Genomic DNA, 121896 nt, shown 5'->3' with positions numbered 1-121896 from the left:
TATCCTGAACTTGCAGCAAGAGGCATCTGGTTCAGAGAATCCAATGCAGAGTTTACCAAGCTATACATTACTTTCATTACAATGCAATCCTCAAGAAAACTGCATTCCACTTGAAGGAATGGAGGAAGGGAGAGTAAGAAGGGAGGGAATATGAAAGATAGGAAAAATGTTGCTGTTCATTACAATTTTCCATTTTTGTTGAAACACAGCAGGAGAGCAAAGCCACAGGCTTCTCTACTGCTCTTGCATGCCAGGAGGGATTATGCAAACACTGCAACCACCCAAATCTTATTTAAATTATAGTCATTGTTCCCCCTTTAATGGTTATACTTTTGCCTGCTTTCACTCAAATATTGCTGCATCTTGCTTTCCGCCAACATAGTCCCAATGGGAGTCATCAACTCTTAATTATAGATGAACAGATCTTTGAAAAATACCTCTGTAAAAAAAAAAAAAAAAAGGGAAAGAAAGCAAACTTTAAGTGCCATCTAGTGGCTGATCTACTAACAAAGAAAATTAAATGGATCCAAAAAATTCTTAACATGCCACAGTGTAATGTAACTGTAGCTGAACTGAGGAAGCAATGCTTAAATTCACAATCATGAAAGACCAGGTGGAGAAACAAGAAAAGGACTATTATCAATAGTATAATTACTATAATTTTTAAGATTTTTGTCTGTAAGGAGAGAGTTCACCTGTTCCTTCAAGACTTGCATCAGTTTATGAGCTTCTGCCTTGCTAAGGAAGTATAACTTGTCATACGTATTTCAGTCCAAACAAGAAAATACAACCCTCTCAGATCTCAAAATTGGACCCAAACCACAGGAGTGAATCTGGAGGCAAGCATCTGGATTCAAAAGTTAGCATTCTCCTCCAAATTCACCTGGGGATGAAGGACAGGTTTTCTCTATCTCTATTTGCAACAAGTCAAATCCATTTCTAAAAGAAAGGAAGCAGATTTTTAGTAATGTTCTTTTCTTTTCCCTGCAGGAAAAAGCCATTTTCTGCTGTAGATAAGAATTCCCGACAAATTATTATTCCATTATAAAAGCTCCACGTTCCATTTACACCAAGGATGTTTGAGATCATTCCCCAAGCCTTAGCTAACTCCTTTTGGAGGTAATGTGTCCCTTCTCCAACAGCAATTGACAGTCCAAACTTAAATAGCTTTGTCTGAACCTGTTCAGTGACAATGGAGAGCAGCCCAACAAAATTTTTGTTTAATGTGATTTTCATTTCATTTCCATTGCAAATAGCATTAGACTGTGGACCTGCTTTGGAAAGAAGTTTTATATCTCTTCAGTTCCATACCTATATCTTGAACCCTGGGGATCACACCTCAGTGACAGCTTCTGGAGACATGAACCTGTCCAAATAGAGTAAGACCTGTGCATGTTAGTGTCTAGCTTCTCCTGAGGTTACTTGCTCCAGCATGTTGTTCAGTCAATGACACAGCCAGTTTTCTCAATGAATTACAAAATTATTTACAACTAGTTAATTTAGGCAAACTGATAGATCTCAGATAAAATAATGAACAAGATCAATGTGTTTCCCAGTCCTCTCTTCCTTTTGCTAACATAAAAATTTTCAAATGTTCTTATTTTTGTTTGAAAGAGGATCAAATGTGCTAATTAAAGCTTAAAATGTACTATCATAAAGAGGGAAATTTAAACCCTGCTAAAGAAGTGTCAGTCTATCTTCTTCCTCTTGCTTATAGGGAGACGGTTTTATCAGGAAGAGCCAGGGGAAGTTAAAAACCAGCTTCTGACAGGTACTGTTCTGTGCCTCCTGCGTATGTTTGCCAGATACCAAGATAAAATACTTCTGTAGTGCAGGTAATATTAATGGAAAAAGGGAACATTAAAATAATTTGGAGGTTATACTTTTCATATTAATGAAATTGTAGGACTTTTTTTAAAAAAAAAACAAAACACAACAAAAAACAAAACACAAGGCAGGGGGAGAAGAGATGTAGGCAGCATGGTTTGAACCAGAAAGTAGTAACTACTGTTGTAGAAATTCTCTACTCACTATTAACACAAAAAATTTCTACAGATTTCGATACAGGCCCCTCAAGAACTTTGACTACATTGGTATGTAACGCTTGTTGCCTGGTTAGAAGTATTTGTCTTGCATAGATTTGCCATACATATTGAAGCAAACCCCCAACACTATAGAAGGAATTACCAGAATTTGTTACCCTGGTGCAACTGTTTGACATTCAGCGTAGAGGTGAGCTTGAAAGCATTCCTGCTGTTTCAGACAGACAGACTTTTCCAAGGCCTTACTGGGAAGAGCTTTGCAGTAATCTTAAACTCATTACATGCTTCTTTAGATGAAGTACTGAGAAACAATGGAATGGAATTACACTATACCAATTTTCAAAATAAGTGAGGCCATTTCGGTAATGACACTTTGATAACAGTCTGTATGTTGACAACTTTCAGCAGGCATGGATTTGCAAATTTGTGTTTCTTCCTCATGTGTCCGAGAATGCTTTTTCCAGCAAATACTATCCCTTCTTATCTCAGAATCTGCAGTATTAGTATTACTTTCAAAAATGGCAACTAGATCAGTTTCCAACAGGCACAACAAACAGTATCAATGAAACTTCTTCCTTGTTGGTTGCTGTTCCAAGCAATATCTTGTAGCATCTTTTAAAAAGGACTTGCAGCAGTGTATCTCCTGCTGTTTTTTTGCTCTTGGGGGTGAGGAAGAAAAGAGGAACAGCAAAACTTGCTTGCAACTTACAGTCCAGCAAGAGGAAACAGCTTTATACAAAAGGATCATAGTTATTTTAAAACCTCTAAATAGCCTTTGGTAGTTGAAGTTCCTTTTTGGCAGGTTATAGAATGGAAGAAACTTGGTGTAAAGATCAGCTTTTCCAATTCATTTAAAAGTTCATTGGTATGATGTGCTGCTTGCTTACAATAGGCTTTTGCACAGTAAGCCTGCTTATGAAGGTCTGGGGATACAGATACAAATACACTGTTGTGATAAGGGTGTAGGGGCAAAAAAAAGGGCTGCTAAACATATAATGCATGTGGAGGGAGAGACTTCTACCCTAACCAAAGATGAATGTACTCACTGTTTCAGCACTGCCAAGTCAATGTAATGACTATCTTGTGCTTGAAGAAATTTGAATGCTGTTGTATTAAGCTTTACTTTCCAGCTCCTTAGGGAAGGGGGCGGGGGTGTCAAAGTGTATAAAATGTGCAATATACTTCACTGGAAATGGTTAGTGCTAGACAAGGACATGAAACTAATACCAACAGGATTACTATGATTTGAGACTACAAAGGAGAAAAAAGGTGTGAACATCGTAAGTCTACAAAAGGGCCTACTTTTCCACTGCTGAAATGCTACTTAAAGCACTGTATTTCATACCTGTGACCTTGCACCTTGGAAAAATCTAAAAAGAGAATACAGGCAGCTGCAGGGGAAAAAAAAGTATGTTTGAGAGCCTCACAGCCTTTTCTAATTCTTTTCTGTCAAGTGGCAAAATACTCAAGATTCTTTCCTTTCTGTCCCTTCTCTGGTGTGCATGTTCTTTCACCTGAAAGTTTGAATCATTTAAGAGATTCCTACACTTACAGAAACAATCAGGTTTGGGACAGACTCCAAGAATTCTATGTTAAGTGGACAAAACAGAACTGAAAAAACAAATTCTTGCACTGCTTCAATAATTCAGAATCTTTCTTTCATACAGTAACTTATTAATGAATTTATCAACATTTTTATTAGCATCTATTTACATATAGAAATAATTTCCAGATGAGTTATTTAGCTCAAATACTGTACTGGCTGCTCTTACAAGAGAGCTGAAAAATTGGCTGTTTGAGGATCAGCTAAGGACCAAAGACAGAACTTTAGCTTTGAACAGAAACACAAGTATTTTGACAGGGTGTAGAAGATGCAGTATTAAATATCTTTGCCTTATTCTGATTTAAGAGTCAGAGTGGGAAGTCAAGTCAATGCCTGTATTATCACTGATTCTGCATGAAACAGGCTCTCAGCATGAAATACTGAGCTACATGGAAGATAGCTTTCAGAAGACTAACACGAACTAGCAAGGGAATAATTAGCCATTTTAGTTTAGATGAGTAAAATAAATATCAAAAGATTTTTTTTAATTTATTAGAGCATAATCAGCACATAAACAACGAGTTCTTATTACTGAGGACTGAACATCTAAAACGAAAAAAGAAAAAATAACCTATCAAGTAATAAGTCAGTCATGCACATTTCCCCATAATGCAGCACTGCCTGTAAAAATAGACAGGACAGACACAGAAACTCTGAATAAACCTGAATTTTTTTTAATGTATTCCAAAATCCCACTTCTAATTCAATTGAAAATTTAGAAATAGCATAACAAACAACCCCCAAGAAATAATTCTCAGTTCTTTCCAGTAGAACCAAAGCCATCTTCACCACGTGCTGTATCATCTAGAGCCTGAAAGACATCAATTATGATAAGTTGGTTTAGTGTCTTAACTTGCCTTTTGCTTCTATACAACAGATATTGTCTATCACAGAGGAAGGCACATTTACTCATAACAGTAGCTGTGATTGAGAAACTAAATCAAAAAACTTTTAGGAGACACTTTAGGATACCTTTTGTACAAGTTTAAACAAATTCCACATCGTGAGACAACTGTTTCTAGTATATACTGAAGTGTTTCTCAAGTACCTGTCAACTGTGAAACCTACCAAAAAAAAATAATCCACATAAATGCATACAAAGCATCAAGATTTTCATTCAGGTAGCAATGGTACTATGCAGTTTTAACACTGAAAATAGTTTTAAAGTAGAGTATTTATCTATATTATAAATTTCAGCTTATATACAACTATCTTAAACTATTAATTATTGAAAATAACAAATTTTCTTTTGGAAACTTACTTGAACTTCTTCTAGCTCAGGATAGAAAATGCGTTCACAGATGAGCTGGGCAATCCTATCCCCTTTTTTAACTGCAATGAAGTTAAGCAGATGTTAATAGTCCCAGAAAAACACAGGCTAAGATAACAATTGTGCTTAGTCCTTCTAGAGGTGAAGCTTCAGCAGCAGTACCAGCTCAAGGTATCTCCTTGCATTCCTGCCGCCATACTGTGGCATCTTAAGTGTCATTATGCATAAATACTGCAGAGATGGAGAGACAGCTGTATGTATAATGTGGCTCCTTTTGTGAACTATACCCAGGAACCAATTTCTTGGGGGGGAGAACCCCCAAACTGATAAAAGGAAAACAAAATTTCTGATTAGTACCCAACCTGGTTTACAGAACTTCCATAAAGAAGCTTGTGCGGTGCAGTTGCAGAAGAGGCCATAAAAACACTGGCAATATTGTAAACTGTGCCCTGAGGCTTAAAACTTTGCAGAAAGACAGCATGATTAAGGGAAAATCATATCTTTATTACTCATGTTTTCCATTATTTTTTTTTTTTCTGGCAGAGCAAGAAACAAATTTAGGACAAAATTGTGCTTCAGTACATCTCATGAATCTATAGCTTAGCTAAGTAGAGTGTTTTTTTCATTGGTTTGGTTTTGTGGTGGTGGTGTGTTTTGGTAGGGTTTTTTTGAATGCTACTTCATTTGCTAGGATTGGAATCTTTTCACGTTTCCTTGACAGGACACTGTTAACCTTCTATGTTTTTGTTAACTGTAACGAGAAAAATGTTCTCAGTTAATTCTAACTCTTCATAGACTTTTAAAGAAAAAATAGTTTCTCATTTCCAGTCAGATGGCTGAAAACAGGCTCTGCCAAGCTTAACACTTACCTTCAAAAGTCTCCTTGCCAAAGTTGAAGAGTACCACACCAACATTCCCCCTGTAATCCTCGTCAATAACACCAGCTGTCATAAGAAACAATTGAGAGGGATATCCAGTTAATAAATCTTGTCAGTATATTAGATAAGTAGATTAGATAAAGGTTTAGATTAGATGACTGCAGTATCTTGTACTGACACCCTTTATACTACTCATGCACAATTACACAATATCTATAAAAATACTGAAATATCTAAAAATGCTAATCAATCTTGCAAAAAGAACAGGAAAACACCAGCATATATCAAGAAGTGTTTTACCACTGTACTACTAATTTTAGTTGTAATACCCTATCTGAAATCAAGACAGCTGGACCAAATTCAGGCTCCATTTGTTCTGCTAACTTCAGCTCTTTTGAGTGTCAAGCAGAAATCTGTTCTTAACTCTAGCGTTTTATTTGAGAGCTATGGATTTGTACACATCCAAATCCTGTATCCCAGGCAGGGTAACAGAACTAAAGCTTTAAGGAATTGTCATTCAGCTACATTCAAGTGTAAATACTGTAAAACAAGCTTGCTCTTATATTTTACATAGCTGTATTAACTACATAGTTCAGAAGATTATCTACCAATACACGTTAAAATAAACATATTCGTAATTGTTTGGTTTGTTTTTTAATTCTCAGATACAGAAAGCATATTTCCAGTAGAAAAAAATGGAGTTTGGGCTTCCTTGTGGACCTAAGTATATATTTTGAAGTCTACTTGCAGAAGCAACGCAAGTACTAAAATTAGATGTCATTCCAAGACATTCCCTGACTCCTACATATAAAATACTATCTTTAGAGTTTATAAACACCAGAGGACATTGTAGTATGATTATACCTTGAAGTTTTAATGTTGAACACAACATACACACTTTAGAATAGAAAACTGAAGGGGTTTTTCTTTGTTTCTTCAGCTGTGTGAAGATATTGCGGTACATATGGTCCACAGTTACTGCACAATCTCTGCACTAGTTCTAGTGTGAAAAAGGTATTTATACAGATCTTTCTCTTCTAATGTTAAGGGTTAATCCAATCACATTTCTGAACAGCCTTCTAATTAAAGTGCTAGTAATAGGGAGTATCTCCTGAGTTCTGAAAAATTCAGAAAAACGTGCAGTTCTCAACTCACTGGTATTTTAACTGCATGCAATTGCTTAAAGGGACTCCAATTACAGACCCCTGTCAAGTTACAGTGAACAAAACATAGGGGTTGCTGTGCATGAACATTTTCCAGAATAAAAAAAAATTATTAAAAAAATTATTGAATGTTGCATTCAGTTCAGTTGACACTGAGAGCCTGACATACCAAAGCTACATGCACAAGACTTGTACTGTTTATTTGGTTTAGGGTAGTCGACTTGCTGGAAGCTGGTCTTATACATCAGCTAAATTGAGAATTGCAGTGCATCACTTATATTAATGATCACAGAGCTTTCTTGCACAATTTCTACCATAGTTCAATGTTGCAATTCTTAAAATATTAAAAATCAAGTCCTATGGACACATGTCAAATGTATAAGCAAAAAAGGCTGAACTATAAGACAGTAACACGAAAACTGCCTTCTTACTTTTAGCAAAGTACTATTCCTTCCTCATTTTTAAAGTATCAGATAATCTAAAGCCCTTACATAATTGCTAAACCAGGGGTGAAACAAAGCATTAGCTAAAGAGTGCTACATAAATAATTTGCTTTGTTTTATACAATAGTGGACACTGAGTCCATGCTACACAGATGCATTACAAAGAGATTCAACAAACTTGTAATGGCAGCACAAATAATTTTAAGTATCATTCAAGTTCTACAGTCAGTTGTCCATTAATTTGGTGTATTTGTTCACAACAGTCAATCAGCTGGAGCTAGAATTTATATTTAGCACATAAAATTAAGTATATATGCTTATATATGTATACAAAAAAGATCACTAGCTCTTTGGAGAAATTCTTAATTTGTCAAACCACTCTCCGGAAGTGTTTCTGTACAGCTCAGAGAACATTTTTCTACACCATATGCTGGGATCGATATTGCTACGCATTAGAGACTGATAATGGAATTTGCTAATGTAACACAATGAGGGCTAGTTTTATTTCTGTTACAATACAGTATTCTGCTCTGAACTGATTACTACAGATTAGTAATTCCATTTAAATTGAGATTATGCTTTTATATGTATGAAATGTACCAATTAAAGTAGTATGGTTAAACTTATACATGCAAGCAACTCTTGCATGTCACACTTATGCTGGAATAATATTAACAAAGTTTACAGAACAGAACTGGGGCTACTTAAAGTCATTCTAAATTAACTTTTCTGCCTTCATGTCTCTGACAGAACACAAGTTTATTTCTACATAATGACAAAAATTGTACTTGATATATGGGTTAGTGCTTAACTGCTAATGAAGCTTTTTGATGTACCAGCCACTGCTGTTTTCTGGGACAGAGAGGAGAAGGAAGGAAAAAAAAAAAAAAAAAAGTACCTAAAATTTAGCTTGTATTGGACTAACTGGAGCTTAATGGCATGTTAGCACTTCTACCCTTTTTGAAACCCCCAATTTTTTTTTTTCTGAAAAGAGAGTTTTATAATGTAACTATACTGATTTACAATGAATCTAGTCAGATGGCTTCCCTGTCCTTTAAACAATGGCATCAGCACAATCTCAGCTTTATATATAAATGCTAAAATTTATTTTACAAGTATTTGTTGAAAAAGCTGTCATCTAAATAAACACTTCTCTGAACAGATCGCAAATTCTTTTGACCACCAATCTAACTACTGCTAGAGACTGGCTCTCCAGGATTTGAAAACCAGCTGATAACTAAAGATGGAAAAGACTGATTAATGTTTCTGTGGCTGAACTAAGGTCAGCAACACTGAAAACTTCACAGTCACTCATACTATTCTCTAGAGGGGGAAAAAAAAGCTCTTCACTAGAACAGTCTTAATTTTCTGAGCTTAGCTATAAAGTAAACACCTTGTAATGGTGCTACAGATTGTATCCAATGTATTTTCTAGCAGGCAAGAACTGAACTCCCTGCACACTTCTGAGGATAAAAGCTTTACAGAGGGTGCAGAGAGGACCAGCAGGCTTCTCCCTTGAAAGCATACCCAATACAAACAAAACTTGCAATTACAGTTGAAGTTATGTATTAAGCAAGAAACATTTAAAAATGTTTTGTGGCCAAAATGGTTATCCTAATGCTGTGCTGAGTGACTGAAAACACTGTCAAAGCCATGATAACTTCATATTCCATTAAAGGTGCAGCTAGGCAGAGATTTTATGAAATGAATTCCCTACTACTCATTTTCCTCTTTAAACGTATTATACCTCACTGACAGTCTTACTGAGTTTAACCACCATGTGGATTCTGAGTTCAAACTACACTGTTTTTATCAAAGAATAGATGATCCTTGGAAGATACAGGAAAATACAACCCAGGAAGACGTGATTAGTTTTCCTACTGTATAGAGTAACAAACTCTATCTAAGTAACTGGGTGTACATGCAAAACAGGTTAACATCCTCGGCATTCTGTTATTCTGGAACAGCAAGTTGCAACAATTATAGGCATTACTGAGAGTTAAGATGTTTCTAAATTATGTGCATTGGGTGGAAATGATCTAAGTCATTTTTGGAAAAATCATGCATTGGAATTGGCAGTCTGACATTCTGTCTTACTCTGTCAGAAGTCTGGCATGTCACTTCGTGGGAAAGCATCCACACCTAGCAGATGTGAATTATGAACATACTCTTGCATGATCCCGATTTTTCTCCCTGACCCTTAGGATTTCTGGCAAGGTATTTTTACTTAAATGCATGATGTCCTCATTGTGACAAAAGTACTTCTGCAGGACAAGTCAGAATTATGTAACAATTGTTTTGGTTTAGTTTTTGGTTGGGGTTTTTTTTGGTTTGGTTTGTTGGGTTTTTTTACTTAGAAGTCCCCTACTAACTGACAGTAATAGTTTTTACTCATGCTTTGTCAACTATCAGCTCTTTTAAAATCTGAATATAGGTCACTCTGCTGAGCACTTCTAGTATCTCCTGGTTTAACTTTCAGATTGAAAAGGCTGTTACAGAGCAGATGTTTGTTTTTTTTTCATAGAAACACAAAAATTGTTTCAGAAGTGTCACTTTAAAGAACGACACTATAGTAGACCATGTATACTACAGTCATAGGGGTGTACAGAATCTTTGATTCCCATCTTAGTGCTTTTTTGTATATTACCCAGCAATACTTAAAAACCCTTAGTGTAACAGACATGCACAAATCAATTCTTACTTAAGACAAAGCCTGAATGACACAAAGCTGGCACAGATGCTCACAGATGCACTCCTTTCATTTTAGTTATCAGAGCTTTATCACACCACAGCCAGACTTTGATATACCACAAAGCAGACATAATAAAGCACTTCTGCAGAGCTTTTCATTAGACTGGGAATTGCTTTGCTTTTTGGCTGGCTTGGCATCAAAAAGACAAGGATGCCTAGAGCCACCCTCACCTCTAGAGCCAAGCCTTAAAGCAAGTAAAGGCTGAGTACCACTGTTCTAAGTAGTCTCTCTTGTTTAACACTGGGGGGGACAACCCAGGCAACAAACCAACCAACCAAAAAAAAAAAAAAAAACCAACCACCAAGCAAAACCCACCCGAAAGCTTAGTGAAGAAAGAGGAAATGGCCTCAGCTTTTCAGCACGCTTTTCTTGCCAACTTCCATTATAACTCAAATTATAAAGTGCTGGCAAAAAATGTGTTCTCTCAGCTACCCAGCACTTTTGAAGATACCCATTAGATGCATCTTCTTTATGTCATTACATCAAAAATGTAGGTTGTGGTTCTTTTACTACAATCTATTGGCAGAAAAAACCAAATGCTTAGGGTTCTAGGAGGCAGAAAACATTTTCTTTAACTTAGAACTGTATTCTTGTACAATTAGAACATAATACACATTTAGTGCTGCTTAAATTGCTGTGGTTATAGCTGTGCTCAGAATAACTCCACAATAATCTTAGCAGTGACAACTTCTGTGCAACGTACATGTCATTTTATAATACCATACTTAGAGATATCTGCCTGTGCTCTGATCAGCCCCACTGCAAAACTGGAATTGAACTTTCAACATCATTTCCTTCATGTTGCAGTTATAGGGATATGGCAAAAGTCAGGGAAGCTTTCATGAAGGTTTCTGATTATAAATATGCCTGTAATAATTGTTTTTGAAGAGATACCTGTGAATTTCTAATCAAGATTAAAGAAAAGCTCAAAATATTTGCAAAAAACACCCTGTTGTTCAAAACAAATCTGTTGCTAGTACTGAACAAAAAAACCCAGTAAAGACTTGGAAAAAGTGGGATTTTAGTTTTGTTTCTGTTTCAAAAGACTTTAAAGTCATTAATGTACAAAATTACAAGTTTAAATTTATTTTGCTTTACATAATTTGTTATACTTTTCATCAGTAAGAGTAAATTAAAGCTCTTTCCACTCTAATAATCAATTCTACCCACAGTAATGGTGTGTTCCAGTGCTTTCTATCATTCCTTTTGAATATCATTACAGTATACTCTCTGTGTGAAAAAATGTTATTAATTTACTCAGATCTTACACTAGACTGAAAAAATCACATATAGAAGTCAAAATGGAAAAAGCAGAATGTAAAAAGTAATTTTTAAAGCCTAAACCAAAAAATAACTTCTATGCCAGGCACTGCCTAGAAAAGTACGATAGTTCTTTAAAAAAAAAAAAAGTCAGTAACATTTTTATAATTTAGAAGATTTTAAAACAATTATGATGCACTGGCTCTCTGAGGTCTTACCCAGTTATGTCCTTTTGCCAGACTACCAATGAAGCTAGCATTATTTATTTACTCTGTGAAATTAAGAAACTTCTGCAATCAAGATTTACAAAGTCTTAGTAAAAAATCCATAAATCTTACCACCAACATCTATGAAGTGCTTTGCAGCTAAACCAGAACGCGGTGCTAGAAAACAAGAATTTTTTTACATTTATTATAGTCTTTGTCTTTTAAAACTCTTACAGTATTTATAGGTTACATAGTGTTTGCACAGAGCTGAGGCAACAAGAATGTTTCCACAGTCTTTCTAAAACAAATGCGATTTTACAAGAACTACTGTGTTAACATATATATTAAATAAAATAACAGCTGTTACAGGCAGCAATAGTTGTAGTCTTTAAGAGATATAAAACATATCTTTGTTTAGACCACCAACTGCATAAGAGGTTTCTCCAAGGCAGGCAGCTGGAGCAGACAATTACTATCTAATCTTGGCTTATTTTTAGCAGCTACCACTGGTCTGGAATAATCTCAAAAGACTATTGCATCAATCCATTCAAGTTACAATGGAAAACAACATTTGGCAAGCAATTTCCTAAGAAATATTATACACAGATAAATTAAATGATGTGCAGGGTTGGATTTTTTTACTTAGCATAGCCTACTTTGATAAAGTGCTAAAATGTTGCTCTCTTCAACATTTTCTTTGGTATAAGAGAAATGCGCAAGCATTCTCCTTTTAGATGAAAGGACAGAGCAAACTTTGATCATACTCTTCCACTGGTGTGGCTATTGCTTTTTTTACTTTACAAATTTACATGATTCAGAAGAATGTGCATAACAAAATACCTTGTACAGGTTCTCTCAAGTATTCTGTCACAAGAAGTCATCAAATTCTACTACACTAGTACTCTTACTTCACTGTTTTAAACATCCAGAGCTGTATTTTCTGTATGTCCATTATCTACTGATCTTTGTGATTTGATTTCTGAAACTGCAGAGAAATAACGGAACTACTGAATAGCCTATAAAGTTATACGTAGATTATGAAAATTTTTGCTAGTCATCTTTTTGTCATTTGACATACACATTTGAGGTTGGTGTATCACAAGAAATGTCTGTTAGAAGGCTTAATAAATCACACAGCCACGTGACCTCTTCTTTTCTATGGACTAATTCTGAAAGCTTCAGGCAGAATCTAAAGGTGAAGATGGTGTCAAACCTGTTCTACAATGGCTCTGCAGTCTTTTTATAGCCTGTTTACTTACCTATTCTGCCATAGCAGCCAGAAGGAAGCGCAATTTGAATGTCTGTTTTCACTACAGCCTTTTCCATGGGTGGTATTACACAGTCGTAGGCACTACATTAAAGAAAGAAACACTAATTTACATAATATATTTTGGAAATTTTCTTCTCTGTAACTTAAGGTACAAAATTACCCAGAATTATTCTCGCTTGGAATTTATAATATGGAATTTATACAAGAAATATTTACAGATTTGAAAAATCTAATTCATATCCTAAACCACAAGATAGTCCCATTTTGATGGTGCTTGCTTAGGATTTCAGTAGTATCATTTGAACAGCTGTCTTACGATCGCTAGTTTTAAATGTTTAACTGGTAAGAGAGACAAAAAAAATACAAGTTCAACTTTAAATTAACCGTTAGGTGAATGGGGTTGTGCAATTTTGAGGCAAAAGCAAAAACTTTAAGGATTAGATACTCCTTTGATTAAGCTTCTGCAGCATATGAACTAGTTGTAATAAGAAATAATAATCTATTAAGTTAAATTTTAGGCAACATTTTTTTTTCCCCGAGCAGGTCAGAAGTTGACAATTCACATGATTCTACTGGGAACTGCAAACAAGAAAGATTTTAAGAACCTTCTGAAGCTACCCAGCTGGAGGCTTAATGAAAGGCAGTGGTGGCAGTATCACAGTGAGCCTGTTCTACATGTTTAAGCCAAGTGTATCTTGGCCTCGATGAAGACTTTATTTTTAAACACTGGGAAGCACTGAAAATTTTTATGAAATGGACTTTTTCCAGGTGTACAGTGTACCACTGGAACAAGAACAAAACCAAACCCAGTAAGACAAAAAGAATACAAAGGAAAAGTGTCAAGTGTGGTGAAGCAAAGCTTCAGGAAGGAATTCAGATAGGTGAAGGAAGAAGCCAACAGGCTGATTATTCTAAAAAATACTAAAAAAGAGGAGGTGGAGGAAGTTGCAGTGGTGTTCAGATATAACTAGTGATTCCATTTCATCGCAGCAGCACTATGCAAGCCACTACATGCCCAGCTGCAGATACTCCTAAACATTGTGAAAACCAGCTCAAGCAAACCAAAACCTAAGCCTGCCTATACAGCAGCCCACATGGTCTCCTGCTAGAAGCATTATCAAACTGCCACAACATCCTTTAGCAGGCTGCACCCAACAGCCAAGACTAAAGCAGAAACGCATAAGCGCTGGCAGGGAGGGCCCACGTGCACTAATTTTTTTTTTCTTTCAATAGGAAGGCACCTAGTCAGTGCTGGCACCAACTGCAACTCTGGCTGATGTGTCAAAGCCTGACTTCTGGCCAGGGGCTGCACCACTACCTGATGAAAACGGTGCCACAGCATGGCTGGACCACAGATCTCTGGAAATGAAGGAAGAAGGAAGGAGGAGCAAAGGCGCTGACAAACGGGCCAGCTCTGGTCTCCTCTTCTGAAGCCCGGAGAGCCTCTCCGGGGGCTCTGCCAAGCGAGAGGACCGGCCTCACGATGGCCCTCTCACCCACGAAGGGGCTCGCCGAGCGGGGCGGCAGCGCCTGGCTCTCAGAAGGGGCCGGGCCGGAGCAGGGCATGGCGTGGGCTCCGGCCCCGCAGGGGGTACCCTCACCTGTACAGATCGTAGCCCGCAGCCCGAGCAGAGCCCCTGGAGGGGGCGGAGGCGTTTTCGGACAGCTTAGTGAAGCGAAGCCGTGGGGAGGGGTCCCCGGGCACAGAGCCCTTCTGCCTCTTGGTGGGGGACGGCTGCACGGCGACCTCGCAGAGGGGCATCGCTGAGCGGGGATGAGAAGGCAAGAGAGACCTGCAGTGAGGGGAAAAGCCCGCGAAAACCGGCGCGGCCCACTGGAGGCGGAAACACAGGGGGAGACCGCTCCATCCCCGGCCGCTCTCGGCGCGGCGCACCCTCGCCACCCCTCGCCGGTGAGAGTGGCCTCGCCCGGCTCCTCCTCAGCGCCCAGCTCCCCGCGCCTTCGCTGTGGCGTCGTTGGCGGCTGCCCCGTGGCGCCGGGCGGGACTGGCGGGTCGCTACCCCCGTAGTCCCTCCCGGTGGCGGCCGCCGAGGGGCAGGGCCCGCGGCTGGGTACTGCGCGCTGCTCCCCGTTCCCCCGCCGCCCCCTTACCGCGCCCGCGGGGTAGCCCGAGCCGCCCGAGGCGGAGGGCCAGCATTGCGCCGTCGCTCTGTGGAGTGCGCCGCCGCCAGGCCGCCGGCCGCTGCCGGGCGAGAGCACTGGCGGGGGGCGACGGCGCCAAGTCCTCCTCCCAACCGGGCTTTACCTGCCATACGGCGCGGCGCGGCCCTCCGCCGGCGGCTGGGCGCCGCGGGAGGTGGCGGTGGCTGTGCCGCGGGGCGGCGGCCGGACCCCGCGGGACGCTCAGCGTTGCCGGGGGACGCGGTGGCGATGCACGGCGGGCGGAGCCGGGGCTGCCGCAGGCCCCCGCCGCCTGGCCAGGCCGCGCGGTGCGGCCTTGCGCGGGCAGCCTGAGCCCTGCACCCTCAGCAGCTGTCAGGCAGCGGCAGCAGCGTGTGCCCGGTGAGAGGAAACCGGCTGCTTCCCCTTGCCGAGGCTGGGGATAGGAAAACCTCTCGGTGCCCCGCCTGTCTTGTTCTGCCTGGGAGCACAGTACGGTCGTGATGTCACCATCTTCGATACTGGCTGTAGCCTCTTTTGGCATCCCATCAGTGACAGACTTCCAGGGGTTCCCCCGTAGTTCTCTGCCGTGGGCTGGTAAGAGTACCCACGGGATTCACGGTTGCAAAACCAGACCTTGACCACTTGGATGGATGGATGGATTTTTCTCTTGTGCAGATGAGCTACGGACTGTTTGTGTTCTGTCTGCTCACCTAAATTTTGTCAAATAGCAGTTCTTTGTCCCTTTTTTTCTTTTAAAGATCAAAGCATATGTGATTGTCTCCTTCCTATGCTACATATTTCAAATGCAGCCAGATGGCAGTAAAGCCATTGCTACACATTGAATGTGAAAAGTATTTTGCAGAATGCCCTAGTTTGGGGGTTCTTTATTGCTGTTCAGCACTTTACCATCTTGGTAGCATGCACTGTTTGAATGAGAATGTGCATGCATCATAAATCTATGCTAAAAACTACATCGAATATTTTATGACTTCTGATGTAAGCCATCCACAAATTGAAATTTGTAAGAATTGAAGTTGTATCAAATAAGTATCTCTTTATAAATGTTTATTTATACAATCAGAACTTTATAGAGGTTGCATTATAGTGTAGAATAAAGGACTAATTTTATGAATGGCTGGGCTCAGTGAGGCAGGCTGGATTCTAAGCTAAGGTAGCTTGAAAGTTCATGTAATGGATCGGAGGACTCATCCAAAACATTATCAAGTAGAAAGGTCTCTGCCAAGTGACACATCTTCCCCTCCCCCATCTTTACAAGGAAACAAACCAAACCAAACAAACTATGCTTGAAGTCTGCGCAAGTTTGCCTTGGTCCTGGGAATGTGCTGTTAGCTCTGTAGATGGTCAACATTCCTGCATTCTTCATTGCTGATTAGTGCTGCTTTCCACTGGGCATTTCCTCCTGACTTTGAAAAACAATAGCGAGATAAACTTGAAATTATGTGCCTTTTACCTAGATTGAGATCAGGAGCGAAGGCTGCTTTGTTGTACACAGAAAGAAACAGAGCTTCTTTCAGGCATACTAAGCCATACAGTTCTCCCCACTGAAGCTTTGGTGTTGTAATGAGCATTCTAGTTAGAGGAAAACTGTGGCTTTTAAAGAGAAATTCCCCACCCCAGTTTTGCTTAGAACAGCTGTCTCTCTCACAGTGGTTAAGGTTTGTAATTTAAAAGGCAGCTGTGAGGGTGTTTGCAGGTCTATTTTTTGATTGTGTGTTTTGCTGTATGGTATGGGGGCTGTGGAATTTTGCTATTGCTTTTTGCGCTACTCCAGCACAACCTTAGTGCTTTATTTTGTTTGAAACTGAATTTCTTCTAATGAAATTCCAGCAATGGCATGACTGTAGGCTATTGCTTTGGCTATTTGTGGAGAACGTGAGCTAAAACTTTTGGTATTTGTTGGTTGTTGCACTGGCACAGCTACATTTTCCATTTTTCCTAGCAGAGTCAAGGCCAGTGCAAGATGTTCCCTCAGCAGCACTGGCCACAGTCTTGATAGGCTACATAGCTGCCAAGGGGCCATACCAACCAGGTACCAGAATGAATAGATGTTTAAATAGCGGTCTGATGTATGCTGAACTGCACTGTTACAAACCCTTGATTTTCCCCACCTGTAATATGAGGACTGAGTCATTTGGTAAAACAGCTGCAGTGCTTTATGGGTTCATTGCCCTTCTGACAGAAGTTACAATTAGGTGGCAGAGGAGAGAAAGCAGGATCTTGGAGTCATCTTCAGTCCTTTCATTGAAGTCAGGTGACAGTCAAAGCACCTGAGGCAGCATCTTGAGGGGGGCCACTGAACAGCAGCCTGAAGAGTCTTGAGGGTTACTCAGATTCTCAAATTCTGTTCTCCCAGCTTTGCTGGTAAGCGAAGGGCCTCTGCCAGAGGGGAGGTGACAAACAGCTACGGGAGTTAAATGAGGCAGTAATAGCTAAAACTCTGTAGCTGTTTGCCCCGTATCTACAACTTCAGTGCAAATTCATGTTACCTGTTGCCATGTCTGTTACTTATAAACTACTTGTCAGTTGCTGCAACTTCTTTTGCTTTAAAGAATATCTTTAAATACCATATAGAATTGTACAAAAAGAGGGAAAATACGAGGAATGTCCAGACTTTCTGAGAATGAAGGGCAGCCAGTCATATTTTGCCTAGCCAGCAAGGCTTTTGAAAGGACTTTTCAAAGTTGTAATGAAAATTGCAGAGGTTTAAGTCTATGGAAATTTACTATGCACATGGCTGGAGCTTTGTGCTTTGGTTATGATGATTAAGTGGAGAACTCCTTTGGGGTGTGAAGTATGGTGGTGGCAGGCTCAAGCCACGTGGTGCAAAGAGCAGTTGCAGCTGTTTATCTGAAGAAAGTGATACCTTTTTTGGTTAGGTAGCTTTTCTACTTGCACTATTGGCTTGCTGATTTAACAATAAAATTAACAAATACACACACACACCCCCACCCCCCACCCCCCAAACTAATCTGTTGGGGACTGAAAATCTAGCGAAAGGCACTTTGGAAGAGTACTGCTTTGGAGCCCTAGGTGGGGATACCTACCACCAGTCCTAAACATGCCTAGGGGTACGTGATCAAGCTGGGCAACTTGCCAGTAGTTGTAAAAAAGATTTGAGGAAAATGTATTCTCTGAACTATGATGAAATGCCTTCTGTGATACCTGTTGGAGCTCCACTAGCGTTAGGAGGGAAAGGTAAGAGTCACTGATGAGAGGAGCAGTAGTGGATCATTTTAACAGGCCCTTAGGCACAAGCTTAGCTGTGCAGGATGCTTAGACTTCTGAAGAAGACTCTATATTCTTTGTTCTTGCTTCATAGCAATGGTATTTTCACACTTTAATGTCCCTGGTCACCTTGTCAATGCTTGCTTTTGTTGTGGCTGATCAAATCAACCCCAGATTATATAAACCTGCAGAGCTGGTAGTGTGATATAAGCTCAAAATGTGCTAGACAGCTTTAGAGCCATATTTTTTTCTAGAGATGTCAAAATTGTAATTAGAATTCAGTTACTAACACAGTGATTAAAATTCAGCAGTTTTATGCATAATTTATATTAAAAGGAAGCATCTTAGAGTGGGGAGGGAGGGAGCTGGACTCACAAAATTTTGCAATCAAAGTTGCAGTTTAAGATAGTTGATAATTAGCATGCTCTCCAAATTGGTTGTGCATACACTTGAGAAATTATGATGAAGAGCAAGAAATAGAAGCTGCTAGGAAACTGCTTTGTTGAAATTACTTGTGAATTTGTGGAAATACCACTTTCAGGTAGTTAAGTATTGTTGCATCTTGAGTTTGTGCTGCTCGTTATGAATCCCATAACATTGTTGTTTGATACATCTTCTAATTACTGTAGTCTGAGCAAGGAGTTTTACAGATATGTGTGCACATTAGTTTTTGATGCCTGTTCATTTAGAAATGTACCTCTTGGGTTTTATTGTTGCAATGCCCACAGTGACGTGTTTGTGAGAGGGAAGTGCAAATAGTATTGAAAGTGCCATTGTTCTTTCATTGTTCATGTTCGTGCTCATGTTCTTGTTCATGTTGTGCTCCTTCTCTTTTTGGATCTGCATAGTCCTCAGATCGGTTTGGATGAATGTTCCCTGTAGATTGAGAATTACAGTACTTTGGAATATTTGGGAAACAATCCCCACTCATGTACGTAATAGAAGGGCTTAATGCAGGTGTGTAATTATCCCAGGTCCTTCCACAGATTGTGGGAAGAAGCACACTTGCAGAAAGCCTAGGTGGAGTCCTCCTAAAAGCTCTTTTTCTTTGCATTGACTGTCTGCGTACCACATGTAGATTATACCTGTTTGGTGTTTGAAGTGAGGTGGAAAGGATGGTGGCCATTGCAACCCTACAAAGGGGTAGGGGCCTGACAGCATGTAGTGAGCTTCTGTATCATTGCTAACATCACTGCAAAAGATGAGAACAGTATCCCTGTTCTTCAGGTGCACAATGTGAGTCTTGGTTTGCTCAGAGCTGTGCAGGAAGCCTAGTATATCTAGGAAATTTGTACGTCTGTGATATGCTGTTAAACTGCAAAAATGATCCTTCAACCTGGTTGTAAATGTGTAAGAAGGAGCGAAGGAAGAACATTATGAGAAAATACCAGTGTCTCATATCCTGCCTTTAATAGATGGAGAAAATAGAACATGGATTATTGGGCCACATTACTGTGTTCTTCTGAATTGCAGCTGTTGAATTTGGAAAAATATGATTATCAAATATTTGTCATTTTTGGAGATGGAGTTCCTCTGCAAGTTAAAATCTAGTAATTCAAGCAAAGGTGGAAGCTGAGGCCAGCTTTAAAATAAACATTCAGTGAAATTCAGGGTCCCCTGGCTTTCCTGGGTCTTAACATTCAGTTGATCTCTGCAAAGGAGTTGCAGACTACAGTAATTGTATTAGCTGTGTCCCTTAATGATCTTTAATTTAAACAATGCTTACACATAGGGTATAGCTTTCCCCATCAAAAAGAGAAGCTGCTTTTACTGACAGCTGAAATTATAAAGTACTACAGTGTTGCAGAATAGAAAATAGAAAAATTACATGACTTAATGGATTTCCTTTATTTTAAGTTAGTGTATAATGACTATTATTTAGAAAGTCTAAAAAATAAGAGAAATATTTATATAAATCAAAAGGCATTCAACTCAGGTAATGGAGTTTTTGTTGTTTTCAAATCACATAAATCATTGTACATACTATCCCAAAGTATGTCAGATTGTGTTAATCCTAATAGCAAATATTGTCAGAATATTTAGTATTTCACTCATTTCTTTGTGCAATTTACTTACCACATTTAATTATTGAAATTATACATTCCATTCCATGTCAGAGCTTGAAAATTGATTATCAAGTCTTGTCATATACAGTCCTTATATATATATATGTAACTTTTTTGTTTGTCAGTTAATTAGAAACATTTGAATTAGTATAGATCAACAGATTAATTTAGGTAAAAGCCTCTGCTGTAGGCATAGGTCTTAATTTGGCAATATTATAATTGAGAAGCACCACAGGTATTCTACTTGCGTTATATCCATTTGACTTTGACCTGATGTATACCATACAGGTTTTTTCTCTCTCCCAAGTTGGTGCATTTCATTGTAATCCTCCTATGTGTCTATTAGCAACTACAGCAGTGCAATTTGAAAGAAGTATTTATTTATCGATTTAATGCTTTTTGCATTGTAGCAGTTAATTGGGCTTTCTATGATAAGTATCAAAAGCATTTTCAATACCTTATAAAATCAGTGGAACTTCTTTTTTGTATGTTCAAAATATTTTGAAAAAATACAACAAAAAATATTTGTTGTCTCATATGATAGGTAGATTTTCCTTCTTTTGCCTGTACTGGAATCTGACACGAGCAGGCACCATTTACATTTGTTTGTCTAATTCTTCACTGTATTGCTTTGGATTTTTGAAAAATTTTCCGTCAGTTAGTTAACTTTTAGATCTGTATTAGATAATGTGTCTTTAAGCAATCACTGCCATTAAAAATGTAGGTGTTTAAATAGAGGAAGAGATATTCTAGGCACTGATGTTTTTCTAAGAATAGAAAGTCAGTACGTTTTTGTGGTTGCCCCTGACCATTAAGATTGGAGGAAGATTCTTGGAGAGAATTTCTAGCCAAGCCATATACAGGTAATCAGATACTACTCCTTTTCTTGCCACTGGGAGGCTCCTGTTTAGAGAGAGAAAATAAAATTAACATTATGAACACAGGAGTAGCCCTGATAACGTGTGTCTTACTAAATATTAAGTAGAAAGCATCAGCTGTTCATATACAATTTTGTATGTTCATAATTAGACTACCTGATGTAATGTTATAAAGCACAAAGCTGCCATTAGGCAATCTTGCAAACTCTTGCTCACCTGGTGAGTGCCATTAACATAGCTAGTTGTACTAGACATGGACTGCTTGTCACTGTAACCCTAAACTGGTAAAGAAGCATTTTTTGGGTCATAAAACCCACACATAATAGGATTTTTAAAAAGGATGAAAATATAGTGCACGGACAGTTTTGCAGTTCATCAGCTTATTTTCTGATCTGTAATTACCATGAGATGGGAATTTTAAAGTATGGGTCATCTTATGGTAAACGTTACCTGACCACCTTTGGGTTTGGAGACTGAATTAGTAGAGCTAAAGAACTTTATCTGTGCATCACAAATACTAACTAATTGGTTGAAGCTGTGTAAAAAAAAAAAAGGCTCTAACTAAAATTTGATTCTGAAAATTGCTTCTTTTGTTTGTAATTTTATTGGTGCCTCTTTTTCTTTATGCAATTGCATCATCCTTATTCAGTTTTACATGGTTCCAAGTATATGTTGGCTAACAACTCCATTTATTATGTGCAAACCAAAAGAATCCTTTTTCTAACTTTGAACTGTTAGTAGTTGGGCGTTGGGCAGAAAGGAAAAGAAAATACCTGGTTTTGTCAGGTGTAACACCCAACACGTAGGTTCAGATATGAAGGTTATCTTTTTGACACATTTTCATGATTCGAGCTTTGTTTTAAACTGGAGAACTACTAGGAAATATTTGTATTCAGTGTACTCCCAGAGAACTATCAGTCCAGATGCAAGTCCTTCAAAAGGTACTTAAAGGATTATTTTTGCCCTCAATGAATTAACACAAGTGTTTCTGTTGCTGTAGTCCAGAATCCCTTTACACATCTAATTATTCTCTAAGTTATAACCAAAATCTTGCAACTCACAGGACAATGAGGTTAGCTGCCCTTGAATGCTCTTGTAAGAGTTCATTCAGACGGACTTGGCGGTAGCTCTGATCAAAACAAAATGGGGAAAAGAAAAAAAATCAGTTAAGTCAGTGATCCTCAGTTCTGGTTCCTTATGGACTTCACTTCCCATTCCCTGCCAATGTTTTCTGCTGCTGCTTTGGCAGCATTGAAAGCCAGGGCTGCTTTGTGGTCCAGAGTGGTAGAGATGGCAAAATATGAAACTAAGCCATGCTTCTTGATTAGTACAGATCAGTGGGGGCCAGAGTTGTTCACCACCATGTAAAATTTCCTGGGGATGGGGATTATTTTTGTACTGACACGGTATCAGAGCTGGCTCATAGTTTTTAAGTATTTCTTTGGCTATGAAGTATAGGAACTGTGCAGAGACTCTTCTGTGCTATAGTTTGATGGCAGTTAATACATTAATTAATCTATTTTGTCAGTGTCCAGCTGCCGTGCCAGCTGAATGTTAGTGTGTAAATGAGCACCTTGCCAGAAATTCACCTCTGAAAATACCACAAGTTTGGAGTTTAGCTGCTTTATGTGTTGTGTATTTGTACAGACTTTTACAAATTGCATAAATGCCTGTTACTTTGAGATTCAGCCAAGATTACTTTATGGTCAGGCTCAGGCACTCAAAGTTTTTATAACTTAACACAAGTCACATGGAACAAGAGACCAGGGCAGGTTTGTGTACAGGGAGATTGCAGCATGAGAGACAGATGTATCTTAACTGGTCTTATAAATTATTCTCTCTTTCCCTGGAGAAAGTAAAAAGCTGTTTTTTCTCCACTCAGACCTTAAATTTTCCTTCTTTTACACATGTTATATAGGTAAGAATCCTCATAATTTAGCTAGTTGTTATCTCATGAGAGTCATCCTATAACATCACACTTTATCTGTGCTGCCAGATTTTTCTCTCTTGAATTTTAAACGTGTTCTAATGTCCTCAGTAAAATTCCCAGAACTGCCTTATTTCTGAAGATAAGGGGCATGTCTTTCCAGGTGCATAAACTAAACTTTGTTGCTGTTCTTATTTTATAGAGAGATTTGGCATTCTTGTATTGCTGACTGCTATAGGGTTTTTTTCCTGGTTCTGTAGCTAGTGACCTAGTTAAGACCAAGCTAATGATATTATATTTTTTTTTTCCTGTTGTATCCTCACTGGTTCTGTACGCACTGTGAATATCTGGGATCATATTCCTGTTGTCTTTTATACTGAGATATTCTAAGGGCTCTGACTCCCAGGTTTTGATGATTTATGCTGAGAGTACTTCAAAAGTTTTCTGCCCACAGCTGACTACTATAACTTTATGCTGGTTATCAAATCCATGAAAAGGGTAATGCAGTGAGCAGTCAGTCCGCTTCCCATCTCCTGCAGTTGGCAGTGTAGTGTGTTATCTTAAATCACCATTGATTTCAGCTTATGTTAATATGTCAGGCTGTGACCTGTAGTGGCTCTGAGCTCAGACGCACAATCCTTGTTCCGCTGAGGAAGTTACTAGCACCATAAAGTGGAGATAACTAAACTCTCAGTGCACTCAGGTTAGTCCGACAGGAACAATAAATAAAATTGCTAGATTAATTCTCTGTGAGTTACAGGAGAACTTGTGTCTTAAGAGTGGAAGAGTTTGCAATATCCTTTCAGCACTGGCTTGATGAAGCCTGGTAGTTCACTGTTGAAAAGGTATGTTCCAACAAAATTAAAAAGCAGCCCAGGCTCTAATTCACAGAGTGGATCAACCAACATCAGCCTTAGGGTGTGTTTGAACTGCAGGAGAGCTCCTGTGTTGTAGGCAGGTTTAGTCTTCACTCTGCTATTGAGGTAAGAATCTGTGTTAAATCTTGCCTTTGCAAAAATTCCCGGAGCCAGTTACAGGGTCTGGATTTAGTTCTGAATTTCCCAAAGTGGTGAATTTTTGGATCTGCACTCTTTAAGAGGTTCAAGCTCTAAAACAGCGGATCTGTTTAATAACCCTCTCAGCAGATCTTAATCGCTCAGGCTCAGTGCGGTACTGTGCGGCTTCGGGTTCAGAGGTGGTTTGCATTTGGCTGGCTCCGGTGTGGGCAGAGCTCATCAGCCTGGAAAATCCTGTGTAAACATGCCAAGGTTTTACAGGGTGCTGAATAATGCAATCATAACACACCTCTGCAGTTGTTTACAATATAAATCCAATTTGTAAATATAAAATACAGGTTTGTACATGTCATGTTTCTAATTCTGTATCTGGTATTTCACATTTTCTTACTAATTGCTTCAAACATCTGGAGTATAAGAAAAAAGGTGTAAAAAGGTAGGCAAGCCTTTACCTTCTCCTTGTACGCTTCCAGCTCTGCATCTGTAATTTTCCATGGAGTCTCTCGTTTTAATTTCTCAGCAGTTGTTATATCTTTGCAGCTTTCATGGAGGCGGTATGGTTCAATCATCTCTTCAAAGAATTTCCAGCTGAAACAGGAATTACAAAGGAGGCCTTGCTGGGGGGTCTGAACTCACTAATTTATTTCACAGACACTGTTGTATGGCAGGCCTCACTAATTGTAGCTGAAAAACATGCAAAATCTTTTAACTGTTTTTTGCTACATTGTGCCCCAAGTTATAGCTGTGCCACTTCAATATGTTGGGGTTATTTGAGGATAATTAAAAGGTTGTTTGAGGATAATTAAACACTGCATTTGGCCTATTAGAGTTGCAGAGAATTTTCTGCATTTTCCTAGTTCTAGTAAAAGTACTGGAACGAGTTCTGGAGCAACTCTAGACTGGTATATTGGTTATTAATGTTAACAATGCATATGGGTCTCCTTGTAAATACTGAGCTTTTATTATTGTTTTAGCATTAGTTGGAGCAATCACTTGACTGATACAGTTTTATTGTTACAATTTTAATGAAATGGAGAAACAGATGATCTAAATATCCTGTGGCAAGGGGCTGAAGGAAGTGCTGTAGGTGTTTTGCTATATGGGGGCTCAGCTTTGTGTATATTTCCCAACGTTTCCACAGATTTTTCTCTTTAAACTTGTTTGTTTCTTGAAGCTTTTGACTGTCATCATCTAGAGAAGATTATTATCCCTTTGTACTTTCCTGCTTGCCCCCTTGTTCAAAGTTTCAATCATCTGACAGAGACCTCAGGGATTTTTTTTATATGAATGTAAGTGTATTTCTATGAGCATTTTGTGCTGGCAGGTATCACTAATGTGAAACAGGACTTTGCTGTATGGCAAGGAATTCAGAGATGGGTTAAAAGCTGTGATGTACAGCATCTAATGCTGCTGTTGCTAAGTTGCTAGAGTTTGTCAACATCCTTAGTGTCTGTTTCAGTATGTAAAATAGTGATAATCCTCTTATTATTAGTGGAATAAATGGAATGCCAGCTGGGAGAGAGATACAGTGGTCTAGCAAGTGTCTGGTGTAATATTCACTTGTCTGTTCAGACAGTGCTGATGCAGCAAATGTGTTTGGGTTTTATGTTAACGTCAGACATGAATTCTCTGTGAATCACTGAATAGTGCTGGAAAAAAGAGAATTATTCTGAATGGTTCTTCATATAATTAAAAAATATTAACTGAGAGATCAAGAGGGCACTAATAAGTGACTTTAGGTATCAAGTAAAAAAATCTTTATATTCTTTAATTGGATTTCCTAACTCAAAATCTCCAGTACACTGTAGAAAAACTAGTGAATCTGATATTGTTTTTGCAAAGGGGTGTGTGTGTGTAGAAACAGGACTCAGAAGGATTAATAGACTAACCTGAGATTGCATTTGAACTCAGGGGAAAGGCTTTGGGTGGAGAGGAGGAGCCCTTTGACTATGAAGTAGCTATGGACCTCTCAAGAGGGTATTAAGGGATGGAATGGAAAAGAGCATAGCAAAGTGAGAACATTTTCAGAGGATCTTTAAGACCAAGAGCAATATGGTGAATTGGGTTAGGATTCCGTTATTCCCTGAGAAACCTGCTATATACTTTTGTCTACGTAAAGCAGAAAACAAAAGTGATTCCTATAGAGATATGTTTTAGAAAGCAAGAACTTGAAGATTTTATATTTTTTTTTTAGATAATACATTGGGAGATGGAACTTCCTGAGCACCAGCTTCCTAGCTTCTGCCTAAGAGCATTAATTCTGTAGATAAGTTAGTTTTTAAAAGCATCGAAGCTTCATGATATTTGAGTGATAGGGGAGTGTTATAATATTGTCCTTGTGGGAAAGGAAAAGTGTGCTTATATTTGGCCAGAAAAATGTTAAGTTTGTGAATTCATGGTAAAACCCAGAAGGCTGAGTTGGCAGAGGTGGTGAGTTTACAAAAGAAATGTGACTCGCTGAATGATATGATGAAGGGAAGTCTATTGCAACATAACTAGATATGAAAAGCCATCATAAAATGCCTGTTAAATTTAGCGGCTCATAAGTATGGTGTCTAATTAGTCTTTACTAAAATTAAGTCTTATCATTACAACATAAAGAAAAAGGCTGCCTATATTTTTGACCCTTCGAGTTGTGATTGTTAAAAAATTATTTTCTTTTTCTAGCTCTAGATACTTAGAAAATGATTGTAATAAAGTGACAGTACTATTCTTTGTGTTTTGTTTTTTTAATGCTCAATATAAAAGAAACAAGCTCCTGATAAAGGCTGGCTGCTAAATAATGGATTTTGGTGATGTTTCTTACCTTTCTTTGCTGGGCTTTATATTGATATCACAAATTATATTAATATCAGCGAATTTTATTCTGAATTTGCTTAGAAGTGAAGCCATCCTGAAAACAAAAGAAAGAACATTTTATCACTGTATTTCCGAGTGCCTTGTATCAAAGAACACTCATAAATGAGTTAAGATATCAAATGCAGTTGTCTCATTATCTTTAACTATATGACAAATTACTTTAAATGCTTTAGTGTTTCAGTTTCCAATTACAGAACTGGATTGATGTGGTTGCTGTAGTATAATTCATTTAACTGATGATCAATGAAAATCACAAAAAATGGAAATGGATAGCAGAGAGAAGGAAGGGTATGTACATTTTGGTGAAAAAACGGTACTTTAAGTATTTGCAAAGGCTTGAATTATAAATATAATAACAGTTATAAATATAACTATTCAAAATACAGTAGGACAGAATTATCCAGTATTTAGGGAAGGCTTCTACTATTATCAGAATTCTATGCATGTAGTATATACAACACTGGTAGTGTATGTGTTGGTGAAAATTTGGTCTGGAAGGTTGTTGTGCAATACTTAAAGAATCTTTCTTGCTTCTGAATTTATATTGATCTACTCACATGTTGTCTTTATGTGTTTTAATAAAAGAAAATACATTGCTTTTCTGCCCCAGTTGGCAGGATGAATGGTTTATAGCTTTGTGTGTGTGTGTGTGTGCTGAGGTTAGAGAAGTTCAGTTATGTCAGTTTTGCCTTTGGCTGAAGCATGGTAGGGAAATTCTACCCCTACCCCCTTTTTTTTTTTCATGTAAGCTTTGGAATTTGAAAAGGTCAGAAAGTTCCTAGGAGCAAACCATGATAGAAATACATATTTGCTTATAACCTGAGAATTTACTTATTCTTTTTTATATAAGAACAACATACTGCTTATATAAGTCTTCATGTCCTTTAGGGCAATCCTTGTTGTGAACACCAAAGAGAGCAAAGTCTCAACTTTTGTGGAAAGATTTTAATATTTGGGGAATTACATGTTAGCAAAAGTCTAGATAAATTTAATTTCAGAATTGGAAATACAATGGATAAAATTGTACTTTGATTTTGTTGTATCAGATCTACCTAGGGAATAGAATAGCCATCCAGCCTCCAGATTTGTCTGTTTGAAGGCTTCTGTGCATGGTGGGTAGAATGTGCTATTGAGGAAAGCTAGTGTTTAGGTAGGAATACATACACGTATTGTTTTCTTGTTGGCAATGACCTAGTTTGTCTGCTGTACTGAACATGCTGTTTACGCTGGCTTTTGTAGGACAAGCAGTGTATACAGGTGCCAGAATTGTCTCTGTGAAGATCTGCCATGTTTTGACAAATACTGTTTGATGTCAAAACCTCCTACTTCCTCTCGATGAAATTTGGTGACTTGAGTGCCTAGATCCAAGATCCAGTTGCGGTCCTGGACAGCAAAGCTTGGGTGGACTCTGGACAGGGAGCAGAGAACACTTGCTTGTGGATCCTTGAGCAACTGTAAGGCTTTACCCGATGATATGAATAGTTTGTACAAACACTTGTGAATCTCTTCTACAGAAGTATGTTAACTTTGGGGTAATCCTTACCACTGACAGAAACACAGTGGAATAAAATTTGCTCTATGTGAAAGCAAAAGCTTAAGGGAGCATCCCTGCTCTCTTTCCGAGGCACTGTGTTGTAGTTTACTAGTGATGCTAGTTAAATTCTGACTCCTGTCCTTGCATCCATCTCGCCTGTTTTCCTCTGGAGTTTTGGTTGGATATGTTGTTTTTAATTCACTACATGGTGCTGCTGTTGCTGACTTCCATCCCAAATTGATCTGCTTCATCCAGTGGTGAAATAAATGGCTGTGCCTTTAGTGTGTAAAATGCTTTGAAAGGAAAGGTCCTATACACAGTGATGATGGAAATAAGCTTATATTAGTACCTTTCATTTGCTTGAAGGTGAATGATGATTATGAAATCTAGACTTTTTAAAAAGCTAAGTTAAATTAACTTGGTCTTAAAGTTGATTAACTTGCTCTTTAACTTCTTTACATTTTACCATGCTTAATCACATTTATGTGAGCTGCCTGTGGTATTTGCATATGAGGAGCTTCATACGCAATTTCACTTACTATTAACTGGACAATCTCATGTAAATCCCATAAAACTAATTATATTCTCATTACAGAGTGCAGACTGTTCTTCTTGGAGAAGGGAATATGAGCTATTAATGGGAAAAACTGCTGGATCACAGAATTACAGACTGATTTGGGATGTGAGTGGATGGATGCGAGTTTCCTTTGGTAATCACCATTTATGCTGAGCCATGAGGGCTATGCCATAAGCTTAACACCTATCAAGTACGTAACATTTTTTTTCATGCTGCCTACAGTACAACAAGCCAGTTGTGCTGAGAAATCCCCAGCTTCCTGCTATGTATTATATTCAGCATCAATTTGAACTCTTTAAACAGTGAGACAAATATATTTACCCTAGTTTTTCTTCTTCAATCCTATTGACTTTTCCTCCAGTGAAGATCCTTAATTTGCAATTCTTCCACTTCTTCCTGATAGTTAGAATGTAAGGAATTAGGATTGTTAGACCTGAAAGAACGTACAAAATTGCAGGAATAGCAAATTAGTGCATTGTGTGGTAAAAATTCCATCCTTTACTTTGACAGTGTTGGACATAAGTTAATCTTTAAGCATTTAAGACAGACAGAAAATTGACTATTTTATTAAATACTTAAAATTCTTAAAGAAAACAGTTTTGTACAAGTTCCCAAGTCTGTTTTTATATTTGCTAACACAGAAATCTCTCTCCCTGTGGTTCTTACTCAAATTCCTTACCTCCATCATCGAACAGCCACCAAATGTCAATTGTACCTTTTCCTTGCTTCTTTTTAAATTGGGTGCTGGCTTCTAGCAGCTTCTGATTGAATTCACCCACATGCATTGACTGTATTGTGTTAATGGTAGTCTCTGTAATGAGAAAGAAAAAATGTGGAAGGATTTCTGACAAGTGAGGCAACAAATAGCCTTAGGGAGCCAGGTGGAGAGAAAGCTTCAGGAAAATGAATGGTTTCAGACATAATTTCTATACTTTAAATCTGGAAAAAATTTACAGTGCAGATATGCTATGGACTTTTAGTATACTGACATGCACAGAAACCAAAGCTTGTGTAATACATTGTCACTAGATGAGAAGATCTTGAAAAAGGTTGTCTGATTACTTGTTTTCTGGATCTCTTTAACTAACTTAACATTCACTGGAGCCTTAAAAGGCAATTGGGAAATACCGGATTTGTTTTAGAAGTAAATGGCATTATTTTGCATGACTTACAAGGTCAGCTCTCTGTTGTAAAATACAAAGCTCCCTGAAATGCACAATAATAGTGGACAAAGAGCTAATGGGCTATGGTGAGTGCACAGGTGAGGCTAAGGCTGGAAGGCAGAAAACATAAGCATATATGTCAGCTTCCCTATGCTTGAGAGGGTCATTGTTAATTGAAAATAAACTTTGATTCTTGCTATTTTCTTGTCTGACTTTAAAGAGTACAGTCTTGTCTATATACTAACTATCTTCTCTCATTCCATCTTTTGAAGCCTGTGTCTTTATTGCTGCTTCTCTTTCAATGATTTCAAAGAGATTGTGTCAGAGCAGTATTTTAACTGGAGTAGACAGGCTTCTTTCAGAGGTTTGTCTCTGATCTGCCGTGTTCTGGAAATGCCTTGTTTGGTTTTCCTGTATTTCTAGAGTGTGGACAGGACAGTTCTAAAGCAGTTACACAGCGTTCCTCTACGATTCTAGTATCTATGCTGCAAGATGCAGCAACGCTGGGGAAGGATGAATGTATAAGCAAAACAGAGAGGCCAGAATATTTGTTAACATAATCTATCTCATATATTGAGCCAAAGTGTGTAATATTTATTTCTTTTAAGCCTTTCTGAACTAAATTGAAAAGGGTACTTGAGACAGGGGTGCACATTCTTCTGGTATTATAAAAATACATTCTTCTGAAGCCTGCAAAATGAATTGAAGTCGGCCAAGTAAAGAATAATGACATGTTATGTTTTCAGTCTGTAGATCTTGATACCTGTGGGAGTTGTATGCACAGCCAGATATAATAGTCTCCGCAGGTGAAAATTCTGAAAACACTTGTCTGTGTGCGAGCGTGGCTTCGGGTGGGTCATTATCATTACAGCCTACCAATTGTGAAATGAGACCTTTAATTCCGTCTGTATTTCTGTGTTATTTTACTGTCTGAAATGTATAGGTGATGAAATCAAAATTACGCTTAAGTTATGTGTTAATTAGTTATTTGACAGCATGCTATATATGACGTTCAGTACTTTTACCACCTTCATTTGCGCATTTTTATGAAATTGTTTAGAATGTAGAGCAGTAGTGCTATTTTTACCTGGTTTTCAGCCGGGTACTGGGTTTGTGTTGTATGTTGAGTAAAGTGAGATTACTTGTTCCCTGAATATTGTGCATATGTTTGTTTTCTTTAAAGAAGAAGAAAAAAAGAAAGGCCTCTGTTTAAAAACTGAAAGCACAATATTAAAAAAAACCACAAATTGTTCTGTATTCCTCAGACTTTAATAACCATGTGTTATTTGCGACAAATAGCTTATGTTGAATTCTGAGAAGCTCATCTAGCAGATGGGAGGGGGAGGGAATCAGCTGTGTTGTACGCCACACAGTGTCCCCTACCAACAGAGGATGCTTACTCTGTTCTGCATTGCGGGGTTGTGGCCACCAAGACAGGTTTGCACAGGGTAGGTCTCGTTCTCGGGGCTTCTGTGTGGCTCAGGAGTTTTTGCCTTGGAGTCAAAATCCAGTTTGCATATTGGTGAAAATGTGATGCACTGAAGTGTTGGGGAGAAGCTGTCATTTTGGAACTTACCCTTTTTTGTTTCATGTTTTGGGATATGGAATGTGCTGGCTTTTCTGAAGAATCCACAGATGCTACTTTTTCCTTCCTCAAAATCATTTTCTTTAATGGTAGCTTCCAGCGCCAATCTCTCCTGCTCCAGCTTCTCTAATTCCTCTGTATATGGGAAAAGTAATGGAAATGGTAACACATCACTTTCTGTTTTAAGTTAAATCACTTATTGAAGTAATGGTGATTTAATTGCTGTTGCGGTACTTTGTGCACAACTTAAAGATGCTGGGAGAAAAAATTATTTTAAAATGCTTTTTCCTTGCAAACTGCTGAGGAGGAAGCTGAAGTCATCTGTGGGAGCCCTACCTTAGGGTGCCCATGCCTACAGCAGTGGTGTGTACTCAGGTGCTATTTGGCTTGTCTCAGACTTCCTCTTCAGACCAAATTCACTATTACTGTATTTTATAGTTACATGAGATACTATTTATTGAGTTATGTTGGTGGATTTGTTTTGTGATTATTTTTTCCCCCCCCAAGAGTTTGAAAACACATTAGGGAAGCTGTTTTCCTGAAGTGACAAAGCTGAGGTAACAAGGTCACATGGCTTTGGACTTTGAGATTCTCAGAAATATGTAAGGATCCTGAATACGCAATCAGTTTCTGTGCTGAAATATTTTTAATGTTTTAATTTTTTTCAGCATTTGCTGCAAAAATGTAAGATTTAGCTAACAATTCTGTAAATTCAGTAATAGAAAAGAACAATTTCATCTTTGCTATATTAGAATTTTGCTAAGGAAAAGGTACCATGTGTTATGGTGAGGCACTAATTAATATAATCCAGGTGTTTGCCTGCGGAAAGCTTTTTTCATAAGGAAAACTTTTGAGTAATACATTAACCAAGAGTGAGGTAAATTCATTTAAGATAGTGTTTAAAAAAAAAAAACAAACACCACAAAACCACCAACAAACACTACAACCCAAACCCTCACTAGCTAGATGTTATTACTTCTGGCACTTTCAAATGTCAATAGAAAAGAATATAATTTCTTTTACTTTAGAATCCATGGCAGCCATGTGCTTCATATTATTAGACATTATGATAGTCACTAACTTAATGGTTACTCAAACCTTAAAATTTCTGTTTCTCTATTAACAGAATGCTGTAGCAAGTATAATAGAATACAATTATCTTTTTTTTTCTGCTACTGGGATTTTATATCTGCATCAAAACATTTCTGCGTATTTGAAGGTTCCCCTTTGCAGTGTTCCTAATTTTTTTTCTCATTCCTTGGTTCTTAATGCTTGGAGAACACTTGCTAGTTTGCGAGAATGCTAAGTTGGTATTTACTGTAATTTCACTGGTGTTTTAATGACTGTATCTTCTGAGCAGCCAGTTTCTAACTTACATCAAGCAAGACACAGGCAGATCTCTTTCAGGTATCAACGAGGTGGCAGAAACATGATTAGTTTGGAATTTTTTCGTAAATCCCTGTAGGTCTGCCGTGTAGCTCTCCATGCACCTCAAGCTGCCAGTCTGCTGGGTGAATATTCATCTACCCTTGTTTCTGAAAGGAGTCTCTGGCGCCTTTTAATTCGGAGAGGTGATTTGCTTTTGAGGGTTGCCTCATCCTAGAATCCGTGCTCTTTAATGGGGAGTTAATTGATTTTTAATTAGCTAAGGTACTTCGGTCCTTTCAGCCTGTCTCCCCAGCAGTTCCGACCGCTGTCTGTGTGTGTCTGGGAGCCCGGGGAGAAGCCGGAGGCAGATTTCCAGCAGGCGGCAGCAAAGAGTCACCGTTCTTCTTGGCCTGCCTATATTGCTTGTCTATAGATTCCGTTTAATTCATTTATGACACAAAACACTTATCTGGTGGGCAGGACAAGGGACACTTGAAGTAATGTCCAGGTTTGGGCTAGATCTGTCTGCTCCAGTGGACAAATTTAAGAGAAGTGGGGAAATTATCATACTGAAAGCCTCGAGAATTGTTCTGATGGGGTTTTTATATGGAGTCATTCTCTTCCCAGGGTACCTCAGGAACCAGTAAGACCTCTGTGTCCTAAAGAGGAAAAGGAAAAACAAAGGCCACCATTGTATGCGGCTCTTGGAGGCCCTTCCTTTAGATGCAGCTGCCTGCATGCTCTGTCTGCCTCTACCTTCTCCACCCAGGTGGCGTGTTTCCCTGAATGGCTGTGTTTTGGTGGAAGGTTTTCCCTTCCCCCTGAGATATGCACTGCTAAGCTAAGGGAGAATGAACAAAAAAATGAAAAAGAGAGAGCTGATGTTTCAAGGGGGTTCCAGATTTTTGCATGAATAGAAACTTTCTGGGCCCTAGCATTCCACAGAGGTGGTACCAAAAGTGCAGCTTCCTGATTCCTGCCAGTCCCAGAGATCTCAAGGAGGCAGAGGAAGGAAGATGTGCCAAGGGCAGGAGGGAAACATGCCATGGAGTGACTGGCGGCTGTGGCACAGCATGATTTTACTGCTTTAGTCTGGGCCTGTGCTGGAAGTGCTTTGGGAGTTGAGTTCTCTGGGATGCAGAGCCCCTTGATGTGTGAGGCTTGGCCTCCTTCTGTCACTGCGAGTGCTTTAGTCAGGCTTTTGGATAGGATTGAAACTGCAGAAGCGAGGAGGAACTGTAGAAGTTACAGGTGTAGGAACTATTCTAGAAACCAAATAATGATTCTTAGAGTATCAGTCAGATTCCTGCTCGTGCTGAGCATGTAACCAGCATAGATATTCAGCTATTGAGTCATCACATACCTTGAACCTGAAGGACCTGAGATATATCAAATCCTTGGCTAATTCTGATGATAATCATGCCAAGCTCAAAATCAAAGGCATCACTGAAAAGAAAGAAAAAGAAGAATAAATACGCTTTCACATCATGCATGTCAATGAGGAAAGCTACTTTGAGCAGATTGGTAAAAGTGTTAATGCTCACAGGGAGGGAGGTGTTACTGCTGTGTACTAGGGTGCTCTAGGTAAAATTGCAGGAGGAATTGCCCAAGACTGAGTACTGTCAACTTTCTTCCCTCATTTTAAAAAAGGGTATCATTGGCTAATGGGGATGGATAGACTGCTCCTGAAATGAATGGGTCTTTCTGACAACACTCTTTAGGAACTAGGTCGCCATTGTATAATTTTTTTCTCCCTTCTCTGAGGAAATAAAAAAGCTGTGGTGAGTTTTGTTGTTCTTTAACTTGCTTCAGATTTACAGGTGAATTTTGAGCAACAGAGTCTATAAGAAGCGTGTTTTGAAATGACTTCCCTAGCTAAACCCCAACCCACAGAGCTGCTGAGCCTTAGGCACACATGAGATTTGAAGCAAGGCTCTTCCTCTGTCTCCTAGGCTTAAAAGAAGAATTCCATGATGTTCTCTTATTCCCTAAGCATGTACATTAGGGTTGTTTTTCTCTGAGATCCTGCCTGCTAAAAATGGGAAAATACAGTTCTGCAAAAGCACTGCTGACAGCAGTGCAGCTTCTTTATGTAGCATTGTCAGACCATATGAGCTCTGACAGTGCCAGATGTTTGCTAAGTGGATCTTGCTAGGTGTGTGAAGCCAAGGAACCTCTTTTAATGGGCAGAAACTTCTATTACAGAGCTAATATGTGTAAACCCAGATTTGTAGTTATTTTCTTACATTGTTTCCAGACATCAAATCCTGTGTGGAAATGCTATATTAATCTAGTCTAAGTGAAGTAAAAAAGGAGATGCTGAACTGTGACTTACTGTATAACGCCCACATAGTTTTCAACTTGCGCGACAGCGGCATTTCTCCAGTCCTTCTTAAATCCAATCACCAAGGTATTTGGTTTCATTCTACCCAAGCCTGAGGCCTAACAATATTAAAACACTGCTTGAGAAGGTACACACACATGCTTTTACTGTAAATGAAAAGTAATGGCAAAAGATAACTGAAGTATGTTCTGGAGACACTTAAAACTAGATTGCATTTCATGAATGTCCTTCATGCTCGTACCCATGCAGAAAGATTAGCTCTAAATCATTCCAACTATAAATGATTTTTAGATGACAGAAATGTAGTTTTGCTAAATTAGCATTCATTTGCATTTCTTCTGACATGCTCTCATTAAAATGGTTCAATAACTTGGAATCAAGAGAGAGTTCAAGCACTGTTTGTATGCTCATTCTAACACAATAGCATAAAGCTTTTATCAGATTTAGAATACTCAATAGATGAACTGGGTCTGAAGTCTCTTTAAACTCCTCAGATATGCAGAGAAGGCGTATTCTCTTAAGAATATTTTTTTTTGCCTTGAACTTAGAAACTGTTGCTGTTCTGTTTGCTGTATTCTTTCCAGAAGACTATCCAAAATTAGGTGAGCATGCTTTATAGATAAAATTACAGTTTATAAACAGGAAGAACAAATGTTTTTTCAAGATAGTAGATTGCCTCCAAAACTGGGCCTGGGTGCTAAAACCTGAACAAGTAAGGGTTGTCAGATCTAGATTCAGCTAACCTAATTTTTATAGAAATCTAAATACACAATGTATTCGGAACCATCAGGAGGAGACCCACAAATACACCAGCTTGTCAAAGTTGTTACACTTGCTAATTTTTGCTACTAGCAAAAAGAAAATAGGTAAAAACTGTTGGAACCTTGGTAGGGTTTTTTGAGTAGTGCTGATACATCTGCACTATTTACACTGAAATGAATAATTGGTTGGCAAAGCAATGCAGATGTCCTTAGGTTACAGTAATGATGATGTGGTTGTCCTTCAGTTTTCTGGAAGGGAATTATTTGTGGTCCAGTAGCTGACTTTGGCAGTAGTGTTTAAGTAGTAATGGAAAGGTAGAGAACATCGGACTCTAATACTTCTCAAAAACAGCAGAAGAATCTTCTACTGAGAAAACGTATAAACCCAAGATGAAGTGTCCTTGTAAGGCTTTGATAGCACAAAAGGGTCTTTATTAGTACATATTTAATCTTGCTTAATTGTACTGTCCATTCAGCAAGTGTACAGAGAACCCTGGTAGGCTACCAGTGGGTGACTGTTATTTAGAGTATTTTAATCTTACTTAGAGTATTTTAATCAGTTTGCAGTGATGTCTTTTCAGCAGTACATTTTGTGCAAAGGATGGGAATTTTCTCTACATTTTGTCTCGGTATCTGTATGTTTAAATATTCCTATATGTGAGAGGGAGATGGCAAATATGAAAACAGTGCCTCGGTGCCTTCATTAAGGCCATTTTAAATGGACTGTTGGAAATGATCTGCTATATTCTTAGAGTAATAGAAAAACATTGCAGACTCTCTTTTATTTAGATGGGGTTCTCTCTGTTTGCAGAAAATATATATTACACTTTCCAGTTTTCAATTAATGCTAAAATATTCTCAGATATTTAATGTGCTGTGTAACACCAAACAATAGAATTGATTTGAAGCGTATCTAGTGTTGGCTGCATAGACATTCACATGTTGCCCTGTAGACGCCTCCCTCCCTCCCTCCCTCCCTCTCTCCCTCTCTCTCATAATAGCATCTTGTTCATTTAGGAAAGAATCAGTCTGCCTTGTCTTGTAAGTCCATACCTCAGAACTAGATCTTTTTATGAAATAACCTGTAATGTATTATACATGTACCCCCACAGTGCCCTTTCCGTTTATAACATTATCCATATATACATGACTTCTTAACAAGTAAACAGTAATGCTTTACATAAAGGGATGCTTTGATGTAACACTTCTGTGTTCTGTAAACAAAAAGCTTACTTGAAGTAGACTTTTGACTCCATCTCTGAAGCTGTCAGCTGCCACTGCTGCATAAAAGGCTTTTCTTTTGTTCTTTGTGAGCCAGGCCTGCTTTTTTGCCATGCCACTGTTCATCTCCTTAACACACAGCTTGCGTGGTCCCTGCATGATACAAGAAAATATTGTTTAAAAGGCTTTGTATTATACATCACAGAGTGATTTTGAGGGAGTTACCTAGTCTGCTGTGGGAGCAAATGGAGAGAGTCAGAAAAATATGTTTCCAAAAAGGGTCCACAGAGATTCAGGCCTTTGAAAAGAACTGCGCTGCTAACATAATTCGCATTCTGTTTGAGAGGGCTGGGGCTGTTAATGCTACTTAAATATAGTGATTCTGACAGAAAGAAGAACTACTATGGATTGTAACATCTTAGAAAAACATCTGAGGTATGATGAAGCATCTCAGAGTGAATCAAGTCCCTCACTGACTTGACTACGTAAACAAGTCTCAGCAGATCTAAATATACGTGGTTAAGCTGCTATCTACTAATAGTAAGAGAAAAGGGTTGTTGCCGTGCAATTAAAGATGCAAATGCCTTTGTCACCAGGTTCTTTCAGTGGTCATCTAATAATTCAATGAGACAAAAATCCATGTGTGTAACCAAGTCACAAGACACGATACACTGACTTGACAGTAGAAGATGGGCTGGCAAAGGGTTTCCAAAAGATTAGGCCGAGGGAAGGCATCAAGTCTGCGAGCATGGCCTTTAGAAAGATTGAGGTAAGTTTGGGAAACAGGTATCTGGAACTTAGTTGATTTTAAAAATCTGTGCTCTTAAGTTTAAGGTTTGCTAGGCTTTGTTTATTGCCTTTTGTGTTGTTTTTAGGAAGCTGAATCAATAGTCCAGATCTTCTGCGGTGAAGATGAAACTCTGAGAGTGATACTAAAAAGTCTCAAATACTGGTTTTACTGTTATTGGGCTGGACAGGTAGTGTTTGATTTCCAAGGCAGAATAAAATAGCAGAATTGTAAACTGTGGGAGCATGTCCAGCATCAGAGACAGAAGTAGTAATTGCGCATGCCAGGAGGACAGAGCTGGCTTGGAAGCACTTGGAATCCAGTATTTCTTTGGGAAAATTGGGAAGTGGTACCAGTTTGGTTTGTTATAAACAGAAGATTTGAACTTGTTTGGTGCCGAGCTTCATTTTGTGCAGAAGTTATTCCTTTGTGCTTTAAAAATTTCTAATGTTTTTGAGGATGCTGACAAATTGCAATTTGGTTCCAACAGAACAGATAACTAGAAAAATCAGTAGAAGTATCCTATAATATAAAGCTAGGAAGGCTTTGTAAACTCATACTCAGGAGATTTCTATTTCAGAATTCCTATTTAAATCTTTTTCATTTAAAGTAAGTTAGTATATTGTAGCTTTTTCTGCTAAGATGGTAAACTGGTTAAGAGAGAGTTGAGGGAGATTTAGATTTTTTTCTCCATAGCAAATACTGTAAGCTCAGAATTTATTTCCCCTTCCAGAACAGTGTAAAACCCAAACTGAAAGAAATTCTCTCCAAAGTCGAATGTATAGAAAGGATCACTTAATTCAAAATAAATTTCTGAAAAGTTATTTTTGAATGTAAAGACAAAATGTCTTCCTTTCAAAACTTTTCAGCCTTACCAACACTTTCTTTGCCTTCCTGGAAGAAAATGAGATGTACTATAGCTTTATACAGTTGTCAAAATAACTGCAGTACATTTACTTTCAGTGAATTGGCATTGGCTGCTAGAAAAAGGGCAAAGCCTTCAAAATAAACTTTCTGGCTAGTTCCATCTAAGATACAGGAAACAGCATTCGGAAAGAAGCTGTGAAATGACCTGGCAGATTTCATGTTATGGTTTTATCTGTGCCTTTTTCATTAGTATTTAGAGATATATATACACACACACACAGAGACACACACACATAAGTGAGTTTTTGACCTGGTCAAAAGCAGGCTGGGTTGATGCTCACTCAGTTGTTGTCGCTCATATATGTTTCTGAACCCCTTATGACTGTTTGGGAAGTACAAAGGGAAGGACGGGAGAGTCCATGTTATCTTCCTTTAATGAATGAGATCATGCTACATTCTTGGGTGATAGTAAATTTACCGGAGTTTGTTTGGATTTAACGAGTATAACTTCAGAAGAGTTTGATCCTGGCTGTTGCAAGAGTAGTGTGAAGAGCTGGGAATAATAAATTTAACAATAAGGTTCAAGGTCCCTTGTGGGTAAGGAGCAGAGAAAATAAAAGTCCTGCCCTTCTTCCCAGTCTCTCTGAGTACCTGAGAGTACTGACTTGCACAATCTGTTTCTGCCGGCCGAGGGGACAGTCCCACCCTTCTATCAGATGATAGCCTATCTCTGTCCTTCCCCACTCCTCCTTTGTATCAGTGTTGATGTTTGTGCAATTGTACAAGGAGTCCAGTGAATTTGCAGGTTGAAGACTAACCTTGCAAAAATATTTTAGGTGAAGGCAGGGAGTAAAACCAGAGTAGTCCTTTTTACTCAAAACTTAGACTGTTCAAGCTACATGCAGCCACAAAGTCAGAGACTAACGTTTAAATCATCTTTACGTTCAGTTGGCATATTTATTTTACCTATTTCTGAACTATCTATCACCTTGTTCCTGGAAAGTTTCTTGCTGCCCTTTGGGAAAAAGTAATGGAAAATGTTCTGTCTGGCATGGTGTCTCAAAACTTTATGCGTAGCTAACAGTATGTCAGCTTTTGAGGCAAAAGATGCTGGGTGTTACATTTATGGCTAAATAGTCTTGCTGTATTGGTTATGGTACATATTGTAGGCTGCTCTTAGATATGGTCCCTAGGAATTTTATCATCCACTTTTTACCACAATTTTGCAGATCACAAATGTTCATTGTGTCACACTTACTACCAACCAAATTCAATTTAGCTTAAGTTGCTGAAGAAATAATTTTGAAAAACAATGAAAATACACTAGCAAAATAGATTTAGTTTTTTGTATAGACAGGAATGAAATCTCAGTTCTCCATAGAAAGTACTAATATTAGAGAAACATGCCTAGGAATTCAGAAAACTTGCTGAAACTCAACTTTAGGAAGCTGCATAGTCTCAGAATCTTGTTGGGATTGATTCCATACTGAACGCATTGGGAAAGCTAACAATAATTACAGTAGAGAAGAATTAGGGCCATTCCCTCTTTATAGATAAATTTGATTTGGGAAAACTCACATGCAGATCTTCTGTACTACCTTTCTGCAATGTGGCAGCGTCAAATGAATTATTTCTGCGCTCCTGTAGATGGATATATTATCTTGCCTGGACTGACTCTATTAGATTTTGCAGCCCCATTTGGTGTCATGAGCTGTTCGGTTTTAATTTTGAGAGGAAAAAAAAAAAAAAAGGTTGTTGTAATATTTAAAGTACATTTTCTCCTTTACACTATAAACACATCTATTTTTTTTCTGTCCTAATGAGAGACTAGATTTTCATCATTTAAGAAACAGACTTTCCTGTGGAAAATATAATTGGAAATATACTTTTCTCCTCTCTTTAGATCTCAGAAGAGCATTTTTATCCTCAAAATCAGCATTGTTACCGTTTTAGAGAAACCACTGCAAAGAGAGCTGAATTACTTGCCAAACCCAAACACTGCAAATCGGTGACAAAGTTGAATATAGAGCCTGGATAATTTGACTTTTGCACTATAATCCTTCAACTTCAGGGGTTTGGGTGTTTTTGTTTGTTTAAGCCTTGTTGCGTCCATTTAAACAAATATAATTTTTTTTTTTCAAACCACTTTTTGGTCTGTCTACTATGAACTCTGAAATGCATCTCAGTGAGGCGTTTACTCGCAGGCTCTATATCAGCTGATAGCTTTCTTGTTAAGACTTAGGACAAAATTCATTCTCAGTGCAAATCTCTTTCATGGTCTGCACAGCCGCCCATCAGCCCCAATGGGACCATTGTGTGCCAAGTGAGAGTGGAATGTGTAATGAAGATCTGCAGCACACACTGGTGCTGAATTTTTGGATTTATATGAGTTGACCTTACCGTGTACACTTCACAACAGATGCATAGCCCGTTGTTCTTTGTGAAAGTATGTGTGATGTCCAGCAGAGCAGGCCTGATCATAGGAGCTCCAGTTAATGCTATGCACTGGGGTCTGTTAGGAGGAAAAAAGAGGTTGTATTGAATTGGGTGATGTAATTATTCAGAATAAGCCATTCTACCATACACTGGAAATCTTACCTGAAGTTTTTCACATGGTCTTCCACGGTAGTTAATGCCAGAGCACTGTCTAAGGCATTAATATAGTAAAGAGCCTGTGTAGAAGAGCCCCAGTTTACTTCTGCATATAATAAAAACAAATAATGCATATTAAACAATGGGCTTTTCCCTATATTCTATTGCAAAGGTCAGCAATCATGTCATCTATGAGCCAAGACAGGGTATGTTCTCTCATGCTTCATAGATCCAGAGCTGTCATTGTTTGTGCTTCGTAATAGAGTAGGTTTTGCTTATGTCATGCAAAAACAAATTCTTCCTCTGCTTAAAAACTGTTTTCTTCTCTGTTCCATTAACTTTGTATCCTTCTCCCATGTATAAAACGGACAAGCCTAAGTAATGTATTTGCTATGGAATTTCAGGAAGTTCAAATTAAACCATTAGGAAAGAACACTGTTAGCTCCAATTAGCTCTGTTCTACTATATAGGTCCAAAATTGTTCTCAAACCCCAGTCTTGCCATATACATCTTTTGTTACTGTGCAGCTGTTTGGGTGGATAATACAGATAAGAAACAGCTTTCCAGACTTTGATATCTACATGAATACAGATCAAGTCCTGTTATGCCAAGATACAAAGCTAACGTTTGATGCAACTAAGTGGAGTTTTGTGTAGAAGTCGTCTGTTATGAACCGTTCAGTTGCTGATAAATAAGTGCTGAACAAAAGTCACTCTCTGAGAGCAGAAGATGATAGCTTTTGTACAGTGTCTTCAGTGAATTTAACCAAGCTTTAAGCTGCTACTTTGCAGCAAGGACACTGGCAATGTACTAGGGAAGGGTAGCAGTTCTCAAATGCTTTCGACAACTGCCTTGTGACAGGTGTGTTCTACAGCTGCTGTTTACAGGAAGAGAACTGCAGACTGTCCTGGTGCGTATGAGAACACAGATAGAGGATGGAAAACAGTGCAGCAATATACACAGGAAAGAATAACACGGGTTCAGATTGGGTGTTGCTATCCCAAGCTAGCTGCAATGAACGCACATCTTCTGCTGGGAAACTTGCCTCGTTTGTTTGTTTGTTTGTTTTTCTACTTCAGATAGTTAGCACTGAAATCTGGACCTGGGTTAGTTTTGTCCTGCCTACGAATAACCAAACTGTCTACTCTGGTACTAGTGCTGTATTGTATTAGTGCACAGATTTCTGAGGAGAGCTGCTGTGATTTGCTGAGCTACTAAGTAGGGTTTTTTTCTAGCAGTGAAGTGTGCTCGTCTTTCTTGATTTACTGCAGAATTGTAGGGAGGTGCTGGAGGATGATCAGTTCATGAGTAATTCCACTTGTGTTTTTGTTGTATAATGGGCAGCAGGTTTACATTTTGAGTGAGGAGCCCAGACGAGCCAGCTAAGAGCAAGCAAAGGTAAGGTTTTGTGTGTGGAGAGAAAAAAATAATGAGTGATACTCAAGTAAAAGCCCAAAAGTAGTAAAGACATGGTGGGAATAAACTGATGTGCTAGAATGTTTATGCAAAGCCCTGAACCAGACTTGAAGTGCTTGTTAAATAGGCAAAAATTCACCAGACTATCATCTTAATTTATATTATACAAAGTGGTATTTAATGGGATGCTCCAGACTTCCCTCTGAAGAAAGGTATTGGAAAAAAAGTAATGTCTAATTCTGTAAGCAGAATTCGTTCCTGTGAAATCCAGTCTGGCTGCATAACATATACACAAAATAATAGTGTTTTGTGGTCTTACCTGGTTTCTTATAAGTTACATAAATATATAGAAAGAGCTCAATGGCATAAGTGATGAGAGCTGCCCACCAGTTGATGACAAACATGACACCACAGCACAACAGGGCTCCAAAAAGTGACACCCACATGTTATAATACCTGAATGCAGGTCTCCAACCTGTTTAAAGAGAATTGAGAAATTGTAAGAGTATAAAATATGGTGATCTACTGATTTTGCACATACAAACACACATGCAATTTGTTTCAGGCTCTGTCAGAAGGGGTGGGAGTGATATGTGCAAATTCTCAGGCATCACGAGTATCCACAGGTACTTTCAGGTGCTGGCTGATGCAGATTTCCATACATATAGAGTACTGGATCTACAAGACTTCTACTACAAACCCTTTCCTACTGCTTTGTCCAGCCTGGCTTTGAGTAGCCATTCTGTTTATATTTTTGCCAAACTAAAGTTCATTGGTTCAGAACTGAAAACAGATTTTCCTGTAACTCCAGGTGGTTGGCTACTGTGTCCTTTTGATGCATATATGTAGAACTTATTAATGGGCACTAAGCATTTGCTGAGAGTTTATCCCAATACTGTAAGTGCACCTGTCTTAAATTTGAAAATTGCCTGACCTCACTGCAGAACAATAAGATCTTTTGCAATTGACTTTAAAAAGATATTATTCCTGCTGCTCTTCAGCTGCAGTACTGAATCCATCCCCTGCTAGCAATTAAAATGATGAGGCAAGCAGTGAGCCTCCATGGTTTGCAGGTCCCTGCCAGGTGTTCTACAGAGCAGATTCTTTGGAGAGGGGAAAAAACACGGAGGATATGAGAAGAGGCTAAGCAACCCTATCTTGGATCATCTTTCTAATGAGGGAATGGGAAGATATTGCTGTGAAAAAATGTGCTGTCCTGCAGCCTTGCAATTATAATCTATCACTGTGAATTGGCAGAAATTAACTGGAGGAAATGAGAAAAGAAAAATGGCTGCAGTTTTGTCTGAAATGTTAAGTAGTGGCAGGGTAAGAGTCAGATGCACACACATGAAGTCTATAGAGGTAATTTTTACTCAACTCTAAGGCTGTGTAGAGCAGGCAGATCTGCATTTGTTCATCTGTGCAGATAATTAGCAGAAGTGCTCATCTTTTCTGCCCTCTGAACAAATGGCACCATGCAGATCTATAGGAAGGAAGTTGATGTAGGCATTTATGTCACTACTGCAGTTTCTTCACATGGGAAATCAAAAATGTATTCCTCGCTCCTTGAATTGAATAATTGATTCACAGCAGAGGAAATTGTCTTTCCTGTGTGCCAAAACCAGTGTTGCTCAGCTGATTGACTTTAGTCCTTAAGGTGTCCCCCCTTCATTCATGAAGATAATGAGAATTATTTTGCTGTGGCAATGCACAAGCCTGAAAGCCAGTATGTCCCTTTGCTGAGGGACTCTCAAGTTACCCCTGAGCAGGACCTCATTGCACTTCCCTTTACAATTCTGCTACTAGCCACTGCAGAGCTGTGCTGATGTTGCCTGGTGGACCTGCTCTTGTTCTACGTGTTCCCTCCCAGGCAGCCTTGCTTCTAGTGTAATTACTGTGCTTATGAACTTTCCTGTAAATTTTGCTGTAGACTTGGAGAAGGGCACAATGGCTCCCCTGTATACCTTGCTTAGTTTGTGTGACTAGAGTTGGGGTAGGGTTTTATCTGTCCATGTTGTGTGATAGTGAGGGGTAAAAAACACCTTGAGAAGCTTTCCTGCTTCAGTGGGATCCTCCAAAGTAATTTTCATTGTGTACAACTGTAGGGAATGTAAGGACTAGAGCCGCTATTTTTTTCTTTTGGAGATAAATAAAATGCGATCATAGTCAATGAAAGCGGTAAAACCTCAGGTCACATAGCTTGGTGTATAGGTACCGCAGTTTTCTCTGACATACAGTCAAAAACTTGCAGAGATCAGACTATGGAAGCACCCATTTAAATCACTAGTGAATGCAGACTTACCTGGAGATTTTGCATATGAGGCGTGAAAGCAGGAGAAATTAATTAAAGCATATGAAGCCAGGAAGAAGTTGGAGATGATGGGAGCGATGGTATTCAGTTCAGCTGCAAGACACATGCACACACGTCAGACATAGGCACCAGCTTCTTAGATTGTTGGATAGCTTTGTCCTGATCATGAATTAAATCTGGACATGGTCTGAATCTGTCATCCAGGCAAAGCTCGGGTATTTTCCTGTGGTACCAATTTAAGGCCACCTTGATATACCTTCATTCCTATTAAGTAGTGTCTGCTGATGCTGATTTTAGTAACATTATATGCTATGCAAGGTTATACTTGATACTCTGATGCTACAGACTGACTCTTAATGATGTAGAGCTGGTGTAAATTTCAGAATTTTAAATACATAATTGAGAGGACAGATGCGTTTCACAAGAGAGTCATAGTTAAAACTTCTTGTTTTGCTTTTTAAATGGCAATCTCAATTCTATCTACGGAACTTCACATTTGCTTAGTATCGCAAAGTTGGAATTTCAAATCTTGGAAGAACTAATTTAAAAATCTCTGCACCCCTAAATGTGGTAGCTGGGATTTTCTACTACCAAAGCTGGCAAACTGTGATTTGCTTTGGAGCTGACTGCAGAAGGCTTGGCAGAGTAGGCTTCCAAATTATATCAGAATTATCTCCGAGCTGTGTGCAGTATAAACTGCAAAACCACTTTCAAAGTTTGTGACTTTGATATAGTTCTAAGCCCTGCCCTCTTCCAGTGGAATGAACAGGAATTGCACCTACTCCGCACCTCTGAAAATTAGGCTGTGGTGGCGTTGAGATGTTATGAGAGTCCCTGTTGGTTTCTTTTTGCCGCCTTTAAGAATGATGGAGTTGCTACCAGGGCTTTGAGTGTGCTTGGGCTAATGTCAGAGCTTACCTAACTGGAAATTTTTCTAACCATAGCTAATCATTGAATTAAAATATCAGTTTATATAATTCCAGATCATGAGATTATAGCAGTTGTATAATGATATACAAACCAATCAAAATGAATGCCATAGCAATCACGAAAGTGAGAACATAGCCCCTGATGGGCTCGTTGTTTTTTCCATATCCTTTGGCAAAGAATTCGAGCCCTTTGTAGACATTGTCCTTGCAAAGAGCCTGGTAAACAAATCAGAATTAATTCTGTTAAGCAGTGCTTTCTTGCATCAGAAGCTCACTGTGAGTGACCGCTTGCTAGGCTTTTGCTAAACAAAAATTAAATCTATCTTAGTAATTCAAGTACATCTACTGCTATGACATGTAAACGTTCAAGTAAAGTGATAAGGCAATATCCTACTATATTATTATACAGGGGGGAAACAGAATCACAGGCATTTAGTACTTATTCAGTGCTTTAAAAAAAGATGAACTGAATAGCTAAATAGAGTCTAAATTGGAGGGGACTGAAGCACACATCAGTGGCTTGGTCTAAGTAGTACAGGTTCCCTTTCTGTCCCGTGCCCTCTATTCCTGTTCCCTCCACATGGCTGCTGCCAAGACAGCTTCTAGGCAGCCAGCTGGTTTGAGCACACCTGCCAGCACCTCAGTCTTAAAGTCCTGAGGGCTCCTGCATATTCCTGGTGCTCCTGTGCTTCCAGGGTGGCTTTCTGTAAGATAGAAGTTGTCCTGAAAGTAGTCTACCTATAACAAGCACGCATGTATCCCCTGCTTCTGCAGCAAAGCTGAGCTCTGACCGAAGGAACACTATCAGCCTTGCGTAAGGGTGCTTACCTGCCTATTTCTGTTGAAAAACATTCTACATACTGTTTTCCCTGCCTCTTCCTCCCACATGTGTCAGTGTTGTTTATAATATATACCATGTTTGGTACATTAGAGTTCAACTAAATTTTACGTCTATGGAGTAAAACAGAGTATAAGGAAACTGGTAGTTTAATTTTACCTGGAAAACTTTGGGTGCGCTGACAAGAGATGCTAGAGCTGATGACAAAGTAGCAGAAAAGATGCCAGCTGTGATGAGAGGACCAAAGCCAGACACCATGCTCATCACCTTTAGGAAAAAGAGAAGGAAAAAAGAATAGCCAGGCTTGCAGTTGGATGCACTCTTTGATCACGGACCCATTTAAGTACTGTGTTTCTACATGTCTCTGCTTTTCACAGTTCTAAATTCAATATAGTACAAGTCAGCTGTGAAGTAGGGAAATACGATTATTCCCATTGTAGTGAAAAGCAACAGAGGCATAGCCAAGTTTTTATACAAGTATGCAGCTGTCTGCAGAGGCAGGTGAGTACTCCATGAGATTTTCTCACCTCCTTTACTAACTGATTGATATCAGTAACAGCCTCTACTTGATGGGTAGATAGTCATCTTGGAGCAAGAAGGGAAAGTGGAAATGGCAGGAAGAAACAGCAACGAAATGTGGTTGGAGGCACTTTCTTTGGTTTGGGTTGGTTTGGTTTTTTTCTTGATTATTTAATATGGCTAAAAAAGAGAGAAAATGCCTGATTGCAGCAGCGTAAAAGCAGTGCTGCAAATAGTAACGATGGTCACTGTCAGGCCTCCCTCCACCCTCCCAGAGGGGCTGCACTGGCCTCTGTGACCGCTGAAGCAAAAGCGTTATTGAGAAGCACCAGACAAGGAAGATGAAAGATAAAGTGGACAGATGTGATTGCCAGATGCTTTTTGGTGTGTGGGAAGTACTCCAGAAAAGAAACCAGTTAATCTTGGAGATCTGTCAGATGAAGACATTATTTTTTTTTTTGTGACTTCAGTCTGGCAAAGATAAATGCAAGAAGTGAAAATCTGTGGCTGTACAGAGGTCACTGATTTAAAGGGTTGTCCTGGGTCTGGGCAGCTGAACTGAGGTGGGAGTGAGGATGGTAAATGATCAAGAAATGAAGGAAAAGTAGTCTGTGACAGGGCCAGTGTGTCCCTTTCAAGGTGGATACCTAGCCCTGTCATTTAGTAGAGCCAGCTGGGAAAAAAAGCAAGTGACTTTAAAAGCTACAAATGACTCGTTGAAAAGCAAGTGCAGGTGGGTGGTGAGCTCCTCTAGTGGGCCATGAAGCACAGGGGCTGAACAGACATCTGGGAGCTGTGGTTGTCAAACTGCAGAACTGCTTTACTTTGATGCTTTGTCTAAGCTTTATTTTGAAGAATAAAAATGGCAGTCAGTCTCTCTCTGGCCTAGGAGAAAGATCCCATTACTTCTCACTTGATTTTTCACTCACCTTTTTAAGAAGTCAGAACCCTTGCTTTTCGTACTTTGGCACAAACCTTTACCAGTGACCACAGCACCCCTGAGGTAAAATCACACCCATGTGTAAAGAGCAGTGAGAGGAGCTGCTCATCTAAAGGAGTTCCTGAGGTCTCCGTTAAGTCTAGATTTTGAATTTGAAGATGTTACTGCATATTGCTGCATGATACTTGTTGAAAGAAGGAGGTAAAACCTTACCAGAGTGCTGGGAGGGCTAGTGAATGGGCAGTATGAAGGTTATGTGGAGTGCAGGGGACTTTCCTTTTGGTTTTCCTATAGCTTTTACTTTTTTGGATAAAAGTGGATGTCCTGTTGCAGTTAGTTGTCAGCAAATAATGGTTTTGCAAGTTTGTACTCATGAATTCGTGTATTGCCTATGATTATATATATAATCTCATTAAAACCTGAAAATTATTCATCAGCCCATAATCACATGGCTGACTGGCACATCTGGAAAAATCATAGCCTAGGCTGCAGGCAGATGATCCATTGCAGCTCATTCCAGGTACAACTGTATTATTGACGTTCCCAGTAGCATCTCGTACAACACAGGAGGCTGTGGAAACAATGATATATTGTTATTTTCCTTCCTTGTGACATTGGAAGAATGTTTTTGCCAAGCTTTGTCTCTTAGTCTGCACACACTTTGTACAAGTGCTGCCTTAGTCTCATCCCAAAGGGTAGCATTTCATGTTGGGCAGATTACTTCCCTCTAGTGTGGCTTTGTTTCTCGTGTTGTCTGTAAGCAACTGTTGACTTCTGTTACTTTTAAAATAATCAGCCAGTTGACTAATGAGGACTAGCATATTTCTAAGAGTACAGAACCAGACAGAGATTAAAAATAGATTAACTAACTCAGAAGTATATTGTCTGCCTGTGACTACTTTTATAAATGCCAGTATTCAAAGAAAACTGGTCAGTGAGGGTCTTAGGTCTAAGCATACTTTGTGTATTTAAAAAGGACACACAGTTTCTTTAGAGACACAGATCCTCAGCTGTTCAAATTGACAGAGCCCAACGGATGCCAATATGGTGAGAAAAAACTTTAAAGAGGAGAAATTACCAATTTTCTGTTTGGTTTTATTAATATTTATGCTGTCTTTTTGTTTCCCATCAGAAATGGGAAGAAACATATGGAGTTAACTCAGAGTGCTGATCTTAACATCTTTAGTGGCTAAAATATAAGTTTATGTAGTATCTTCAAATATGTCAAAAACAATGTTCTTGAGGGTCCCCAAATAACCATTATCTGTTTAGCAAACCGGGGGGAAGTATTGCACTGAAAAACAGACGGTTCTGAAGTTGAAATACAGCTATTGCCTGTGAGAACAGAATGATGCATTAACACAGATTTATAACGGAAGTAAAGAATGATTACTTACACTTTAATTGAAGGGGAAATTTAGATCCAAATAATGCAATAGCCTGAGCTGCAGCTTGACCTGAGTATTCAGCCTTTTGTGTAAAGTGCAAGAAACGTAGAACTCAAGAAGACTTGAGATTCATCTCCCAGTAGAAGGGAGTATACTGCAGGGGTTTTATGCACTGAGGTATTTACTCACAAGTAAGAGAGTTATTTACAACACTCTTTCTTACAGTACTCTTAAAACAGAAAAATAAAAATATTTTTCTTGAACAGAGATTTATTGTACCCTTATAATGAGAATGTAATTGCTTATTCCTCCAACACAATTCATGGCTTCAGTGCAGGTCTCCTTTTTACTCTTGTGTCTGTTTTGTTACCTCACATTCCAATGTTATAGAGCACTTAGTCATGTAGTGTATCTTCTTTAAGACAGGCAATTGATTTCTGTCTTTGACATATAACATACCAAATGTGTGTGTTACTGTGTTGCTCATGAGTGCTCAGTAACACTACTGAGAACGAGCAGAAGCCATGTGACATTTCAATGTGAATGAGGAACAAAAGACTGATCAGAGGTTCCTTTAATCTTTATTGTGCTCATGGATACATGCTAGTGGTCTTTGTCACTGAATCAAATGTGAAAGTAACCATACAAGTTATACAAAAGTCCAGCTGCCAAACAGGGACTTTTGTTTCTGCTGATTGCCGCTTTTTCCCCCACTGTTTTTAGATATAGTAAAATCAAAACAACTGTCTCTTTATGTAATAAATCCACAGGATGAAAAAGCATTGAGGTTAATCATTCATTTGCATATCAGGTTTTCAAACTTCTAAAATCTTATAAATTAAGATTTTAATAAATTAGACGTGAAGCAGAAGTTCTGTACTTACCGACACATATTGCCACACCAATGTAAGCAACTGTTGTAATCACGATGGCCAGCATTGTTCCTTTGGGTATCGCAATTTGTGGATCCTTAAAACAAAGCAATAACACAAAAAACACTGTGACTTTGTGTGCTGCAGTCTGACTACATTTGCATGCTAGGGAATCCTGCTACACTGTGATATGAAGATATCTTTAGAGGGTAGATTTTTATCATTTAGACCTGCACCAACAGTTTGTGTCCAAGCATGTAGCTGGTGAAGCGGTCCGGTGGTGTAGTTCTCCTATCCTGGACATAGTGAACACTGCAGGGGCAGAGTTGGCATTTATAGCAGCAGGAGAGTCCTGAGCTTTGCGTTTCTGGGAGCTTCAAGCTCTCTTTACATTGCAGTGGGCTTTATTTTAATGTTTCATGATACCACAGGTAAGTGGTTACTGAACTAACCATCAGACTCCTGTGGATGACAAGATGGGGCCATTTTTGGTTAATTGGTAGGATAAGTAAATAGTCACCCTGTACAGAATACAGTACTTTTGTAATTAGCAACTAGTAATTGTTAGTTGTGTCTTGACAACAGGCCACATCCTTTCACTGTTTTGACTTTAAATTTAGATAATTTAACAAGGCTGAGTTATAATGCTTACAGTCCAGCTCACAATATTGGCTTTGATCATGCAACTAAGTAAGAGTCTAAAGATCTGCATTATACATTGTAATTTTAAAGGAGATTTTAGTAGTAGCCAACCATACAATTTAGTATGTGTTTGTTTATGCTAGGAAGCACTTTTTATGAATTGTCTTCTTAAATTGGTTTAGTGAGTTTTTTTAAGTCAAAGATGCATGGAATGCAGTTTAAGACCCAGACTTTTGTACTTTTATAACTATGCTCATTGCATGGGAAAAAAATCAAAATACAAATTTGGAGTGTTGTGTGAAGCATGGATGAATGACTTAACTGTGTTAATAATTAATATAATTTTTAAATGAGGTAGGGACTTACTGAGCTGAAAAATAATTGCAAAGTCACCTCAGCTGCATAAGACCTTTTGCCCTCAGATCATGGTAACTGTAATTTATACAGTTCTGGTGTGCGTGTCTTAGGTGGTTGTTTTTGTGGAGTCTCATGCTGCAATCTTAAACACTGTAACCTTAAATCTTAGGGTTAAAGCTTCTCACAGCTTTACAACTTTTAAATTTTATCAATAATTGAACATATATTTAATATGCTGTTAGCATTTTAGGATCTGCTCCAAAATTCTCTGAAGTCACTAGGAAGACCAGCTGTTTCTGTAGGTTGGCTTTGGATTAGGCCACTTTGTACATAGTGTTTGCGACTAATTCTAAAGAAAGTTTGATTGGTCTGTTTTACAGTTTTTGAATACTTCTTAGCTTGCCTTTTGGATTTCTGGAGAGGCTAGTTAATTTAATTAGACCTGTCTAATGCATCTAAACATGCTCAGTCGGGAATCTGCATCCTGGAGGACTTGGTTATAGAAATCCACTTACCGCCAGACTGAAACAACTGCAGAGCACCAACAGGGGAACTGCTTCCCCTGCTCTGCTCAGACTCTTTCAAACAGCTTATGAAAGAAGTGCTGCTGCTTTGGCAGCTTGCCATGTACATAGAGCGCCGCGTATAGCAAAATAATTATTTTTGATAAAAGGATGGAGAGGGTGTGAGGCTGATTCAGTCTCACTGGACAGAAGTACAATGATTTGGGGTTTTTTAATTAAAAATGGAATCTCATAGATGCTAGTAGTGTCTCAGTTTCTACACATTTCCCTCTGTGCTTGGCTTCAAAAGCAGTCCTTTAAAAACAGAGGAGATGAGGCATGCAGCTCGGTGTGAGGAAGGGAAACAGAACTGGCTGTCAGGGTTAGTAGGATCTGGTGAACTTGTGACTACTGTGCCAATAAAGAAATAACAGACCTTTGGTTAAATCCTTAAGGTTTACGAGACAGTGGGTCTATATGGTAAAGCCAAAGAATTTCATTTGACATGCTGGGGTTATCAAGGTGTGAGCTACGTCTTTTTGTATGTTGAGGGTTTCTTTGGTGGTGGTTGTTTGTTGGTTTTTAGTATTGGTTTGCCAACTTGAATTAAGGATACCCCTGATGCATTTCTGAATTTCCTGTAATATTACAAAGTATTGATTGCTCTGCATTTACTAGAGATTTTTTACCAAATGTTTTGCTGAGCTTTGAATTATTTCAGCTTCATATTTAGCTTTAAATACTTTTTGCATAAAATACACTGTGCAAAGTGATACAAAGTAGAGGGCACTCAAAGTTGAAACTAAATTCCTGTCCCTAATTTACCAGTATGTTTAGATATTGGAAATATCATCTCATACAACTGCTATACTGCAAGAGGAGAGTGGGAACCTGACAGAATGGCCACAGCAAGACAATTGGACACCACTGGACCTCCTTTCCCTTTCTCTTCAGACTTCTTTCTTTTGTCACAGCTGCAAACCTGCAGCTTTTCCTTTGAGCAGCAGTAGTGACATGGGATTGGGACATACTTGCTTTCATTAAATGCTCTGTTTGCTCTGCCCTTGCTATGACCCTGAATAAAAAAAGCCAGTCTCCACCGATTCTTTGGAGGCAAACATGAGCTTAACATGAGCTTTACAGGTGTGGGTTTTGGGCTTTAGATTTTGCAAAAGAAGAGTGCCAGGAGATACACATGTAATCTCTATGTTGTATGCTGCTAATGAGTCATTAATGATATATTATTACAGTTTATTGAAACATGCTTTTAAATGATACAGCAAGCCAAATCTAAATGCAGTCATTTCTGTAAATAGCCATAATGCATTATGAGAGAAAATGTGAACTGATGTCTTTAAATAATAAAGCAAGTACTTAAAAGTGAGATTTTTGCTTCCCAAAATAAGACATGATTTAGGACTGAATACAGTGTTGATTCATAATTTGTTTTCTTGTTCTTTTTTCAGGCTACAGCTAGTGTTATGAAGTTAGTGAAATACATACTTTCAGATCTCCTGAGATATTGGCTCCTGCAAGAATGCCAGTGGCAGCTGGGAAAAAAATGGCAAACACCGAGAAAAATCCTTCTCCGCTTCTGAAATCTGGTCCAAAGTTTTCTGCAAATATTGATGCTGTAAATATAGGTGAAAATGAAACATACCACCAGGATTTGATTTCAAAGTTACTTACTGAAGAAGGTGAATAAGCTAGTCTTTCATGTCTGGACAACTGGGTTTGAATCTGTCTCATATCATAAGCAAAGTGAATTTGATTTCCTTAGTTTGGTCCCCAGTAGGATGTGCTTGTCTGCATCTCAGAGATACAGATCCATATCGAAGTGACAGGAGTGTCACTACAGCGCTTGCACTTAGCACTGTGTAGAACTTTGTCTGTGCTCTGCTGATATATAAATGACACAAGCTGCAGCTAACTGTGCTGTCAGCTTCAGCAGCAAAGAGACAGGCTCAAAATTAAAAATCAAAAAAATTGCCTTACTTTGGAAGCTTACTTAAAGTCAAGCAGAAGATCCTGATCTTGTGACCTTTTTGAGTGGAATCCTTAACTCAGTATGGAATGCAAACTTATTATTTTATGTGATAGATAGCAAGGTTACTTGCCTTGGTAATTAAAAAAGCCTCTTGCCTTCTTTTCGTTGTTGGTAGGAATGACTGTCCCAATAAAGAAGTTTGCAATGGCAATAAGGAGAACAAATAGGAGAATAACTTGAGCCTGTTAATAGAAATAAAAATATTTTCCTGATGATTTCAATTTACATTGACTGTGGAGATGGCTATATACTAAGTTATCTGTATGTGTTCCCTGTGAAAGATTAGTAATTTCTATAGTTTTTAAAAATGCCAGGGATCAAGATAGCTGAATCAGCTAATGACAACAGCAGATAGTTTTTACTAAGGGAGTTAAGAAATATATAGTTATAATTTAATTTTATGTTAGTTTATTTAAAAGAAAAGGCAAAATGAAACAGCTAATGCATTAATATCAAGTATAAGACATTTTTATATTGTTATAAAATTTATTTAGTTGCAGTGGGTTGTCACTTTAAGGGTTATAACATCTAAGTAGTTCTAGTCTCCATCACAGCAGAATGTAATAATAAGGGTGCTATTCTGGACCTGATTTCAATAGCGGTATTCTGCCCTCTAAAAATATTTCCATTTGAATTTCTATTTTGAACTTTTTTTTTACAGGTGAAGGAATAGCAGAGATCATTAGAGATTAAGGAATGGAGAGCAAATAGAGCTCTTCTGCTGAGTAGAGCTTGAGAGAATACAGTGATAAAATCGTATATTTTTTTTACTACTGTTTATTCTGTCAAGCTGCATCAAAAATAAGGGCAAAAGGGGCACTTACTCAAGGCTCCAAATGATGCCATGAATTATAAAAATCAATATAATCAAGCTGTCTACAGAACACAAACTTCCCCTTCCCTTTTAAATGTATGTTCAAGGAAGAGCACAGAGTAATTGTGCTTTCATTGAATGTAATGATTAAACTGCTATTGCTTTTAGAAAGATTAAGCATAAACTGAAACAGAGTGCTTTTGAAAATTCCATCTGTTGTATAGCATTCCTTAGACACAAATGCTGTACAGTAGTCTAATATACTGCTTGCTTTTATGTTCTTTTAAAGGTTTACCTTTGCTTCCCATTCCATGCCAGCAACAGAGATGCCGAGAAGACATACAACAGTTATGGTACCTATTATTCTGATGTCGTTGGACTCATCTACCATCAGTGTATCACTCTCCTGAAAGCAGTAAGAAATATTATTAGAACCAGTCTTTTTCTGCCCAACTGGTGGGATCTGGTAACAAGGTGAAATAGAAAGCAGCGAGCTGTCAAAGTTTCAGAGATTTATGAGACCAAGTGTTTGTATGTCATGTTCCAGCTGGCTCTCTGTAGTTGAGGTTATTTGGCTGTCTAATTAGATGTCTGTTTCTTTTCTGCTTTTGCGATTCTTGTTGAGAAATGTATTAAATATATTCATAAGGTAGAAATAATGGAGAAGCATTCTGTGGCACGTTTAGACAGACCAGCTTATTCCCTGCTGAAGGTGTCCCTCAAGCCTCAGCTAAAAAAGTATTACCACTCAAATACATTACAAAAAACCAAAATACCCCAAACCAAACCAACCAACCAACCAAAAAGCCCCACAAAACAAAACCAACAAATCAATTTAATCATATACATGAAAAATCTACCTTTACCTTAAGAAGTTCTACAACTGTTTCCGCAAATCCAACTACGTACATAGCAACTGCCACTGCGTTTGCAAAAGCAAAGATAAGTCCTATAGATCCACCAAACTCTGGGCCTAGACTTCTTGAGATAAGGTAGTATGCTCCACCTGCAGACAGAAATGGTTGTTATTTCAGCACAACTAAATGCTCAGGTTTTGCTTATTTTTCTCACATGAATAATAGTGCAGGAATCTCTGCCTTTAGCCTAACAAATGTAGTATTTGACCTGTATTAATAGAGGACACTGATTAAAAAAAAGGAATGTGTTTTGTACTGGTTCTGCCTTTAGACTTCTCTGTATGCCTTTTTATTGCAGAAATCTTGTTAGTGCTTATTAGCATGCAAAACTGGACCTTCAAATAATTTTTCATGATACATAATATAGTAACACAGAGCAGACAGAACCTCACTTCCAGACAGGTTTTAACTTACTTGGATCTATCCCAATGTTAGCATGAAAGATCATATTCTGTGGTACCTTGTAAAAGCTCCTGCATAATGATGCAGTGAATCTTTAATCTCTTTTGCATATCATCATAAACAAGGCATATTACTTTGTCAGTTAATTATTTCATCTTATCTCACTGGCACTTAATATTTATTGTCAGGAAGTGTTTAAGATTTTAATTTACTGTTGATCTATTGAGAGAGATCACTCCAAATACATTTATTTATTATTGCTTTTCTTATAGCACTATTATCTCAATTCTTTTTTATTTTTACTAACCCAAATCTGCAGGATTTTGTATTTTTCATGAGATCATATTTACTTACCTCCTCTTACTACTCCATTAGTGCAAATGGCAGACATGGAGATACCTGTTAATGTTGTTACTACTACACTCAGACCAATAACTATGATTCCAAGACCTGAAAGATCCGAAAAAGAAAGTATATTCAAGTGTATTCAAATACCTGTTCTGCTTAAATGACGTAGTAAGAACTTGCCATTTTCCACAGAGGTTAGAGGAAACCGGTTGTTTAAGGCTCTGAAATGCACTAAAACTTTGTTTCATAAAATACCTGACAAGCACTTTTCCAGCAAAATTATTTACTCGTCTTCCGAGGAGTAGCTGAAATGTAAGGAGTTTTATAAAGAAGGTATTAAATTGATGATATCCACTGATCTGAATCAGTCTTTGAAATGAGAGGAAGAGATGTCTCATCCTCAGTGTGTCCAAGGATATCCAACCTGGAATGCTCTGGGTAAGGAAGATATGCTGAAAGGTAACAGAAGAAATCCATGAAAAGCCGGAAGCCATCCCTTGCTCAGCAGTAGGCAGGAACATCTGAAACGTACTTCACAGACTGAACTGAAATCTGGGATTTATTAGAAGTGACAACTCAAACATGCCGTAAATTGTGATTAGAGGTGGCTAGCATTGTTACCTTCCAGTTTCTTTAGATGTACCATTTGGTTTATCATCCCTCTGGTTTGCCTCGTATGAAGATAATACATAAAGACCTTTTTGGGCTTGAAAGCATTAGTAACCCTAAGATTTTTACCTCCACGGACAAACCCATTAGTTGCTATTGCAGAAGTTGACAACCCAGTAATTGAGGTTACCATCGTGGCAAGAAGAATTATGAATACTCCAAGACCTGTCAGTAATAAGAAGATAAAATATTTTACTCATGTTCCATGATTCCTACAAATCATTCTCTCTTTAAATTGAATTTTCAGGCCAGAATCAGAGCAATAAACTGAAAAGATGGTTTGTTGACCACTTGCAGTTTGCAGAACATTTCCAAGGAGGCCATGTCACGGTAGTAAATTATTCCCATCTGTCTTCAAGCAGTGATTCTTTCTGATAGGAGTACCCTAGCCAGAAGTTCTCATGGTTTTCAAAGGCTGCAGGAAATGAGCAAACAAATGTCCCTTGGCATGGATGCTTCTATTTGCTCTTAATATACATCCTGGCTGTTTAAGTTAAGAGATTGACACATTAACCAGAGCTCTTGTAAGAACACTGCTGTCTTTGATCAGTTAATTAAATATTGAATCAGAGAAAGACTCTGTGTAGTTTCATAGTGCACCAGGACAAAGAATCTATCAGGTAGAGAGACAAGACCTGAATGCGACCCTTCTACATCCTTACTTGCCCAGCTAACGGGTGCTGTGCTTCCCCGCTGTGTCCTCATCTCCCTGTTTCCCTGCAAAAAGTAGTTTTACTTTAACCAAAGACAAACATTTTAAAATGGAAATACTGCTTTTTAGATGCCATTTACTTCAACAGGTGACCTGTAATGTATAATCTTAGAGAACTTTGAATATTTTTTTTTAGCTGATATCATAAAATTGCATAATTAAACAAATAATATCTGAAGATGAGTGATAAGTGTTTAGATGAGTGATAAGTGTTTATTACAGATGAACTGGGTTTCAGGCTGAGTAAGACTCTGAGTATGTTTCCAGTCTTTGGCTATATGGTCAGGTTTCTGTTAATTTTGTAAAGCTGTACTAGAAACTGTGCAAGTAGGAGGTGCCTAGTATGATTTAGAATCATAGAAACATTGCGTGGAAGTGGCTTCTGAACGTCTGTAGCTGAGCCTCCCAGTCACAGCAGGACTATTGCCAACACAGGATTAAATCAGTGATGGCTTTGGCTAGCTGGGTCTTGAAAACCTCCATAAACAAAGATCCCACAGCCGCTTTGGATTACGTGTTCCAGAGCTAGCCTACCTGACCGGTGTTTTCCTGTGTGTACAAACTGGACCTCCCAAGCTACAATCGTAGCCATTGCTTCTGTTACAATTTCTGGCACTACCGAGAAGAGTTTGGCCCTGTAGTTTCAGAATACTTTCTTGTTTCAAGCCAGGTGAAGAAATAATAATGACATTTTTCTCTCAACTTTACTGCTTCTTTTCCCATTTCTATCTATGAATGGAAAGGAAAAAAACTTTTTTTTAAAAAAAGAAAAAGAAACAATTACAGTTTGGCACCAAACATGGAATCAGCTCTTAATTTTATCTGAACTTGCTAATCCTTATGCAATAGCTCTCTTGCTTCTGTAAGGTACATAGGTTTTCAGTGTGGAACTGAAGATTATACATTGCTTGTAGCAATATTTATTGACCAAGGCTCATCCAAATTGAAACTTGGATCCTACCACTGACATCTAGCTAGAAGTACTACAAACATATTGATTTATCTGCTGTATTTTTACCTTCTGGCTTCCAGATCAGATTCCTGACTTCAGTTCATACTGGATGTTTCTATTATAGACATCGAATCCCTGAATGAATGTTCTTTGCTGCTTAAATTAGAGCCACGTTATCATAATTCTTTCAGATAGAACAATGTAATGTGTGAGATATAAATGATACATAATATAGTGTAGAATATTTAAAATTATTTGAGCCATAAATCATGTTTATCCTATCGATTTGTGAACTCTTACTATAGCTAGTCATGCACCTATTTTGTATGCAGGTCTGTATAACAAAAAAATATCTATATGGTCATTCCTTTTGGTCAGCTGCCATTACATAGAAGGATATTGTTAAACCATGCAAAATTTTTGCCAGAGAAGTGGCTGAATATGACTTTTAATCAGCTGTTAACTCTTAAATTGAATAAGTTAGGCACAATATTCTAAAAATAGCTTTAAAATTATTTGGTAAGTGCAAGTGCATCCTAAGGAGTATTTTTCCAGGATTTTCTACTGCCTTTCATAATTCATGTTAACATCTGTATGATAAATAGCATCAGATATCTTGCTAATTCAATGAGTAATATCTGCTTGGGAAGGCTTTAATGTTAATAAAAAATTTTGTTAAGATCTAAGAAGAAAAGTACATAAAGTAAAGTGACTTAACCAAAACATTGCTGTAATGTTATTGTAATATGAGGGGCCAGATTTTCAGTTAACATAAACTTGGTGTTTTTCCCTGCCTTTGGCTAACCATTCCCTGTATAGGTATAAATACAGACTTCAGAGAGTCCCCAGATGTTAGGTGGAAATACCAGACTAGTTTTGGACCTGGAATCTTGTCAGGACCATACTGTCCCTTTTTTCCCAGCTGATGATAAACAGAGCACCTTGTTGGAATGTTATTTTTTTCCCCTGTAAGAGCTTTTGCCCAAGACAACCTATGAGGATGTGGAAATAATTGGGTTTTCTCTCTTTTGCCCTCTAATGATGGGAATATAAATGGTGCCCAGATGGTGGTTTAAGTGACTCATTTAATTTCCATGTTAATAGCAGTACCCAATGAAATCCCAGAGCCTTCGTGATGATGAGCGTCCATCACTGTTCTCCTTAAGCAGCTTGGCTAGGGACTTAAAGCTCATTGCTTATAAGACATTCAGAAAATGCATTGGGAAATTATTCAAATGGAATTTGATGTCTCATTTTCAGAAGTAAAACTAACTTCCTTACATAAGCCATGCAATTTTGAAAAGCAACAGCAGAGCAATAAACCGTAAGAAAGGAGTGTCTGCTTATCAGTGAATTAAAATGGTAAAATTAAATGTGAAAGCAGAAAGGCTGTAACTGATGTTGGTGCAAATTAATGTTAAAAACTGATTAAAGTTGAGATTGAAAACCAGGCATATGGCTGCTAAATAAGTTGTTCTAAAATGAATTACTCTTGCCTATGGCTATTCTCACACCTCAAAACAAAGTAATACTTCTTGATGATCTCAATAAGTTACTAAACTGCCCTTAAAAACTAATTTTGCATGAAACCCCAGAGCAAAGTCTTGGCAATATTAAGATGCAGAATTTTCATGGCAAGGCATATACTTATGAGTGCCCTGGGCTGTATGCTCTCATTTGGTATGCATCATAAAATCAGCAAGCACCCCTTTGTCAGGCACAGTGCTAGAGCTACGCATGGAGCACTGCTAAAGTAGTAAAGTTCTTCCACTCGGGTCTGATTCTTTTATTGGTTTGGTTGATTATTTTTTCCTATTTGTGTCTCTCTAAGGTTGCGGCTGGATTTTTTTCTTAATAAGCATTTTATTTACTTCTGTTTTTTAAAAAACTCAGTCTTGCTTAAGTGAAACTTCTGTGAAGTTACTGTATTTTGTTGGAAATGAGACTTCAATCATGCAAAACTTTTGGAGTTGATTCAGTGTTTCACTTCCATTAACAAGGAAGTGAATGATATTTATGTTCAGCCTGAATTTGAACACTGAGTTTTATCCAAGACCAGGAGAGTTGACACCCTAAGGCCAGAGTTTGGACTCCAGCTTGTGCCCACTTAATATTCCCATTCTGTGAGAATCCATACTGGAATGCTCGCCATTCAACCTTTTGGACTGCTGTTTTTGATGAGCCCTGGGTGCCAGTCAAAGGTTAGGGCCCCATTATTCTAAACTGTATGATCACGTAACAGTGACACCGCCGTCGCAGTTCACATTTCTGTGCTTCCCCAGAGCAGCAGCTTGAGAAAGGGAGTTGTACCACCCCACTACACTGCTTCTTACTGAGCTGCTCTTCTCTCCGCCAGAGATTCTCTCACCGGTGTCACTGAACACTCAACAGCATACTGGATGGAGGCCTCAGGGCCCAGTCACCCAAGGAGTGGGAGCTGGGATTTGGCTTAATGGAACTGCACAACGAAGCAGCAAAGATAGAGCACACAATCAAGTGTACTTCGTTAATTTACACAAAAGCTATAGCAGTTTTTAAAACTTACTGTTTCGTAGTACCCTTGTATCTAGTGCTGTGTTATAGTTAAAAATAACAAAATCCTGATGAGATGAGACCTCCTTCCAGTTCTGTTTTCATCTTTGCAGAGAAGTGTGAAAAAGTGTTGGTTTTAATATGTAGATGACAAGGTTTGGGATTCACAGATAAGCAAAGTGTGAACTCTTAAAGGTTAACTCTGTACGCACATATTAGAAATTGGCCCAGATCATGAAGTTTACATCTGTTGCAGAATCTAAATACAAATCTCACTAAAGCTTAGAAATATTCATATGTGATGATCATATGCATAGTTAACAGATCTATGCCTCTAAGCAGTAATTTGCTGTGAGTCTGGAAAATTCCAATAGTTTGGAGAATTAACATCTTTTACTCTGGCAAGCATTTGAAAAAATTTAGTTCAACATGCAAGTGCACATCTCAGATTATATATTAATCATGATCATGTACAGTTTATCTTCTTTATCTCTTTCACTGTTTAAAATTAAATTAAGTAGATACATACCAATTCCTGCTTGACCTACAATCCAGGAAAGTCGAATAAAAAGCATCACACCCCAAATATTAAGCATACATCTTACCTAGGTTTTAAACAAAAAATACTGCATTAGTGCAACTTTGGAAGTAGAGTATTAACAACCAGAAGGGTGATAAAAGCATTCAGGCTTTTAAAAAGCACCCCAAACATCCCTCAAGTCTGCCTCCCTCTCTTACTTCTTGAAAGACTTTAGTGTTGCAGAACTAATCTTACTTTTATTTTTTTTAGAAATGCAGATATGTTTCTCACCAGCACACCCTTCACCCATCCGAACTTGACAAATCCTGTTTTGTTTTCTTCTTCCTTGCTGACTGCTGTCTCATCTCCAGTGGTGCTTTCTCCATTAGCCACTCTCTCGACTGAGCCGGTGCTCACAGATATGTTCTGAATGATCACACAGAAAACAAATACAAATATTTTTGTGCCAAACACAGGACACCTGGCTGCATAAGAGAGACATGGAATAAAGGAATTTCAAAGAAGATCAGGTTTTACTGTCTCTGGAGCGCAATATTCTGCTCACGCCAGGCATCAGCAGGTGGGCTTACTAACAGCAAGAAAAGATAAGACAATCGCTTAAGCACAGTAAATACGTTATTATCTGATACTAAATTGGTTTTATTGTGTATTGTATTCAACATGTACGTTGTGTTGATATGTCAGTAGAGCATCTAACATAATGAGAGTCTTGTGGTTGGCCTCTACATGGTGCTGCAAAAATATATGAATAATGCTAAGTGTAGAAACTGAAAATTGCCCAGTAGTGAAAAGAGACCTAGCTGAGTGCTGCATGGCAAAGTTATGTGATGAACTCTGTTTTCTGTTGGATAAAGTGCAAACATAGTTGCAGCAGCAAATGGGTAACATATTCTTGAAAAGAGTCAGAGAAATGCTAGTGAAGTGTATTAAATTATATAGTAAATGAATAATCCTTTCTATGGTTTAGCCATCTCTGGTATAACCATAGTAGATAGGATTAGGAATTGCCATATTTGTGGTGTAACCTGAAGAAATAGCCCAGAATTTTAGATTGTTCGCATCCAGTTACAGACGTAAATCTGTATTTTATCTCTTCAGCTCTTCTGCCCCAGAGTCTTGGAGGCAATTTAACATTATGATATGTTTCTTGTGGCTTGAATAGGAATTAGTCATGGTACTGAGGTTGATACTCGTCATTGCTGTTTGCTTCCTTTTAATTATTATTTTTTTTAATACTAACTTTGGAGTGGTTTTGTGAGGAGTTGGCATTAGGTTAACTATTGCCAGGAATTGTCTGTGTCCTCTGCAAAGACCTTCAGGAAGGACCATATCACCTTGTCATAGTCTAGCAGAGGGAGTGTGTATCACTTCTGGAGAGGAATCAAGATGCTTTTAGGGTTTGAAGGGGAATGAAGATATTTCCAGATTAACTAAACATGTCAAGGAGGTGAAACATCTGTGATTCTGTGAAACATATGAGGGTTTTTCTCCATCTTGCTTAAGCTTCAAGGGTGTTTCTGTATTTGTCCATGGACTTCAAAAAAAAAAAAAAAGCAACAAACAAAACCAAAACAGACATAAAGACCAACTATATGATGCTTATGTTAATGTTTGGACTCTACCCTCATGGATGGGGGCTCTAACCACTATGATGCAAGGTTGTAGAGTGCCTTTGACACAGTAAATCCAGGATTGTGCTCACAAATGAGAAATAAGTGACCGGATAATACATTTCGACATGGATTAAATTTGGTGCCTATAACCCTTTTGGCCCTAAGTGAAATGGGAATACAAGATCTATTGAAAGCCTGTGACTTTGAGCTCCTGAGTTACTTAAATAATTTTGACAATTCTTGCCCTAAAATACTAATGGCTTGTTCTACTCAAAACACAGCAAATGATTAAAGTGAGTTAAGGAAGATCAGCAGAATAATATGAGGGGGTTTTGCTGCAGTGGTTAGAATTTCAAAGACAAAAAAGGAAAAAAAGAGTTTAGTCTTTGTACTTGAAACAAGTTGTTTCCTATGTACTTTGAATTAATTTGTGCTCTCTGTGCCATTATCATAAATTATGGCCTTAAACCTTCCATAAATGCATTTTAAATTGGTGTGCTTTAGTGAATGATTGGTTATTTACCAAGTAGCTGTACCTGTGCTACTCATGCATTAAGGATGTGGAATAAAAGTGACAGAACATTTTGAAAAGCTACCAAAATAAAAAGTTAACTGCTTTAAAAAAAAACCCAAACCAAATGAATCAAAAAAAAACCCTGAACAAGAAACCCCAAACATTTTCCTTTCCTTGTTTCAGAACAGTTTACTCTTCATCTCTCCTGGGGCTAAAGATGATGAGCTCATCAAATCTCTGTAACAAGTGTGGAGAATAGCCAAGATGAAGAAAGGTTAGATGATATCTTATGTAGGGTAAATATTAGGCCCAAGTAATTATCACTAGCCATCAGCTGTGAAATAGCACTTAGACTATTTTTTAGGGATTTAACTGGCGATTTGTGGCTTAATGTGTGCAAAAACTGACATGTCGTGCTAAAAGATGACACACGTTTGACTTCAGCAGTGTGGGAACTAGGTATTTGAAGTTCCTTTCAGCCTGCCTCACATTCTGACATTTGAAAAATTACATATTAAAAAAGTGTATTAAATATTAATGTTTATCTTCTGATGTTAGGCCTGGCATCAAAGCACAACGGGAATGTTTATGTGGTATTTAGCCGTCTGAAGTCAAACATATGTTGCTTCTTATCAGAATGTGGCAACGGGCTTTGACAGGACAGTGGTCTTCACCAATTTGTGTTTCAGAAAAGTTGGGGGTGAGGGGGGCGGGATTACCTTGGGGTATGGTGTGGTAAGCCCAGATTTTAGTGTTAAAGTAAAAAGGCATGAAGCATCTTCTCCGGAACTGCATCTTGGGCTGTTAGCCTAACCGCCATACATACTCTGTGTGGCATTTCATCCCCTCCTTAGTGGTGGCTAAGGGGCCTGCTGCATGCTGGGGCTGGTTGATAGGCACCCGATCCAGCTGCACATACTGCTTTTGCCTCCTGATAGGAGCTTTTCACGCTGTCTTAATTCCCTTCCCTACTAATCTTACTATCTGGTGACCTCGAGTTTGTTTATTCTTCCGAATAAGCTCTGTAGACTGAAGTGATTTGTCCAAGGTCACAAAGTGAGTCCATGGGACAGCCAGGAATAGACTCCAGCCATGCTAATGGCGAGTCGTTTGTTCCAGTGCCGTGGTTACTGGCTCGCAGACCAGGGCCACAACTCACATAAGGGCACAGCAGGTTGCCAGTGTAACAAAAATCCCATTACCTCTGACATTCACCTTCCTATTTTGAGAGGCATAAGATTATCCTTCTGTAAGCTGGATACTAGAAAAAGTCTGGGAACAGCCAAGCTAGATGCTCTTTTCCCTAAGAGTTCCAACCTGTGAAACAATTTTCCCTTCATTTTATTCTGGGATGGAATCTGTCTTCTTTTTAATCTTCTCTAAGTGAAAGCCTTAAAAAAACATAAACAAATTTATCTAATTTTATTTAAAATAAAAAAACACTGGGAGATGCAACAGTAAAAACCCTGTATTTTCTGGCAGTGGTCAAAACTGAAAATTCCTTAATATGCCAGTGTTCAGTGCATGATCATTCAGCATTATGTTCAAAGCCAATACACTGGTTTTCTCCTCTCTGGCCACTACCAAAATAAATTATTTCTATAAGAAGAAGTTTCTTCTGGGCATGAAAATGTGTTTAGTCCCTTGAGTAGCAGCTTATACATCTGCAAATGAGTAGGGATACCAAATTCATATTCTTCCCTTTTCACATTCACTTTGCATTCATTTTTGGAAATAAATGATGACCCAAGTAACCTGTTTCACCTTTCTGTGTAAGCCATTTTATGCAGGTCTGTGGAAACCTTAATTTAAATAAGTCAAGCTAAAACTAGGAAGCTGTCCTAAAGAATCAGGTCCTAATTTCCTAACGGTTATTTTTTTGCTTGATTTCATTACTTTATATTAACCTTCCATAGGACAGGTAATCTCTAGAAAACTGGAGTTTGAACAAGATTCGTGCCAGCACCCAAAAATCAGGTGCTTGTCCATATTATTTAGACCTTTGGAGTCTGTAAAACTGGGTGGAATGGTGACAAAAGTGTGTTTCCTCTGGAGATTTCTTATTTCACTGTTGCCCAACACAGAAAAAGAACAGGAATTTTTGCTGCATATTGACACTTATAGTCTGAGTTTGACTGTAGAGGTCATCTCTCTCCAGCCCTGCCCTGCCCTGACAAGTGTACAATTAAGAATCTCAAAAAAGGTTTGATTTTAAATCTGTAAGTAGGTGTATCCTGTGTCTCTCCTCTGCTTTTTACAGAGAATTTGGTATTGTCACAGTCTAATTTTACCAAAGCCAATAGAGTATCATATTATTCCACTGTTTTGCAGGAGGTTTTTTAATCGTTTTACTGTTTCAAAGTGCTTAATCTAGTTGTTGTTGTCCCCAGAAGTTCTCATTACAGCTTTCCACGCTATTTATTTTGCATGGAGGTGATTCTTCCACACAGGGAAATCAAGCCTTAAAAGATCTAGAGAGGTGAATAGGCAGCAAAATTCACCTGTCTAGCCTATCTGAGGCAGTAACACGGAAGTTAGTGAAAATCTGGGATTTGAGACTTAATATTACCAACTTCTCAAATTCTTCCCCGGGGAAGTTTTGAATGCGCAAACCCCAAAGGATTATGCCTGACCAATGTATATTCTTCTGGCAAGTAGCCACAGAGGGTGACAAAGTGGGGATTATCACAATAAAGGGCATGCTTCAGTATTTGATTATTCATTTACTGTAATGTGTGTGTGGAAAAAAAATGGAGTAAACAAGGGGAGTCTGCTAAGAGGAAGTTTTTTCCATAAAATCCGTCTGTCATATGTAACAATAGCAGACTTCTACATGATGTTAACTAAAAGTAGGTCTGCTCAGAAGGGGGGGAGGAGATGCAGCCCTAGAAAATCTTTCAAAGGCAGGTTAGTCAGTTGTATGCAGTTCAGTAGCTTGCTCTGTAAGTGTATTTTACACGGATATAGTCCCATCTATTACACGAGCAAAGTCTTAAACAGCTCTTCTCTGTGATAGATCAGGAGGAATTTAGCCATATTATTCCTCCATAAATGTTTTCTATGTAGTCATTCGAGAAACTTTTCAGATTCTCTCCAAATTCATTGGTATAATGAGCATGAAGGCCCAAATTCATTCATTAAATCAGCACCTGAAATCTGTTGTCTGCTCTCTGTCTTCTGAACAAACACTTTCAACCTCAACACCCTTGTTCTGAATTCTTTCTGCTGTTTGAGTGGTTTGTTACAGCAATAAACAGGTTGTGCTTTGGGTTTCTGATCAGTTGAAATTGCATTTATTGCACTAATGTTTTTTATGATACTTATATGTAAATGAATACGACTGAGGAATCTGTGAAACTTAGTTATGCATTGACATTAAATTCAAGTTTACAAGAAGTGTGAATTGTGTAGCTTGGTTAAATTATGAATTGATATTCATCATCTGCTGTCCTAAATGTTAAGTGAAACAGAAGAGATTCAGTAGTTCTGTACTTTTAGACAAGATTAAGTTATGTTTTCCCACTAATCAAGTACATTACTATCACCATTTAATAAAAACCTTTGCTTTGAGCAGAGTACAGGGCAGAAAACATACTGCAGCTATGAAAGGAAATATGGTAAGTGATTACTTGTATTTTTTCTCTTGGCTAAGGTCCATGAATTTAAGGACTTTCTTATATTAATAAACAGAATTAACAGCCTGGAAATGGAATAGAGAAAATTTGTATCTTGCCTTTCCACTTACCTTTGCCAGTTGTTCATGAATTTCTAATAAGCTTGGTCTGCTGAGCTTATTCCCACTGATGCTGCCAGTGTTTCTATAATAATCAATTTTGGGAACTGGGTCCACTGTGTTATGGCCAAAAGTTTGAAGATAATACATTTTAGTGTGAGTATCATAGGGATGTGAACTAGCTTCTGTTTTCTCTCCATTTTGAAGAAAATTGTCATATAATTCTCTTTTTCCTGGTCTGTAACTGATTCTCAGTCTGTTATGTGCTTCATCAGTAAAAGATGTTTCTTCATAATGTGGTGGGTCAGAGCCCACATCCTCTTGGGATGTTTCATTGTTGTCGTGGCTTTCATTAATTATGTTAACTTGAAACCGATTTGCATTTGGATCCAAGAATACATTTGGCGAATTATTCATCGACATCTTCAGGGATGCTATAGACTTAAGTCACTGATCCGTTTACTCTTCTGTGGCTGCAGCTAGTTAGTTGCAACTACAGCAAAGGGTTTAGTGCTGTTGCATATGAAATCTTTGCTTTTTGAGTAACAAAGTTCTGAGAAATTTTTCTTTAAAACTCTAAGCAATCTTCCTAATGTTGTCTGTGGTGTTTCTGCCATAAAAAAAAATAAAAAAAAAATTAATTAACTTGCAGTTAGAAAAATTTTCCGCCATAAAGATCCCCTCTGCCTCCTCATCAAATATCCATGAGACTGTCATCCTATGACTTGTTGAGTAAAAAAATAGTTGAGTAAAAGACTGAGTTTGTGGGGATGTGTCCATCTGTGATGGGTGCACTCAACTCCTTAACCAAACTAGTGGTAGTGCGGTACAAGCTCCAAAGGAGGTAAAGGCCTAAGCTGTAAGTGGGCCAAGTCCTTTAGTTTCAATCTGTTCTCTGAAAACCCACAAAGGAGCAGAGTGACACAGTGAGCATCGATGCATATGAGCTTGGAACACCGATCATGCGATTAACACATGAATAGTGGTTGGCTTTTCCAAGACCCATTTATCAAGGAACAAAGAAAGTTGTGGGTACAAGGAGTCTCACACATACCTTTTCCACTGCCTGTAACTAGACTACAAGCCAACCACTTTATTCCATAAATATGACAGCCTAAGTAAGCCTTCTCTGAGCTCTCGTGGCTAAGCAGCCTGGCTGTGTGGCAGTGATCTTCCCCTGCGCTGGGACACCTCGCAGGGATGCTCCTCAGGCAGAGAGACCTTTTGCCATTGGGTAAGCAACCAATATCATGCATAACCTTGTCGTATGGTAACTTTGATTTTGCCTTGGTAACTTTGATTTGTGCTTTGGTAGTTTTGAATCATTGTTCAAGTGATTGTGCTGTACAGTAATAGATTGAACCTTGCCATCAAACTTTGTTAAGTAGCACTTTTACAGCATCATATTAAAACCATTTTTGCTAATGCCTTTGATGATGATTCTTTAAATTATCTAAATCACCCATTTACGACAAATTGCTGTATGTGGCAGGATCCTAAATCAGAATTTGCAACGAATTGATGTAGTCAGCAGGATCCTACATCAGGATTCACGACACCATCTATATAAAATGGGGTTTGGATCAGATTCTAAGTACCTAAAATTGATTTCAAATATAGTATTTCTTTTAATAATGCCATGTTTAATTGAAGACAGTGAAAATGTAGTCAGTAAAAGGGATGTGACACAGGATCCCATGAAGTTCATTTACTGTTTGTTCCACTTAAGTATTATGATATCACTTATATTTTTCTCATAGTCTAGAATTAAATTTGCATGAAAAACTTGAATCAAATACATTTTTAAAAATTAACTAAAAAAGCTAGGCTTTAAGTTTTCAGTAGTTCCAGGATGGCAACAATTTATGAGCAAGCAATTAAGATATAGCAAATCGTTCATTTTTAATGTAGGTAAAACTAAGGTAATGTGAAGGAATAAATAGGCAACTGAAACAGATCCAAGAATAGCATTGGGTTTCCTAAATTATAATGGAGGAAATAAATGACTATGGTAAAGCAGCAATTACTGGGAAATATTAACAGTAGTCCTAGGCATTGGAAGAGTCATAGAATTTTGCACCCGATTTTACATTTGTACACTCAAAACACCCTTTAAGATGATTTGAAATAAATTGTAGCAAGTCATAGAATCACACGGGTTGGAAGGGGCCTTGGGAACTTATCTAGCCCAACCTCTCACTCAAAGCAGGGGGAACATTGAATGTAAGTCAGGTTACATAGGGCTTTTACCAGACAGGGCTTGACATCCTCCAAGGACAGACTTCACTGTCAGCCTATTCTAATACTTAATTGTCTTCAAAGTAGGTTTTTTTCCTGTGTATCTAGTTGGAACCTTCTGTGTGTCGTTCTGTGACCATCATCTCTCCCTGTCCTGCTGTGCATGCCAGTAGAGAGATCAGCTCTACCTTGTCAGTAACCTCCCTGTAAGTATTAGGGGAGCTGCTTAGGCTCCCCTAATGCCTTTTCTTCTGGTTAAACAAGCCCCATTTCCGTATAGGGCAGATGCTGCTACCCATGCCCACCTCGGTGGCCCTCCCTCAGGCACACCAAAGTTTATCCACATCTTTCTGACATGGGCAGGTGCGGGGTGCAGGACACAAACTGTGTTCCAGGTGCGGTCTGATAGTGCTGAATAGAATGGTCATTTTGGCTGATCTGCTGGCTATATCCTGTTAGCACAGCCCAGGACACTGTTCACCTCCACTGGTCCCAGGGCATGGTGCTGACTCCTCTCTAGCCTGCTGCTCACCAGATCCTTTCGAGGAGATTTGCACTCTGCCAGGGAGGCCCCAGGCTGTGTTGTGCAGGGGTTTAGGCTGTCCAAGCTACAGAGTTTGCATTTGTCTTTGTTGAATGTCATGAGATTCCTGTTGGCCTGTTCCTCCAGCCTGTCTAGGCCGCTCGGAGTGGCAGCCCACGGAGAGGTGAACATACAATAGCCAAGCAATCTGCTTCCCACCTTTACTTTCCCACACAGACCACCTCAAAAAAACAAACAAGCAAACAAAAAGTCAAAGAGCAAAAAGGGTACTTATATTTAAGGCCTTTAGTGGGTTAGGTACCTCTGCAGCAACTTACAGGTTGGCCTGGATGGCCCTGAAATGAGCTATTGAAGCGATGGCAATCCATATGTCTTCGAGACATGTGTCTGAGGAGATAAGGGAGTGCGGTTGTATAGACCTGTATTCAGTAGGAGTGCAGGTCTGTTCAAACTAACTAAAACAGAGCATATTTAGACATTGAAACTCTGCCAGTGTATGTAAAAGCAGAAAGTTTTAGAAGCAAAGTATATCTATATAAAGGAATATACAGAAATCTGGGTAAATAAGCCCATTAGAGGCATTTTTTTAAAGTTTTGTGCTTTCACAAGAGGTTGGACTAGATGACCCCCAGAGATTTTTTTTTCCAATGTATATTGCTCAGTGATTTTGTGAAATGCATTTGGCCCTTTGGCACTGAAATGTAAAGTACCACATCAATATTTATACCTTAGCATTGTAAATTTTCCCTCAAATCACATATCAAAATTATAATTTGAAGAGCTGATAATCAAATGTCCTCCATCTTCACTATGAGATATAGCTAAAGCGTATTTTCTCACTTCTTCCATCAGCTATAGAAAATATTCTGCTGTCACATCTCTGCTATGATACCACTTTATAACCCTTCCCTATTTATCATGGTTTTCTCGCTTAATGTTTTGTAAGCCTCACAGCCACGTGTTACATTTATTTAGTTTATTTTACTTCTGCTGGGTTTGGCTGGTCGATATTGTTATTACTACTACTACACATTTCTGACCATAGATAGTATTGTGCTTCCTTCAGCGTTTTAAAGTTGTAAGGAAGTGTTTAAAGTGTTCAATCTTCAAGCATGAAGGAGCAAAACCAAATCTTTTGTCATTAAGGTCAGCGAGATGAGATTTGTTTCATCTCCATGACTAAAGGAAGTCCTGATTCTTTGATGACAATGAGACTTTTGCTACCAAGTAAAATGATTCTGTAATTTCACAGTCTTTTTTTCCATAATATTACTAATCTGTTAGGAAAAGAAAAGTCTCTTACCTTTCTGCTGTTCTTGAAAATAATACTTTGATTTTCACAGTGTATTTCCAGACGTCTCTCAACTGCTATTTGCCATTAGTTTTGTGTTTAGTATTCTAGCACTATGCATAAATAATCAAGTTTACCTTATTCAGGAAAATTTAACTTACCTTCAGTCCTGTGGTTTTAGGGAAGGAAGACAGTTGCTTCTTGTATTTGTGCATGTAGTGTGTCCCTCTCTTTGAGGCATTGCAGACTCTGCCTTATTGGCCAGTTTTTTCTCCTGCTTAATATACTGAATAGACCATCCAATCCCTCTCTTTCAAAACATTTCTAGATGGTGATTTAGAGAGGCATTCTAGCTTGTTAACTATTAACCAGCAAATGTACCTATCCATTACAACTACTGTGTTTATGGTATTGCAAAATTTCTAAGGGGGCCTGAAAATACTTTTGTTATCTCCGTTTCCCTCCCAGCTATGCCTGATTCTGTGCACAGATCATGATCTCTCCATTTTTCAGTTCTGCATATATGGTTAACAGAGGTAACAGGAGGGCAGGCTTCTGCTAAGCACATTTTATGCAGAAGATTCCAGTGGATTCAGTGGGATCAATCATTGGTGGGTCCCCTTGTCTAACAGTCATTTTTGAACCATTTGCTCCTAACCCCATTTAAAGTTTTACTCTATATTTAAGGAAAACCTTTGAAAAATTCTATTCTGTGTATCCTTTCTGGGAAAGCTGACTCCCTTGTCTTTTGGGGGTGCAGAGCAGGGTGGGCAGGAAATGATGGAGCTTTGTAATCATAAAGGAATTTGACAATTGCTTCCAGCAATAGATTGGGTCAAGAACAAAAGTAGTAAGACAGTATCAAGGTTCTTTGGGTTTGTTTGCTGTGTTTGCTTGTAGTTTAGAGATAACGGAACTATATTTAACCTAGATAACTGAAGTACCTTCAGCACTCTAACCTGACAGCACAGAGCTCAGCTGTGCTGATTAGGTGCACATAAAAAGAATGGCAGTGTCAGGTCTCTGCAGGGGATGATCCTGTCCAGCAGTAACAGATGACACAAATCAGTGTACTGATATCTACCTTTGATTTTGTGGTTAAATTAACTAGGATAAATGCAATATACTGAATCTCTGAGGGTCTGGCATTTTTTCTTACGCAGAATCTGAAGCAGTGTAAAAGCTCTTACACTCACAAAATTGTTTATGTTTTATAACTCAAATGGACCAGCGTAGATTAGTGTTGGCTGTTCCTCTCTTATATTCTTCAGACAGGAGATTCATGTCCTCCTCTGTACAATCAAGTATTTCATGTTCCAAATGGCACTTGAGGGCTACTGTTCCACTGGCTGCCTCAGCTTATTATATAGGGCAAAATTTTTCAGAATACATGCAAAAGAAACCAGCTGCTGTAACTGATCTCCTTGTCTTTGCTCCTTGTTGCAAACAGAGCTGTTTAGCAAAAGTGACAGTGCTTAAAATTCTAATGCCAACCTTCCTAAAAACTGAATTGAATTTCTGTCAAGTACTGTCACACTTGCTAAACAGCTGGGTATATGAGGGTGACCTTGAATACCCAGATTTGAGTTTCTGCTTTCACTGTTCTTCTGCCTTGATAGGAATTCCCGTGACCAATTCTTCAGTTTGACAGTCCAGATCATACACAGGGCACAAACAGAAGAGCCAGCTGCGGAAAGGGGCTGGAGAGTACAGAGATCTCCAGTTGGCTCTGGACCCCTGTCCCTTTTGAGGGCAGGGTAGAAATGGGTATGTAGCATGACCGCCTCTGCTTTGGCCTTGCCAAGCTGGTGCAGTTACTGCTGGAAGCTGTTAACCAGACAGTTTAAGTTCCAATTTAAACTGAATCATCTTCCATAATGAATTGGAGTAAAAAATTGGCATGCCTTGGCCAATTCAGCTAGACTGTAAGATTGGTTACTTAACATTCACTTTTTCTCTTTCACCTAAAATTTTTAATGATATGGGAGACACTGGTGGACTGGGACTGTGGTGGTGCTTCAGACTGGAGTTCTGACCAGGTAATATATTTTGTATTGTTGAATGTCTGTAGAATCAAAAATTTCCTTAATGATGTTTGTTTTCCTTCTACTAATTCTGCTTCACTTTCTGTTGCTGTAGAGGAGGAGAAGGGAGACCTATCAAAAAAAATACTCTCATATGAGCTATGCACTGTTTGCAGAGGACCACATCAAGTTTCACACAAGAGAAGCAACGTACACTCTCCTTATAAACAGTTAGTAGTATAGCACCTACTTTTCTTGGAAGGTGAGAGGTGAGTTAGCAATTGATGTGATCTTTAGTTTTCCTGTTAGTTCCTTAGTATTGGTTCCTCTCATCACAGCAGCATGGACATGCACCTCTTGGAGGCACCTCCTCTGAGACACAGCCATTTGTTGCTTTCCACTTTTGTATTCTCAGTATACAAGCATAGTCTCCGTGCTTCAAAAACTTGTGTCAGATGAGGAGGGGAGGAAGTTACCACTTACGCATTCACCATTCATGAGCACGTCTTTTGTTCTTCACCTTTTCTCTCCAGCCTGTCACCAGACACAGTAGAAATGAGATCCTCCTCTAAAGAGGCAGATACCACCTGATTCCTAAAATATGTTTTTGCAATGATAAGTTTCTAGTGAGTTGTTTATTTCAGTATTTCTTTGCTATTAACCCTTTCTTATCTACCATTCCACTATTCCTCAAATGTAAGCAACATGAAGTGCCTTTGGAGTTTGCAACAAATATTTATTTAACAAAATGGATGCCACCAACATATCTCCAAAATGCAGGTATGTATAACAAATGTGACAACAGTTGGTTTCCAAAATGAAATCAACATCAAATTTAAGGCAGGATATTCTGTGAGTTTTCATGCAAGAGCATATTCAAATGTTCCTTTATCCAACCCCTCAACTTCATCTTCCCACGTAGAAGAGGGCATACTACTGTAGGGGTCTAGCAAGATTTTGAAGCATCTGATAATTAGAAGTCCCAAGAAAACACACAAAATCCCCACAAAAGCAAAGCCAGTTTTTTGCTCTAAAGTCAGAGGAAAGGCAGACATTTCATTGACACTCATGCTGGCTGAAGTGTTGCTGCAGTAATTACTGCTCATCATTGGGCATCACATCCTGGTGACTCTGCGGGATTTTCACCTCTATTGCTTCTTTGCCTGCATAGAAAAGCAGAATCAGTTTGGTTAGGTCTCAATGGGATGTGTATCTCTGAGCTGTAGCGTATGAACATTTGGAAATGAAATCCAGCTTGGATTTTAGTAGTGTCCTGTTGTTTTTCCCCATTTAAATTAATGTGATAAAATTACAACTTTTAGCCTCTATATACCATCCACTTATGGCCTCTGTTATGAGACAGCAAGCTCAGGATATTCTGGCTCCCTGTCTCCTCAAAACACGGCAATTTCAGCACATAGCTGTTGCAAAGAGTGTTTTGTCAGACTGGGCACAGCCCTACAGATTCTGATTTGGCAATACTCACCAAACAGCTTTACACCTCAGTCCTTAAACCTGTTAAATTTGCATTGACCTTGAAGGGAATTTCAGCCAAATAATGTGGATTTTGCTCGTGTAATTTAGCTTATAAATAAATCCATCCAACTTATAAAATAAAACACTGTGTGTGCAATTTTAGTGAAATCTTGGGCTCCATTTTCAGAAAAATGCTGTGTGCATTTTGAGCTTGTAAGAAAGCGAGCATATTGGTAAAATTGCCCCTTCGCCTTCCTCTTTACATATCCACTCTTCTCTATGAGGAAAGATTGGTGGGAGAAGAAATAACAGCAGTAAATTCCCTTCTCCTAAATCTTGCTCTCGTTGCCGCCTTCTCTTGGTCTTCCCCATTGAATACATAGATATTCTGCCATTTTTACAGGCATAGTAAACACCAGGTCTGAACATGCTCCTCGTGGAGCTCAGGGAACTGACCCCAGTGTGTGTCCTATGGAGGCAGGATGCTTGAGCATCTCCACCCCACCATTGCCACCAGTAGAGCTCTGTGTGTTTCTAGCCAGGAGTGACTTTTATTTTTAAGGAGACCTTATGCATAGCTTTTAGTTAGGGGTGGGAATCGTTTTGCTTTATTTTAGGTTTTCCATCAGATATTGAAATCACATTTTTCTTCTGTCTCTATAGACAGCAGGAGAATTGGAAAGACTGGGACATCAGAAGTGCCAAAGGACAAAGGCATTTTCATTCAAAGGTTGGAGCCAGAGGGTTTCTGGCTGTTGTTAGCACCTATTTAACTATCTGCGCCTCAGGGGAAAACTCTTTTCGTTAACAATTCAACCATCTTTCCCCCCAGGGAATTCCCAGTATCCATTTATTTCTTGGCAGAGTAATTAGGCCACTCAGAGCTCTGTGCTGCCATGGCTACACTGCTTCAGGTACCTGCGCTGCTAGCCAGTGTAGAGGGAGAGCCAGTTCCTCTACTCTGTACTGCAGTCATGGCTGAAAGTAGCCGTATCCTGAGTCAGCCTACAATTAATAAAAACAGAAGTAAAAATAAGAGTTGGTATTCCTCAGAAGACAGAAATGGACAGAACTTTTATTTTATTTGGTGTCTCCTTTCTCACTTCAGAATTTTTGGGATTTTTGAATATTATCCCAAAGAATGAAAATTTTAAAACAAAGATTAAAAGGGCAAGGCACAAGTCTTTTTCTTTTTGTAGTAACCCTCTATATAGTAGGTATGAAATAATATGGTTTCCTATGACAGTCTTTACAGATTTGTCAGATTATAAGAACCAAGATTCTGTTTATTCTATAGAGCTGTGTATAAGATCCTTCCTTGTTTTGAATGATACTCTGCTCTTTGGGTCATGCTGTTTTAATTCCTGTTAAGCTGGAGAAAAGATCCAGATATAGCCTATGGGAATTAGAAGTAATGTCAACAACAATAAGTATTTATTTTCTGAAAATATATCATAGGTAAAGCCCACCTGCTGTACGGATTTTCATTGGGCATACTTCCAATTTTTCTATTGTTTGACCTTCCGTAGGAAAAAAAATCACAGAAAGTTCAATATCACAAATTTACATCACAAATCAGTTGATTTGAACAAGAGCCAGTCAAAGAAAAAAATTACCTTCCGAAAGTCCTAGGAGACTGGGTTATAAAAATCAAATGAAACGCTTATATGGGAAAATTACATGTAGACCCTACCTGGGAAAGCCAGACCCAAAAAAACCAATTGCTATCTTGAAAGACATGGAGAGAAATCTTAGGGATAAGACTGCCCATGGAGAACCCTGCATTTGAGCTGAGCCCATAGGTGACATTTCTTCACCATAGTCACGTTCCAAGAATGACTTCCAATCTTACTGATTTTGCAGGTTACACACTGGAATTAGTGGGGTTCATTTGTACATTATATGCTTGTCGGGAGACGTTATGGGACAGATCTCTGTGCAAAGCTTGACGGATGCTGAAACATGGAGTGGTAAGAAATGGATATCTTAGTCTTATATGGCAAGAGTTTGGCTGAAACAGCTGCATGAGAAAACAGTGGGCATTTTGCTTGGGGTGGGAATTGGTCCTGGGAAACTCTAATATCTAGCTTTGTGTTCTCTTCCTTGTCCTGAATTTCAGAAATTGTAATTGAAGCCTTAAAGTTCACAGAACATTTTGCTCTAATTATGTATCCCCAAAACTGTTGTACCAAGACTGACCTTGAGCGCCTTTTGGTTGTTTTCACATTTTTGTGCCGCATACAGGTTAGATGTTCTCTCCCAGTTAGTCAGATACCCTTTCATTTGCTGCAGTGTATGTATCAAGTTGTGAGTCAGAAGACTCTGAATACTAACTAACATGGCCTGGATCCAAAAATCCTTGAAGATAACCTTTAGGGCAGTATGATGGTGACAGGCATTATATCAGTTAGAATCTGCAGAGTCATTTTGTAAGGGCTGGCCTCAGACTGATCTATCTTGACTTTTTTTATAGGTCAGGACTTTACTCATCCTTTGATTCACTGCCTATATAAAAACACTGGCATAAAAAAAGGCTCCTTAACATCCTGCTGTGAAATAAAAGGCCATTGGAGGCTCTTGTGAGGCCAGAAGAAACTATCAGAGTCCTAGAGAAAACAGGAATGTGGAAAATGGCTTAGCATGTAAACCCCTGTATGAGCTAAGGGCGCTGCCTGCACCTATGGAGGGTGGAGGAGCACCATGGGCACTAAGTATTGTGAGGCAGCTGGAAGAAAGACGTTGAATTTTTTTTCTAGCAGCATCACCAGCCCAGCTCTGCCAGTGTTTGGTGTGGACCAAAGTTCTCAGCTCTTCAGTGGTTTGGGCATCACTTTTTTGAGACCTAGCCTTCACCCTCATGTTTTCAGAGATACTGAGAAGAAAGTAGCCAGTTAAGTGTTAAATAAAAACTTGCTCAATAATCTTCCTTGAATTTTGGGGTTCAGTCCTTCCCTCACAGAACTCCTTATAAATTTATTTATTTATTAATTCATTGTAATGGCTCAGTACCGGAAATTAGTACCTTTAATGTCTGCTCAAGCTAGGAGCATTCATCCTCTTGGCACGATTAAGCCTCAGGTGCCTGAAAACTCACTTCATAAACGGTAGCGTGTAACAAAATGGACCAGATCAGTTGCCATCTGTTCTCCCCTTGGATGTCTGCAGCCCAGCTGCTGGTTCATGGATCTGGTCATTCTGAAGGTACTTCAAATAGCTTCCGTCCAGGGCTTGCATTTGAGTGACAGCAAACCTGACTTGAAAAGGTGTTGGTGTGGTTAGGGACACAAACAGGCATCCTCTGGGACTTTCAGAAGCAACTTATTTGCACTTAACTATCTGCTCAAGGAAACCGAACTGTATTCCAGTAATGGTATTACAGGAATTTGGCTTAGGAGGTGGTAGGGTGAAAGGATTAGCAATGGAGAAGACCTAATGAAATAGAAATCAGCATGAATTTGGAATTCTCAGAAGGGTCTGAGCTATGTGAGTTAACAACACATGGTCAGAAATGCTGCAGAAACAGCTCTGTGACCACACAGCCAACCTGTCACGGTGGTGTGCACATTGCATGCCTGTATTCTCTAAACTGCTGGGGAGAAAACTGTCCGTCAGAGCAAGGTTTCTAAGCCAGCATCCAGAGAGGTGTAAGGTAGGAAGGCCAGGGCATGGCTGCCCAGCCAAGGCAGCCACGGCTGACTGTTCTGCCAGGGGAGCAGAGCCCACCACAACAGGCAGTGGTTTTGCAGTGCCGTAACTCAGGGTGCAGGTGACACTTTCTGACATAACTGGCATTCCCCTGCAAAGCAGCAGCAGCCGGGCAGTGCCACTTCCACAATTCAGATAAGCAATGAATTGCAGAAATGAGATTTTATTTTTAGGAAATACACAAGCCTGGAGTCTCCACTGGACAAGAGCTCCCGTGCTGTGAATTCGTATATGCGGTCTGTTATTTGTGTAATCTATATAGGGAGGCAGGAACACAAGCCGCTCGCTAGCATCACCCTTAACTTGCGAGCGCGGGGCACGGTGCCCGCTTCCCCGGGGATGGGGCTGCGAGAGGCAGCACCTGCAGCGCAATTGTTGCTGCGGGGCCGCACGCACCGCCTCCGCCTGCCGCGGCCCCTGCGGCGCAGCTCCGCGCCCGCAGCCCCCGCAGCCCCCGGCCGCCGCCCCCCACCCCACCCCCCCCCCCCCCCCCCCCCGCTGCCCCTGGCCCGCAGGGAGGTGCGGGCCGGGCCGGGCGGTGCCGCAAGGGCAGCGCCGCCCCCCGCCCCCGCCGCCCGCGCCGCGCTACGCACCCTTCTCCTGCGCGGCCGCGCTGCCCATGGTGGCGGAGCGCGGGGCGTTGCGCGGCTCCGGGCCCCGGGAACGGGGGCGGCTCGCCCGAGCTCCCCTCGCCGCCCGGCGCTGCCACCCCGCCGGGAGATGCTCGAGCCGCCCTAATTAAAAAATTAAACACGGCCGCTGCTGCCGCCGCCCCCGCCTCCTCCCCGCCCGCCCCCTTCCATCGCCGTTCAGCCGCGCTCCCCTCCAGCCCCGCTCCGCACGGATTAAACCGGGGAGCGAGCGTGGAAACTTCCTGCAAAACGCTACGTGCCGCGCATCGGTAAGGGCCAGCCCGGGACGCTGCGGGAGCAGCCCCCCGCCCCCCAGCCGGGCCGCAGGGCCGGGTGGTCGTCGCCGTGCCGGGGGCCGGGCTGCCGCCCCCCAGCCCCGGAGCCTCGCCGCCGGTGCGCAGCGGGACCTGTGGAGCCGCGCTGGGGAAGCGGCGCCGTTTGCTCGCCCCCGCGCAGGGCGAGCGGGGCTGTGCGCGCAGTCGGCCAGCTCTGTTGCCCGGGCTGCACCGGCGGGGCGAGCGGTCGCCCGTGGCCTTGGTGCTAACGGCGAGTAAAGCCTGTAACATGCGGTGACGTATGGCTGGGAGCCAGGGCCGGTGCACAAGCCCGTAGCCTTTATAGCCCTCCTTTAGCTGCTGCTGGGCGTGTACCTGAGAGGCTTCCATTTGCCACGACAGCAGGTGTTGAAGGTGGATAAGGCAAGAGGAATTCTTTTCCCAAAGCTGGACCTGGTATTGCACTAATAAACAGCAAATGTGTTTTAAATGATAGCGATGCTTTATTTGTACGCCACCCTGCAGGGATGCACATGGGGAGAAGAACAGGACTGGCTCATAGTGCTGCACATCACGGGAGTTTTGAGGCTACCGTAGAGCTACTAGTAGAAAATAATTTTAAACCTCCACGTGTTCTTTGCTATATACAATAGCACTATGATAGGTCAAACCTTTTCCTTCCTAATACGAGCCGGGAAAAGGGGTTTGCATCGCTTGCCCTTCTAATGCCTAATTCTTCTGCTGTGTCTGCAGCGGGCTTCTAGGCACTGGGTAGTCTCAAAAAAATGCTTTCTCCTGCTAGTAGAACTAATGGTAAATTGATGGTTAACTAGGCACTTGCTGATGGTCATTAGTTTGATCTTCTAACGTTGCATCATCAGTCATGTGGTAAGCAATGTCTGTTGCTGAAATTAAGTCAAGCTAATTTTTGAAGTGCCTCTCATATTTAAAAGATCCATGAAGAGTTTATAAATAGATTGTTTTAAATAGTGTAAGATTGTGCTTTCAGAATATGTATATAAGGAGCCTCTTCTGCTCCTAAGGAGCTCCAATTTTCTTTTTTAGCTCTGTCCCTGGCTGACTTGGGGCCCGATGAAGGTCTCTTGCTAGAGGAAAGCAACTATGGTTTGGGATTTGGGGATTAGCAAGTACACAAGGGCTCAGAATTTCATGGTACTCCCTCAGCCTAGCACAACTGTTTTGGGAGAATGACGTAAGTCCAGGCTTTTCCAGTAATTGCTGAGCATTGCTGTACATGGAGAACCTTACTGTAAGTAGGGTTTGGGAGTAGCCAGGACCACTATGTCTGCTCTGGCTGGGTATGAGGGGCAATACTGACAGGAGAAATACATAACCTCTGAGTGGGTGCGTCTTGCCCCTTCTGTCAGATTTTGGGCACAGATGCTGGGTCTTTCACTACCATCTTTCCTCAAAAAGGTTTACTTGTGGGATCTTCCTCCCTGCTGATATATTATCCTTTTTTCTTGTTATTCTTGTAGAATGAATGTTAGTTTTTAACTATGAAGCAATTACCCGTCTTGTACTGTGGCGTGGTAGAGGTTGCTGAAATCATGTGATTATTTCTAGGAATCTGACACTTATGTCCTATTTTAAAGATTTTACTGTGGTTTTATGTGTTGGAGATGCACTTTTCATGGAAATGAAACTGGAAAAGAAACTGGCAGCCAGCGAGAGGGAATGAATCTCCTTCTTCAGCTCCCAGTTGTCAGCAGAAAAATAACACTGTTTCTGTTCAAGATGTTATATTTTAAAATGGAAAAGTGATGGAATGACATAATCTTTTCCTGTGTTTCATTGCTTTTTCGCTTGAAAGTCACTAGTTTTGCTTTTGCACAGTAACCGTGATTTTTTTGTAAGGCAACTGTGATAGCAGTGTATGTGTCCATTCTGGATACATGGTAAAGTGGTACATTCACCACTCTTCACTGTTTCTTTCTCAGGCTCCATCTTTGTATTCAACAGAACAACAACTATTACTTCCATCTCACTTCAATCATATTTGCTGTTGATTTGATCCTTATTTCAGGGAGTGTTGTGTTTCTTCAAAGGAGAGTCCTTGTAGCAATAGAGATCTTATAATCATCTAGTAATTTGGTGTGTTGACCTTCCAAATTCAACTGATCTAATTTAAGATTGGGCGAGGCACTTAAAGCCAAGTGGGTGCCAGTGAGGGAAAGGCAACAGGGAACTCTTAGCTAGTTAATACTTTTTCATGTTTAGGGATCATTTGAGTGGTGTAAGTGTCAAGAAAATGTAACTATTTTGAGGGATAACTAACTCCATTGTAAGTTGCTTTTCAGTTTAGCTTTGAACAGCTCTTTGAGTGTTCCTTCATAAGCAAACAATCTCTCCCTTCAGTTGCTAGAAATTTAAAATGGGATGATGAAGGCAGAGTCAGAGAAGAATATTGTGCACAGGAGAAACAGGTCAAGTTCAAACTCCCCTCCTAAGCAAATTTAAGCAAGTTCATGAGAATATGCATCATCAGAAGGCAACAGTATGGGGGAGGTAACAGCAGTAATAGCGGGGCACAGTAAAAGAGGGAGGATTATGTATTAAGTATTGATCAGAGTTGCAAGTGGAAATTGTTTTATGTAATTTAATTCAGGGTATTTAACATTTTAAAAAGGAAAAGAACCCTCTGTTCTGCCATGTGTTTTACTGTAGTCTTAAAAGATCTGAATCTCTATTTGTGCTTGTCCAAAGGTTATGCTTTTACTAGGTGCTGACTTCACCAGTGGTTTAAATGTGTGATCTACAGCCCTGGGTGTACTCCTCTGGTGACTGCCAGGAATGAGGCAGAAAAACAAGTTCTACAAAGCAGTCTCCCCATGTTAAATATCTGAACAGGCCCGCTCTTCAAGTAGGAGAAGCCTAGGGACTCAGAAACTGAAGAAGGTTGGAAATCACGGCTTTTAAGTCCAGCAGGCATCATCAGCCTTAGTGCTGGGCAAGGTGGAAGAATGCATGCGTACAGTGCAAACCAACAGTGCCACCTGGTGTGAGTGGGACAGGAGAGTTGGTCCATGAGGAGGGCAAATGTCCCCAAGTGTGTCCTCAGCTCCTCCACCTTAGGGTTGGGGCAAGCCCCTGGCCAACAGGGAGCGGGCAGAGGGCTTCTGAGGCCTTGGAAGGGATGGCGTCTCTTTAGACCTGTAGGAAGTAGGCGTTTACTGCCTCACCCTGCAAGGGGGAGATGGTAGGTGTGTTAGGGGCACTCTGTCATTAGGGACCACGTGTTGTGGAAGGAAGGACCAAAATGCAAGCAAGTTGCTCAGTTGTTTGGGTTGGTTTTTTTTTTATAACTTTAGCAGCTAGAGTAGTGATTTGGGGGAAGAGGGTGATGTGAATTGTTTCAATATAGGACCAGTAAAAGTGCTACCGAAAGTCTGGTGTTGTGCAGCCTTTTGGGGTGAAAATGTGATTAAGTTTTAGGCTCTTAAGCTGTGGTCAAGGGTTGCATAACACACACAAAAAATATTGATGAGAATTAGGGAGATTTAAGCTTTCAGCGGGGGAAAAAAGAGGTTAGATCACTGCAGATCAAGTAGAGCAGGTCTCCCGTGTGACCAATCCCATATTGTGGCTATAGGATGCCGCAGAGTTTTCCTGGTTATAAAAATACAACATGCAGAACAAAAGCCTCAACACCCAGTTTCATTGGTGTAGCAGGCATCTGTACAGTCTTCTACTGGGTGTGTGTGTGTGTGTGTATCTGAGCCAGCTAGTGCTGTTGAAGACTTATGTGGGATGAGGGAGGGAAAACAAGACAGAGAAGGCAAACTGGAAAGGTGTCGAAAGGACATGGAATTGACGGAAGAAGCAATCAGACTGCAGCTGCAGGTGTGAAGGTCTGTGCACTAGGTGGGCTCTGGCTGCGAAATGGCTGTGCATTGCTGCAGTGAGTCTGGAAGATACCTGCTGGCAGACAGGCTGTTGAATTTGGTAGTTTACCCTTTTGAAGTGTAAAATGTTTTGTTTTCCGAATTTAAAAAAAAAAACAACAACATATTTCTCAGACTGGAATGATAATGTTTAATTGCAAAGAGAGTGTTTGGGGAAGATAATACTTGCTTTACTTCAGGTCCATTATAACTATGCAAAAGAGAGTGTCAGTTGCACAGTAGGGTTAATTTTTTTAAGCACCAAGTAAAGCAGCGTAGGTTGGGTGCAGCCTTAGGCAACGCAGCCTGGTTTGGAAATACTTGTAGCTATGCAAAAAGTAATCTTTACATGAGCTACAGAAGTCAAATGATTTAGAAAGCAAATCCATGGTTAAAGTAACCCTTCTCCAGCTGTACTTGGGGCTTTCAGAAGAAAGGACATGGTCTAGAAAATACTAATCACGTTTAGGTGCCATAGCAAACAAAATAAGCAAAAAATACGTGCAACACATTCACCATGCAGGCATTGTGTAAATGAGAGCAATGTTTGAATGAAAACAGTCATATGCAAAAAAAGTCAATGGATTTAAAACGGTATGAGGCTCAGAAGTCCCATTCTCTCAAGTTCCACACAGACAGACTTTCAGGAAGATACAAGGTTTCACAAGACCCACCTGATGAAGGTGTTGATGAACTGCTTTTGATCATGACTTAACTGGAAACAAAGATAACAACAATAATGAGATAAACCAAAGACCAATTAAAATGATCCTTTCTAAAAGGATGGTGATACATATTTGGTCATTAGCAAATTGAGAGTGATGACTTGTCAGTGATGACTTAAGATTTGAATTTACTGGTGAATTACTGTGTTGAAAAGAATGCTGATACTTAGAACACATGTAGTTATTTTAGCTCTGTAACTACTATTTGTGCAAGAGACCTCCAAGAGTAGTTCCTTTACAGATGCTTATATTTACATATATATGCAAGAGCACTAATAATATTCCATAATCCTAAACTCCCTGTGTAAATAGTGCTGTCAACTCTCTGCTTGTCAAGAATATACAGCCATAATGCCATAGACCCTACCCACAACAGAGAAACACTATTTACATTAGGAGGAATTTGTTAGGACAGCAGATCAAGAACACTTTTAACAGTTTTGTACTACATAAGGAGTCCCCTTGTGACATGAACATTTGTCAGAGGCTGCATCAGTCTCCTGTAAGGACATGAACAGAGGTAGAAGAGATGTTGGAAGCCCATTTATTAGAAGATAATTTTAAATTTTTCTCAGGAGGGATTGGTAGTGTGTAACAAAGGAGAGTTTCTCAGCACAAATACAAGCATAGAAAGATACTGCTTTTTGTTTTTTTCACTTACTATGCCAAGTAGGTTTTTTAATGTTTATTTTTGTTTTATACACAGAAATTTTCCTAGGGAAAAACTTGAACTTCTTTCAACACAGTTTTGTAGACTAAAGAAATCCCACATTTTAATCCCAGTTTACCCCTGTCAGCTCCCTAACAGCTCTTTGTGGTGGTGTTCTCCTGTTGTCTGTAAAATGCGAGACCGTTCCTGATGTGCAATGAACCGATCTTGCACACCGAGATGAGATGCTGTTTTGTTACAGAGTTGTGCAAGTCTGGACGCTAGCAAACAGAGCTGGTATACTGCAGTACAAGTTACAAACTTTATATACAAAATCTTATCGCACTTTCCCTACCCAGAGGGCAGGTCCATGTAGATTATTTGCTATACATTTGCATATCCATTACCCGACTTCCCTTACTACTACACATGCTCTCTGAGGAAAGGTCTTTCAGTGGGCCTGGGTGTTTCTCTTAGGGCTTGTGATTTTTAGTGTTATAATGAGGATAGTTCTCTTCTAGGGCAAGGCTGAAGACCACAAGTTAACTAACCAGTTTAACATAAACAAGGTATTGAAGTATACATGGCTTGCATCATGAAGATAGGATATTCTTTGTTTTGTCTCTCTCAGAGCTGACTCTGAGTCAGGATCAGAGCTGACTGATTAGGAGTCCCTTCATTCATCTTTCCTGGCAACTCTAGAGGGTCAGCTTGACCTAAACTCTGTGCCATATAGTTAAGCACTAAATGAGAGTTCAAGAATCCAGGAGTTTTAGACGACACTCCCATTTTTATTATTGTTCTTTGGAGAACAGAAATTATGTGTGAGACTTCTAGAAAAGGATGTAAGACTCCGATAGAATCCTGAAAGAGGCAACCGAGGTAAACAGAACGCTGTAAATAGGAGCCGCAGTGTGAGGGGGCTAGGGCAAAGCCAGTTGCACAACTCCAGGCTTTAGGCTAAACTATGCTCCTATGCAACTCCAGTACAAAACATCTCTACATTTACAGATGTGTATCACTGTATGAATTGTACAGTTATCAGTATTTATTACAAAACACATTGAGTGACAAGTAATTTTACTGGTAATTTTACTGGTACAAAACTGTGTGTATGCTAGGCTGTGATGGGTTGACCTTGGCCGGACAGCAAGTGCCCACCACCATGCTGCTCTATTGCTCCCCTCCTCAGCAGGACAGGGATGGGAAAAGACCCTCCTGGGTCAAGATAAAGGCAGTTTAATAAAGCAAAAGCAAAGGCCATGTGTGGAAGCAAAGGAAAACAAAAGATGTTATACTCTACTTCCCATCAGCAGGCAATGTCTGGCCACTTTCTGGGAAGCAGGGTTTCAGCACATGTAGTGGTTGCTTTGGAAGACAAATGTTGTAAATAACAAGTGCTCCCTCTTCCTCCTCCTTTCTCTTAGCTTTTATGTCTGAGCAGACGTCATGTGGTATGGAATACCCCTTTGGTCAGCGTGGGTCAGCTGTCCTGGCTGTGTCCCCTCCCAAGATCCTGTCCACCCCCTGCCTATTTGGGGGTGGGTGGGTGGTGGTGGTGTGACACTGGAGAGATGCTGCGGGAGGTCCACTCAGCAGCAGCCAACATGCTGGTGTGCTATCACCACCCTTCTAGCTACCAATACAAAGCACAGGGCTATGAGGGCTGCTGTGAGGAAAATTAGCACCATCACAGCCAGACCCAATATGTGGGCCAAAAAGGCAAACAAACTTGAGGAGGTAGCACTTGAAATAGCCAGTGGATTATTCAGAACAAGTAGGCAAGCTGTGTGTAAGAAAGCCAATAATTCTTCCTGTTACTAGCGTCCACAGCCCATGGGTGTAGGAATTCAGTATCAGCTGCTTGGTGCCATAATATTGGGTTAGAGAGTATAGGATTCCAACACTTGAGCTGCTCTGTGCAAAGCACAATCAGAGGTGTGATAACAGAGTTTATCATACCTGAATGTATGAATTACCCCCTTTCCTCCTGTAGAAGTGAGAGCTGTAAAACATAATGACACCAATTTCAAGTAAACATTAACTATTTCAGTGATGATTATTATCACAAATACCAAGTTATTTATCTAATTATGGTTAATGTGTGAATAGAATTACACCTCTTAGCAGACCTCTAGACATGCCTTTCTAGCTTCATCTGGGATGTAGGTTAATAGGTTATTAGGTTGTTTCATAGTATCTTTGAGCTTTCTCCAAAATCTCAGGTGTTACCAACAACTGGTATGACAGTCATGAGGACACACAGACAAAGAGGGTCCCAGCAGCTCCTAAGAAGTTTACTTCCAAAATCCACAGTTGTCCAGGTCAGTGATTCCCAACCATCTCTTGTCAGAAACACACTCCAATAGAGGTGTGGGTCCTTCTTACTGCTTAACTTTTCTTAACCTTCATTTATGGTTTTCTTAAAAGAAGTGCATGGATTCCTGTGGGTCAGCAACCAGAAGCCACTGACCCAAATTTACTGCAGAGGACTGAATGGTTTTCCTTATATCAGAAGGAGTACAAATACAAAGAAATACTTTGGTACTTGTGGTTAGTGAAGTGATTAAACTCTGTCCAAATGATAGAAATTCTTTTCTTCTTTTAAAAATGCTTACAACTTATTTTTCCCCCCAAGTGACAGAGAGAAATTGGAATTGAAGAATCTAAGGGAAGCTCAGGGGACTATGTCACAGATTCTACCTCGTAAGTAAATGAACATCTTCTGGGATGAGTGACAGAGAATGCAAGCTGTTTAGCAGTGTGTACGTGGCATGGACCTATGTACTTTTGAAATTTTATAGCAGAATTACAACTATTCATATTTAATTGTTATTTCTATTTAAGAATAAGACAAATATCCATCTAGAAGCTTCCAGTGCTCTAACTATAATTGAACTTGCAGCTTAACTTGCCCAGTAGCTCTGTATGTTTATAAATAATGAGACATCTGCAGTTGGAGGAGAATTTAGGTGCAAGCTGATAGCTTTTTAGCCAAAACTAGCAGAGTGTCCCAGCACCCCATAGCAGGCTAGGTAGAAGGGTTGGGCCTATATTTGGTCTGCGAGCTGTGCCAAAACACAGGGTTGAAGGGTGATTTGGATCCACAGAATTCAAGTCTTCATTTCCTCATGAATGTGGGGATCTTCTTAGTGCTGGAAGTACCAAAATATTTGGAAAAAAAGGCCATACAACATCATATAGGCAGCAGGAGGATGTAGCTTGTGACTAGACTGATTTTTGAAGGAACAAGGAAACTATAAACGTAGGGAAAAGGCAAGGCAAATGTCATTTTAAAAGATCATGGCTTTGATTCATTGGGTATTCCTAGCATAAAATTTGAGTAATTAAAAGTTACAGTCTGTTTTGTGAAGCAGAGAGAAGTCGGTGACAGCGGTGACTGGCTTTAGGATCAGTCAGCACCACGCTCCCCAGTGAAGTGAAGGGTGAAGCCGCTATTTGCTGGGGTGGACAGTGCTACTGGAAACGAGAAGGCGAAGCGCTGAGCTTGTGCCATGGCGTATTTGTCGTTAGCACCCTCCGCTTTGCAGACCCCCCAGCCTCACCGACCTGGCTGCGGTGAGGGGCCTGCGCTGGCGTCCCGGGGCTGTCCCCTGCAGGTGCGCGGGGCGGGGGCCACCGGTCGCCGCGGGGGTGGCGGGGCCGGCAGCCGGGGGACTGCGCACGGCGGGGGCGGCCGGCCCGGGCGGGGAGCACAGGCCTGAGCCTCGGGCAGAGCTGCCCGCCGGTGGGCTGCGGCACTGGAAGCGCGGCCGGGCTCGGGCCCGGCGAGCCCCCAGGCGAGCGGCGGGCCGCGCTGTGCCGCTCCTGCGGGAAGGCCGCTCCGCCGCGGCAGCGGGCCGGCCGTGGGCCCTGCAGCCCACCGAGCGTCGCCATGGCAACGCATAAAGCCGCCTCGCGCGCCCCCTCCCCGCCCGCCGCAAGCCCCGTTCTCGCGAGACTTGGGCCGGCCCGGCGCGGCGAGGCCGAGGCGCTCCGGGCCTCTTTTCAAACCCAGCGGTAGCGGGGCCGCGGCCCGGCGACGAAATGGCGGAGAACGACAAGCCGGAGGCTGCGGCCGCCGCGCCGCAGTGCGGAGTGGAGGAGGCCGCCCCCGCCAACCCGCCGCCGCCGCCGCCACAACAACAGCAGCAGCAGCAGCAGCAACAGCCGCCGCCGCAACAACAGCCGCTACAACAGCCGCCACAGGATCAGGAGGCGGCGGCAGCAGCGACAGCGGCAGCAGCCGAGAGCGGCGGGGGCAGCGCTAATGGCGTCAAAATGTGTGTGCGGGGCCGGGGGGCGGTGCGGGGGCGCGGGGGGCGCGGGGGGCCCGCCTAGGCCGCGGTGGGGGAAGGCGGCCGGCCCTCTCCTCCCTCACGCCCCGCCGGGCTCCTCCCCCGCCGGGGGACGGGGCGGCCGCGGCCTGAGCGCGGAGCCGCCGCGGGGGGTGGCGGGGGAGACAGCCCCGGCCTCGGGCAGCTCCCGGCGGGCGCACGGAGCGGGCCGTGGCCCGGCCGCGGGGGAAGGCGGACGTTCTCGGTGGAGTGGCGGCCGCTGAGGGCAGGGCGGCTGCGGGCGGGGGGCCCGGGCTGAGGGGCGCTGCTCAGGCCGCCTCGCAGGGCGCGGGGCCGGTGTGGCCTACACCGCGGCTGGCCGGGGTGACGGTGCCGCTGCTTACCGTCGGGTATGTTTTGTAAAGCCGTTGGACTAATCGCGGGAACGGTGAGGCAGCGCTGTAGTGAGCGACTCTTTAAAATCAAGCAAAAAGCCTGCATATGTGTGCAAACTTTTCTTCTGAATTGTAGCATTATCCTACGTGGAATGTGCAGACTGTGCCTTACCTAGCAGGTCTGAGAGGAACGTAGGGAAAGGGAGCAAGAAATACCAGCTCTAGAACAACACTGCAAATAACTTTTTTCTGTGTTTGGTCGTTCTTGATGTCAGGCTTCAAGGGTTATCGCTCTTCACACAGACTAGGTTTTGGCCTTGTAGCACTGGAATTTCAATATTGCTTCCAATGTCGTTTCAGACTTAGAGGAAAAATACACTTATGGTAGACTTACTGTTGCAGTACATCAAAGCTGTTGAGATCTGTGAAGTTTTGACTAAGCAGCCCCCGTCCGGTGCTGTTGTGTTTAAAGAAAAAAAAAAAACTAAAAAATGCACATGAGATCAAGTTCAGTATAAAGGTGGAGGAATAAAGGCGTACTTCCTGCCTTTACTTGACTTGCTGTGAAATTCAAATAGCTTACAATTTATAAATTTCACATTACCATGAAACAGCAATTTATTTTTCTTTCCCTGAGCCTGGCCCTCAGCTTCCAAACTATGCAAATTATAATTGAGTTTTCGCAGGGAGATTGCAACCCTTTTGCACCTTTGAGGCATATAACTTTTTATTGCCTTTTGGGGTTGCTACTGTTAAAATAATGACTTAATTTCGCTGTATCCCTCCTACTGTCAGTGATTTTGTTCTTTTCCCTCCAAAACCAACCACAAGCAAATGAAAAATCCCAGTCATTCTGGGTGGTAGACATTACAGCTTGAAGTTTGAAAATAATGCAGAGTTCTTGGTAACAGTTACAAATCTTATTCTTTCATATGTAGTTTCCAGTCTTCCCCAAAACATATGTACAACGGATTTAGCTGTCAGTGTGTAGGTGAAATATAATATTTTAAAAAAAGTATTTCAGTAACCATGTTTGCTTAGCGCTCACATTAAATTGGAGGGGAGTCCTGGTCTCAACTTGCACAGTTCCCTAAGTTTATGGTACTGAGCTGTGGAACTGTTGTAACAAAGCTAAACTCAGCTGTGTGCTTTGGAGTTGTGTCGTGGACTTCTTGCGTTTCTATCTCTGCTGATCTTACGATTTGTATGGACACTTGTGAGCAGAGGAGTAGAAATCTGTTTTTAAAAAAACCCCAGATTTTAGGGCTTTCATGTTGATTTATCTTGTGCTTATTATTTTTTAGGCTTCTAGTTTTGTATATGGAAACCTTGTCTTTTGTTTCCAAAACTTTATGGAAGTTCAAAGGTGTTACTTTTCAAAAGGTAAAAACTGCTCTTTCTAATCAATGGAGGACATGCTTTTTAAAAAGAAATTAATGTAGGCATGTCTCTTTCAACCCTAGAAATCTGCTAGTGTTTTCACAGGCTAATGTTAATTAAACATATAAAATGATTAGTTCATACAGAAGGTAAAAGGTAGAAATCACTGTTGTTTTTCCCCCAAGAAAATGTCCACTCACGGTTTCTGAGACTGTCTTCCCTGTAGTCTATAGGTGACTAATGTGACATCGCTTTGAATGTGTTATTTGATTAAAATTATTTTTTAATATTCAAGGAGAAGGGTAGGAGCTACATCCACAGAAGGATCTCTGCCTCCAGCTTGTTCGCTGGCTTGCGTTGGTTTTGACTCATATGAGAGTTTTGCAAGAAGGATTATTTATTTTAATTAATCCTGTATTTTTAGGAGACTGACTGTGATCCTCAGACCTAGGTGAAGTGTGTTCTTGTTTCCCAGATGTAAGTGTTTATGCTCACATCTTCTGTGGTCTCTACTGGTTTGTACAGCCAGGTCTTGTACAGCCTCTGGATTCTGTATGTGGAGACCTGGCTCTTCCTATGCACCACACTGAGCACCCAGGGGCTGTTTCATAATCCTTTAAGCAGGAAAGAGCTTAAAAGGCTAGAGAGAATCCATTGCTTTAATCCTAAAACTTAAGGAAGAACTCAGATTTTGCTAGGAATCTCATTGGGCAGGAGTTTTGCATTCACAAATGGGACTGGATTGGAAGGAGCTGAACTGACAGGAAAACCTGATACTCTGCTCTTTCCCTCTCCTCTCCCTCTGGCTCCCTCCAGTTCCCTGCATTGTTCCCTCCATTTCACTTCATTACACAGCCACACAGGAATTGTACTGCCACAACAGACAGGATGGTGTGGCAGAGGAATGATGCAGAGGGAAGCTGGAGGATGCTTGAACCAGATAACTTGTTGCTGACTTCATTTTAAATTTTACAAATATTTAGCCCAGAGGAGTGTCCATGCATTTCTCCGTTGCTAATCCTTTCTTAATCCACTAGTAAATGCAAGGACTGTGAAGTTCATATCATAGGAGTACTTTAAAATTGGGGAAAAAGTCGTGGGAGAAGTATGGATGTATTTGAATTTATTCCTCCCTGAAAAGTGCCCAAGCTTTAGTAGTAATATCTTCAGCTTCATGAAAGGCAATTTGTATGTGCTTTTGAGTGCCATTTATGTGTCATTTACTGCTTTGTTAATAACTGCAGAGAGCTGAAAATACTCGTTGCAATCAAAATTGGTGATCTTGCCATACATTGTGGTTATAAAACTGAAATGCCTGTTTTGGCTAATTTTACACCAGAAACCTTTCAACCTGTCAAAATGAGATAAAAACTAAGCCTTCTGAAATGTGGGAAAAATTGTAAAGACAGTGATGTAATTTAAGAAGGTGGGTTCACAGTCGATCACTTTTGACAGTCCTGCAGGACATTTCCTTGTAATTGATCTAACTTTGGTGGCTAATGTGAAAATAAACATTGGTGTAAAAGTACTTTTAAAATTTCTGTGGTGGGTTGACCTTGACTGGACATCACGTGCCCACCAAGCCTCTATCACTCGCTTCCTCAGCAGAATGGGGCAGGGGGAGAAAATAAGATGGGGAAAACTCCCCGGACTTGTGGGTCAAGATAAAGACAGTTTAGTGAAGCAATAGCAAAAGCTGTGCAAGCAGAAATGAAGGAAAACAGAAGATGTTATTCTCTACTTCTCATCAGCAGGCAATGTCCACCCACTTTCCGGGAAGCAGGGCTTCAGTATGTGTAGCAGTTGCTCTCAAAGACAAACATAGTAAATAATGAATGGCCCCCCTTCCTTCTCCTTTCTTTTAGCTTTTATGTCTGAGCAGACATCATGTGGAATGGAATATCCCCTTGGTCAGCGTGGGTCAGCTGTCCTGGCTGTGTCCCCTCCCAAGATCCTGTCCACCCCCAGCCTATGTGGGGGTGGTGGTGGGAATGCTGGAGAGGCAGCCTTGGTGCTGGGCCAGCGCTGCTCAGCAGCAGCAACACACTGGTGTGTTCCCACCACCTTTCTGGCTACCAACACAAAGCACAGGGCTACAAGGGCTGCTGTGGGGCTCAGCCAGACCCAGTACAGTTTCTCATTAGCTGTGGTGAGATGTGAACTGGACATTGATGTATATCTCTTAAGTAGCACCTGTAAATGGATCATGTTTGTGTGGGTTTATCACTGAATTCTTTCAGTTCAGCAGTTCACTTTTTTAAACTAACAATTCAGGCACCTTGGTTCTCTGTTAGCATGCTAAATCACCTCGTGATAGTAACACTTTCAAGAGTGCTAAAGAGTTCTTGCTATTTCATCTCATTATCTTCAAAGTGTCTAGGTTTTTCAAAGTTGAGATTGGGGCTGCTTTAGGGGAAGCGAATTTTCCTGCATTTTCATCTAAAAATAAAAAGATTTTTAAAAGAGAACAGCTGCTGCTGCTGCTAAATTTTTGAAAGACTGAGGGCCAAAGTCTATTATGTTGTTGCTTCTAGTGGATAATACCTGGTGACTTAGTTAGTCTTAGATGGAGAGCATACCTTAATACAGCTATTTCTTATGCATTTAGCAGGTTTTCAAATTCCAGTAGCATTAAGCAGTGAAAGTGAAGGAGCATTTTTTGTTCTTAATTGAATTTTAATTTTTGTCTAAAAGCAGACTGGCACAAATTGTAAATAAAAATTATTTGTGTGGTGAATAAGATGTAATTTGATTTACAACCTATTAAACTTTTTATGTCTTACTACTATTACATTGAATGAAGTATACCAAGCTGTTAGTTAGGCTGTTTCAACTCTCACTTCTGTGGTGAATGTCATCTGAATTAGCCAAGTCTGATGTGAAAATTATTGAAGCACCAAAGCATGGGTGCTGTAGCTTATTTTTCAGCTGAGTCATTTGATATTTGTAGTTTCATAGTACCGTCTTGCTGAATCTTGACAAACATAATGGAAATGAGATGTAACTGAAGTGGAAAGATGTACTTTCTTTACTTAGAGTAGTGAGTAGATATACTATAACATTATTTTTTGTTCTAGATAAAGCAAAAGTTTTTGAAATTAGACTGGTAACATGAATTTATTTTTCCTTATTTGAAAAGCAGTGTTTAACATCCTGGAAGTTCTAATAGCATAGGAGTTATACACACACACACACACATACATATATATATGTATAGGGTGTGTGACACTCTACTGATCCAACACAAGACTAATTTTGTTTGGCTTTTTTTTTTTTTTAATGTAGGGATAATGATGAGACGGCAAAAGAAGAGAAAGCACCTGTGAAAGAGAAGTACATTGCAAAACCGAAGGCAATCCCTTCTCTTGGAAACAAGAATAGATTCCATCCCTATTCAAAGGACAAGAATGCAGGCACTGGAGAGAAGAAGACTATTAATCGTAATAGAGTTTTTATTAGCAACATCCCATATGACATGAAATGGCAAGCTATTAAAGATCTTATGAGAGAGAAAGGTAACTTATTCTTTATAATATACTTCACGGAGAAAGGGGTAGAACTTAAATGCAATGTGTATGTCCTTTGAGCCACACAGATTTGATTTGATGACTTTTTTTTTTTTTTTTTTTGGCCTTTACTTGGTACATCTATCTCCCTTCCCCCTCTTTCATCTGAGACAATTGCATTGCAGGGTAGAATGGGTAAATGAAGTGCTTACAATCTTCTGCCATTCTAGTGTGACAGTAGAGAGTATATGCATGACCTCATGACTTCTTAAAGAGATTGTGTTTCGTCTAGTTGTAGTCTTCGTAGATTTTTTTTTTCTTTTAAGGGCTATTGTATTTAAGCAACACATTTAGTGTGTTAACATGAATAATAAAGGATGTCTTTCAAAAGTTGTTTTGTATTTCTTTGGTGGAATCTGGCTGTGGTATTAACTTTGTCTGCATTGTCACTACTGCCATGACTGTTTGTCTGGAGATTTGTATTAAAAGCTTGTTATTATAGTTGCAGTTCTGCTGGAGTAATCTTAAAACCCTAAACATTTTCTTTTGAGTTTAGGGTAAAATAATACTAATACATGAATTCTGTAAAAAGTTAGTTCTGTGTTTTCCTTGAAAAAATGATTCTTCAAAAGTAATGCAAAGCACACTTGGCTTTTAGGCTGTGAAAAATGCCAAAACCCCCCTTCTGTAACTGCTGGTTTATCTGTTGTAAGGTGACGTGACTATTTGATTGGTTTATTTACTGAAACTTCCTACTTAGAAAGTGAGTGGCTTGCTGTGAAATATTTGATGTGTAAATTTGGTTATTATTGAAGGCAAACGTATGATTGAAGACATTCAGGTAGAAAGTCACCTTAAAACAGGTGTTGTGAGTAGGATGATAAATTTAACACTCTCCAGTGAACGTTGACGTTTCATTTGTTAGGTTAAGGGACTGTGTATATCTGAATTTGTTCACCAACTATATCATACTGGCCAAAACATGATTTGTAGTATGAATTAGGTTAAATATAGTTGTTTGTTCTTAGCTTTTTGAGAATGTGGCTGCTGCATATTTCTGAAAATTAGCTAAATTTTATATAGCCATTGACAGGAGGTACGCTGGTCTGGTTTTGATTGTTGGTGAATAATAGGTGCTTCTCTGTAGAGTTGTGCACAGGGGCACAGTAAAGAAAGATACTGGTGTTAAATGCATTGTCTCTTGGTATTTTCCCTTTGTATGTCTTATGTAGTTGGTGAGGTTACATACGTGGAGCTGTTTAAGGATGCTGAAGGAAAATCAAGGGTAAGTGCCGTGGGCAACAATCTGCTAGAGGTTTAAAAGTTCCTCAGCAGTTTTATTTTTGTATAATACCTGTACCAGTTATTGGGAAGTAAGTTTCATTTTTACACTGATTTTCATCAAGGTAGCCTTGAGGATTCTGTATTAGAAGTAGTCTGACACTTTGATGCAACTCACGCTAGCTGGCTGTAAAGGACAAAATACTTCTGTAAATGTTAACAAATGGCATTTACTTAATTCTTCTTGTTAGCCAACATCTTTGTTTTGGTACGAATCTGTTTCATATGAAGGACCTTCAATAAATCACTGATCTTATTTAAATTTTGTTAGTGTAGTATTCTCTTCTTGGGGCCAATGAGTATAAAATGTTAGCAAAGAATATACTGTTTGAAGTGCCTGATTTGACAGCTTTGCAGGGTTGGTACTCTAAACACTGGATTAATGTTATTTGCTTTCTTAAAACTAAATGGATGGAGATGGTTGGTAGCCAACAGAGTGCCAGCAATGAGGCACTAAGAGTGAAGATTGTTAAAGCTCTTTTGTCTTCTTAAAAATAGTCAAAAGTTTGACCAATAGTAGGTCCAAACCTGCAGCGAGAACACCAGCAATGCAGGTTTTGGTCTTAACTGAGGTTGTATCCATTGTTGTAAATGACTTTCTTTAATGCTTGTTAAAACTAAAACATGCTGTCAGCTTTGCTTTGCTTAAAGCAATCCTCAACTCTTTGCTTTATTAGGAGGATTCTGGTGCAGTCAATAAGGTTATTTTCTTACCAAGTAATTTCTCAATTATGCTAGTAATACTGAAGAGGTATGCAGACTCCTTGTTCATCGTACTGGTATACTTGATGTAGGTAGATGTGAATTTTGTAGTCACTGGACAGCTTTTAATGACACACTGAGTGTCTTGATTGGTTTTTGGTTAAGTTTTTGAGTTATTTTCTTTCCACCCTTTCCCCTCCACCTCCTCTCCCCAATTGTCCGTACATGGATCTGTGTGGCATTTTTCCAATTCTGGTTTGGCTCAAAGAGAATATAAGATAATGTATTCTCTTGCATTTGAAAGGTATGTATGTTGAGAAAGTAGGAGAAATTCAGATTGGCTACCAGTAAAGAGCATGTATTATGGATTTTGAAGCTGCAAATAACTTCAATAGTTATTTAACAGTGAGCTGGGATCTTTAACTGGAATCTTAAATGTTCTATTATATGTGCTGACTGACTGCTTTTTTTTTTCTCTTTACATATGATCACGAATCATGGATGTAGGGTTGTGGGTAAGTTTCTTTTTCTATGTGTGTTGAATCTTACGACTATACAAACATTCTGTTAATTTTAACATTGTAAACTTTATTTTAATACTCTAAATGTTTTGTTCTCTCTAAGTGTGGTTGAATTCAAAGATGAAGAATTTGTTAAGAAAGCATTAGAAACTATGAACAAATATGATCTTAGTGGAAGACCCCTGAATATTAAAGAGGTATGGTTATTGCTACTGCTTTTAACTTGAAATAGTGAAGATACTAGAACTACAGAGATGGCAGTACAGTGTTTTGAACATCTTAGCTGTGTAATTTCCAGTTTAATTTTTTAATGACATTTTCTTCGCGGGCTAAAGTCCTGTTGGCCTTGGTACTATGCCGAGTGAACTGACAAAAAGTGTGTCCTAAAGTCAAAATAATCTGTTTTTCTTTAAAACAACTTCATATTCTTACTTTAGTGTCATTAAGTCTTTCTCAGCCTAAATGATTCTATGTTTACATTGCTTACCTGCTTCAAAATATGGCACAGAATGAGCTGAGTATCAGACTACCACTACATATGTGCAAAAATGGGGCTGGAAGTAGAGAACTTGTGCTGACTGGAAAGTGAAATTAATGTCAACATTTCTGTTGTAGTGTTGTAGTATATGATGGTGTCTGATGCCGTTCTTTTTGTCCTGTTACAACTTCAATAATAGTATTATTAAATAAAAAAAAAACCAACCCAACAACCTAATTAAATTAATTCAGTTCTTGGAAGAAGGTGCTAGACTGACAGTCCTTTAGATTGAAATCTTTTCTACTTGTCCATAGGCTAGGTACAGCATGTGAAGTGGCAGTGCACGCTTCCTCAACAAGTGCTTTGCCAATATGCCTCAACCCTCATCTGAAAGGACCCACCTCTAGAGGTGAGGGAATTAGGTCTCCATGCTCATTCAGTTCTTGATCCCTCTGACATGGACAAGGATATTAGTTGATAATTTTGATGGGTTTATGTAGAATTTCAAGTCGTACTTTTTTGTTTGTTGCCAGTCCTTTTGTTGATGATTAAGTTGGCTTTATTTTTGCCCATCTTTCAGGATCCTGAAGGTGAACATGCTCGTAGGGCATTACAGCGTGTAGGAGGACAGTTTCCAGGAGGACATGGACCCGATGTGGCACCTGGAATAATGAATTTGCCACCTTCTATTCTCAATAATCCAAACATTCCTCCTGAGGTTATCAACAACTTGCAGGCAGGCAGGCTTGGGTCCACTATTTTTGTTGCTAATGTAAGTTTAATTTTTTTTTTATAACTGTAATATTTGATCTCTAGAAACCATCTTATGTTCATGCATAGTTCAGGTTTCATATAAAGAGGAAATGGGAAATTAGTTCACAATTAGTATATTAAGCTAAAAATGTTGGCTATGTATACAGCTTATGGACATGAAAGATAAGTTAAACTCTTGAGGCTGACATACACTTTTAATTATTGCACAGTCATCTGTTGATTTGAAAAAATATTTTATACATCTTTCCACTATAAATTTATGGTTGCATTTTTTTTTAATTAAATGTATGCTTCAGTTTATCTTGCTAGTTACTTTAGACTAACAAACTGTTATATTGGAACTTTTAAAGTTCTTTATTTGCACAAAAGAACTATGGCTGCAAGAGGACTTTACGGGAGTACAGCTGCTCTTGACAAGAACCAATCCATTTCTGAATGTTAATATGCTAATTAAAGTAAAATATGTGCATGTAGTGTAAATTGTTGCTTTTAGTTGACATTTTTTGACTTGATTGCAGTGTGTCTATATTAGAAAATCCCAGCTATTTACATATATCAAGCATTTTGTGAAGCTGAAGGGTTACAACAATGCAGAAAATCTCTTCCAAATGTACTGGCAGAACAGAAACATGCTCTGAAGTCACTAATGTATTTCTGTGTGTAAGCTTGACTTTAAAGTTGGGTGGAAGAAACTGAAGGAGGTATTCAGCATTGCTGGAACTGTGAAGCGTGCAGACATCAAAGAAGATAAAGATGGCAAGAGTCGAGGAATGGGAACAGTTACCTTTGAACAAGCGATTGAAGCTGTTCAAGCAATATGTATCCTTGGTTTTAAAAAATAGCTGGTCAAATACGGATTAGTCTTTAATAGCTTCTGATAGCGTCGTTTTGCAAATGGTACTTACTTGCCTTGTAACTAGTATGTAGGGACTAGAGTGTAATACTGTGCATATATGTTTTTGTTAGTGACTGAATTTACTGCTGGAGTCTAAAAAGGTGTTTCTGATAATGTTGAACAAGATTAAAATATGTGGGAATGTGATGTGTGAAACTGGCTTTTATATACATAACAGCTTGCATAGTTTCTGCTGGCCTTTGAATTGGCATTCTAAAGATTAACTAAGGAAAGGTAAGACTCCTAAAAATGGTACAGAAATAAAATAAGTTATTACAGTGATTCTTCTAAAATAGTTAAATTGTCTTCTGTAGTTGATTTCTTGACTTGAATTTCTTCAGCTATGTTCAATGGACAATTCCTGTTTGATAGACCCATGCATGTTAAAATGGTAAGTTGCTTACTTTCTACCTTACATGTCTCTTTCAAAACATTGAAAGGATCATATTATGACATCCTTGTTTTTTTTATCAGGATGACAAATCGATTCCTCATGAAGATTTCCGTGTTGCAGACAGCAAAACTTCACAATTACCTCGTGAGTTCACACTGTTTCTCCTCCTTGCACTTAATATATGTTGATACAGTCTTTTTGTTTGTAGTTTGTTTGTTAGTACTTTTGCTTACTGTGGTCTCTATGATACAGAGGAAAATCTTTTTCTTGTGTTACTTGTTTTTGTTTTCAAGGTGGTCTTGGTGGCATTGGTATGGGACTCGGACCAGGTGGACAGCCCATCAGTGCAACACAGTTGAGCATGGGTGGTGGAATGGGGACCGTGGGTCCAGGAGGTAAATCTGTGATCTTAAATTTTGACTTTTACAGAGCTTTAAGTTTAACATTATCATTTCTGTGTTTGGAAGAATGACATACTCTTGACAAAGCAAGCCTTGTGTAGTGTTCTTTTGAGATGTTAACTGCCTCTGCGTTTTTTTAAATCAGTTAAGATCTTACCTGTCTTCTAAAGTGTTCGTCTTTTTGTTCTAAAGGTATGGGAATAGACGGTCCAGGATTTGGTGGAATGAATAGAATGGGAGGTGGTACGTATAGTCAAGTTCTTTGCATTAAGTATTTTTTTAATATTGTATAGAAAGCACCCTTCCTTATTTTACAGGACTTGCTGGATTTCGTGGAATTGAAGGAATGCCTAACATGGGAGGATTTGGAGTCAGCCGAATGGGAGGTAGGTGAACATTGTTCCTGTACACTTAGTAGTTTGCTAATATTGATTAAAAGCCCTTTCTTTTGGGATGGGTGATGTAGATGAGTTCAAGGGAAATACAGTCAGTGGCATGAGTAGAGGCATAGGAGCTGGTGTGGGAGTTAAGCATTTAGTAGGCGCCTCTGACTTGTGCCTTAAACCCACTTCTATTTAACCAACCAGCTGTGAAACGAGTGTTGTATAAACACCAGCTTAGATATATGTTAACAGAATATTTCTGGTGGTGTTTTTTGCTTTGTTCCCTACAGAAATGTTCCGTGGTGGAATGGGAGGAAATATGGACCGAGAATTTGGTCGTAGTGACATGGCATTGAACCGTGGGTTTGGAGATTCTTTTGGAAGGATGGGTATGGTAACTGTTAAATTTCCTGTGGCAAATTGCAACATACTGGGCGAGTTTTACTAGAAGAAGAAACTTGGTTTCACTGGGTCATCTTCCTCTGTTCCTTCTCCCCTGGTCATTACTATAAGGATGTAATCTGAGTATTTATTTTAGTTGTTGCTTAGAGTGGAGGTTAAAGTGTGGGGCTTTTTCCAGTCTGTAAAATATATCCAAAAATAACAACTTAAGAAATGCATTTGGCTTCATACTGTTAACTTTGTGAGGTATTGAGTCTTTTGGGTATTAAAGTATACACTTCTGGTAATTGTGAAGAAGCTGCCCATGTACCACCTTTGTAACTTCCAGGAGCCTGCTTTTGCAAATGCATGCTGGAAAATTGTTTTTACTGCAAATAAGGTAGCATTGCATGGGAACAGTGAATTTTGGTGCCCTCCGTTTTCTTCCTGCTTTCTGAGCTCAAGCAGCTCGGAATGGGGTTTATTGGCCTTTCCTGTAACTGAGCCACTTTGTTTTGTTTATAGGTCATGTCTTGTTGGCAGAGTTCATCTTGTTACTTTTGGGTTCCCTCAAACAAGATACTTTTCTCTCTTAAGAGACCTGGGAGTGCCAACAGTTCTTGCCCTTTGTTACTATACTTTTACCTGGATGAATGCAGTATAGGAGACAGGTTTCCTTCCCCCTCCTTCACTGTAACTGTCTACTTGCAACATAGGATAAAATCTGTTTCTTAAGGGAAAATCCAAAGCCACTTCAGTTATAAATGTTCATGCAAGCAGTAGACTTCCAAGTCTTCTGGTAACACACATTGGTTTTGAAATGAATGACGTGGCCACTGTGAGAAACTGATGTGGGAGTCATTCATTCAGTAGATCCAGCAAGCTTCAACTTAAAACCAATCAGCAATCTTGACATCTAAATACTATTCTGAGAACCAACATAAGAGTTTCCCAGCTTTTCCTTAAATAATGGAAGGAAATTGTAGGGTTTTACAAATACAATAGTTAATAGATAACATATTTAATCAGGGAAGACCCTAGTGTACTCCTGTTGCTATATTTATGTTAATGGCATCTTAAATGCTGTGAGTGCGTTTTGCGTTAGTATCCTGCCAGTTTCAATGAGGGCAACTTAAAGACAGTCTTTGATTGGGCTATGGCATCAATTAGTGAAAATGAGGATGTTTGATTTGCAACAGAATCATTGGAGTTGCTGTTTGAATAGCCAAAATTTTGAAGTATCCAAAAAATCAAAGGTTGTGTCATAGAGCATCTCTGAGTATATAATTTTTCATTGGTGAAAAGCCAGTGGGGGGAAACTACAGGTAAAGGATGTCTCTAAGGTCACAAACAGCTGAAATCTTGCTGATTAGGATTATTTGAGCTTTCAGGTTGTTTTTTGGGTTTTTTTTGAAGTGCATCTTAGACTGTTGGAGAGACTTTCGTTTTTCTTCTCTTTGAAAGAGCAGGTGTAGCAAACAACTAAGGTTTTCTAGCTCTGGAAAACCAGCAATTTTTGTTCTTTACAATTCTTTTTAAGGGCAAAACCCAGTCATGTTGACAGAAGTCTCAAAATTTGACTTGGTGTTTCATTGCAAGACCGTCTCTGGCCTAATGAACAAGTAATAAGATCATCGTCATATGCAAACCATTGGCTGAAGCACTGGGAGTAATCCTGCTGGTGTTGAAAGAGGGTAGTTTTTTTTAAACAGGCTAGTCCATATTTTTTGAGGTCTTGGTATAGCTATGACAGCATGTTGTCTGGAGACAAATATTTCCCACAAGAGACTGGCAGGGAGCAATTGTTGCTGTTTTGAACCGTGTGGAGAAAACAAATCTAATGGAAGACTCAGGATGACCTTTTTTAGATACTAAAATGATGGTATCTAGCCAAAAGATGACAGTTACAGATCTGTTTTCCCATAAGTAAAAACTGAGCTGTTTCTTCTAGGTGTGAAAATCAAGCAAGAAAAATGCAGCTGACAGTTGCACTCTGTTCTGCAGTGACAGGAATGTAGTTCTTTTGAGTTTCTACAATTCTAGAAGCTCCCTTGGGATTATTTTCCTGAATATTAGCACTTCAATGAAAAGAACTATTTTTACCTCACTCTAGAATCAGTCTCTGATACCATTCTGGAGATTCCACAGTTCTGCAAACAGCTTTTGTTAAGCATTGATCCCCTTTCTTTCTCCTTTCTCCCCACTAAATTCCATCAATTCATCTTCATCTGCAGTAAAGACATTGGGAGAGCTGCTTCTCACTTTTGCACTGGTTTCCTAAAAATGGGAGAAACTAGGTCATTTCTGTACTATGAAGTTCAAATAAGATGAACCCTTCAGTTTGGAGGCTGTTCTTCCCAATGTGGGAAATGGCTCATTTAGTTTTAAGATATATGTGCTGCTGACAGACTGTCAGAGGGGGAGAAAAGCTAGAAATAAGTAAGAGTAGCTTAAATCCTATAATAGAGAAGGAGGAACTTTCCTATTTAATTTAAATAATAAAGGCACAGTTTCAAGTGTTCTATAGAAAAGAATTGCCGGGTAACGTTGAGCTCAGCGTGTGCTTTGTTGTCACTAACTGGTGGTTTCAGCATATATCACTTTGTTATTTTTTTTCCTGTTTAGGTGGTGCAATGATTGGTGTTTTTGCAGGAGGAATGGGAGCGCCTAGCATGGGCCCAGTAAGATCTGGAATGAGTAGGTTAACTTGTTTCAATAGAATGTAAATGCATAGGCAATGTAATGATATGGTGTATGTGTAATTGTATCAGGGAATTTAGTTGTGGTGTAGTGTCTTGCCAGTGTTGGAAGAAGTAGAATTCTGTTGCATGTGACTGCAAGTCTGATAGTCTTTAAAGCTGTTTTGTTGAGGTAAAAGTTCAGAGGAAAACTTGCTAATAGTCTTTCCCTGAATCTTCGTTTTGAAATGGTTTTAACTTCTGGCTTGGGGGGAGAAGTGATTCAAGTAAACTTGCGTTCCAGAAAAAAGACAAATAGGCACAGTTATTTTTGTGAACTTCATGAAGCTGAACTTCAGTAATCTTTCATAACTGAAATAAAAAATCAGCCTTGAATTTCAGATTATCGCTCAGTTTAATTTTGTGCAAGGCTCCAGTACTAATTTTGTATTACAGCAAACGTCTGAGTTCCTCAGGCTAGAGCAGATGAGAAACTAAAAATCTCACTAGTGGCAATCTTGAGAGGCATAAGGCTTAAAGAGAAGGTCCCTCATGAATGATCTTGATAGTTACGCTTTACATTAATTTTTAATTATGAATCTAGACAGGTTTATAATAGGATATTTGAATGCCATTGATGTTAGATCTTTATATATAATATACATTAATATATTTCGTTGTGTGTGTCATAGGAAAGTCCATGCTCTTCACAGTACTTGAAGTAGCATCTGTTCTCTGCCAAATACGCTTTCGCTAGAAGATTGTGTCATTAAGTGTGGGTACAGCTGCACTAAGTAAAGCTGAATGTGAATGCAGGAAGCAAAATGAACAAGCATATATGGTCAAGTTATTTGTGTCTTGACATTGTTGCAGTTATTTACTTGATCTCTTTTTGGTACAGGTTACCAGGATTTTATTAATAAAACCGGACAGCCTTTAAATGTGAATGCTTTACTTGTGTTCACCGTTTTACTACCTTAGTGTGACTAATAGCTTGGTGCAGTTTGGTTTTTACTTTTATTTCAGAACTGACACTTTGTATCTTCCAATACTAGCCATGCTACTAGATAAATCACTGCGCATGTATGAAGCTATGTTTTATATTAAAGCAGTTTTATTAAAGTTATTTTCCTGACACAAAATAATTTTTTAAATTATTTTTTTTAAATACTTGCATGTTTATTACTAAAAAGATTTTTGTTTTATCCTCCTTTTCTTCCTCTGTGTAGGTGGTGGAATGGGTGGTATGAACAGTATGGCTGGAGGAATGGGAGTGGATCGGATGAGTTCTGGTTTTGATCGAATGGGACCAGCTATGGGTGGAGGCCTGGAAAGGAACATTGATATTGATCGAGGATTTGTGCCTGGCCCGATAGGAGGTGGCATGAGAGAAAGATTAGGCTCTAAAGGCAACCAGATATTTGTGAGAAATGTAAGCATCTGAATACGTAGAAACATGAGCTTATTTTGTGTGCATGTTTGATTACATGCTCTTTGTCTCTTTGTAATATTTTGTTATCAATAATGCTTTTTTATTCTAGCTTCCTTTTGACTTGACCTGGCAGAAGCTAAAGGAGAAATTCAGCCAATGTGGTATGTATATGAATGAATCTTAACCCTGCTCAGCTTCATCGACTTTGTGTTTTATATGGTGTTTATTAGATAAGGACAGGAAGACAACGTTGTTGCCTTATCGTGAAGAAGAATCTGGCTAGCTTAGTCCTTCTTACTTCCCCCAGTTTTCCTGAGTTATATAAATAATGTTTAGGCATGACATAACACACGAGCCCAAGGTACAGTATGGGCTCTGGTGGCTCTGAGCGCACATCTGCTATAAACCTTTAACCCGTTCTACTTACTAATTACTCTTTGAGCTTTTTCTTTTTTGAAGCAGGTATTATGTATCCACTGGCCAAAACAGAGTATATAATGTAGCATTTATTTTTAGACAAATGCATGCAGGGACCTGGGCCGTCCAGGTTATGCATTGCTTCCAGAAGTGGTGCTGCATCAAATCAAGAGTTAGCAATTTTGCCAAAGTGGCAGATTGTTTTTTATTCAAATAGATGATCCCCATTAGCATATTTGCAGGCTGTACTGCTTCCTCTTTATGTTAAGAAATAAAGGCCCTTTTTATATAAGATAAAGGATTGCTACAAATATCCAATAATTCTTTTGATTTAATTCAGAAAAGCTGTTTTTTCACAGAAGTATATGAAAAATGAAACTTGGATGTAGAAATATGATTATTTTGTTTTGAAAACATACTTTTAGAATGGAAAGCTTTAACTGAATTACAGGATGGCTTTTCTTATTTTGGAGAGACAGAAAAGACAAAACATACTAAGACAGTCTTCATACAGCTGTTTACAGATTTGATATACGTTAGAACTTGCAGTTCAGTTATGAAGAATTTTCAGGTGTTCACATGTTTTTGTAGCTGGAGGATACAACAAAACAGGTTCTCTTTTTTTTTTTTTTTTTTCTTAAGTCTTAACTGCTTGGGCAACTTTCAGATAGTTCAGAATTATTATTTTTTCATGATCTCCTTGGCAACTAACAGATGTAATAATTATGTTGAATTGTTTTTAAGAATTATAAGCACAAATATAAGCAACAGATTGTATTCACACCAGTATTGTAAGGAAATATAAAGACTGTCTCTATGTTCAGTTTCTTTCAGTGAAAGGCTGGTCTTCTATGATATTTAAAAATAAAAAACCTATGTATTTTAGGGGAAAGTTTATTGTTCCTAGTGGTATCTGGGGGCTTGGAATTGGTGTGCTACAACATACCATAAACAAAAACTCATTAGCTTCCAGGCCTTGGACATTCTCTGAGGTACCAAGACATCTAGATAAAAACGTTGCCTCATGAGTTGAGTGTCCCATCTCAAGAAAATGTTTCGGGGAATTTAATAGTACATGCTACTTGCCACCAGTCCTAGCCTGGTAACTTTACTGTTTTCAAGTCTTTTAATTTTGCCGTGCAGCTTCTTTACAAAATCGCTTGATTGTTGTGATTGCTTGATAATGTTGTGGTGAACATGGTGGACTGGATTGAACTGTAATTCAGTTAACACCTGATGGTAGTTACACTTCTGGCAGTCGGTAGAATGCAACACAAAACTTGCCCTTAGTGTTATAGGGCACTTTGTTTCAAGTTTGAGGTCAAGTACAGGCATACTTTCATCTTACGCTAGGGTGAAAGAAGGATTTGAAGTAGTGGATCTTAATTTGGATTCTTCACTGCTGTTTTGACCTGTGTCACCTTCCCTGAATAAGTGAATATACCATCAGTCTGAAAGTGCTGATTTCATACGTCCCCTTAGATTATATTTTAAAATGGTTGTTTTTGTGACTTCTGACGAGTTCTTTAAGTTGTTAGTGCACTGAAGACTTGAAATAACTGCTGTTTAACTTATTTATTCAGGTCATGTAATGTTTGCAGAAATAAAAATGGAGAATGGAAAATCAAAGGGCTGTGGAACAGTCAGATTTGACTCACCAGAATCTGCTGAAAAGGCCTGTAGGATAATGAACGGCATAAAAATCAGTGGCAGAGAAATTGATGTACGCTTGGATCGCAATGCATAATTTAAAACTGTGTTCAGGAACATTCCTATGTCTGTTTAGCTTCTCTTATCCTAGTAAGTCATTTTTAGTAACATTGTATGCTTACAAAAACTGTAAAAAGGAACTTTTAAATCCCACCAGCCTTTAACAGTATAGTGTTTAATATACTGTGATACTTGTTAACTGAATCTTACTATGTTTGGTTTTTAAAGACAATTTGCCTGATTTTTGTTGTTTTTTTTTAGAGGCACTGAGCACCTGCAGGTCCCTGTAGACCGTGGAAGCTTTGGATGCTCAGCGCCTTTGGAAAATTAGGCCAAGTGTCTCTAGTCATTCAGTTTAAATGAATGGTTATACTGTTTTTAATAAAATAAGCCATTTTCTCTGTTAATCTCAAGATTGCATAGTGGGATTTGTTTAGTGTTTTCTGATTTTTATTTTTTTCCCCCTCAGCGTGTATCAACATTGTAATGTAAAAACTAGATGTCTTTTTTCAGAATTTTGGTTTTATATGTGCGTTGTAGTCATACTGTAATTCTTGACTCTAAAAGAAAGGGCTCCAATTAGGCTGTGATGTTTTCGTTCTACTTAATATTACTGTAATGACATGACTTAGTTCTGTAAATAAGATTTAGAGCCCAATGGGAGTTTTGATTATTTTTTTTTTATTTTGACTAAATGAAGAAACCAGTCTTTCTCTCCTGCTTTTTATTTTTTTCATCAGTATAATAACTGATTAAAACTAGTTACCACAGACCCTTGTAGGATTGTTGCCTATGATGCCAAGTTCATATAAAATTGCTAAAACAGTAAATACTAAGTACAGTACAAGACAAATTCCTCCCAACTTTTTATCTATTTTCCAGCCATTCAGATGAACTGCCAGAAAAATAAAACCAACAGAACAGATAAGAGAAATGGCTGTGTATGTCAAACCACTGCTGTTCACTTCTATGGGTCCTGATGTATTTATGAAGGCAGTTTTTATAAACCAGGGTATTCCCAAACAGAGCATATCAAATACATTGGATCCTACAATGTTAGACATAGCCATATCTCCATTTCCTGTAAAAGAAGAAGTACAAATAAGTCTGCTTAATTGTATTATACGAAGCTGCTAAACTGTTTTGGAGGAACAGGCTGTCAGCCTTCAGTTTCTTACAGAGCACCCTTTTCAGACTTTGCATTGAAAGAATTATAGTCACGATTCTACAGAATATGGTTTTGGGTACCACAAGCATTAAAATAAATAATATAAAAAAGGTCTCCCTAAATCACCAGCATCTGCACAGTTGCACTTAAGATAAGCTAGACAGGCTATTATAAAATCCAGTCAAGTTGAAAATACCAAGACCTACAGTTCTGTTTTGCAGTAAAACTAACACTTGATCAACAACAAAACAAACTAGAATACTTCTCTGAGATACTGAGAGGTTTTTAAAAGTCTGAGCCACAGCTGCTTCAGGTAAGCTATTTATTTATTATTAGTAAATTAAGCTCTAGAATTCGGAGCAAAACTTTTGAAGTTACTCCTTGAATTTCTGGAAATGTTGACTAGAATTCTTTTTTTCTTGGTACCTTTTAAAGACATGCATTGGAATGAGCCTGAATACTAAAATCTTTACCTTTTCGAGCCACCAGCACGCTTGCAACTGTATCTGGTACACTTGTTCCTGCTGCTAGTAATGTGAGACCCATTACTGACTCTGGAATTCCCAGTGTTTCACCTGCAGTTGATAAATAACGGTAGAAAATGCAAGTATGTTTTTAGTGTAAGTTTCATCTGAAGAAGTTGTTTTGGACTTTGTTTGCTGGAGAAAGGATTAGTAATCATACAGTCATTTCAAAAGGAATGTGTCAGCTAACTCAACTAAATATGAAGTGACTGAACCATGAAATAGTTAAAAAAAAGAACAACAACAAAGAAAGAAGTCCTTGTTCTTCAGTCAAATAGAAAAAGAATTGTAGTATAGTAACTGTCTTTAAGTTCCTCAAAGACCTGCATGGAATGTCTCCAGTGGTCAAGACAATAGCAATTATTAATTTTCTTGTTTCAGATACAGTAGAAGTTTAAATACCTAACAATTTACTTTTTTTTTTCTTTTTTTTTTTTTCCTTGTAGAAAATATAATAATGTCTTCTATGTTTTTGGGCATCTCATTGTTAGTGCTCAAAGCTCATGAAGCAATAACTATAACCACCCTCTTTAAAGGTAGGGGGGAATAAAGCACATGAATTTACTTGGGGAGGAGGGTCATTGGGATCATTACTACAGTACTGTCTCTACATGGCCTTACCATTTCACTCCAGTTAGAAAGTTCTTTTGTTGGATTTTGAAGAATCAAAATGCAGAATTTTTATATGACTTTTAAGTGCAAGTAATCTTTTAGAAGTGTGAGTTTCTTCAGGTAAATACTGGTTTAAATTAATAAAAGTTTAATTGTTACTGAAACAGCAGCTTATTTTTCCCCACTTGTTTTTTAGCCTTACATGTCCTGTAAGCATACTAATTTCTCACTTAAAATGCAGGGATTCAGATCTTCAAAACTGTTTTAGCAGCTGTACCATTCAAAAGCATCGATACGCTGAAGTATTTGATACCTCTATTCAAACTATTAAGTTACTAGTTTTTCTTAAACTTTTTTGTTCACTAAAAAGTACCTTAATATTTTTTTTTTGAAATCTGAATTCTTACTTGCAATATTTGAACACGAATAAGAACAGTTTTCTTAAAGTAAGAGGCAGTGCTCTGTAAACTTAGGTCAGCAATGCTTGCCTAATACATACCAGCTTAGTCTAGATCAGCCCAGTAAATTTATGTTTGAAACTATTTGTTGGTTCAGAGGGACTAACATGTTCCTGTTGCAGAATTTGTACTGGTATTTATTCTTCCATCACTGCTAATGTAAGAGACTTGTAGGATGAGGGACTGACAAGATCAGCTTTTATAAACCATTCAGGCTGGAAAATAATAGGGTCACGCCAAGCAAACCAAGGTGAATACAGCCTTATGTACCCAACGGTAGTTTCTAGCCCTCTGAAGGTTGTAAGAAAGAATTTAAACTCAGGTGAATCTAATTTTTCTGTTATTAGATAGATTTATTTTCCATTTAATGTGTAGTTGTTTTTGGGTTTTGTTTTGGGTTTGTTGTTTTTTTTTTTTTTTTCTGGCAACTGACCATAAAAGAGAGAATGGTCTTATTTTTCTAGCCTTTAGTTAATTTTGTGCATTGGTAGCAGTATCCTGCTGTAAGTAGTCAAATTTTCTTTGCTAGCAACAAAAAGGTGTACTAAGTTAGGTTTGTTCTTGACCATCAAAATTTAGTCCCCAGCTATGCTACCGTCATGACATTCTGATAGGCTGTATATGCAATGATAGAATCTTTGAGTCAACCTTCATGAAAGAACCTGGACTTGAATGTAATGTGTGTGTAACTTTTAGCATTTTAACGTGTAAATAGAACATATTTGACATAGAAGTAGTGGGCCAAAGACCCCATATTGCTTGTGATGGCTCTTCAAATTGGACTAACACTAATACACTGTTTGAATCTCCAGTGTACCTGCTTTCATATGAATTAGTGGTTTGTCTAGTAGAACAGCCATAACTTTCATTTGAATCCTGTTTCAAAGGCTTCTAGCATTCAGACAGTAAACCCTTGCCCTTTAGTTACAAGTGGAAAATTATTTGGCCAAGGAGTGAACCTGGTGGGTGTTTTATCCAGTGACCTACTAGTAATTTCTCAAAGGTTTATCAAACGTGTAGGTCTGTTTCTGCACTGAACAAGGAGTTATTCATTGAACTTAAGTTGAAAACGAGTTTAGGGTGCTGAACTAGCAGAACACTTGAGTAGGATTAGTGAGCTATAATGTGGAAATGGCAAGCTTTGTAACATTTTGTTCTTGTTTAGAGATTTGTTTTCTGCTTGTTCTTAAAATGAAAAACTGGATTTTTTTTTCAGGCTGACTGGAGAAACAGTGAAATGAGGAGACTTTTAGTACCTTAAGATATTTTTAAGAGAATGTTTTTACACAGAAGTTCATACCCCTTCTGTCACTTAAATGCAATTCTTTCACTGCTTCACTTTATGATGCACAATTGTAAGAGGTATACATATACACACCCCAAGAATGTTTAATAAACGCATGATGCTGTAGTTGAAATAAAATAGGGCAAAAATTTGGGAGGCTTTTTTGGCAGTTAATGCAAAATCTCTTACTGTAGTGTTCGAGAAAAATGTAGGTATAGAGATAATGAATCTTCTGCAGAACCCTGAACTTTAAATTTCAGTCTTGGTGGATTCCATGTTTGTCTGACTTCAGCTTGACTAGTTTATTGCTGTGTATCTGACAGTATCACTTCTTGAAGCAGTTTAATGAAACTTTTTCTTTTTTTTAATATAGGCTGGGTTTTGTAGCTATGTAAACATTCATGTGATGGTAAGCAGTCTGAAGCAGCTAAACTCTGAATGGTTTTCTTTAGATGGAAGAAGGTGGCAAACTAAGCAGTCAAACATAAGTTTTTATTGGTTTTGTTTGCTGTGTTTTTTACAGCAAAGTATGTGTTGCTAAACTGACTGTTAATTGTGGAAGGGAAAACTCTTTGCAGGGAGAAAACTTTTTTCAGTGATTCTAGACTAGTTGATTCTGTATAGCAGCAGCACTTTAGGTACCTACCTGCTATTGTTACCATCCATACAAGAACGTAAGTTATTGCAGAAATCCATGCTGCTGAAATTAAAAATGTCACCATGAACCAGTTCCTCCAAAACTGTCTTCTGCAATCTGGTATAGTCAAGTAGAATAGTGTAATAATAGGAAGGGATAACACCCACAAAATTCTCTTCATGTCTGCTTCAGGCATGGTGAAGACACTTGGATGATCTGTTGAAGAAAAAGTAACGATTTTAAATTGTAGCATTAAGTTTGAATCCATAGCTTACAGGCATATTACTGGCCTCTGCTTGTGAGAATACTGGGAAAAGGTAAAAAATACTTCGAAGTTCTAGCTGTAGTCTTACCCAGTATCTACATCACACTGGACAAAACTCTGAAATGTTTTATTACCATGTCACTATAGGAGAGAAATAATGTGGATGAAAAGCAAACTTTTCTGTAAAGGTTTACATAAATTTTTACCAAGAGTAAGTACCAACTGCTGTTTTTCGCCTAAGTAAAGAGGAATCTGATGATCTGTGGCTACATCATAGCTATTCCTCTACTTCTGATATCATGCATATTTTTGGCTACAGACCTGCCATTGTCGTAAGAGAATAGTATACATTAGTACTGTACCGATGTGTCTTTCGGCTGCATGTTACAAGCAGTGTTGCTGGGAAGTTTCATATGTGCATTGCAAAGGCTGATGGAAGTCTGCTGTTACAACTGACACAATGAGCAACTTTCCTAGCATTCCTCTAGCAGCTAACTTCATATAAATACTCTCACTCTGATTTTGCTTGATGTTATATTCCAGGGAAGAATCATTTAATTAAATACTATGCTGGAGGTTTTTTGTGAACAAAATCTTAGTGTATCAGAATCTGCTTTTATTAGTACTAATGCAGACAGGCATGCGGAGCGCCAGAGACAACTGTAATAACACTTATACCTGCAGAGATTTTATCAAGCCCATGCAAGCTTGTTGAAAGTTGGGAATAGTTCAGCTCGTCCTGAAAAATTCCACTATCTGTTCTCGACTGTTGACAAATCAGAGGTCCGCTCTCTTCCCTCCATCCAACCAGTGGCTGCTGCTCAGCGTTCTCTTCCATAGCTTTTGTAAAACATGTACAGCAGGGACTGAACTTTTTCATGAGGTATTGGTTGATTTTAATGTCAAAACATAGTACCAGAATATAGCACCCGTATGTCAATAATAAGGATGCACTTTCATACCTAGAATGAAAAAATAGATTTTACATAACATGTAATATAAAGATACCCTCTGACTCTCTTAACTTGCTAAAATGGCTGTTGTAAGGAGAGGGAGAAAATTTGCATGAGTAGCAAAAGGAAAACACACAAAAGCATATATTTGCAGTTGTATGGCTGGTGTTATGGAAGTTCATGAGTGTCCCCATGTCTTTCAGGAGTTTGATTAATACCCCTCCCCTGCTTAATCTTCTTTGTGTATTTGTATAGCTGCATGTTTTCCAGGGTATCTTACTGATGTTTGCAAAATTGAGACTTCATATGATAGAGAGGGATAGTATGTGCTATTTTGAGTTCAAAACTTCAGAGATCCGGTGCTGGACCTGAGTTGTTGAGGCAACAGGAGTTTCGGTGTTGATGGAAGAGTTAAAACATCAGAAGCTCATGATCCGCTGCTTCCGGTAGACAAATGTTTTTCTTAACAGTGATGCTATCAAAAGAAAGGCTCAAAAGGAGTAACCTATGAAGACTAATTGCTGTGGCAGAACAGTTACAGAAATTGTGAAGTCTGTACAGACAAACCTATGCAGATCAAACTTCATAAATATGCAGGGTTTGAATGTTTAGTTAATAATCTTTTACAAGCATTGTGACTTTCTGTTTTTTGAAACCCACAGGATGTTTATTTCTGTTAGTGAATGGCAGTTCAGGCTACTTGAAGTTCGGGTTTTTTTTTTCAAAATGCTGTCTCACTAATCTCCAGTCAACATGAATTTGACACTACTTGTGCTCTTACCAGTAAATTCTGTTGTCAGATATCATCGCAAGGACCGCCGCTACGCTAATTGTATATGCCAGACAGTCTCTAAACAGCGGCCAACAGGATAGCCTCGAAACCTGCAGATCACAGATTCATTTACTTTTCTTAAACTTGTCTGTAATACTTTCACTAAGTGCTGTAAATGCTGCATCAATATGTTGTTTCTATATTATGTAAAAATTTAAGATTCTTAGGAATGACTTGAGTATGATATTTAACAAGGTAGTGTTTTTAAAAACTTTCATAGCAAGTTATCTTAACTGATTACATGCTGGTTTTGCTACTAAATAATAAACTTGGCAGTTGTCATAGTAAGTCTCTCTTGGCTTTTGTTGGTAAATGAGAAAGGATAACCATTGGCTCTTAGGAGCAGAACTATCAAAGTTGATACATACCACGCTGGAAAACAGCCCGCAAGCTGCAGAAATACCAAGAAGATTATAGATTGCTGATCCAAGGATGGTGCTGACGCCGATATCTCCCTTTGTCACGAAGACTCCTATAAGGAAAATGACTCCCTGGTATGTTTCAGTTTGGCATGCAAGGAAAAGAATTCTAGATTCTGAGGAATCAAAACATATGTCTCTTACCTAGAAAAGCAGTGACAAGCTCTGGAGCAGAGCTTCCAGCAGCCATAAAAGTTGCTCCAGCAACATCCTGAGAGAGGCCAAGGCCTGAGGATAGAGCAAAATAATTGCTTAAAAGAAGAATAAAATAACTTAAAGTAGTCTGTACCCTTTACTTGCATTAGTGTATAATGTTAGAAGCTACTGCAGTTTAATAGAATGAAGTTTGCTTACTTTCATACAGTTAATACATTTATTTGAAATTGGTAAAATAATACATTGAGAACACAGCCTCATTTATTGGGCTAATTTATTTCTAACTTTATTACAGAAATCAGTGTAAATACCAGAAAAGTACTGATAATACAAGAGACTTGGGCATGATCTTGAAACGTAAAATAGGCATATGTGTGCAGGCTTTATCTGGTTTATATGGGTAATAATTGTGGGGAGAGTCCTTGGACTCTGGTGTGATATTGCTACATGATCCATGTCAAGTCTATCTATCTTCCAGGGAAATCCATGCTACTGTGTCTTCAGAAATACTAGTTAAATTCAAGCCAGTGCTACGATCTTAAAATCAAATTTTCACTTCGTACGGACAGTGTAAGAGCCTGTGTCTTGCTTGAGTGAAATGAAATTTTTGTTCTGGTAAGTTGACTGTTTCTGAAATGTAACCAACATTGTGGATTGAGTTCTGCCCGCTGAGCACAGGGGTGTGTGGCTAACTGTGGAAAAAAGTCTGACAAATGCTTATTTATCATCAATAAAATACAGCTGTACAGCAGTGTTTAAGCTTACATTTTCTGTAAGTGTTCTGGTCTGGAAAATGTTTTCCAGTGTTCAGGGATAAGTTTCCCTGGGGTGGGTTGTTTTTTTTTTAATTCTTGGCAATGAAATACTGAACTCTCAGCCAAGACCATCTCTTTCAGTGATAGTTCAGAGGAATTATTACAGGTTTGTTAGACTACTTAGGACAGTTGTATCCGTGGTATTCCTCCCCCTCCTGCATCCTGCCTTTAATATGTAAACAGTAGGTCATCCTGCTCCTTGCTGACTACTTAGAGAAATACAGGAACTGGCAATGTACTTAATTCCCATGTTTTTAATATAGGGAGAGTTTTGGTTTCTTGGTTTGGTTCCCTTCCCTCCCTGTTGTGGTTTTTCCCTTTTGCCGGCAGCCTGGACGCATTGTTGCTCACCCCAGAGTCGCCCATCAGCTCAGGTAATCCCGAGGAAGGTTTACCATTTTCCTCCAGGCACAAGGAAAGCAAATTTTAAACGACTGCCTGTGCAAAGTCTAATCAGAGTATGGATTTTTTTCAATCCCTATCAACATATTGTATCAAATTAAATATTGTATTGGTAGGTCTATGCACGGACACTGAAACTTACGTAGTTTTGCCCGCGGAGCACTTGTAACTTGGAAGCTTTTTAAAAAGAGACTGTTCTACAAAGAGGTGCTTAGTTTTGCAGGGAAAAGACGGGGGATGTTCACTTACATTCGCTGATGATCTCTAGGGAGGGTAGGAAGTAATCGTCGCACACGATGGACACGGCCAGAAACATGTAAAGGATAATTAAGAAATAGATAACGATCCCTCCATCCTTCCTCTCCTGCGGTGTAAAAAATCCTTCAGGAAACTCCGATGAAGGAAGGACGCAGCCGGTCCCGTTTGCTGAAAATTGCGCGCAAAGGTGTTACGCCCCGCAGCGCCCACCTGCCGGGGGCCTGCAGCCCAGCCCTCCCCGCGCACCGAGGGCCCGCGCCGGCGGCAGGGCTGTGGCAGCGCGGGCGAGTGCGGCGGGCCCGGGCGGGGGTCCGGCAGCAGCGCCCCCCGCTCCCTACCTGCGTCTGCGGCCAGGCGCTGGGCGCGCGCGGCGCGCGGCAGGGACAGCAGGGACAGCAGCAGCGGCAGTAGCAGCGCCCGCATCGCGGCGGCTCCCAGCGCGGCTCTGAGCGCGGGCGGGCGGCGGCCGGCGCTAGGGCCGGCGGGGTCACGTGAGGGCGGCCCCCTGCCCCCCGCCCCCCCCCCTCCCATGGGCACCGGCCACCCCCGCGCGGGCCGCGCTGAGCTCCGCGCGCGCCCGGCCCGGGCCCGCGTTCCCGCCTCAGCCGCCGCCCCCCCTTCGCCTTCGTGAGGAGAGCGCGGGGCCGCGCTCGTGGCTGCGGGGCCTGTGGTGCGGGCTAGGGCTGCCGTGCGGGGGTGGGCAGCGGCAGGAGGTGCACCGAACCTTCCTCCCCCGTATCCCTTCCCCGCTTTATTCCCACGGACCCACCGACCTGCCCGGGCCGGGCCGGCCCCGCGGCGGGGACCGCGGTGCTGCTTGGCCGAAGGACCGGGCGGGAGCGCAGCCGCGACCTGCCGCACAGGCCCTCCCTTCAGACCCGCTTCACTGAACCGCTTTGTCTGCTGACCTTTTCACAATGAAGTCATGTGTGTAACTGAGGATTAAATAGTAAAATACAGCCTTTTAGCAAGATGGCTTTGTAAAGCCGCTCCCCCCGCTGCCCCCAGCCACTGCTTTCTCAGAGTCATGCTTCCATCGCATTGCCCTTGGACCTGTCTCCCCCAACGTTTCCAACCCCCTTATGCCAAGTGACACTTTGAGGTGCCTGCATTGTTACTAATAATTTGTTTGGTGCAGGGCTGATGCTTGTCTTTGTGAAAAAGAAGTGCAAACCGGAAAATACTGTTTTGCTTCATTGCATCTAATCCCTCTAAACTCTTCTCATTCCTTGCATCTGTGGTGTTTGGCTAATACGTGATCAGCCTCTCTCTAGGATACAGGAGGAGAGATAAGGTGTAAAAGTGCATATTTTTCTTCTGGATTGAACCAAACAGAACGGTATGTCCGCCATTAGAATATGAACACTGGCTCTCAGAGAAAAATTTTCTGGAACAACAAATTCTATAGCAACTACTGTTGCCTATTCCTGACCCCTCTGTGGCCCAGAATGCTCTTTACCAGACCAAGAATGATTTTAATGGACAAGATTGTTAGGGATGACAACTAACTTTCAGAAATGAGTTCTGTGTACTCTCTGAAAAGCAGACTGCAAGCAGAGTTACAGCAGCTGCTGCTTCTCTTGCTTTACAGGAGAAAATAAATCATTTTCATCTGGAAAGATTTAAGGATTTTCTTTTGAATCCCACTTTGCACCAGAGCAAAAGGGTACAAATTTTGCTGTCTAAATTACTGGCGGCACTTTCCTTACACAGGTCAACAGAAAGGGTTTCGTTATCAAGGTAAGCGGCTTCCCTGCCACTGCCTTTCTTCCTTACCGCTTATTATTTGCCTACTCTTAAAACCTCACCACAGTTTTCTAATATCAGCTGCTTCATGTCAATTAGATGTTTTTTGATGGACTGTTCTTACTGTTTTAAGTTGCTTACAAGCATGCTTCTGATGGGAACAAGTTCTTTGGTACAGCAACACGCTTGCCATGTAGTTAGGAAAGCTCAGTCATGTCATCTCAGGATCTGAGGGTTTCACTGTGCTCTGGTTTTGCTCTGAGTTCAAGCTCTAATTCCTTACTATAGACACCCCCTCTCCATGCATAGCTGAAACAAAGCCAGAGCTTTGATTTTACTGAAGAGTGAAACCCACTTAGTTTGCTGAGAAGTTGTGAGTGAGGTTGCTCTGCTATCCTCTCCTTGACAAGCACACCCTGGAGAGAGCAGCAAACAGAAAAAAAAACCCAACCCAAAAAACTAGTCTCCTAGCATGAGGAACCACGTGCTACCTATCTGCATGGTTGACCCAGTGCAAGAATACTGATGGTCAGAGAGTGTTTTGTCCTCAGCATGGCTGCCTGCCTGGTCTGAGCTATTTCAGTCTAAGAGAGCATTCTGCAAAGCTGAGGTGGGTCAACTACTGCTGCATATGTAACACATGCTGCTGCATTTGTTGGGCTGCTGTTAAGATAAAGCCCTACTGTCTTTACTAGTAAAAATAATAAATAATTTTTTCAGAGTTTCTGAAGGAGAGACAGGGGCAGCTGTTTGCTAGTCAGGGTGCTAATACTGACAGCCTGCCACCCACTGGGATGTACTGGAAGGCTCTTATGGCTGCCCAAGCACAAAATTCTTTAACAGGTAAGGCAGCATCAAACTGCAGCAGCTGTAGCTTCTTTCCCAGTGAACTTTCCCAGCTACTGCTGAACGCCACATTCGGTTGAGGGCAGGGATTTGTTTTGCTACCCCCAAAAGGAGGTTGGGCTGTCCAGAGGTCTGACTCCAGCTGTTTGCTATTTAGGGGGCAGGTGGGAGAAAATGTTCATTGGGATCAGCTGTTGTGTCTCCACACAGCAGGTAGTAAATTTCTTGTGAGTGGGGTAGGACTTTAGTGTTTCTGTGAAAGTCCAAGGAGTTTTTCTATAAGCAATAGATTTGCTTAGTATTGTTTGAGGTTTTTCTTTCCCACTTTCTTCATAATTTTAGCAAACAGGACACGGCTAGTGAAGGAAAAAAGCAGGTGAGTTTATCAGAACTTAAGGGGAGTGGGAGTAGTTGTTGGTAGGATCCAGTTTTTGGATAGAAAAGATATGGGGATGGCATGATGAATTCATGACTAGCTTAAAGCAACAACAGCAACAAGAAAATTTTTGTGTGGGCTGGGTTCTGGTCATGCTGGGGGGGTGGGGGAAAGGAGGTAAAGATCCTAGTAAATGATCTGTAGCTAATTTAGGTATAGGTGATTGTATGTACCTGTACAAGAAGGCTGAGTTTCTCTGGCTTCCTTAATGATAAAAGTGCTTGCAATTTTCCTTCTAACTGAAGCAGCAACCTACTGTTTCAACTACAGCTCCATGTCTGTGTCATCCTTTCCTTTATGGTTTTTGGTTTCTGGGGTTGGTTGGGTGGTTGGTTTGTTTTTGTAAGTGGTCTGTAGAAAATTAGCTCGATCTGGATGAGTGCCCTCATGCAGCCCCAGCACTGGCAGGAGTGCAGCTTGGTGTTAGCTGTACCCTAGTGTTATGTCTCCTGTCCCAGTATGGGGGCCCTGTGCACAGTGGTGTTCTTTTCATGTATACACCACTTATGCTCCTAGTCAAGTCACGAGGCCTAATGTGCTGGGAAACAAAATGGGTGAAGAAGTTTTCATCTTCAAAAAAAGCCCAACCAACCCTCAAACCCCATCATTCTTGTGGTAATCTGGTGTTATCCTTACTTGGTAGAAAAGAAGCTGAGGATGAACGGACTGCCTGGCCTACTGCTGCAATGGGAGGCTGTGCTAGCGCTGTTCAGGTTGGTTTCCATACTCCTTTTCTTCTGTTTGTGCTGTTCGTGTGGCTGCTTTGAAGGCTAGAGTAACTATCTCTGTAAATTGGTGGTCTCTAAAAGAGCTGATGGAATAAGTTCTCTTACCCTGAGGGGCTCAGATATCACCCTTAGGTGATGAGATGGATATTTTACTGTTGCAAAGTTAAAATGAGTCTTTTCAGTGTAACTCCATTATTCTTCATTTAAAAGATAAATATGCCGTCATTGTCAGACCAGATATTCCCCTTTGTCAGCATTTCATGGCTCACTTCCTGGATCTAGATAGATTGATGATATCTGTTTAATATTCTTTCCTCCATAACCAGTGATTTGAGAGTTGCCAACTCTCATGATGGCTGCTGTTTTTCTTAAAGCATCAGCTTGATGTACATTAGCCAGACAAGAATCCTAGCTTGCTTCCTCTTTCTTTCGAATAAATAGTTGTAGAGAAAGCTTAAAAATGGGAATCTGAACATCTAACGCTGGAGGCAAATAAACACATTGCAGTATTATTTCAAAGTTAATCTCATGACTTGAGGAAGGGGTGATGGGTTGATTCATGGCTTTAGTACAGTTTCAAAGGGAAGAATTTGATTTCTGACCTTTAGCTTCCTGAAGTACACAAGAGCCAAATGCTTTTGTTGTGAATACCTCTGAAGATCACTGGACGATACAACTCAGCTGCAATCCCTGGAGACAACCAGGAAAGGTGCTGGGCTGTGAAAGAATGGCATGTGATAGCCAGCAAAAGCTTGCATGAGCCAAATATATTCTAGGACTTCATGTTTTGACCTTGCACGTGTGGTGAACGGTTTCTATTGACCCTAATCTGTGAAGCTGTGAATGGTGTATGCTCTTAGGTGGTCCGTAATTACACTTCAGTGTTCATGCATCTGTGAGCTAAATGCAGGAAGCTTACAGCTTTTTGATTGTGCTGTCTGGTTGCCTCCAGCTGTATTTCAGTCATTTCAGAGTGAGTGATGAGGTTATATTTGGCAGGCAGGCAGACCATGGAAGCTCAGGTTACATAGTCTGGAGGAGGCAGGTGAGGGTGGGGAGTTGTTGAGGCTGCTCTTTTCTGTCGGGATTGTAGTTGTGGAGTATTTTTCATTGCCAGCTGTGGAGTAAAGTCACTCCCTGTGATAGTGTGGATTGTAGCCTGACAAAGGCACAGCTTGACTTGGGGCTACCTACAATGTCAAAAAAGCTAGAAACTCCTTGTCAAATTTTTTTCTTGCTTGTTCTCAGGTGAATGACTGCTAAAAGGAGAGTGTTGTATTGTTAATTGCAGAAGGTTGAATCTGTTCATTTTCCCAGTTAATTCAAGTGTGGAAAATTGTGCCTCCCATCTTGGGGCCCAAAGACCCCTCTCACTTCCTCTGCTGTCTCTTTGGTGAAGCTCTACAGTAGTTCTCATGGTCTTAGCTTGCTCACTGGGTAGTCTGATCATCTGTCTGGTCAGGACATTGAAGGAATCTCTCAAACTGACAATGAAATGTCCCAGGTTAAATGCTTT

General features: G+C 39.6%; 5 protein-coding genes and 3 long non-coding RNA genes across 13 annotated transcripts; 4 read left to right on the top strand and 4 right to left on the bottom strand.

Moving 5' to 3' along the window:
- Nucleotides 1–4297: 4297 nt before the first annotated feature.
- Nucleotides 4298–15292, bottom strand: DUT (deoxyuridine triphosphatase). Of its 2 annotated transcripts, none has more exons than XM_055809766.1 (7): nucleotides 15154–15292; nucleotides 14489–14651; nucleotides 12877–12968; nucleotides 11750–11794; nucleotides 5785–5859; nucleotides 4907–4977; nucleotides 4298–4456 (listed from the first exon to the last, which is right to left on the bottom strand). In XM_055809766.1, the coding sequence occupies exons 1-7, from the start codon at nucleotides 15158–15160 to the stop codon at nucleotides 4400–4402; spliced, it is 510 nt and encodes a 169-aa protein (XP_055665741.1). In that variant the 5' UTR covers nucleotides 15161–15292; the 3' UTR covers nucleotides 4298–4399. The 2 variants fall into 2 exon arrangements, with proteins under 2 accessions (XP_055665741.1, XP_055665730.1); XM_055809755.1 differs by lacking the exon at nucleotides 15154–15292 and adding an exon at nucleotides 15000–15125.
- Nucleotides 15293–15482: 190 nt separating this feature from the next.
- LOC114013294 (uncharacterized) lies at nucleotides 15483–62836 on the top strand. 2 transcript variants are annotated; one of them, XR_008748019.1, is made up of 6 exons: nucleotides 27998–28457; nucleotides 29133–29304; nucleotides 38153–38325; nucleotides 53984–54214; nucleotides 55668–55793; nucleotides 62701–62836. It is a non-coding gene; the product is annotated as an uncharacterized LOC114013294 (long non-coding RNA). The 2 variants fall into 2 exon arrangements; XR_003556198.2 differs by lacking the exons at nucleotides 27998–28457; nucleotides 38153–38325 and adding an exon at nucleotides 15483–15605.
- On the bottom strand, nucleotides 20371–72630 carry SLC12A1 (solute carrier family 12 member 1). 3 transcript variants are annotated; one of them, XM_055809741.1, is made up of 28 exons: nucleotides 72546–72630; nucleotides 68324–68921; nucleotides 62722–62856; nucleotides 62440–62515; nucleotides 57784–57879; nucleotides 57052–57147; nucleotides 56245–56384; nucleotides 55674–55784; nucleotides 54635–54746; nucleotides 54021–54148; nucleotides 51028–51112; nucleotides 49175–49326; nucleotides 47456–47563; nucleotides 46551–46674; nucleotides 45521–45622; nucleotides 43538–43693; nucleotides 41809–41908; nucleotides 41611–41722; nucleotides 37569–37709; nucleotides 35566–35672; nucleotides 34594–34676; nucleotides 31854–31997; nucleotides 29794–29925; nucleotides 29436–29547; nucleotides 26951–27037; nucleotides 24597–24732; nucleotides 22263–22330; nucleotides 20371–21226 (listed from the first exon to the last, which is right to left on the bottom strand). In XM_055809741.1, exons 2-28 carry the CDS (start codon nucleotides 68732–68734, stop codon nucleotides 21091–21093), a joined length of 3390 nt encoding a protein of 1129 aa, XP_055665716.1. In that variant the 5' UTR covers nucleotides 68735–68921; nucleotides 72546–72630; the 3' UTR covers nucleotides 20371–21090. The 3 variants fall into 3 exon arrangements, with proteins under 3 accessions (XP_055665716.1, XP_005241511.2, XP_027648368.2); XM_005241454.4 differs by lacking the exon at nucleotides 57784–57879; XM_027792567.2 differs by lacking the exons at nucleotides 20371–21226; nucleotides 22263–22330; nucleotides 24597–24732; nucleotides 57784–57879 and having other exon boundaries at nucleotides 29436–29510.
- Nucleotides 72631–74330: 1700 nt separating this feature from the next.
- On the top strand, nucleotides 74331–88540 carry LOC129784860 (uncharacterized). 2 transcript variants are annotated; one of them, XR_008748022.1, is made up of 6 exons: nucleotides 74331–74423; nucleotides 74524–75188; nucleotides 76548–76614; nucleotides 77748–77854; nucleotides 88001–88099; nucleotides 88414–88540. It is a non-coding gene; the product is annotated as an uncharacterized LOC129784860 (long non-coding RNA). The 2 variants fall into 2 exon arrangements; XR_008748023.1 differs by lacking the exons at nucleotides 88001–88099; nucleotides 88414–88540 and adding an exon at nucleotides 78358–80027.
- Nucleotides 75124–80671, bottom strand: CTXN2 (cortexin 2). Its single transcript, XM_055809779.1, has 2 exons — nucleotides 80183–80671; nucleotides 75124–75571 (listed from the first exon to the last, which is right to left on the bottom strand). Exon 2 carries the CDS (start codon nucleotides 75515–75517, stop codon nucleotides 75269–75271), a length of 249 nt encoding a protein of 82 aa, XP_055665754.1. The 5' UTR covers nucleotides 75518–75571; nucleotides 80183–80671; the 3' UTR covers nucleotides 75124–75268.
- A 1189-nt stretch (nucleotides 88541–89729) lies between the features above and the next one.
- Nucleotides 89730–114858, top strand: MYEF2 (myelin expression factor 2). The gene is made up of 17 exons (XM_055809788.1): nucleotides 89730–90058; nucleotides 95113–95342; nucleotides 96566–96618; nucleotides 97884–97891; nucleotides 98001–98094; nucleotides 98956–99147; nucleotides 99815–99968; nucleotides 100386–100435; nucleotides 100519–100582; nucleotides 100732–100833; nucleotides 101032–101082; nucleotides 101157–101225; nucleotides 101513–101611; nucleotides 104229–104300; nucleotides 105511–105713; nucleotides 105823–105874; nucleotides 107714–114858. Exons 1-17 carry the CDS (start codon nucleotides 89823–89825, stop codon nucleotides 107875–107877), a joined length of 1893 nt encoding a protein of 630 aa, XP_055665763.1. The 5' UTR covers nucleotides 89730–89822; the 3' UTR covers nucleotides 107878–114858.
- SLC24A5 (solute carrier family 24 member 5) lies at nucleotides 108595–117061 on the bottom strand. The gene is made up of 9 exons (XM_055809802.1): nucleotides 116963–117061; nucleotides 116616–116792; nucleotides 115138–115221; nucleotides 114943–115046; nucleotides 114524–114624; nucleotides 113468–113751; nucleotides 112534–112740; nucleotides 109482–109583; nucleotides 108595–108921 (listed from the first exon to the last, which is right to left on the bottom strand). The coding sequence occupies exons 1-9, from the start codon at nucleotides 117045–117047 to the stop codon at nucleotides 108599–108601; spliced, it is 1467 nt and encodes a 488-aa protein (XP_055665777.1). The 5' UTR covers nucleotides 117048–117061; the 3' UTR covers nucleotides 108595–108598.
- LOC114013295 (uncharacterized) lies at nucleotides 114963–115903 on the top strand. Its single transcript, XR_003556199.2, has 2 exons — nucleotides 114963–115068; nucleotides 115628–115903. It is a non-coding gene; the product is annotated as an uncharacterized LOC114013295 (long non-coding RNA).
- Nucleotides 117062–121896: the final 4835 nt, after the last annotated feature.

Source organism: Falco peregrinus, chromosome 1, assembly GCF_023634155.1.
Source record: "Falco peregrinus isolate bFalPer1 chromosome 1, bFalPer1.pri, whole genome shotgun sequence".
In the NCBI taxonomy this organism is placed as follows: domain Eukaryota; kingdom Metazoa; phylum Chordata; class Aves; order Falconiformes; family Falconidae; genus Falco; species Falco peregrinus.
The sequence above is the reverse complement of the archived record's forward strand: the minus strand, read 5'-3'. Positions and strand labels throughout refer to the sequence as shown.

Excerpts from the sequence above, each read along its gene's own strand:
- DUT (XM_055809755.1), bottom strand. The coding sequence starts at position 15,045 with ATGCTGGCCCTCCGCCTCGGGCGGCTCGGGCTACCCCGCGGGCGCG. Across the intron at positions 14,652-14,999 it reads CGGGCTACCCCGCGGGCGCG|CGATGCCCCTCTGCGAGGTC; the intron begins GTAAGGGGGCGG and ends ATCCCCGCTCAG. Across the intron at positions 11,795-12,876 it reads TGGCTGCTATGGCAGAATAG|CACCGCGTTCTGGTTTAGCT; the intron begins GTAAGTAAACAG and ends CTTGTTTTCTAG.
- SLC12A1 (XM_055809741.1), bottom strand. The coding sequence starts at position 68,734 with ATGTCGATGAATAATTCGCCAAATGTATTCTTGGATCCAAATGCAAAT. Across the intron at positions 62,516-62,721 it reads GATGGGTGAAGGGTGTGCTG|GTAAGATGTATGCTTAATAT; the intron begins GTGAGAAACATA and ends TTTAAAACCTAG. Across the intron at positions 37,710-41,610 it reads TCTGTTGTGAAGTGTACACG|GGACCACGCAAGCTGTGTGT; the intron begins GTAAGGTCAACT and ends TGTATCATGCAG.
- CTXN2 (XM_055809779.1), bottom strand. The coding sequence starts at position 75,517 with ATGATGAGCAGTAATTACTGCAGCAACACTTCAGCCAGCATGAGTGTC.
- MYEF2 (XM_055809788.1), top strand. The coding sequence starts at position 89,823 with ATGGCGGAGAACGACAAGCCGGAGGCTGCGGCCGCCGCGCCGCAGTGC. Across the intron at positions 99,969-100,385 it reads TGAAGCTGTTCAAGCAATAT|CTATGTTCAATGGACAATTC; the intron begins GTATCCTTGGTT and ends GAATTTCTTCAG. Across the intron at positions 101,612-104,228 it reads AGATTCTTTTGGAAGGATGG|GTGGTGCAATGATTGGTGTT; the intron begins GTATGGTAACTG and ends TTTCCTGTTTAG.
- SLC24A5 (XM_055809802.1), bottom strand. The coding sequence starts at position 117,047 with ATGCGGGCGCTGCTACTGCCGCTGCTGCTGTCCCTGCTGTCCCTGCCG. Across the intron at positions 116,793-116,962 it reads GCGCCTGGCCGCAGACGCAG|CAAACGGGACCGGCTGCGTC; the intron begins GTAGGGAGCGGG and ends CGCAATTTTCAG. Across the intron at positions 115,222-116,615 it reads CCTAGAGATCATCAGCGAAT|GCCTTGGCCTCTCTCAGGAT; the intron begins GTAAGTGAACAT and ends CTCTATCCTCAG.